General features: G+C 44.6%; 8 protein-coding genes across 11 annotated transcripts; 4 read left to right on the top strand and 4 right to left on the bottom strand.

Moving 5' to 3' along the window:
• Window positions 1–9,050: 9,050 nt before the first annotated feature.
• On the bottom strand, window positions 9,051–19,338 carry coq8b (coenzyme Q8B). 2 transcript variants are annotated; one of them, XM_018742628.2, is made up of 15 exons: window positions 19,239–19,338; window positions 18,656–18,834; window positions 17,930–18,292; window positions 16,849–16,915; window positions 16,329–16,400; window positions 15,507–15,626; window positions 15,266–15,351; window positions 15,012–15,152; window positions 14,559–14,640; window positions 14,341–14,434; window positions 13,576–13,717; window positions 12,494–12,601; window positions 12,165–12,230; window positions 11,231–11,317; window positions 9,051–10,966 (listed from the first exon to the last, which is right to left on the bottom strand). In XM_018742628.2, coding segments are annotated over exons 1-15 (1,899 nt in total). In that variant the 5' UTR covers window positions 19,240–19,338; the 3' UTR covers window positions 9,051–10,675. The 2 variants fall into 2 exon arrangements, with proteins under 2 accessions (XP_018598144.1, XP_018598145.1); XM_018742629.2 differs by having other exon boundaries at window positions 15,507–15,623.
• Window positions 19,339–25,076: 5,738 nt separating this feature from the next.
• On the top strand, window positions 25,077–32,911 carry fbxo46 (F-box protein 46). Of its 2 annotated transcripts, XM_018742611.1 has the most exons (3): window positions 25,077–25,446; window positions 29,689–31,838; window positions 32,365–32,911. In XM_018742611.1, exons 2-3 carry the CDS (start codon window positions 29,797–29,799, stop codon window positions 32,561–32,563), a joined length of 2,241 nt encoding a protein of 746 aa, XP_018598127.1. In that variant the 5' UTR covers window positions 25,077–25,446; window positions 29,689–29,796; the 3' UTR covers window positions 32,564–32,911. The 2 variants fall into 2 exon arrangements, with proteins under 2 accessions (XP_018598127.1, XP_018598129.1); XM_018742613.1 differs by having other exon boundaries at window positions 29,689–32,663.
• A 1,048-nt stretch (window positions 32,912–33,959) lies between these two features.
• On the bottom strand, window positions 33,960–48,414 carry slc5a2 (solute carrier family 5 member 2). 2 transcript variants are annotated; one of them, XM_018742855.2, is made up of 16 exons: window positions 48,403–48,414; window positions 42,305–42,388; window positions 41,994–42,065; window positions 41,576–41,680; window positions 41,336–41,395; window positions 40,359–40,463; window positions 39,814–39,919; window positions 38,935–39,015; window positions 38,177–38,406; window positions 37,873–38,008; window positions 37,428–37,535; window positions 36,096–36,246; window positions 35,648–35,816; window positions 34,728–34,943; window positions 34,357–34,492; window positions 33,960–34,250 (listed from the first exon to the last, which is right to left on the bottom strand). In XM_018742855.2, exons 1-16 carry the CDS (start codon window positions 48,412–48,414, stop codon window positions 34,039–34,041), a joined length of 1,983 nt encoding a protein of 660 aa, XP_018598371.1. In that variant the 3' UTR covers window positions 33,960–34,038. The 2 variants fall into 2 exon arrangements, with proteins under 2 accessions (XP_018598371.1, XP_018598372.1); XM_018742856.2 differs by lacking the exons at window positions 42,305–42,388; window positions 48,403–48,414 and having other exon boundaries at window positions 34,345–34,492.
• On the bottom strand, window positions 43,415–52,937 carry LOC114911597 (kelch-like protein 12). Its single transcript, XM_029255430.1, has 5 exons — window positions 52,295–52,937; window positions 49,613–49,766; window positions 49,441–49,519; window positions 48,426–48,653; window positions 43,415–48,078 (listed from the first exon to the last, which is right to left on the bottom strand). The coding sequence occupies exons 2-5, from the start codon at window positions 49,764–49,766 to the stop codon at window positions 46,605–46,607; spliced, it is 1,935 nt and encodes a 644-aa protein (XP_029111263.1). The 5' UTR covers window positions 52,295–52,937; the 3' UTR covers window positions 43,415–46,604.
• A 10-nt stretch (window positions 52,938–52,947) lies between these two features.
• sars2 (seryl-tRNA synthetase 2, mitochondrial) lies at window positions 52,948–62,573 on the top strand. The gene is made up of 16 exons (XM_018742857.2): window positions 52,948–53,472; window positions 53,890–53,985; window positions 55,250–55,279; window positions 56,394–56,534; window positions 56,937–56,991; window positions 57,575–57,638; window positions 58,724–58,829; window positions 59,248–59,295; window positions 59,409–59,517; window positions 60,201–60,246; window positions 60,341–60,428; window positions 60,783–60,895; window positions 60,967–61,060; window positions 61,448–61,540; window positions 62,023–62,088; window positions 62,198–62,573. The coding sequence occupies exons 1-16, from the start codon at window positions 53,203–53,205 to the stop codon at window positions 62,336–62,338; spliced, it is 1,560 nt and encodes a 519-aa protein (XP_018598373.1). The 5' UTR covers window positions 52,948–53,202; the 3' UTR covers window positions 62,339–62,573.
• A 2,135-nt stretch (window positions 62,574–64,708) lies between these two features.
• On the top strand, window positions 64,709–70,831 carry LOC108928635 (golgin subfamily A member 6-like protein 22). The gene is made up of 7 exons (XM_018742660.2): window positions 64,709–64,959; window positions 66,792–66,820; window positions 66,963–67,023; window positions 67,122–67,190; window positions 67,808–68,712; window positions 68,917–69,031; window positions 69,154–70,831. Exons 1-6 carry the CDS (start codon window positions 64,911–64,913, stop codon window positions 68,983–68,985), a joined length of 1,182 nt encoding a protein of 393 aa, XP_018598176.1. The 5' UTR covers window positions 64,709–64,910; the 3' UTR covers window positions 68,986–69,031; window positions 69,154–70,831.
• Window positions 70,832–72,808: 1,977 nt separating this feature from the next.
• Window positions 72,809–80,285, top strand: LOC108928620 (proteasome subunit alpha type-6-like). The gene is made up of 7 exons (XM_018742627.1): window positions 72,809–73,367; window positions 74,057–74,151; window positions 77,136–77,217; window positions 78,103–78,258; window positions 78,543–78,721; window positions 79,346–79,440; window positions 80,096–80,285. The coding sequence occupies exons 1-7, from the start codon at window positions 73,292–73,294 to the stop codon at window positions 80,151–80,153; spliced, it is 741 nt and encodes a 246-aa protein (XP_018598143.1). The 5' UTR covers window positions 72,809–73,291; the 3' UTR covers window positions 80,154–80,285.
• Window positions 80,286–81,613: 1,328 nt separating this feature from the next.
• Window positions 81,614–85,468, bottom strand: nfkbib (nuclear factor of kappa light polypeptide gene enhancer in B-cells inhibitor, beta). Its single transcript, XM_018742716.2, has 6 exons — window positions 84,502–85,468; window positions 84,187–84,304; window positions 83,400–83,601; window positions 83,210–83,298; window positions 82,718–82,957; window positions 81,614–82,582 (listed from the first exon to the last, which is right to left on the bottom strand). The coding sequence occupies exons 1-6, from the start codon at window positions 85,062–85,064 to the stop codon at window positions 82,538–82,540; spliced, it is 1,257 nt and encodes a 418-aa protein (XP_018598232.2). The 5' UTR covers window positions 85,065–85,468; the 3' UTR covers window positions 81,614–82,537.
• Between the last annotated feature and the right edge of the window lie 20,517 nt (window positions 85,469–105,985).

The following is a 105,985-nucleotide window of genomic DNA, read 5'->3' as shown; positions in this document are numbered from 1 at the left end:
ACGGAGCCGTGGCGGCTTTAACCGCCCGCCTATTTACCTACAATAACCTTGCCTTGTTATGAATTTTTAAAACAAGCTTGCATTTATCGACCCCCAAGAAGGAAAATAGACCTGAGCCGCTTACCAGCAACGCGTCCTTCATTATACACTCACGTCTTTTACCTCGTCGACTGAAAGAGAATTGAAGGACAGAGCAGAGCTGAAAAATAATTCTGCTCCATTAATTCTACTTTATGTTATATTTACATTATGCTTCAGTTCTTCGAATGTCTTTTTGCTTAATGTGTCATGTGTGAGCTTTCGTGCATTTTTCTGTAGAATGTGTGGAATAGTGTGCTTTCTTGTGGACTTAACACATTTTCTATTTGTCTTCCTTCACCCTCATTATCCGCTTAACACAAGCTGTTTTTACCAAGTGAAATATAAATTATTTCTTCTCCTTCTTCTTACTATTATTATTTTGATTGTGTATAATTCAATAATTGCCATTCATGCACAGCAGCGCCTGATTTAGTATGTGTGTATATTGTTAAGTGCCAACTGGCTTCTTGTCCATTCGCTTACAAAATTTCATAGTAATACTCTTTGCTTAAAATTGGAAATATATATTTTAGAAATGATTAAGTAATGTGCTTCAATTTCAGACTACATTTTTTAGCATTATGTATGCATAAATCTGCCCGGTGAGTTTTATATATTTTGCAGGATCTAAAATTTAACAATAATTTACACCTACACAAAGGCATATGCGCCATAAGGAATATCAGTACAGTGAATGGTTTCCCTTCTAGTTTCTGATACAGAGAAAAAGATACAAACTAAAAGTTAGTTATAAATATTGTTCTTGAACACCAGAAAGACAAAAATGTAATAATGTGCATGGCTATACCTCAGTACTTATGAATATGGCGTAAGATGCATCCCATAGGTTGACATTTGTAAATCCTTTCTTGCAGTTACTATTCTGGGATCTGAGGAGGGCTGGACGTTCTCTTGAAGCTCAGAGGCCTTTGACTGATTTCCAGAATGTATGAATAATACATCAATCATTTGGTTGTTTTTTGTGCTGCAGTCTGCACAGAATCCTGTCTTCAAAATAAAGAAAATGTCCATCTTCTTTCCACAGGACCCCAAAAGTAGGCAGAAAACACAATACTTATAGTTTGACCACAGCTAAAATAAAGGTACTTTATGAGGACTGGCAGCTGCCAACAATGGGGTACCCCAATTCTTATATTATTAGGAAAACTTATTTAAGTTCTTCCATATCCTTGTAATACTATTTATGGTTCATATTTCAGTCAATATTTCAGTTATTAAAGTCAATAAATGGTAATATTATTTATTCGTTTTATTCTGCAATATGCAGTGATCATTGCCCTACCTTTTCTTTAGAAAGCCTCAGAATGGATTTACTGTGATATGAATCAATAATTAACAAGATATTCATTAGTTAGTGAAAAACAAGTTCTGTGATCACATCATAAACAGCCTGTACTGATGTTACGCTGCACTGATTCTCTTACATTGATCTCTCCTAAATATATCACAATAATATGTAGACCTACCTAAACCTATTTAAATATTTGTCATCTCCACTTAATAGAAACCTGAGAAACGTGAGGCATCAGTGGTAACTGTGCTAATGAACAGAGTTAAAGAAGTGAAATAACTGCCAAGTACTGTACAACTCGGAGAGGTTGTTCTGTAACCTTGAATGAGACAAGATTTCAGTACCTGCTTATGGAGATAATAGAATAAGATCTTTAGTGAATGACAGAGATGAGCAGTTTAATGGGATGCCCGAGAAGGAGCACTGGGGATGGCTTAGCGCTGTGATGTACTATGACTCAGCCACTTGGCAGTACAGCTGTCTTCATTTCATCTTATCTCACAGAGATGGTATTCAGGTGAGAAATATATGTTGCATTATGGGGAAGGAATGGAAATTGCGGTGTAACAAGCATCTCCTGAAAATCCCTGTTTATCTGTTAATAATAGGTGGTAAAAGCAGTGACATGATGACTCTTTTTGGGGCCCTGTCTGCTATTAAATTCCTGCTAGGAACTTGCATCATAGTTTTCTGAACCTTGCTAACATTTTCAGGAGTTGAAGTGATGAAGTTAAGTGATAAAAAAAAAACTTTCAAAAATGAGTGTCGCTGTAATTTTATATGTGTATGTAGTGTTTTTTGTCAGATGTCCTCCTTTAAAAGGGTCCGGCAGGAGTCACAGTGTTTTCAGGATGTGGCACTCTGTTCTTATAGAATACCTGCTGTAGTACCATATATAAACGTGTTTAACCTAAATTGAAGCAAGGAGAGTACCTTGCTGTGAAAATGTGCAAATTATGGTAAGTTGATTGTCTATCACTGCATTTCACCTTGGACAAATAACGCTTATTAATGAATTAATAATGAACCTCAGTGCAGCAAGTGGTAGGTAACACACTAGGTTTACCTGAGTCACATGTCTGCAGCTATGTCTCTTTCTCTTAATGCATAAATTGTTCTTTTGCTGAGATGTACGTCGCTTTGGACAAAAGCATCTGCTAAATGAATAAATGTAAATGTAAGTGTAATTAGTGTTAATAACAAATACTTGTCACATAAAAAAGTACTTAAATGAGCCACTGTATTTTTGAATGAAAGCTTTTCTAGAGAAGGGGGCTGTGGTGGCATGGTGGTGCAACGGGCTTGGGCAGGTCTTGCTCTCTAGGGGGTGTGGGGTTCGAAGCCCACTTGGGGTGCCTGGCGAGGGACTGGCGTCCTGTCCTGGGTGTGTCCCCTGCCCCTCCAGCTTTATGCCCTGTGTTGCAGGGTTAGGCTCTGGCTTGCTGTGACCCTGCTTAGAACAAGTGGTTTCAGACAATATGTGTGTGTACTTTTAGACAGAGTTTCTGGGAAATTATAAATTATATTTCAGTATTTTTCTGAGGGAAATTTATCGATATAAATAGTACAGATGATAAATTATTAACTGGAGCATTTGAGTGAAGTTGAAACTAATTTCTTTAATTTCACAAAGTTTTTTTTTTTAAAAAAACCCGCATTATTGAACTTCAGACTGATGTAATATTTTGGCAATATTTGCATCCTTTTGGAATGCATTATTTAGACAAAGAGTTTTCGACCTGGGAGGTGCAGTGGCATGGCGGTGCAGCAGGTTTGGCCGGGTCCTGCTCTCCAGTAAGTCTGGAGTTCGAGTCCTGCTTGGGGTACCTTGCAATGGACTGATGTCCTGGATGTGTCCCCTCCCCCTCCAGCCTTACGCCCTGTGTTGCCGGGTTAGTCTCTGGCTCACCGCAACCCCGCTTGGGACAAGTGGTTTCAGACAATGTGTGTGTTTTCAACCCTGGTCCTGGTGAACCCCCTGTGTCTGCTGTTTTTTGTAGCAGTTGAGTTCTTAATTAATTTGCCATTAAAGAAATTGATTGAGTTGCGTAACCAAACCTTCAGTACTATGTTTCATTTACTCTGATATATCCTGACACAAATCTGAATAAATTATTATTGAACAAACCGTCAATCAGTTAATCTCGCTATTGAAAAAGCTAAGAGTTAATCTTTATTAACAATTGTTTAGTAGAAGTACTGTACTGATGGCTGCTATTCAAAAAACATCTTACTGTCCTTTTCACAGTTTCAGATATTCCTTCAACAGTACAAATTCATTCATTCGTTATCATTAGATGCTTGTTCAGTGCAGGGTTGCAGTGGTCAGCAGCCAATCCTGGAAACACAGTGTGAGGCAGGGTACAGGCCGAATGGGACAACAGTCCATAGCAGGTAGATGACACACACGAAGTCCCTCACACGTTCACACCCTATATGGATAATTTCACATTACCGATTGACCTGGCAGATGTGCCTTTGGACTGTGGGAAGAAACCAGAGTACCCAGAAAAAACACACATGAACTCATGTGTGAATACATGCAAACTCCACGCACACTGATCTAGATCTGAACCCATGTCTGAACTCAGAGCCCAGGAGCTGTGAAGCACGAGGAGTAACTGCTGCACCACATTCCACCCAGCACAAATTCAGTTGTGCATAATTTAAAACGATATTACAGCATGCTGCTTGGGCTGCCATTTTTTCTTGTTCTAACTTCTGTGCAGACAGTAGTCACAGTAAGTTTCTAATGACAAGCTCAATTTTGTAGTGGGTTTACATCAACCACCAAGTTCTGTACTATAAGGCAAACACAGTGCAAAATATAAGCAATTACTAACAGCACATAAGCAACATAAGATAATGCTGCCTACGTTGTACGAACCCTGTGGTATTGGTATTTATGAAACAAATGCGGACAGAAGGTTTATACACTTCAATAACACATACTGTACCTTACACTGCTGAGTGAGGACAAATGCAGAACATCATCCTTGGAGCAAGGAAGTAAATTGGATGGTTAGAAGGTTAGTCCAGATTGCTCGACCCATTCATCATCTTCACAATCCCAAGAAGGTGGGTGCATTTGTAGACATTTGGGAGAGTCACATACTGCAGGTTCTGTAAATAGCATGTCCCTGCAGAAAACACACTGTTAAGGTTAAATGAGAAGATGTTGGGTCCTCACTTGTTGAAAGCATGCCTTGCACCTGAACATAATGCACATGGAATACTGAGAAACACACACTGGCTGAAGCCGCTTGTCCCGAGTGGGGTCGCGGCAAATCGCAGCCTAACCTGGCAACACAGGGCATAAGGCTGAAGGAGGAGGGGGGACACCCAGGACTGGACGCCAGTCCGTCACAAGGCACCCCAGGCGGGACTTGAACCCCAGACCCACCAGAAAGCAGGACCCAGCCAAGCCCACTGCACCACTGCACCCCCTTACTGAGAAATTTCTTTAGGCAACTGAACTGATCCATTCCTGAAAAGCTTTAAACATGACATTATTGTTTTGAAGGGTAGGAAGTTAGCACAGCACCTGCACATCCATTCCATTGTCAACAACCGCTTGTCCCGAGGTGAACCGGAGCCTAACCCGGCAACACAGGGCGCAGGGCCAAAGGGGGGACAGGACACACCCAGGACGGGACGCCAGTCTGTCGCAAGGCATCCCAAGCAGGCTTGAACCTCAGACCCACCACACAGCAGGCACTGGCTGAACCCCTCCACTCCATTCCACTCCACCGCCCCCCTGCAGCACTTGCACAGTCAAAGCCAAATTATTGTACAGTATTTTATTTTGTGAAGAGGACCTTGTCCAGTTCACAACTGTACATTTATAAAACTGAATAATTCTAAGATTGATTAACTCGATCAGACGTCATTTGAAGGCTTTCTGCTCTGCTTTAGCCAAGATGAATAACCAATGTCACGGTGGTTACTGATGTGGACCAGAACAAACTCAACCTGAGAAACCTATTGGAACTGCTGTAATGAATCACAGTCTTCACGCGCTCAAACTGATAATTTTTGAATGAATCTTTGAGCCAACAACGAAATGATAATAGTGAATATTTCTTGTCATACATTTCTTTTGAGAATTGGGATTGTCAACTTGGAATGCAGAATAAATTCATTGCTCACTGGTGGCCAAATACCCTACACGATAAATTATATTAGCTAAGCGCCTGCTGAAAAAACTCATCGAGAGCCATGAATCAAACCATTAGCGATGGGATTCGCCGGCCGATATGCTTTTTTTGAATTGCATTGCTCTCCACAGTGATCGTTGCAATTTGATGTTCACTTTGGTGTTATTACACCACCATCAATGGCACTCCAAATCGGGGCTGCGAAGGCCGACTGATGTCCGATACTCTTGAACAGATACTGTCTGCATCAACAGACAAGTCCATGTGAAGGTTGCTTTTCCCGCAATCCAGCTCCGCTTTAGTTCTCACAACCTTGACTATTGTTAGAAACACCTAGTATCAGTATTCACTCCAGTTGTAAATCCTGCAGGGAAGGAAGGAAGGAAGGGAAGGAAAAGAAGTCCTGACAAAATGTAAAAGCTTTATGAAGAATTTCAAGGTAAATTCATTCAGATGGGTGTTCAGTGCAATAAATATTTAGCATTCCTCATCGAATAATATGACACAAAAAAAAAACTGACCAATGATGCATCTAAAAAAGATCTTAGCTGTGTTATTTGGAAGGTGAACAAGGTAACGTACCGTTTTAAACTTATACTTTGCACTTGACAGACCTTTGCTTTTTAAAGCTGTGGTACCCTTGAGCACGGGGCTTACGCTGAATTGGAGAAATACCGAGCCGTACAAATGGTTAATCATTCTAAACTTGTTTCAGTTAAAAGGCCTGCTACATGAATGAAAATTATAAACTTATTCTGAGAGGGCATTAGTCATTCATAACACGCTCATGTTTCCAGCCTACTGCATTATCATAAATTCTTCATTTATATAGGAATTCCAGCAAACTGCAGGTTTGGTGAAAAAGAGAGAGAAACATTTTATCAGACCTGTCACATGCATCTAAACTTGTAGTGCAGACCTAAGGCTTCATGGTATGCTTTTCGTGTGTGGTTTTGCGAGTCCCGAGGATCTGATTTTGCCTAATGAGTCTGCATTGCAGTCACTGCAGGATTTCAGAACAATAGCATGTAATGGATTTTGTCAGTGAATTTCTCAAACGGTGGCCTGCGGGCAGTTTTCTTCCTCTGGAAAGTTTTGTTCCTGTAGGGTATAGCTTAGAAACAGTGGACCATGCAGAGGTTTAGAGGTGGAATAAACAGACTGAAACACAAGGAGTTGTGACACATGGGCTACAGTTAATAGGACCACCAGCAACATGAGTCCTCTAGTGACATGTGATGATGCTGAAAAAAGCCAAGCGATTCACCGTGGTCATCAGAGTGACAGGCTGATCCTATTGCTCTTGGAATGAAAAAGTGGGGCAGCACTCTCAAATTTAACAGATCCATTGGCACAATACACACACACATTTTGGCTGGATGCCTCCTTTAGCATTCTGAAATGCTGGCATCAGGAGACACAGATATACAATTCTTGGAACGTGACAGGTTTTGCAGTTATTGCAGATTACTGGAAGGAGACCAGTAATTAAACAGCGCACATAAAATAGGGGAAAGAAGGCAACGGCAGTACGTTAGTTGTAATCGCAGTGGCAAGAGTAATAAAAAGAAATCAGAAATAAAAACAAAATTAATTAGAAAACAGAATCATTAAAAAAAAGAGCTAAATTATATCTCTGCATTCATTCAGGCATTAGTCGTTAAATTGTGCACACAATATAAATCAAAGAGGACGTTGACATTATTGCTTCTGATCCTACTGTTTTGCTGGAAATAGATGACACACTGGTTCAGGCGCTGCTCAGTCCACCTGTTGTGCACTCACAATAAATGTTTAATAGTGTTCAAAAGAAACAAAAAATATACGTCTATACCAGCACATTATTTCATACCCTTTCATATTTCAAACAGTCAAGAAGTCAAGTGAGAGTGCTTTGCATGCAAAATATTCAGGAGATAGGTGTATGTTTCCTTGTAGGCAACACATCACCTTATTAAATGAAAAGTGGTATTTTGTTTACTTGTCTTTAAGCAAAATTTAACCAGAAAATCTCCTCCTAGGAGCTCAAACAAAAATGAGCTATTCCTAAGTATATAGGCCTATATATTGTGTTTGCAGCTGGAAATGTATTTAGCACTGTGTCATTCAATTCACTTGTTGGACTGAAACAGTGCTGCATAATGACGAATATTAATGCTTCTGGAAGCCCTCAGAACACCAGAGATTTTCATTAGCACCAGACCTAGACCTGGAAGACTAGGTTATTATCCTAGTAATTATTTCACTGAAACCTTTAAAAGATAACATAAAGCAGACTCCAGGACTACAGCAGCCTGCTTTATTCAGCTGTACTCCAATCCAATTCTAAATAAGGCATAATTACAGTGTTTACTGAATTTGTACTATAATCTGTGCATTTCAGATTTTGCAAGTTGAGTTAAAATAAAGATGTTGCAACATTTTTACTTGCTTATATCATTTATTTTTTTTAAACATAACTGTTTATTTAACAGTAGATAGCCTGATATTTTCATCCAAACCCATGCAGCAACTGATCGATTAATCATGGCAATCTCAAACCATGAGCACACCTAGCCATCCCAGTTGAGATCTTATGGAGACAAATTAGTTTTCCCCCAATATTTAATGTAATTGTTTTCAGTCTGTACACTAACGTAATGACTAGCTAATAAAACAATAATCAAATTTGACAAGCCACAAAAGTTTAAAGTGAAATGAGCAAATTGCAATAAATCACATATGGAAAACTGTCATCCAAGGGTAAACTTGTATAAACTTACTGCAAGGAGGAAATATTGAGTCAGCCAGACTTTTTGACAGTGTGGACTGTCCTTTTGGGCTTAACATGCAGAACCACCATGTAAATTCCATGTTGACAATGTATTTTTATTAATAATACAAATAGTACTGAGTCATAGTAAGCATTGAGGTAGGGTACACTGCAGAATGCATTCAACATACTCAGGGTTTCTTGCTGATAGAAGGCTGTAATAAGGTAAGCACTGCTAATCGAGCTTATTGATATCACAAGAGTGGATGTGTGGGAAAACACACAATTCCTCCAGCAAAATCATCTTAGGTTGGTGCAAAGTGTACATTTATGCCATATTAGAGCACAATTATGGAGAACTCAGGAGCTATTGCATCATCTCAGAGGAGCACGATCTGATTATTAGAGGCTTTCGTACAAAAGCATTTTTAATAGCTAAAAGTACATTACATTTATATTTAGCAGACACTTTTCTCCAAAGCAACTTCCAATGACCTTTATATAGTGTTATCAGACCACACACCTTATTCACCGTGGTGACTTACACTACTAGATACACTACTTACACTGGGTCACTCATCCATACATCAGTGGAACACACTCTCTTTGTGTCATTCACACACTATGGGGGAACCTGAACAGCATGTCTTTGGACTGAGGGAGGAAACCAGAGCACCCAGAGAAAACCCACGCAGACACGGGGAGAACATGCAAACTCCACACAGACTGAGCGGGGATCGAACCCACATCCTCTCACACCACCCAGGTGTTGTGAGACAGCAGCACCACTCAAAGTAATATGAAATGGACAAATAGACAGACCAGCTCAACTACCAAGACCTGTGAGATAAATGAGGAGAAAGATGGTTGTATCATTTCAGGACCTGAAAAACAGATGCACTAGAACTAATTTTATGTAGTATACAGTATGAAAAAAAAACATGGCCTATCTACTGAACCCTCACGATGATTGATGTTAGATGGCAGTGACGTGTTCTGGTCTGCTTTTGTGTCTCAATAATCCAAAGTCATTTTGGCATCAGGTCAAACTCAAGACCATCATACAAACTGGTGAGTAATAACATCCAAGTATGAGAAATTACCTGGTTTCACAATATATGAATAAAACTGGCTCTTAAAATGTTTTTCTTACAGCATAAAGTTGAAAAATAAGGAGAGGGTTAAAAAGGCAACATTTTTCCTGCACACTTGAGCTACAATACCTTAATCTGCCTGGAACAGGACAGTTACAGTGCCGTAACTTAAAGGTAAGTAACTTTCCTGACACAAAACTGAGTAGAATAAAAAGGAAGACAACTAACCCATAAGAACTGCTTTATAGTTCACCTCCAAGCTCATCTGTGTATACTATTAATTACTAAGCATTTTTAGCTGTGAATTCACCTTATAAATAAATAGGTGGAGGACTGGTAAATGACCACTTTCATGCTCCATGTCACTCAGTTCAGTTCCTTCACCGGTATAAAAACTGACATTCTGACATACACTTTTAAAACATCAGTGTGAAACTGAAGACCAGTGTTCGCTGCAATTTGAGTGGATTCCAGTAAAACTGACACTTCATTAAATAAAACATTTATCCACGTGCGGTCATTTATTACCAACATTTAATGATTACAAACATCGGCAAACTTGTAAAACATGTACAGAATTAAAATAAAGAACACATATAAATCCCCTTGGGCATCAACAGAAGCCAGAGCTGTAGCATAAATAGTTACCGTTTTCATAATGGTTACAAAAAACCCACAAAGAAGGAGAATTCTGCTATACTGTTAAATGCTGCCACTATAATGACAAAACCAGCTGCAAGTGGGTTAAACGACATGTTGAGTAAAGAGGGGTTGCAGGTTAGCATGTTACTGATCCCTCCCATCCTGCCCTGTATTTTTCAAGTTACCTACATGTTGTACATCTTCATAGATGTATCTTAAGAGTGATACTCGTTACAGTACATTGACAATGTTCTTGTCTGTTTCAGATCAGCTCCTGGGAACTGCTTGATCACAAGACAGTTTGCTAGCACACTTTCCCCCAGCAGTGGTACTATACTGGGGCCATCAGTGGGATGGAGCAGAGTCCCACAGGCCCCAATGTCTAGAGGGTAAACAATTGTGCGAATTCGGAGCACTGGGTAGTCATACCTTTGATTCCTTTTCCTCAAAGGGAATCCCCCTCGTGACCCTGGTCTCCCTCAGGTTGCCAGTGGTAACCACAAGCAGGGAGGTCCATCCAGTGGTGAAAGTGAGATAATCACTCTGCTCTCCCTTCCCTCCCAGCTCCATGTCTGCCCTTCTCCCTCCCATAGTCCCCATCTCGCAGCTCTATCGCCTCGTCAGTGTACTCGAGGGCCTAAGCTGCCTTCTTCTGCCGCCGCAGGGCATAAGCACCATACATTTCCAGAAACATGTCCTGGCAAGGGATGCGGGCACCCAGCTTAGAGCAGATAAGGAAGGCGCCGGCCATCTTGCGGTGCAGGGAGTAGGTCTCCTCAGGTGGTGGTGTGAGACGGTGCCGCAGCATCACAGGGATAAGACTATGGATGCGATGTGTTGTGCTCTGGGTGCTGAAGTCAAAGGGCTCAGGGGAGGCAAAGGCCTCTCCCAGGATCATCACTGCTTCCGTGTGAGCATCCTCAAACGCCTGGGAAGGAGGCCGGTGGGATGGAATGAGACAGCAAGAAAGAATATTTAGAAAATTAGAAAGCATTTAGAAATTTTTATCTTGGGTGACACCTGAAATATAAGGCGAGGTTGAAAGTTCAACTTGAAAGTTCATAACACAAGAACCCAGTGTAAAATTAAACAAATGAAAAGAAAGTAAAGGAACAGGAAGAAATTTTATCCTCACAACATAGCAAGTGTCACTGGGGCACAAATGATTCTTGCTCAAACAGACAGGTCTCACCTTGGTTTCAAACCCTGTAAGAAACTTAAGATCTTTGGACTTCTGCAGCACAGTGGCCCTGTCTCCAATGGAAGCTGCATACACCACCTGGGCAATTGGCATCATCAGAAAACAGCAGATCATGAGAACACACCTTTTATGAATAAAGCTACATGGATTAGAATGAATGCGTCTTTACAGGCAGCACACTAACTAGGCCCACAGAGCAAAGCAGATGCATCTTCTTAGGGGCCACAACATATCAACAGAAGTTAATCACCATCATAATCCTCCTAATCATAATCATCATCATCATCATCCTGGCACTGTTTGGGGTAGTTTGCAAAGAATGTACCATTTATTCAAAACAACCTGAAGGTATACAATCAGGGTTTACCTCCTGCCTGCCGAAAGCCCTGCGTTTGCTGGTTTTCATAGCCAATGAGCTCTTAATTTGGTATTATAGCTATTGATTGAAAAATCTGACAAACCATGACAACCCAAATACATAGACAGAGCAATCAATATGAGTTTTCCAGCTGGGAAAAACCAACATTAAGAAAAGATGCTGGTAGTTAAGAGCTCAAAGTAATTATCCTTAGTAGTAATTTACTGATATTTTCATTATTATACTGTAGGTGTTCCGCAAATAACCTAAATTTGGTTCAACGTAATCTAAAATGATTCAGAAATTTCTCAACTGTGCAGGACTTTCAGTAGACAAACCCAACAATCACTTTAGTAGGGCCCTCACCGAGAACCAAAAAAAAAAAAAAAAAAGATTTACACACAAGGTTCACTAAGACAAGGGTAAAAATAATTATTGGCAAACAATTTTATCCAGTCATACAACAACATTTACTGAAATGCCACCCTCAAACTTTTCCTGTTCCTGGATTCTGATGTTTCAAATAATTCAAATTCACTTCTTTAATACTGTGTCAGGCGTACCTACCTCTATATAGTCATCAGTGAACTTCTCCGAGTACTCTCGGCAAGCCCCGAAGTCCAGTAAGAAGATCTCAAGACACAGAAACGGACAGGATTAGCACCGAGTAAAACTTCTGTAGCTTCAATATGCGAGTCTAGAACAGCAACATCGAAAACTCAGGTTGCCATGCACTTTACTACAACTTAAACAATGGCATCCATTGTAGTATTATTCTTAGCTATAGGAGAAAGACTGATAAAAATTCAGACCAAATAAATCACAGAACCTCAACACTCCAGGATCAAGACTGAAGATTAACACATTTCTCTCAACGACACCACTGTTCCACACACCTTGTCCTGCTCTGCATTGTAGAAGAAGTTGGCCCAGTTGGGGTCAGTCTGCATGAAGCGGAACTCAAACAGCTCCCTCAGGCACAGCTGAAGGATGTGGAAGCAGATCTGTGAAGAGTCAGCCAGGTGATTCACTATTATTGATTTATAGAAAAAAAAAAAAAAGGCAGGAGACACCATCACTGCCACCTTCTGGAATCATAGCAGTACCACAGTCTTTACTCCCAGTCTGTTCCCACTGAGGGAGAGTGCTGCTGGATGCAATCATTTATGAAGTTTGCCATATGATGAATCACACATTCATCAATATATTCAGTTTCTGAAATCAAAGGAAGGAGGCGGCAGCGGACAGTTGGTTACAGTAAGAAGTGGACAATCTGTCACATTCCCACATTCGGAAATGCACTCAAACAACCCTGTTGTATGTCTCAGCAGTACGCGCAGATCAGACAAAAAGAACACAGCATCCAGATCTTGATTATAAACACTTTATCTTCAAATGCCATTGCTGACAGTCAAATATCAAAGAGCTGAAAATTTCAAAACAATGGTTTAATAATTCAATATTTAATTACTAAGGTGGTCATGGGGAGGCCATCAGCAGCAGACTTCTGAGAAACTCTGTTGATTCTCTAAGACATTATGACAGTGCAGGGTGTGGCGTTTCCAGGAAATAAATCCACACGTGGGGCACAAAAAAAAAAAAGTAATATCATCAATGGCTCTGTGGCAGATGGGGAAAACTTCCCTTCCCTTAAATACACAAACGCATTAATAAGTCAAGTATTACAGCTGAGGCAGTAATCCTATGCATAGCTCCAGTGACCAGAAGTCCACTTCCCCATTACTCACTTGAGGACGGAACCAATGGTGGGAGGTGGCAACAGCAGCACTATCAGAGGTGTTTGAAATCAGAAAAATAACTGGATACATTCAGTAGACGCATACAAAATGCTGTTATTTCTCATTTTTTCTTTTTCTGATCCTCATTTCAAAATATAGATCATAGGCCAAGGCCTTTGTCAGGAAAGAACCACAACTTTACTATAACTGTGTTTTAATTCTTTACACCTGTGTACCACCTTGTTCCGTGTCTCCTGGTCCAAATCTACACAATGGTCCAGTGGTACCCCAGACACCATCTCCATGGCCAAGACCCGGGTGCCCGTCAGCTCATCTACCACCTCTGGGACATTGAAGAATGGGTTCCCTTCCAGCAGTTCTCTTAAGTAAGCACAGAAGATACATTTGAACTTAAGTACCAAAACAATTTCAAAAATATTCAGAATTTGTACAGATGGGCAGCTGTCACACATGCTGATGTCATCCCCAAAACTCCCCTAATCCTGTATTTTTAATAATAATTTAATTTTGTTGCATTATACCCTGTATTCACTTTCTGTTTAGCTCTACAACCAGATCATCCATCCATCATACAATAAAATGTGTGATAATGTGTTGTGAAAATATGGATGGAACTGGGATAACAAAAATTTCAAGACTACATTTAAAATGAGACCTTTCTATCTAAACAAGAATGAAAAGCCTAAGTAAAACTCATATTGTCCCTCTGCCCACAGACTATCACCAATGGCTTTCAACTTGTTGAAAACAATAGTATTTCAATAAAAACAGTGCCTATTTTTGACTCACTATTACTGCAATAGCTTCTAGTTCCATATTTCATCTTTTCAAAACAAGCATTATACCCTTTTCCCCCATTGTGTTCTCATTAGAGACACGATAAACATCAAAAACATTTGTATTGCTTCTAATGAGCTGAATGGATGTTGAACCATGTTACGTGCAATCCAACAGAGCTAGATAGACATGGATGTGCACAATACCTGAATCGCTTGGCACATTCTGCCTCTCTCTTGTAATCACATTCCCATGCCAGCTCCCTCTGAAGGACCTCAAGACTGCTGTCTGCAAACAGACCTGACCAGATACAAGGGCGCCTTCCTGAAAATCTCAGTAGCATGAGTAGCAGAGTGTGCAAAATATGGATTTAATCTCCAATCACCAGTGCTACTGAAGACCTCAATGTAAGGCACATGCTCACCTTCAGGCAGCATTACACTCATTTTCAGCACAGACATCAGGTTGTTGATGTCACTCTTGATGCTCTCAGCAACACCAGGGTACTGATACATGGGACAACAAACAGTTAAAAAAAAACAGTAAGTAAAAAAGCATATAGGAATGCAGGGAAACAATCTTATGTCATTTTTAATCAGAGGTTGTAGGATGGTAGGTTTCATAGGACAGCCAGTAGTGTACAGTGGTTGGAGTGGCTGCCTTTCGAACATAAACGTAAACATACTGTAAATACCATTGAAAATCTTTGTCTACATTCAGTGATGCCACTTGCTTAAGCAATGTGCCCTAGGAAAGCAGGACCATCATAATTTCAGCAAGATCTGAAAACTGACTGGGAGGTAGCAGTTCTACCCAAAAGCTTGATTGCCATTTCTTAACATCCAAAGACTGCAGTTACCCCCTGGCTGAGGCTCACCTGGATCTTCAGGGCCACTTCCCGGCCATCGTGCAAGACCCCATGATGGACCTGGCCAATAGAAGCTGCAGCAAAGGGCTTTTCTTCAAATGAGGCTAGCTTATCGTGCCAGTCTGGGCCCAGTTCCTCCACCAGAACCTTCTACGAAGAGTTTCAAACAAAAACATCAGCTCACGAGCTATAGCCAAAAGAAATCCCACACAAGCATTTCCCAAATACAGGTATGCAGGTAAGGCAGTCCCTACAAGACTTACTTTCATTTGCCAAGAGGGCATGAAATCTGCACTCTGCCGAACCCGCTCAAATATCTTCTGCAGCTGGGGGCTGATGAAGCTGTTATCTAATGAAGAAAATTCAATAGGAAGGTGGCCATCATTTGGGGATCAAATGCAAAACTAAAATTTAGGCAGTAATAAATTTACTTATACTGTATATTCACACATCAATCCATTCATCTTCAGTAAGTCCTTATTTGTACGGTTTCATGAACTGTACCTTGTATGCTGAGCATCTGCCCAATCTTGAGCGCTGCTCCACGCACCTTGCAGAGCGTGTCGACAATTCTCTCGGCATTGGCCTCAGATAAGAGGGGAGAGTCCAACAGGGCCCCACCTTCTGAGGAAAAGATAACAGAGACAGATGTGTAGGTTTTCTCCAGTATGTCTGAAACAGGCTGTAGGATATAATTTTAGTGCCATATCTGTACCCTGCACATATAACATCCTGTACATGTAACTCTCATTAAAGATTAAAAATGTGTTACAGATTATTCTATTACATTTAACTTCATGAGGAAACATACAGACAAGACAATTCTTAGCCACTCTATGTCTAAATCATATTATGCTACTAAATTACAAAGACATTGTAGTTTTACAAACCTATCCAATTTCTTGAACCTGGGTCTATACCATAAAGATGATACAAACCACACACATACACACACACACAGACAGTCTGAAACCGCCTGTCCCAAGCGGGGTCCCAGTGAACCGAAGCCTAACCCGGCAACAGAGGGCGCAAGGCTGGAGGGGGGAGGGGACACAGCCAGGATGGGATGCCAGTCCGTTGCAAAGCACCCCAAGCAGGATTCGAACCCCAGACACACCAGGGATCAGGACCCAGCCAAAACTGCTGTGTCACTGCACCCCCCCCAAAAACTGCAGAGTGGTTATTATTTCAGTCATTAGTATTTACCTGCTAACTAAATATCTCTGTACTTCCTTCTTGTAAAAGTTTTGCTTGTATAAATTGAAATCACACTGGGTAAGAATGTCAGTTAAATTATACCTGAGAATGAACACTTGTTGCACTCACCTGTGCGCTTTCCTCCCAGGGACTGTTTGGCTACTTCTACAACAGCTCCCAGGCTCAGCCCCACTGCCAGACCTGCAGCAGAAACATTTTAGAACTGAACCATGGACCATTACAGGCTCACCTTCAGCAGTAGATCCATGCAGATGGCCCATGCCTGTTTCACCCAAATCATTCTCAACATATCAGAACTCATTTTTCTTAAAGTAATGATAAAATTCTTTGGCGTAGAAGTTGGAATGTTTGTGTATTGATGAAAATTTCTTAGATTTTGAACACATTTTTCAACTATCAATTAACATAGTATTGGAAAGCTTTGGTGACTGGGCCACAGGAAGTGTGGTAGATGAAGACATGTATTTGCGACCCCAAGGTTCCAGTTTTAACATAGTGGAGTTGCCTGGTGCTGAGGATATGTAGTCTATGCCATGATGGTATTATGCAGTTAAGCCACATAGAGAAATGAAAGAAGACTGAGCAGGTGTTGCACATTGTCGAGACAGCGCTGATAAAGAGCAGTTACCCCCAAAATTAACAAGCCGACTGACGCGTGTGGCAGGGACCTTCCTCTCTCGGGCGCGGTCACTCAACTAAAAGCATGAGCAGAAAGGGATGGAAGCAAATCAGAAATTACTACCAGCAAGGAGTGAAAGTCAAACAATGGATTTCGGCACTCGGCAGGTACATATTTCACCATGTAACACTGGCTGAAAGCTGTTGAAAATTAAATACTTCAAAGTAGAGGGAGAATTTGGACAGAGAACTCTCTTCTGGACAGTCCGATTCTGTCAACGTATTCAGACGGCATCTTATCTCATTGTTCCTCAAAGATATAACTCATGTTAAAGTAAGTGTGAGTTATACACAGAACCCATGGTGCGACATACTAATCAGCTAATTACTATACGTTCCGGATTCGGTAACGTCTCAGTAGGATGAATGACGCATAGGCTTTAGTGTATATCTAAAAAATAAATGTGCTTACAGAAAAGTAAGCAAAAAAAATACCCATTGCGCAGATGCAATAGCAGAGAAAACTACTACTTATGATATGAAAATATACAACACTGATCAGCTGCACAGTTAAAGTAGACCAATAGAGAATGGTGGTACAGCAGGTAGTGCTGGTGCCCTCACACAACCTGGGCTGTGCAGTTGGATGTAGGTTCAATTCAAGCACAGTCTGTATGGAGTTTGCATGTTTCTAATGTGTCCATATGGCTTTTCCCATGGTGGTTTGGTTTTCTTCAGTGCAAAACCATGAGTTTCTGGTAGATTTGTTACTCTTAACTTGCCATCACATGTCTACATATATATGTGCATTGCTGTAGTGTATAAATGGGAGTATGGTATTTGGGCGTTAACTATAGTGTATCTACCACAGACAGTCCCTTTGGATGATGCTGTCAACCAAATACTACATAGTGAACATTATGTAGCTTTGGAGAAAAGCATGGGCTAAATAAATAAATGTGAACATAAAAACTGAACTGGAACACCATTTATTGAAGCACTACTGACAACAATACTTTTGTTTATAAAAACTCCTTTAAATGTATTGCATATTAAGACAATAAATCTACAATTGACTCCAAGCCCCTCACCTTCTGTCGGATGGGCCCGGCAAGAGACCCCTTGTTTGCCGTTTGCTTTGCCTCCCTGGCTTTTTTGATGTCTTCTGCTGTCAGCCGTCCAATCGCCGAGTCATGCAGGAACCTGACATAACGTCGCAGACCGACGTTATAGTGGAGAAACCGAGAGCTTTGACCTTGCCAACCAGGACTTCCCGGCCCACTCCGAGAGAGCGGCTCTCGAGGCAGCTCGCCCGCTTCCCGGCCCGAAGTCTCCTCCTGAGCCACCTCGCTGCTGTACTCATGTGGCATCTCAGAACCCATAGCCCACTTGGCAGCATCATCTTCCTCCACCTCCTCCCAGCTTTCAGCGCTGGAGAATTCAGACTTCACAGACTGAAAACAAAGCAAAAGGCGTAACAAAACCCAAAGTTCTTCTCATCCACCGTTGGTATTGCCAAAGGTTTTACGTATAACCAGCTTGTTTAGTTGAGAATGTAAATCACTATGCAAGGCCATAGTATGCAAGGCCATGTGAGCAGACATCAGTATTCAGTAAACACAAATCCACAGATACCAAAGCATGCTTGGGATGAGCAGTTGTAGACAATGCAATGCAATGCAATTACAGATCATTAACATTTAGCGATAAGTAAAAAGACCCTTGCTGGGGGTTTTGTGGACACAAAGGCTGTTTCCTCACAGTGATTTTCGACAGTTAGGCAATGCATGCACAGCTACTAGTAGATGTCCCCCTACCTCCCTGTTTCCCATCGCTGCCACCACGACGCCCTCCAGTAGCTCCTGCGCCGCCTTCACTGCCGCTCCAGCCGTGGAGTTACAGGCCGCGAGACGGAGGCGCTCGCTCTGCGTGGACACCAGAGCCACGCCCACACGCCCCGCCCCTCGCAGCACCTGGAGCACCTCGCCAAGGGTCACTGCATACCATACATTGATCTATTGGTGGCTTTATGGGACAATTTGAATTTCTAAGCTCAGCCAATTCAGACGCCGGTGTTCTTATGAAAACTGCTTACTTTAGCAAGTGCAGAAAATACATTTATGCCCTTTTTTTCCTGAGAGTTGCCACGTGATTGTGAATACAATATTTATAACATTCACTTCTGAAGAGTATCTTAAGTTTAACTGCATGACGAACGAGGCAACTACTACTAATAGTTCCGAGGCTAAGGATTCACATGATTATGCGTAAACAAACTCGCTCGTTATTTTTACACTTAGTCTAAGACTAGCTGTCTAAGAGAGGTAAATTAGCTACATTATTATCACATGGATCACAGCTGAGAATAAAATATGACAGTTTATACATGTGACCACTTACTATCGCAGGAACGAAGCTATGTGGTAACTCGCGCGGAAAGTACCCCACTCGTGCCCTTGATGCTTCGGTACCGCTTACTCAACAGACTGTGTTTAGCGACCAGACGGCAACCCGGAAGAGATAATTGATGAGTCGAGTTCCACCCAATCAGATTGCGTCAGTGTGACAGCGGAGTTATCCAATAGCGCTGCACTGTGCGGCACGTGGACTCCTTGAGCCCGTTCCCCGCCGTCGTCGCGTGCAGGAATGTAGGTGGCCGGTGGTCGTGGAGTTGGACTCAGTTCAACACCAAAAGAAACATTCATACATACTTACAACAATAAGAAACAAAATTGTAAGCAAACATGTATGCAGCTCCACACGTCATATAATTCAAACAAGTCAGCAGTGCGTTGTTGTTTTGTCTTAACATGTTGTTACAATTCAGTTTCCAAAAGAGTAATTTGGTTTAACATTTGACCATTTTTTGTTTGTGAATATGATATTTGCAGGAAATTATACATAGATATAATAAAAAGAACATATTTTGATTAATGTTTTGCTTGAAAAGGAAAATATCTTTATCTGTGAAATTTGCATTTACTTCCAGGTATCTTGAGAGTAAATTTTTCATTTCTCACCAGAACATTATACTGTAAGTAGTCAAATGATAAATGGTTTGTGGTTTCTCGTTCTGGAACACAAAACTTACATAAATCGTTTATATTGGAGTTGGACATGATTCCCTAGTGACAACCCAGTTAAGGAAGAAAAAAGTTTTCACCCAGTATCAATATTATGCATGGAAGGCAGATATCAAAATGCTTGAGGATTACTAATAAAAATATTTTCAGTTCATGCAAATCTTTCATTTTGACTGAAGACACAGACGATCCAAGCCTTTGAAAATTGTTGAATGAATCAATGACTAAGCCAACTGAATAATTTAGTTTGACTGGGTATCGGCAGTCTTCTAGACCTTTCAATGGAGCACCAGTGAGAACCTTACCCTCCTTCCTATATCTCTTCCTCCTCCTGGTCACATTCTTAAATTCCTGCTCTCGGTCCGTGGGTCTAGGAGCCATCAGGCCATCTTCATCCTGCAACACTGCATGTGCACCAGTAAAAGTTGGACCAGTTACAGTAACAATGCTGAACCATCTTTTACTACGGTCCATTCCTGTGATCTCCTTTGTCCCCCAGAAACTTTCAATGACTCTTTTTTCCCGCTCTCCCAAGCCGACACCACCTCAGACTATACTACCGCTGTGTGTGAGGGCTGCCACAGCCTAAAGAGAAATGCCCCTCTCAACCACACCGAGTTCTTCAATGAGAGCTTAGACAGTCCTTGGCCAGGTGGCCACTTTCCAAACAACACCAACACTCCATGACCTTGCAATTCATCATTGTGTGTCCCTGGTCCTCACACAAATGGCGGGAAGATGGCTGGTAGACCGAGTTGCCATCAAAGGAAAAGTATGCAGCAGGTGGGAAAACCCATCAATCACCACAGTGTCAGATGCAAATGAACATCAAAATCCCTGTGACCATTAAAAGTGCGCAACTTATCCCATATGCTCTTGTAACTTTGGTTCACTGACAGACCTGGGTAAAGCAGTCAAAAACAATCATCATGTAAAAGTACGTTTTTTTTTTAATGCTCAAAAAAGTTACGTGAGTAAAAGTAAAAAAGTGAACTGCGTGGCAAGGTGTCACAGCAGGTAGCACTGGTTCCTCCCGTTGCCTGGGTTTGGAACCAGCTCAGTTTGTGTAGAGTTTGCATGTTCTCCCGATGTTTGTCTGGGTTTCCTCCCAAAGTCCAAAGATGTGCAAATGCAGCTCATTGCTGCCCACCTGTGGGTGTTGACGCTCTGAGACAGTGATGGTGAAGTACGTATTACGACACAGCGGCTCCTACCTGTCCAGCTGTGTGTTATCCCTGTTTCAACGCCACCTTAAAAATTATTGTTTCAGCTCCTTTGCCTTTTGCCGTATCTGTACTTGTGCCACAGAGATGTAACAAAAGGAAGTCAAGACATGTGCCCCTAATGTTCAAGTAAGCATAATAAGTCCACATAGTATTTGTGTTGTACTGTGTTCCTGTGGTGGGGGTGTGGGGAGGCAGCGGGTTTGGCCGGGTCCTGCTCTCTGGTGGGTCTGGGGTTCGAGTCCTGCTTGGGGTGCCCTGTGATGGACTGGCGTTTCATCCTAAGTGCGTCCACTCCCCCTCCGGCCCTGGGCCCTCTGTTGCTGGGTCGGGCACCAGCTTGCCGTGCCTCCACCCCTCCAGGACAAGCAGCTTTAGCCAGTGTGTGTGTGTGTGTGTATTCCTGTGAGTAACCTACTGTTGCTAATATTTTTGGGCCCTGTATATCTGACAAATTGTTATTCCTCTGTGTAGAGAAATTGAATTTCAATAAAAATCAAAATGCTGCAGCAGTAATAGCAAAACATGGTGATGGGCTTGCTTGTTAAGCATGTTGTAAGGGATCCCGTGTATTTACACTTATTTAAAAGTGGAAAGGAATTAATTTAATATAAACATACTGTACTTCTGAATTGTTGGGTGAAATCATGCCCTAGTGAAAAGGTTCTCAGAAATATAATCGAGATGTTTGCCTCATTGCCTTGCGATCACATACATCTTATCTGTTGCAAAAATGTCATGTTATTTTCAATTTTGAAAGTGCTTAAAGGTGTAACTGATGTCAGTTTTAACATCGCACCTACGGAATTTCACGCTAAGAACTTCTATTGATATATTTTTGATCTCCTTCATAAAACACGTAAGAAGCTCCAAGATGCAGAGGTAGGACGAGGTAGGGACTCGACACGAGGTGTGAACACTGACAGGTTTATTGGCGACTTTCTTGCTGTACAAGAGGGCACTTCGGGGTCTGCGGGCGGTGGGGCGGTTGGGAGAAACAAGGTAAAACTGGAGAACACACTGAACACACGGGAACTCCGGTCTGGGTCACACAGGCTCTGGATTTGAGCGTCGATCGACCAACTGGAGAGAGAGTTTAAAAAAGGAGATTAGTCGCGTGTCTCGCGATCGGGTCCCCCCTGTGGTGGCGCGTGCCACACACGTTTCAACATTGATTTAAAAACAGACACTCCTGAAAATTCACTCTTTTTGAAAATGGACCCGGCGATGGAATTGGTGGTCACAAGTTGTCTGAGTGTCTTTGCTGGTTCCAACTTTCGCTGTGACTATGGCACAAATTCCCGATGTTATTTTCAGTTTTGCAGGACGACGACGTACACAGCAACAATTTGTGACACAACCACCAACCATCAGATTTTGTGACATGCCATGTGATACATTTTGAGCATAATAAAGTAGCCATGCCAAGAGTAACAAAAAATGTTATTTTATACGATGTTCCCAGCGAATAAACACTGACAGTAGAGTATCCTCCATACTCACACAGCACTTGTTGAAAAGTAGCAGGGATGATGTTGCTGAGATGAGTGACCGGCCCGGAGCCCGTTCACCTGTCATCACTGCAGTCATCCATTTCAAACACGAACACTTCGTTTCACTGCCAAACTTCACTTTAACAATTTCTGTACATTTCCGAGAAAAAAAAACAGAAGCGCTGAACTATATGACAAGGAAGGAAGGGGGTGGTGTGAAGGAGGGCGCTCAGTCAGGCGTTGCCCCACGAGGTCCTCGCCTCATCAGCCTGCGCTTTATTATTGCGCTGCGGACAGTAGCGGCGGGTGTGAGCCCTGTCCCCCGTGGCCTGGCATTCGGGGCAGGTGTAGCTCCTCAGGATGGGACACGTTACCCTCCCGTCCTTGGCTTTGAGCCGATGCGCTCGGAAAACCTCGGGAGTCTCACCGTTTTGCTTGCAGAAGCCGCAGCCGTCTCCGTTCGCGCTTCCGCTCGCGTCCGAACCGCTGTCCGCCGCACTCCAGCGGCGCGCGGGAGAGGCACCGCGGCGCCGCTGAGGCCCCGCCTCCTTCACCGGCTCGCCGTGCCGGGGCCTCTGCGGCAGCGCGTCGTCTCTGCGCGGAGCGCAGTGTCTTTCTAGAAAAGTGCCAAGTTCCAAGTAGTCATGCCACATGTCAAAGAGAGGGTTAGTGTCCATGACGTGCTCCTCCTCCTTGCCAGGGCTGGGCTGCATCTTTCCTGCTGGGGGTCTGTGTCATATGCGCGAGGCCTGCTATTTATAGACGACCACTGACGCCACACGACCTGGGGATTTTAATACAAATAAGTACAATGTATCTTTGTGAGACGGGGAGGCGGGTGCCTAGACGTGCCCTCCCAATTAGTCTTGCGCTCCCTTCGTTTCACTAATGGAACCTCATCATGTGTGACCCTGCTTCAGAAATTTGGTTTTTACATTTTTTTTCTTTCCTAGTAATTTACAGATTAATTAAAGAAACTATAAACGCAGGTGCTCAGGGTTTTCAGACGCTGTAGCAAAGGCTAAAAAAAACATTTACTAATTCCCCTTAATTAATTGTGAGTGAGACATTTAAATGTCATTATCTGTTGTCACTTGTATGTTTGGGTAGGCATATGTATCGACCGTGCCCTCTAACGCAAGGTAACCTCAGTCTGACATCTGTCTGTCTAGCTCTTTATCTTTTACTCTCCAGAAACAAATTAATGTGTATCCTGATCTTTAAAGAAACAAAGAAATCAGTGAAAATCAGTCTGTGTTGCACATACATTCTATATACCCTAGAGAGATATGCTCATAATCAGGGCCCTCACTAGTGGGGTGAATGCTGGTGACGATCCCACAGCCGCCCCGCCACCTGGAAAGAGCCCAGAAAATTCCAAGAATAATTTATGTATTTTTATTAAATTAAGGGGTGAGGGATGCACCACAATATTCTTTCAAAGGGCACAAAATTCTCACACTTCTACTCATAATTCTCTACATATCCTTGGATATATGATAATGTATAATATGTGATATGCATATAACCAGTCAGATGCCATTTAGAAAACATTATATATCACCTTTTCTTAGCATTTACAAATTGCCCAATTTTAGCAAGTTTTCTTAACATCTAACGAGAGGTCAAACAGGGGCATGAACCATTGCATTTACATTTACATACATTCATTTAAGGAATTAAAAAGCAATGTAAACCTTAAATTAAAAGCAATGGACATCTCTGAGTACAACTAAAAAAGTGCATTACACCAACAGAAGGAAAAACTTGGGTGTAGATTTGGGACCATTGCAATGTTAACTAAAACTGCTGAAAAAGACAGTATTTAAGGATTAATATTTTGAATTTTAAAATAATATTTTTTCACTATATGGCACAACTCCAAAAGCAGCCTGTGACGAATAGAAGGAATTGAATAAAGGTGTACTAGTGTGCTACATTATATATCTTTTAGAATCCATTTTCATCAGAGCTTGAAAAGATGAAAATATAAGCATAATAACATCTTAAAAGAGCAGCATGAATCTGCACAAGTACAGAACAAACCTCTATTTCAGCAATAAGCATCACGGAAAGAATGAGTTGCCCCATAACAGCCATGGATCTGAGACTAAATGGATATAAATTGACACTTTATCCTTCTTTCGTGGCAAAATAACTGAATTAAGATTCAATGGCATGCTAAAGTCAGCAGCGAAGCCGTGTGTTTCATCCTCTCCAATGCGAATTACCACCGTTTGCACAGATTTCTGCACTGAGAATCCCTCCAGGCTGGGCCAGGTAATATAGAGGCTGCTGGACGGGGGGGCTTGGGGGGGAAAGGACGGCGCCATATATGGGCATGCCGTCGACTCTGCTCTGTGATTGGCTGGGACTCCTGTGCAGCTGCCTGTCAACAAGATGGCCTTCCTCTCCACCGCTTTACTCGGGCCGATTATTTTGGTTATTACGAGAGCACAGTGTAGAAGTACGAGGCCTATTTCATTACTGACATAGGGAAAAAGGGCGCAGCAGGCCGACTTGTTCGTTGTACACGGCTGAAGCTGAAAGTGGCGTAATCGAAAGGTGTTTTCTCAGAGCCGGTAATTAAAGTACAGTAATTTTAAATAACTCAGTTGTGGGTGAAGCTGAGCAGCGCCAGCGGAGGAGGAGGAGACGTCGTCGGCCTGGACCCCCTCCTCGGTTCTCCCCACAGCAGGCCGGAGAGCGCACAAGCTGTGTCCCTCCACTGCTTCGGACGAACGTCATTTCTAGGGAAAAGAGCGAGGTGCGGAGATATCGGAATGTACAAACATCGACATTTCTGATGGTAAGACTGACAAAAATGCACGAGCTCCCGTTTAAAGGTTTCGGACTGATTATGATAAAGGTGAGATTGGCGTAACAAGTATGGTCGTCAGCGCTAAGCTAGCAGTGTTAGCACGGCAGCTAACGCTCCGATGAGAGCCACGATTCGCCTCAGGTAGAATTGTCAAACGGCTTCCTCGACAACTTCGCAGCGACGTTCCTTATTTCTGGATATGTATGAACATGCGTTGCAGTTGAAAGGTAACAAAGTACGAATAAGTGTGTTTCAGTAATGTAAAAGTATTATTAATTAAGACGTAAAAACGCTGTCATCCACGGACGGTCCTGCGACGAGGCGAAGAAGTAAGACAGTAGCGAATTCGGAGTATAAAATGAAACATTAGAGCCTGCGGAAGATAACAAAGAAAGTGTGTTACAAGGTAATTCCTTAATTCCAGGTAATTCCGACTGCACCAGCCACTCACTGGTTCGCTCGCTGAACCAGTCGCTGACTTCCCTGTACTCTCTTATTACAAACTCAGTCTTCATAACTGGCGACGTTATGGCATTTCTTTTCAAATCCACCGAAATACATCTCGGTTCTTTATCGCTGTTCTGTGTTTTTTTTTTTTTTCTCTCTACTAGTGGAAAAGTCAGTACTTTACACGACGAAAATGTAAAACACGTCTAACAGGTCTCTGCTCTTTCACACTATGAATAATACTTTTAAATAAAAGACAAAACAACTGACAAGTTCTTAAATGTATTCTGTCTGTAGCATCAAGGGTTTATCCTTTTCTGTAATAGTAACATTTGTGCATGTTCCATTATATAAATTGAACTGGTGTCACCTAACTTAAGCTTTGCCAGTATTTCAGTTGTTAAAGATGTATTTTTTTCACTTTGTGTGTACAACAGCTAAATCAGTATGAGCGTAGCAGGCTAAATGTTGTTGATATTGAAACATGTTAGGATAAATATTTCCTGCTTTATTTGGCCTCCGAACCCTGTATCACACTGGTCATAATATACACGTCACCAGCTGTTTGGATACACTCATTTTGTGCTGGTTCTGTATGACTCTATGAGTTGGTCTGTGTGTGTGTGTCCGTCTGTCCGTCCGTCCGTCCCTTACCCAAAGTCTCACATGTGCGCGCACACAAGTCTGACCCATCCATCTGGTCGGGGGAGGTTTGCAAGCCTGACACCAACAGCAGCACCAACAAGGAAAGAATAGCTTTATCTTGCACTCCTCAGGATTCAGTGTGGGGTCACTGACCTTATTGATTGACTGATCAAAGTGCATTTTTGTTAATATCTAGAAATTACCCGCCCCTTCAGAACACTGCACAAGGCGATATACGACATTGTGTGTGTTGTATGTGGCTGTGCAACCAATAGCTGAGGTTTGCTTTCTTCAGTTTATCTTCATATCCTTGTTGACTTCAGAATAAAAAGTAACTACATCTCAGACTTGGGATTCCAGAGGCACCAAACATGAGTTACAGGGAACTAGTCTATTTAGGAATTACCATTTTTTTTTCTTGGTTGGGAAAATAACCCTTGAATGGATTAAGATGTGTGCAGCAGGGGTGAGGGACATCCTTGGCTGTCCAACTAATTTCAGCCAAAGGAAAATATTTCATGGTTTGTCATTTATTCCGTATTTTGAGCTTTCTCCTTAGAGGGGGACAGAGGCAGCTTGTCATTGCAGAGTAGAGTGAGTGGATGATGCTGGGACTATTGTTCTGCATGACGATGAGCAGCAGGTCTTGCCGGCTGCACTGTGACGCCCCCACATTGTCTCTGCAGTCAGAGACCAAGCAAGACAGTGGTGGCAATAATTTATCACCCCTCTGTGCAGTCTGCAATGCTCCATGCAGGAAGAAGGAGAGGGAGGAGAGAGTATGCAGTACTGCCCTTTCTTAATGAGGCAATGATTAGGGGGTCAGGGGGAGTCTTCCAGTATGTATTGCTGTAAATACAATTCCATGGGCTTTGAAGTGCTGTGGTCTGTTTTTGTGTTGAACAGCAGTATGACCAGTCATTTGATAACATGCTTCTTGGAACAGGTACAGTGACACATGTTTGCATCACTGCTACATCTTAGGTAATGTCACAGAAATGGAGTGCACCCCCCTACCCCCCATATCTGCAGGTTGCCCATCAGCCAGGTGGTGGCGCCAATCAGGCTGTATCTGGAGCTCTGCATAATACTGTGTTGGGTTTTTTTTTTTTTCTTTTTTTGTAGCCTTGAGCTGGTTCAGGATTTTGCAGATTATGCATACGGCTTAAAACTGGCCTTAATTTGCAGGAATTGTTTAAAATAAGGAAAACCTGCCATATGACAGAGCCTTTATTGATGGCTGTGAATTAGATTTTTATTTATTTATTTATTGTGGGAGCAAAGAAATTTGCGTTAAACAGCTCCTGGTCTGTCAGATGTCTCCTCCGTCACAGCATGTCATCATTCAGCAGATGAGTACTCATACTTGCTTTGTGTCTATCTTGCTCTCCATCAGTTATTGAGCAAGAGAATGACACAAAGGGAGTATTCTGCCGCTTAATTAACCATAGTTAAGAGCTGAAAATGGGGTCTTAATCAAATGTCCTAGATACTAGTCTGGGCATTTATGAACTTGAAACTTTGTTTTGAGGACCTTTTGGCTATCAGTTGTATATTTTAGTGGCCAGTCATTTCTTCAGTTGTGGGGTTCTAGTATTTCCTGATTATTCGCCAATATACCCTTGTGCTTTTTTTGTGTTGGGTTTTTTTTTTTTTCCCCCCCTTGAATCAGTTTCATTGAGATTAACAAATAAATGTAGGACACTATCACTTTTTCTATTAGTGCTTATAATTACTCATTATATTATGGTATTTTTGGGGGGGTGGGGTTGTGCCACTGCACCACTGATCACATTTGCCTGCACAGAGTTCTCTCATCTTGCAGTTTATCATTTGTAGGTGATGTGTGCATGTATGCATTTTAGTGTTGTGGGAATACTGGACTGGATTTGCTTCTATCCTGCTTGCCATTCAAAAACAAGTTCACCTATTGTCGTTGTGAGTTGCGGAAGTCAATAGGCAATCTGTTTTGCTGCTCTGCCTCATCGCAGCATTAGTTGGATTAAGGGAGGAAACATTTTGGGGCCTAATGTGAGGTGATTTTCTGTAATATCTACCAATCTTTTTATGCAATAGCATGCATACAGGGAGTGATGTGGATGGAAGATTGGAATTGTAGATGGAAAGTGGGTTTCATATACACCATTAATCTGTATCATCAGGCTGATAAACTCCTTAACCACCCTGTGGACAGGGCTGCCAGAGTCAGAACCATAACTGTTGCAGCAGTGCATTGATGGTTGTGGTTTTGGGGGATTACATAAATACACAGTTGCATTGAAGGACATACAGTTTGAGGTTTTTCCCTTGTGGTTCTACATTATTGTTATTTTTGACACTTGCTAATTAAAAATGCCATATAGCATGAAAGAAACTTACCTGTGATTACCAGTGAGTTTGCAGACCAGTTTGTTGGTTTAGTTATGAGCATCCAGTTCTTTGGCATTGCATGTTCTACTCTGCATTTACAGGATAATGCCAACAGCAGCACACAGTAAATAGATTTGCTACCGTGAAGGAAAACTGCTGTAGGCTCCTTGAGATCTTGGCAAACATCATTGATGTTCACACTCAGCATTTTCCCCCATCTGAAAACAATATTGACAGTTGCTTGTCTGTTCCATGATGGCTCCATTTAACAGTGCACTGAATCCATTTAGCCACAGGAATGCTCTTATCAGTGCTATAAATTCAGGGCCTGAAGTGGAACAATTTCATTTATTTGGGACTTGCAGTACTGAAATTCCTCTTACAGTAACCTGAGATAATTGATAACTTAGTTTTGGCCACTTTGTGAAACCTGTACTCATGCTTTTACGACCCATGATGATTTCTTACGATGTTTGAATGGCAAGTTCTCTGGAGATGTGTTTTGGGCCATAAATAAAGATAGTGTAATACAGAGCTTGCAGATGGGTGTGGGGAAAATGCCCTAAATTGGGTCTGCAGAATACCATAAGGTTGTCATCCTACTGTTGTATTCATTCTTCTGCGTTTACTACATTAACATTTTGTTGTGTGTGACTTTTTTTTTGAGTACTGTGACTGTTACAGAGGTCAGCAGTGAAATAGGGATTAGACCTTCTCCTAGCTACTCTCTAACCCATTGTTTTTCTCTTTTTTTTTTTTTGCCCTCAGCACATGTTTCTGTCATTGAGGCAACGCGGTGTGGCCTGTGCAGTGAGCATGAGCTGCGCAGGACGCTGTCATTCTCCAGCCTAGACGCATGATGCTCTCCACTGGCCCATGATGGACCGAGACACCTTCTCCCACATTCGACTGTGGTGCCCACGCCCGTTTGGCACCTATTCCCAGAACAAACTGCGGGGAGGGGCTGCTGGGCCCGGGCCCTCTCTGTGCAAGGCTGATACAGGGACACGAATGCCTTCAGAAGTCAGAGGAGTAGGTGAAGATCAAGAGGATGTAGGCTCTGAAAACACACCCCCAGACCCAGCTCCAGCTTCCAATCCCCCTGCACCACCTGCCCCAACTCCTTCGTCACCAGGTTCCCACATGGAAGATGGACGGGTGCTGCTAGATACCTGGTATGTGATCAAGCCAGGAAACACCAAGGAGAAGATCGCCTTCTTTGTGGCTCACCAATGTAGTGGCATGGGGCTGCCACGGCCCAGTGCTGTCAAGGTTAAAGGGAACTGGGCTACTGACTGTACCAAGGCCAAGCGACGGCGACGCTGCTCTTCCTATGATCCACCCACCCGGGCCCGTGACCCTGGCTCTGAGCCAGGTCCACCAGTGGCCCCTTCCCCTGAGGGTGGTGTGGGAGTTAGTGAAACAGACCTGTTGTCAGTGGCTGAGATGGTAGCACTCGTGGAACAGCGCACAGCTTTGGCATTGCAGGGCATGGTGTCTCAGGGTCCACTGGGCTCTGGCCACTCACAAGACACAGCTCTGCGTAGCTCTACTTCGGATCCCAGCCCTCTCATGTATCTCTCCGAGCCTCCTGAGTCCCGTGCTTCCTCTACCTGTGCTCTGGAGCAGCAGCAAGAGTCGCGGCGTGTAGCGCAGGCGGTTGCTCACTTTGAGCAGCAACAGCAGCAGCTGGAGAATGGGTTGCTGAGGCCAGGGAGTAGACAGTCTGCAAGGGAGGACGAGCACCACAGGGAAGCCAATGGCAGGGGTTTGCACAGACGTGGAGAGGTGAGAATTGCATTCCGGGTGTCCAGCCTCGACCCTCGCTCCCAGTCAGAGCCGGCAGGACGACCCAGCTGCATGTTCATGAGCTGTGGGGGAACTGGGGGCCAGACTGGGGCTCGGGCCAAAGAGAAGATCACCTGTGATCTGTACCAGCTGGTCAGTCCCTCCTCCCGGGACCCAAGCCTCCTGTTACCTGCTTCGCCCAAGTCAGACCCCCATGTGGAAGGACCCTCCCCACGTAGTGATGTTAATGCAAGTGTCCCTGGATCAGATACAACCCAGGACTCAGGCCTGGGTGATAAAAAGGCGGTGGGCTGTGAACGTGTGACAGGTTTTCACGTTGAGGTAGTGGTAACGGGTGCTGTTGACCAGTGTATTTTCTACGGCAAGGATAGCACTGAGAACGTACAGGAAGAGACTGTGTGTTTCGGCATGGCTGGAGGTGCCCCATCCACTGACCCCAGTGAAGATCCACCACCTGGTCAGCTATTCTTCCTACAGTCCCCCTGTCCTGAAGAGGATGTGGCCACCAGCTCTACAGGGCTTCGCCTACCAGAGTGCAGCAGTAGTGACGGCAGCCGCAGTAGTGGGCCAGCTGTGGGGCCTGCCGAGCGGCCAGACTCCCCACTTGGCAGCACCGAAGAATGCACCGACTCCTCGCTCTGCCGCCTCTATCGTCATGTGTCCCATGACTTCCTGGAGATCCGCTTCCAGATCCAGCGGCTGCTGGAGCCCCGGCAGTACATGCTGCTTCTGCCAGATCACATCATGGTGCACATATTCAGCTACCTGCCCACACGGTCATTGGCTGCCCTCAAGTGCACCTGCCATGACTTCAAGGCACTTATCGAGACCTACGGTGTCCGCGCCACTGACTCACGCTGGAACCAGGACCCGCTGTACCGCGATGACCCCTGCAAGCAGTGTAAGCGGCAGTACGCACGAGGTGATGTGTCCCTGTGCCGTTGGCACCCCAAACCTTACCACCACGACTTGCCTTATGGACGCTCCTACTGGATGTGCTGCCGACGCACTGACAAGGACACTCCAGGCTGTCGGGTGGGCCTGCACGACAACAACTGGGTGCAGCCCTGTGAGCTGGTGCAGACCCGCGCCAAGAGGGAGGATGGGAGGTGAGAGGGGGTGGGGAACACCCTAAGCACCACACCCCCCACCCTCATCACAACCCCCTGGACAATGAGAGGTCTGAGTCACTTTCTTTGTTTTCAGTTTTTTTCCCCCACTTTCCCCATCGGCTGTCATGTTTTCATGATATGTGTTTTAACTGTTCATATTGATTCACTGCACATCTCACTATTGTTGTACAAGCTGATGTTACGCAGGATGAGGCAGTGTCACTGTCGTGGTTTACCCCAACCCCTCAATCCTGCACACAGCAAAGGAAAAAGAGGTGGGGTGGGAATCGTGGAGCCAATCTGTTTGTTTGTGAATATGTAGTAGGAGGAAGCAAGTTGATGTGATTTTGTTTAAAAAAAAAAAAAAAAAAGAAAGAAAAGTGTGAGGATTGTTTGCTTTTTGTTTATTTAGGGTGTGTGAATTTTTGCTCTGCTTTCGTTTTATTTCCTGAGGATATTCCTGTCCCCCACCCCTTCTGCAGATGAGGTATTTTATTTTTTTTAAAATACATTTTTATTTCAGACTGGGCCTTTTCTGCCATTCCCCATCTCCTCACTGCTGGCCGGCAGAGGCCGCATGTTGCCAAAGCCGCTGTTTGCTCTGCGTGGGGAGCACTGGGACTCGGTCCATAGAACTCTCAACACCAGCTTTCAGCCTTAACCCTTGGCCCTGCGCCCTGTCCCTCAAACTGCAATGTCTGTCAGGAAGTAAAGGCCAGTAGTAACCCTGGCCATTTGGTTTTTGGGAGACCTCTGTAGGCTTTTGAGCTGTACAATGCTAATGGGAATTTCTGCTTCTCAATTAAACTGAAGTGATTGAAACTGGAATCTGTTTCCTGGCAGTTTTTCATCTTTGTTTTCTGATTATTTATTAGTTTGTACTTTGTGAAGCTTGTTGCAGGTCATACTAAAATGGGAAGAGTAACTTGTGCAATTATGTATGCAAATTTTGATGCTGAGCTTTAGTTGAATATTTAAATGTATAAAGATTGAGATGTAATATGGCCTTTTTGTGATTATCGTGACATGCTAAAAATGAGTTCTTTGAATGTGTGGCACTAAATGAATGACCACCCCACTATAAGTTGCAGATGAAAATTAGTGAAAAATTACTTCTGTTTTAAATTTAAAACATTTCAATAAATCAAATTACTTTAGTTGATTTAATAAAATTAAAAGTTTGCACATATCCCACAGTGATGAACTGAATTCCTTTTCCAGTAGAAGTTGTGGTTTGGTCACTGAAATGTTAGGTAGAAGGAAAGCCAGCATAATTTTCAAGGCCTTCAGGAAGGCACATGGGTAGTTTGGATTTCAGTGTCCCTGAGGATTGGCTATGTGTGGGGTATGGTTTTGCCTTACTCACCATGATTTGATTGAGCAGTTAACCCAATATTGTTCTGGTTTGAATTGCTCTTGGCTTATACATAACACGTGGGGGGGTGGAACATGTGTCTTGGTATGTATTGAGTTCAGTTTGCTGTATTTAACTGTTTGTCGCCCAACAGCTCAACTCTAAAATTAGGTTGTGTATGCAGGCAATAGTGTGACCTGTATTAACTAAGTCTAAAGATCATTTAGTGTGTATTGTCCTGAAACCCATCCAAATCATCTGATCAGCCTTGTAACAACCTTCTGTAAGCCCAGAAATTTCTTCAGGTCATGTTTTTAGTGCTTGTAGGAGGAATTTTACACATTTCAGAAAAACACTTCCCTTTATATTTTAAAGCTTACATTTTGAGATAATACAAGAGTGTTAAGTCCACAGTCACTTAAAAAAAAAAAAAAAGGCTTTATTCACTTAATGAACATTATGTTCCTGAAAGTGATAGTAAAGCACATTCTCATAAAATAAACTAACAATTTAGCGTTAACTACCATAAAACGGCAAAAAGTAATTCTGGAGCCACAGAGCGTGAGCCTAGTTTTTTTCCAATGAACATTCCAAATTGGATTCAAAATCCAGTACGGTTGATGTCAGCTTGTATTTTGAATTGTCTTACGGATAGAAATTACATTTCTTTTGTGAGGTGAGTGCATGTTATGTGAATTGCAGGGTGCAAACTGCACAAGTGCCAATTCTCATAATGAGAGTTTTGTTATGTGAAGGAAGCCTGTATGTTGAGCCCTGACTTTGTAAAATCATAGTTTTGTTGACGTGTAAGACCAAGCAATGAAGTTTTTTTGCATCTCTCTCTTAAGCATGATATGCCCACATGAAGACCGCCACAGCCGTCATGATGAGGGCATTGCTGTTGACGACATGTTTCCAGAAGGGGTCCTCAGTGATGTCAGGCAGCTGGTTGGTCTCTTCCCCTTCTTGTTCAGTGGACTCTGAAGCCTCTGAGGAGCTCACTCCACAGAACCAGCTTATCAGCCGCCCAATGGTTGAGGTGGTCCTGCTACCGTCTGGTATAAATGAAACAATAGTGGGGTAAAGTGAACCTTCGACAAGCATACGCTGGAACAATCTGGAGCGAAGTGTCAGGGAGCCAAGAATGACAGTTTTTCTCACCGTCCTCCCCTCCAGCATTGTCCCTGCTCTTCTCCAGCGCTTCCCTGCGTGCTATCCGCCCACGCTCCGCCTCCTCCTTGTCCAAGTCGTCCCTTGCTTCCTTTGAGTGGCGCAGACTGAACACCAGTCGGTGAAGCTAGTATAAGAAGAGGGGAATGGTCACACTCAAAAGTCTCTTGCTACAGAAGACAGATTAATTGTCATAAATCCGCACAGTCACGCTTTTCCGTAGAACTGATTATATATCGGCGATGAAGTGCATGCCACCATTTATGTGCCAAGTCAGTCACTACTCCTTGATGAAACATCACCTCATACTTGAACGTGGTCAGAGAGAGAGACGAAGCATTTTTTTCCACGGGTAAACTCACGTGTCTCTCAGGTATAGGTGGGGTGCAGTAGCTCACGACGAGCACCAGGACAACAGTGAACAGGAACAGCAGCACAGCAAAGTAGAGGTAGTGGACACCGCAGATTAGTGAGGGGCAGCTCGAGGGGAACAGGCAGCTCCCGGACCCGAAGGCAAACTCTGGCACCATCCGACACAGACCCATGCTTAGACCCCCGATGAGACCCCAGAAAGCTCCCTGAAGGGTGTGCAAAAGGAACCAAGTACGTGTTACAGGTTATATAACTGGTACCTCAATGAACATATGCGTTCATTTAATTCATTGTTTGTAAATCGGTCATATAATACTGGGTCATGGTGCCCTGGAGCCTATCCCTGAAATATATGGCACGTGGCAGAGCGCTCCCTGGATAGTGCATCACAGGGTAATCACATACACACCCACACACACACACACTGGCTGAAACTGCTAGTCTCAAGTGGGGTTGCAGCAAACCGGGACCTAACCTAGCTACACAGGGCGCAAGGCTGGAGGGGGAGGGGACACATCCCGGACGGGACACCAGTCCGCCGTAAGGCGCCACACAGCAGGACCCGCTGAAGGCAATTTAGAGTCACTAATTCATTTGAAGCGCATGTTTTTTGGACAGAGGTACAACACGCAAACTCCAAACAGACTGAGCCCACATTCGAACCCAGTTATACTGAACTGTCCTGCTGATGTTGGTGTAATAATTTTGTTCTCCATGCAGTTCTGTCACATCCTCATGTTGATTAAAGATAAGTGAAGCTATGAAGAGGTACATAACAGACGCGTTTCTGCGTACTAGTCACACGGCCCCTAGAACTGTTTGCTGAAAGCTGTATTTGTCTCTCCTCAGTTGTGCATCTGGTGGCTTTTTCTCCTATGCACTGTGCCCTCCTTCATGTCACCATGCTCACCTGTTCGTTGACTCTCTTCACAAACACAGCGAGGAGGAACACCGCGGCGATGGGCGGAGCCAGGTAACTGCTCACTGACTGGATGTAGTCAAACAGTTGACCGCTCTGGGCCGCCTGCACCACAGGGATCCAGCAGATGCTGATGGACACAATGCAGAGCACCCATACTCTGAGAGATGAGAGGTGGGTGTGTCAGTGGATGTCGGCAGGAACAGTGTTCAGTTACACTTTTAGGAGCTTTTCTCACCGTGCATGGAGAAAAAAAAAAAAAATCCCCACTGACATTCATCCTCTGGTGACATGAAAACTACAATTCTGGTTCATGGATCAGAAGACTGTATGGGTTTAATCATGTCTCATTTTTACACTTTGATTTAATTTGTAACTTCACCGAAACCACATGCAACAGACAGACGGAAAGACGAAGACGTCGCTGGTAAGTCCAGACCTCCCCACGATCACAAGTTCTCGGTCGCGGGCCTGTGGTCTCAAGCGGGTCCAAATGTCCACGGTGAAGAGGGTGCTGCTGCTGTTGAAGATGGAAGCCAGAGAGCTCATCAGGGCAGCCAGCATCACAGCCAGCATGAGACCCCTTAGGCCTGTTGGAGGAGAGACAGAGGACAGCGTGGCGGAAGTGGTGGCTGCGGGACGCGGAATGGCAAAGAGCACAAGAGGAGAACGGAAGGTGAAAAATTCACTTACTTTTGAAAGAAGATGCACGAGTCTCCCATAGAGATAAAAAACCTTGAAGGGAGATCTTTACCCATTTAATCTCTTCAGTATGCGTATCTATATTGTTCTATTTGCAGTGACAGCCTTACTTTTTGTAGATCCTAAAATAGGCTGCATTAAACTAAATTAATGAATTAAATCCAGGGCAGCATGTTTTGGTAGCTGGTGTCACCGATGCGTCGCAGCTCCCGAACTGAGGGTGTGCGATTGCCCTGTGATGGACCGGCATTCCGTCTGAGCTGTACCCTGTCTGGTGCCCTATGCTTCCAGAATGGGCTCCGGATCGCTGCCACCCTGCAGCGGACAAGCGGTTTTTAGTAACGGGTGGACTGAGGCATGGAATTTAATTTACAGCTCCATCTACTGTAGGTAGCACTGTAAGAGGACTTGGAAGCAGAAGACTTTCAGTTCCAGTCCTAGGAGAGGCCCTGCTGCAGTATCCAAGGCATTTAACTTACACCCACACTTTCTGAAACCGCTTGTCCCAAGCGGGGTCGCGGCGAGCCGGAGCCTAACCCGGCAACACAGGGCGTAAGGCAGGAGGGGGAGGGGACACACCCAGGACGGGACGCCAGTCCGTCGCAAGGCACCCCAAGCGGGACTCGAACCCCAGACCCATCGGAGAGTAGGCCCTGGCCAAACCCGCTGCGCCACCGTGCCCTCGCACTTATTTTATTCAGTAAAAATCCAGCTGAATGAGTAGTTAAACTGTAAAAAAAAAAAAAAAAAAAGCTTTTGTAAGCAACGAGCTCTGTCTGTGCTGATGACCATGCAGCGACCCGACAGCCGTGTAAATGGCAGTAACACAGCTCTCGGAAGACCTGAGCACTCGAAGACTCGCTCACAATCTTGCGGGTGAAACTAATGGCTGGAGGATGTAGTTTACAGAAATAATATCCGTAATATTCATTTAATAGTCAGAGAGGACGCAGAAGGAGAAACGCATGCGCGCAGCGGACATCGGCCAGGTAAACCGGCACAAAGAACACGGGAACTATTTCCAGCACGAGGAAACAACCGCAGCAAAGCGAGGAGCAGCGGCGCTTACCTGCAGGCATCAGAGCTACGACTAGTTTCGGATAGGCGATGTTGGAGCAGCCCACCTCGGTCCCGCAGACCTCTTTACACACCTCCGGAACTACGCAGCCCACCTCGTCTGCCAGTAAACACAGCAGAAGTAACACACACACACACACACACACACACACACACACACACACACACACACTGCGTGAGGGAAGGGCAGAATTCCAGCAGCACCGCCGGAAATATAAATCGGCCAATCAAAAGGATCGCTGCTCCGCAAACTGCCTCATTTTTCAGTAACAAACAGCAGCTGATACGGAATATGATCATTTGAGGAGCTCTGTACTCAAGTTGCCAGGATGGGCACCACCTCGATATGTTGCTGTGCTCAGGTGTGGCATTTGTCGCCACGTGAGGTGGACGGAGCGCTGGCGGAGGGGCGCTGATCCTCGGGGAGGGAAGCTCACCGGGGAAGAGCACCCTGCTGATCATTCCGGGGAACACCATGAGGAACATGGGCAGAAGTTTGAGGTACCCGCACACGATGCAACCCGCTTTCACGTGGGTCAGGCTGCGGCCAGCCAGACAGCGCTGTACGATGACCTGGCAGAGAGAGGGTGCTCATCTCATCTCATCTCAGCTCAGCTCTTACTGAATCCACACCGAGAGGAAAACTCTTTCAATATTTGTCCTCCTTTTCTTAATCTTTTAATCCCTTGTTGAAGGTCTGTGGTGAATGTGAGGCCTGCTGTTGTGCATAAGGTATCTCACCTGGTCAGAGCACCAGTACCAGCAGCCCCCAATGGCAATGCCAAAGATGACCCCCGGCCAGGGCAGGTCCCCGGCGATGGGGTCACGCAGCAGGTTGAAGGCGTCTTCGCGCGGTTCGTAGCACGCCGGCGAGATGTTGTACCTCCGGGGATCCGCGGACTCTGTGTCGGAGGGGACGGCCAGCTTGTACTTCTCCAGCAGGGCGCTGTATCCCCCCACCTCCGCGAAAGCTGAGTGCGGGCGTAGGACCGCGGTTTGGGTTCAGTGCATGGACGCATTTCGCCGTCTCCGCGCAAGCATGCCCGTTTCCATCTCGAGTGCGTGTCGGTGCAGGCGATTCCCCTGTTTCCACAGACTTGGGCAGCTGGGGTTCACGTTAGCGCTCATCAGAACAAGGGGGAAAGGGCATCGCTGTACAGCCTCCCACGTAACACCACCAGCAAAGCTCATCTTGGTCAAACTCTGTTCTTGAGACTGGGAACTGCTGCCCTGCTGCAGCCGAACTTAACAGCTCTGGCCAAAAATCACTCACCCTGGCGGCAAATTTTTTCCCCCTCCGCTCGTTCACAAATTGCAAATTGATGCCTATGTACGACTACATACACTGCCTAGCGACTGCATTTTCTTCAGATTACTCAGAGGAATTCCGTCGAGTGCGCGCCGTCATCGTGAACCCATCTACGTTATAGGTGTAAATTTAACGCCCGTGAAAATTTAATGCGGTGCTATTCTGGGTGCTTTTCGGTGTAATTACTCACAAAATCCTGCGAGAACAAAGGCTCCGGCAATCATGACGAAGGTCTGGACGGTGTCTGTGTACATTAGTGCGGCCAGGCCTCCTACATAACACACGCATCGGTACAACAGCAACAATAACAGACATGAGAAAAACTTCATTTTAAATTTTATTTTAAAATAAGATCAACTTTATTTATTGTGTATTGGCATCGGCTTCTTGAGAGGTGTGGTGTCAATAACGAAATATCGTGTAACGGACTAAGTAACGGAAGATGTCCTTAACGCAAACAAATGAAGGATTTTTAATGATCCACAAATTCAGTGTGAAATCCAGCAATTTGTCCTCCTGATGGAGCGATAAAAATATCAGAAAAATATCCGAATTCTGCCCACATTTTAGTTCGGCCTCAAGTTCACTTCCAGAACTGAAGATGTGGACCTCAATTTGATCATCATCAATAAGTACTTGTTGATTGCAAGGTTGCAGTGGTCCAGAGCCTATCCTGGAACACATATCCTGGCTGTAAATTGAGTCATGCTGAACCAAACAGCTCATTTCTGTAGGTCTTTTGAATCCTACAGGATCTCCCTTAGACTTTTCATGACTGGAAATGAGAACGTAAGGTTTTCTCCAGGGTTTTTTCCCCTTTAGAATTTAGGTTTGTTTTTTTTTTTTTTTTTTTTATTGCATAACAATTTGTAACAATAAATGAAACTTTTTATTAGGTATTGTTGCCTAATTTAAAAACACAGTTCTCTCACTGCCAATGTGCCACATGTAGTTACTGCATGTGTTACCACCCCTAAGATATAGTTATATGGAGTCAGATTGCCCTGCACTGTCACCAGCTAATGTATTACAGAATGTCTGGATTCCCAGCGTGTCGAACCCATGTCACCTGTGACTGTGTACAGGGCTGTGATGAGCAGCAGGGCAATTACAGCCACGTAGATGTTCCATCCCAAAGCCTGCTGGATGAATACTGCTCCTGAGAACATATCAACCTAAAAATCAATCAGAGAGAGTGAGACAGTGAAAAAGAGAGAAGGTGAGATTCGGGGGGGGGGGGGGGGTCACGGGCACTGAGGTCCAGATCTGCTTCTGATGCTCAACAGAAAGTACTATGAGTCTCATTTTCTGCAAACATTTATCTCATGCATAGACTCTTGTCAGCAAGTGGCTCCTGAAAGCAGGACTGGTTTATTGTTAAAACGTTTATGCTGATGATATTTGTTCTAAAAAAGAAAAAAAAAAAAAGCCTGTATTTTGAATGACCAGCAGAGCATGGCAGCAAATGGGATGCCCTCTGCTTAGGAGGGTCAGTCGCTTTCAGTCCAGTTGTCCTGAAAGGCCTTTGCACTATTTGTGTTGAGCTGATGAAAGAGTCTTGTCATGTCATGCGGAACTCCGCTGAGTTCGAGGTGGACGGTTGGACTCACTCACCGAGATTTTGGTGAAGATGTAGAGGAAGAGAGAAATAAAGGACAGGTAGAGACTGATCCTTCCTCCTCCAAACCGCTTCTTTAGGTACTGAGGCATAGTGATCACCTGGGCATAATAAGAGGTGAATTGTTTGAAAAGCAGGAGAGTGAATTAAGTCAAGATACCAAGGGATGGACTCTGGAGATGGATCAGGATCATCCTCATCCAGTACAGTGACATGTGGGAGGAAGACTGTAAAACGGAGCTCAGAACGAAAGTACCACATGAGGTTTCATTACCCTAACAGTGAACATGAAGTCAGTATGTTTTGTCATCCAGGTGGACATGATGTTTTCCATGTTACGGACAAGAATTTATAACCTGGAGTTTGCCGGTGGAAGCGCCGCTGCTGTAAGAGCCTTATACTCTAAGTTGTGTGCTGCTCCGGAGAAAAGCCCTGGCTAGATGTGTCAACATAAATGTGAACTTCAATCAATGCTGCCGAGTGCCTTCAACTTGATGTTGAGTCTGAACCACGCAAAGTGCCTCCGGAATCTTCCGTCTTCCTACGCTTGTCGTCAGCGCACTTGAGCTGAACTGATGCGTTAAGAATACCCTGTTGTATAAATGGTGAAATACTCTAAATTTCTTCAGACAAGTGTCAGCGAAGCCACGACTCTGCGTAGAGGTTGATGAAAATGGAAAGGGGAGGAGGAAAAAAAAAAAAAAAAAATCAGTAGAAAAGGATCAATTTAAAAAAAAAAAAAAAAAGTGAGGTGCTTTTTGTTTTCACCGGTATTCATGTACTGGGGGGGTGCGGGGGCGCAGCGGGTTTGGCTCGAGTCCTGCTTGGGGTGCCTTGCGATGGACCGGTGTCCCGTCCTGGGTGCGTCCCCTCCAGCCCCGTGCCCTGTGTTGCTGGGTTAGGCTCCGGTTCGCTGCGACTCTGCTCGGGACACGCGGTTTCAGACTACGTGTGTGTGATTTGTGTGACTCACCCCAGCTGTGAGGTAGACAGGAACGAAAAGCCACCCCAGCAGCAGCACAATGAACAAGGCCTGAACGAGAGACAGGAGAGACGGGACTGTGGAACACATTTCCGTGATTCTGCCGCGTTCGGTACATTCAAAGGCTAATTGGACCGTCGCTTATGCTCGGTCAGTGTTTTTGGGCCCCAAGGGACATCAAGACAGGTTCAGAACCTGGAAGGAGATTCTGATAGGTGAACAGGGTCTCACATTCCACTCGAATCCCCCGACCGCGATCCCACTGACCGCCGCTGTCCCAGCCAGGCCGATAAAATGGCCACTGCCAATATTGCTGGCAAAAAGGGAGGCACCCACCTGCGTGAGGGTGAAGACAAAGCAAAATCTTTATGAAAATGAACACAATACGAAAGGTCGCTCGCTTTCGGACAGAAGACACACGTGAACTGTGTTCTTATGCCCCTTAATAAAGGCCATTCTAAGGAGCGGTAAATTAACCAGATTTAGTGCAATTCGTGATTGCGAATCCTGAAATACATTTCAGATGTGACATGTAAAATCAAATTTGAAACAGCCTGTACTGCCTAGAATACATCTCAGCAGTTCTAAAAAAAAACAGACATCTATTTGAACATACAACACACACTGTTTTAATGAGAATATTTCTCACCGGCCACCACACCATGGTCCGACCTGCTAAGAAGTAACCGCCCACCGTTCCACGTTTCGTCCTGAACATGGACTGAAACACAGGGAGCCGGTGAGCTCAGAAACCCGGCCTTGTCCTGAACGTTGAGTCCATTTCACACATTTAATGCGCACACACACACATATATACACAGGTTCTGATTTCTCTTGCATGAAATCGCTAGTTCCAAATACTGCAGATGCACATTGACAAGTAACAGTTCCATCACGGGAACAACATTCATGGGAAAGCCAAGACTGAAACGAAAAGCGAAGTTGAGCCGATCGACATACCCAGATCCCCACGCCAATGACCGTGAGGAAGTATCCCAGGATGACAACGATGTCGGACGGGTTGTTGATAGCGACCCCTGCCCTCTTGCTTTCCAAACCCGGTTTCTCCATCTTGGTTCCCTCACGGCAGAGAAAAGACCCCGGAACCCCAAAAACAAAAACGCGCCCAGAATCAGGTGTAAGAGCGGATGTTTCTACTCCCGGAGCATAGAGACGATGGCTGGCTCTTCAACCTTTTTAACAAACAAGCAAAAGGGTGATGAGAAGAGGCCCCCCGGACAGACGGGGAGCAAGGAAGAACGCGAGAGGGAGACAGCTGGGAGTCCGACAGTGGCGCCGGAGACCTTTGCACCATTCGAAAAGAGGCTGATGCAGAAATTTATTAATGACAGTAATAATTAACACATGAAGTTCCACCAATAACCCAACATCAGCACATTTCTGCAACTCCACAAAAATGGAAAAAGCAGCACTTTAGCTGGATCTACCTTTTCTTTAGCAGGCAACTTAAGTTGAAAGATTCCAGCTAACCAAGACTGTTCAGGCACTGATGTCACAGAGCATTTGGCCACAGCTTTGTATTTTTTCCCCTCTTTTATTTTAAGTTTTGCTCAGAAATTAAGTAGTGTTGGGGTTTAGGGATTTAAAGCTTGAAGATTTCTGGTTCATTTTCCCAGAGCAGGCCTTACAGCAGCACCCTTGTATTATTTAGGTACTTTACACCAGGAATCTTTTTAATCAAAAAGACTTCAGCAGAAAAATGGTTGTGGATTTATTACTCTTCGCCTATCATGACTGCTCGGTACCCACAATATCCCATGTCCTCACCTGACAATTACAGTAAAAGCTATGTCCTTTGTCGTAATAAGCAGAACTGCTTCAGCAAAATACTGTGCATTATAAAATGTTTAATAAAGAAAACAAGAAATGCACATTTAAACCAATTAATGTGGTTTTACAAACTCTCCACTCTCATTGGACAAGACCTGCAGGATTATAAAAAGACAGGAAAAGTAGAAAAATGTTACAGAATTTATTACTTTAATTCAAATACACAATCTGTTACAGATTGAAAGAATGAGTGAATAAATGAAAAACTTTAATTCCAGAGGGAACTTCTACTCGGCTGCAGCAGCATACAATGTACAACATACATACACACATATGGCATATGTGGAGGAGGAATTTGTTTTTCTTTCTGTCAAATATCCTGAAACTTCTGTGAGCTTTATGCGTCCATGTGAAACGGAGCCCAAAGTGGCTCAGTGGTCCGAACTGAAGATATCGCTGCGTCGCCCCAGCGGCTGCAAAGCCCTTTGAGGAGTGGGCGAAGAGACCGAAAAGTGCTTCGGCGCCCAGTGACCGACCGACATGCAGCACGTTAAGGGCCACGAATGCCCTGCTAGATCCATATACAGAATGTACTGTATGTGCTGTTCAGAAGTACATTTCAATGTGTAATGAGAATCGGGTAAATCATCTATCCATGTTTACGACCCCAGTCAGCAGGTCCCTGCCACTGCCCGCATGGAGTTAAAACGCCGTCAACAATAAAACTCAAACATCGTGCATTTTCTCGACATGTGGCCCAAATAAAGAGGCGGCCCATTTTTCAACCCCATCAGCCTCAATAAAAATTAAATGGCTTTCAAAGTGTTCCATGAACCTTTCACACGAGAACAACTGAAAATGAACTGTCAGAATCAAACAAAATGAACAAAGAAAATCGCCCACCCAGCTGCTGTATCAGTGTGTTCTTCAGGTGTGAACCAGTGCTCTACATACACAAGTTTAATTGTACTTAGTGTTTGTGCAGAAGCAAAGTTTTAACTTTAAGGACTATAAAAACTATGAAACAAGCAATCACAAACCCCATCTCTTTCAAAAATTAATGCACATAGTCAAAATTATTCTTATTCCAATTCTGTGGAGGTTCAGTGCAATGTGTTCTTCCTCGCCACTGTCCAGGGTATAGGAGATTTGGGCACAGACACATTAACTCGTACACGGTTGCGCGCGCACGCATGCATGCACGCACGCACGCACGAGACAGAACAGCTGCATTACACACTTTATCTAGTATGAGAAACCAGTGCAGCTGAGAGACTCAGTAAGAGAGTGGAGGTGCAACATTTGAAATCAGAACAGACAAGCAAGCAAAACGTTACAATAAACATCTCCCCCCCACAGGCCTATGTAACCAGAAATTTCTTATGCCCTCACTGCCCTGCATTCTTTTTGACATATTTTAGAAAATGAGGAACTAGCTACTGGGTAAGATTAAGAGCATTTCTCAAAGTTCAAATGCACTGTCTGTCCCATACTGACACCTAGCGGTTGACACTGGTACTGCTGGCAGGAAGCTCACCTGAATGACATGGGACAGTCATTGTCACTGCTACCACTGTGGACTCCTATACTTTATGGAAAGTGCATTTCTTTGCAGTCCTTCTAAATACCCTTATTGCCCGACAACTCGGTTACGTATTATACACACATGCCCAAGACTAAAAAGGTTAAAATACAACGTTAACGCTTGTCATTGAGTAAAAATATTGGCTCAGAGCTACTCAAAAAACACAGCAGAAGCATAGAAATCTCCTTTCCAAATGTACTGCATGATAAAATATCATTTTTGTTTCAAAAGGTCATTGAAGAGATGTGCCCAATGAAAGTCTTTTTCACAAGAGGGAATATCTGTCTGAAGTCATGTACTAAATGGTTCAACCACTACAGATTTCAGCTTGAATCTTCCTGAATTAAATCCAGAAGGGGCCCGTGAACATAGATTCTTAAAATTAAACTGCAAATCAGTTTAAGTGGTAAAAGTGACAAGTTACTTTGGACAGACATGTCAGATGTGAAACAAAACAACTACAAAAAAAGGTTTTATGGCTGTATCAGTACTGACCCTTCCCACTGTATCATAGGAACTTTGTTTGAAAATTCGGGGACCAACTGCCTAACTTTCCTCTCAACTTAAAACTACCACGCTCTGGGACAAAAGTTTTAAAAAATAAATAAATAAAAATCTCACAAGTGCGCATGCAGAAAGTCGCAGAATACTTGCTTCACACAATAGTAATCTGCATATGTTAAAGTGTCATAAAAAAAAAAAAAAAATTCTATACGCAACATTGAAACACACCTTTAATGGTGTCAATCCTTTAAAACCTGTACTAACCTGCTCTGAAATAAAAGCATCATTCCTTTGACTTTAGGTCCTTCATTTATTAACGTTAAATTCATTCCAATGACAAACTTGTAAAACATAACATCTTTTCTGACCATGTCAAATGTTCACCCAGGGAGAGCGACAAGGGCTACGGAACAGGTGCAGCACGTAGTCGGACTAAGATCTCATGGCTTTTCAGTTTCCTGGTGCAAGGAAATCTTTGTAAGTGAATGCCCCTTGGGGATTTAACATGCACCGCAAAAGTGTGTGCGCGCCAAAATGAAATAAGGAAAACGAGTGTGGGCATGTGGGGGGGGGGGGGGTCGGGGTACAGCAAAAGAAACACCAACAAGGCAAACTGGGCCATGGGGAGTATAAATGAACTGAGAGGCAGAATGAATATCAATAAGCCAAAATTATCAGAAGGAGCCCTGAAACTAAGTGGAATAGAAGTATTTCAAAACATTCAGTTCCATTATTTTGTTTACACATTGCATGTAATGTCTAGAACACATTGTAATTATCTCTAGACACCTTGCCTACTTTAAATTCCTTAAAACACTGTAATTGCTATTCTAATGGGCAGTAAAACGGTGTTAAAATCATTAGAAAACATGAGCAGACCATAACAGGCTGGTTGCTATAATTAAAGAATATATATTCTTGAACACAGTGAAAGCTCTTAAATTATTCATTTAAAAAAAAGACTATACATAACTCCTCAAAAAACCTATAAAGTCTTTAAATCAAACTTTTTAAAGCTCAATTTACTCCCGACATTCAAAGGAGCCTATAACATTTACATTTTCATTTGAACAAAAAAAAAAAAAAAACCACAGCTGGATCAAACTCAAAGGAATCTGCAGGCCCTTTCATACATTCCACCACTGCTTTTTGTGCACAAAAAATGTAACTGCAAGTGGAGATCATCTGACACTAGTAAACCAGGAACACTGCTCGTATAATACATTCAGACACCGCGCTGCGAGTCACGCTGTCACAGCCTCACCGTTCTGCTCTCTTCATTCACACATGGAACTTCTTTCGGGATCGGTTAGAATTAATAAAACTTCCGTCTCATCCAAACCCCACGTCTGCATTTCCAACCGCGCGTCCCGTCACCGACTACTCGTCCGACGTGCGATCCTTCAGCGCCAGCCGCAACCGGGACATGATGTGCTTTTTGGGGAACTTAAGAGTGGTGCAGCCAAACTGACTGACACCCCCGGTGTTGCCCGGTAACTTTTCGCGCCGCTGCACCCAGCTGCGCCAGCCAGGCTTCCAGCAGTACACGCTGTCGTAGAAGCGGGCGCCGTTCTCCCCGCCCAGCACGTAGATCCTTCGCTTCCAGCGAGCTACGCCTCCTCCCGCAATGCGCCGCGGCAGCCCGGGAAACACCACGGGACTGGGAGCGCGGTCGCTGCCCCCGCCGCCGGCCCGCTCCACAACCACCGAGGAGATGTCTCGATCCCCTCCGGAGCCGCGGCCCTCGCGGAAGAAGAGCACGCGTCCGGTGGCGTCCAGCGGATCCATCTGGGTGTAATCGCCATCCAGAAACGTAGTGGCATCCCGCATGTACCCACCGACCGCGCAGACCCCACCCCGAACTGCCACTCCGCCAGCAAGGCAGGTGGCGCCCGAGTCCAGGGCCACGCGGTTCCAGGTTCCAGTGATCGTGTGGTAAATCAGGACTCCGGAGTGCACCACAGCCCGATTCTGCTCCAAGGTGGTGCCCCCCAGCAGGTAGAGACGGCTGCGCAAGGCCGCGCAGGCGAAGGATCTCAGCGGAAGGGGCAGGCGAGGTCCGGGGCCCCAGCGCAGCAAGTCCAGGTCCATGGTCTCGCAGGAGTCCAGCAACGCAGCCCGGTTGCAGCCCCCGAGCGCATACAGAGTACTGCCACAGGCCAGGAGGCCCAGCATGGCACGGGGCTGGACCAGAGACTGCCTCTGCAGCCAGCAGTCCTGCACCGTGTCGTACTCGTGCACCGAGGCCGAAACCTGGCCCCCCCGCAGGAGGCCCCCCACGACGAAAAGTCGCCCCCCCACAGCCGTGCAGCCTGGACACAGCAGCGAGCCCAGCGCCGCCAGCTTCTCCCACTTGCCTGTGCGCGGATCGAAGCAGTCCACCGTGAAGTCAGACTCTCGCAGGGAGTCATCCTCACGAGGCTTCAGGTCCACGCAAACTATCTTCTTCTCATACATGCCCTCGCGCGGTCGCAGCGGCCCGCCCAGGCCCACGCCGGGATCGGTGCCTAGCTCCTGGCTCAGCCGCTGGATCTCCCCCGGGGCCAGCAGACCCGGTCGCAGGTGCTGCAGCAGGGAGGCCATGTGCGGGTAGCGCTGGCGGGGCTGGTGCTCGGCCCAACGGCGGGCTGCGTCGTAAACCTCCGCCTCCGACTCCACCCCGAGGCGGTCGGAGGCCAACAGGCTGCCCAGCGTGCCCGGGTCTAGCAGCAGGAAGTCGCGCTGGCGTGCCACCCGGGGAAAGTGCTGAGCCACCATGCGCAAGGAGGCACGCAGCAGAAGCTGGTCGTGGTGCGAGCGCGCCAGGGAGTACATGCCCAGGCAGTTCTCCACTGACAGGTGTTCAAACAGGAACCTGTGGATGCAGCAGAACAGCGGTGAGGACAGAGCACGATGCAGCACAGCGGTTGCGCTTTCCCCCTAAAGGCATAACGGTCAAGTCTCAAGTGCATCTAAATATATCACCTAAGCTGCACGATGGTATGTATAAAACAACATTGTCCAACAGTCAGTTCTCCGATCACAGACCCGTTTCTAAAGCCCCAAGCGCCTTTGGGTTTCACCGAGTCTCTGTGCTGCGGCCCATAGAGACATACAGTGTATGTTTTGTCAGAATCAGCGCTCGAGTCACTTAAACTTCATTAATCCAGAGTCTGTTTTCCGAATCCGTGCGCGAGACACTGAAATTCATCCGTTAGTCACCTTGAGCACAGGTCCTGCAGAGGTACCACCTGAAGCCGGTTGGCTGCGACAAACAGGTCCTCCGCCGTATCCAAGCTGAGACCCGCCTCACCAGTGTAGATGAACTGGATCACCGTCTCCATGACGGAGGGCGTAACTTCCTCCAGTCGAATCTCAGCGAGCCGGGACTCCACCAGAGGGCTGGTGAACATGGCGCGGAAATACGGGCTCACAGCAGCCAGAAGAACTCTAATGGAGACAAAGTGGAAGACGTGTTGGAGCGCAACTTTCCTTTTCTTCTCCAACTTATTACTGTGAACTGAATGCTGTGGGGAGTTCCAGAATACAGAATGCCTATGCAACGTGTCCCCCCCCCCCCAAAGACCAGAAACAGAGGCTAAAAGGCCTTCGTTGCCTTTTAAGAAGATTTACATTCATTCACTTAGAAGATGCTTTTCTCCGAAACGACATACATTTGGAGAAAAGCATCTGCTAAGTGAAATAATGTAAATATGACATCATAGAAAACACAATTTGCGCATTAAATTAGCAGAAAGAGAGAGAGATGCAGACAAGTGATACTTAAGTACAGCTAGTTTCTTTCCACCATATGAACCAATGTCCATCGCATGAGTAGCTGTATAAAACTTTATCCAAATATCCATGATTCCTGATCAACTTCCAAGTCATTTTTTGGAGATACATAACGTTTGACCTAATACTATACCAAGCTAGTTTCAGGCTCTACTAAAAGATGCAAGAGAGACGTCCCGGTGGGGCATTAACATCGGTGAGGCCGTACATCAAATGCGTGCACATATCTGTGACGGACAACACCGGGTGAAATTTTGCAGAAAAGTAATAAAACCACCTTCAAGCGTTATTGCGACTCATCGCCGAGATCTTTAATTCTGTGGGTTACGATGTCATTTTTACACGGACTTATTGTAAATTCTCTCCCACTTTTTCCCACTGCACCCTCTTTCTTCCTTCCTACGGTAAAGCACTTCGAGAAGCGTTACGCCCCCTAACTCACCTGTGACACATGAACTTCTTTCCCTCCACCAAGAGCGTCACGTCACACAGCTGCTGAGCATCCAGGAGCTGCTTCAGCCCTGGCAGAGAGGAAGGGAGATGACAAGACTCAAACAAAAAGCAAGGCGAACACTATTCGAGTCAGGGCTATCCCACGCTCCGTAGCGCCTCACCGTGGGTAATGTAGTCGCCGAGGGGCGTGGTGGTGTCATCGGGGAAGTCTTCCTCCTCCGAGTCGCTGTCCGAGAGCGGCTCCCCACCCCCTCCGTTGCCATCCTGCCAGGGCTGCGGTTGCCACGTGACCCCGCCAGCCCTCATTGCGCTCATCTGAGGGACGGATGTTCTACCGTCATTAAGGACACATTTTCCTCTCGGCTTACTCAACAGGCCAGCCGTGAGCTTAACGGAGGATATTTCGGAACAGTTTGATAACGAAGAACCTCAAATTCAAGTAAAAATAAAACAACAGAGCATTTTAACACTTGAGATCTCTTAGAGGGAAGGAAAAAAAGTTGCCAAAAAAGGTGTTTGCCAAGCCAAGATGTCGTAACCCTTGCTTCTCTGGCAGATGCAGAGAGACACGATAACACGAAGACTGCAAGCATTCCTTCCCCTGCTAGTAACGCAAGACCTTTGAGCAGAGGAAGTAAAAACCGTAGTAACGCCGAGTAGCTAAGACCGAAGGCGATGGTGCCCGCTTTGCTTTCCCAGCTAAATGAGACCATGTACGGTACGTGATTTCCCACTGACTGCCTCCGCACGTCTTTGGATGGTGTGAGGAAACCCACATAAATAGAGGGAGACTATGCAAAGCGAGTGGGGGGTCAAACCCCAGATTTGAACCACAGCCCGGCTGCCGTGAGCCACCAGCTTTACCTGCTGCGCCGCTGTGTCGTTCCCCACGCGAGGCCTGTGCGAACGTGCCGAAGTTAGCAGATACAAGGGTTTCAATCGTATCCCACGTTACGGACCGACGGCAGACGCTTTTCTCCAAAGCGACTTCCAGTGAACTCTATGTAGTGTTATGAGCCCACGCACCTTATTCACCAAGGTGACTTACACTGCAAGATACACTACTTACTCATCCATAGAACAGTAGAACACACTCTCTCTCTGTCACTCACACACTACGGGAGATCCTGAACAGCACGTCTTTGGAGTTTTGATTTAAGCATATAGATTGTGTCAAGGATTTGGGTGTCCTGCTGGATGGAAAGCTGTCATTCGTATCGTATGTAAATGCTTTGACTAAGTCATGCTTCCTTCAGTTAAAAAGCATAGCTAAAATGTGGCGATTCCTTTGTAGACAGGATTCTGAGAGACTGGTTCATGCTTTTGTTTCCAGCAGGCTGGATAACTGTAATGCTTTATTGTCGGGTTGTCCATACCAGACTGTATCCAGGCTACAGTTGGTGCAAAATGCTGCTGCGAGAATTGTTACTAGAACTAGGAAGTCTGACCATATAACACCGGTACTTAAATCGTTGCATTGGATCCCGGTCGCTTATAGAGTTGATTATAAAATTCTACTTTTGACCTATAAGGCAGTACGTGGTATTGCTCCAGCTTACCTTTGTGAGATCATTCATTTTTATATCCCAGGACGATATCTCCGTTCACTAGATGCGGGTTACCTTAAAGTACCTGTGATCAATAAGACCTCAGTAGGAGGTTGCACCTTTAGTTATAGAGCACCTAAACTGTGGAATAGTCTACCAGTTACTGTCAGAAACATCCCGTCCGTTTCTGTTGTCAAATCCCGACTAAAGACTTACATGTTCAGTCAGGCGTTCCACCTCGAAATGTAATTCCACCTGCCTTGGTTGTTTTTTTTTTTTAAATCACCTTTATAAAAATGCATAATAAACTAAGTAACAAATGACTAACTCTTCTTTCTTCTTGTTGAACACTACCTCGCTACATAAGACCCGAGGAGGCCGGCCGGCCAGCGGTGACAGATGAATCCAACTGCCGTGATGAACGAGATGTTCCATGCTGAGCTGAGGATCCAAGATACCATTTAGCAACAATGTCATTATTACTTGTTACACTGCCTTACAATTGTTACTTATCTAGAATGCCCAGGAGGGGTGGGCAACCACTGGCCTGTGGACTCCCAGAGGTTTTCTCCTCCCTCAACCTTCAACTGGGAGTTTTTATTCCTTTCCCCGGTAGTCAGTAGGCATACTTATAGCTCTATAAAAGTATTTTATTATAGCAGCCATGAGTCAACTGTCTTGTTTGTATCTGTTTTTCTTGCCTTGTGCCTCTGTTAAAGTGCTCTGGGTCACTGCGTGAGAAGAGCACTCTATAAGAATAAATTGAGGGTGGGAGGAAACCAGAGCACCCGAAGGAAACCCACCAGACACGGGGAGAACATGCAAACCCCACACAGACCGAGCGGGGATCGAACCCACGTCCTCTCGCGCCACCCAGACGCTGTGAGACAGCAGCGCTACTCGCTGTGCCACCGCGCTTCAGGAAGAGGGCAGCAGCGCTGTAGAACCTGAAGGTTCCTGGTTTGAACCCGAGTTGCACAGCAAATGGCAATGCCATAAGATACTTACCCTGAACTCATACGGTGTAGAGCAGGGAACATTTCTGTAGATTTTACTCACTAGTTGGATCGTGTCACGTCTCAGACATGTCAGCTGATGCTTCACTACTTCTTGCACCACGTCTTGTTTGAGTATGATGAAGCCACTATAGTATATATCAGCGTACGACCGGCTGGTCCTGGCAGTGGCACTGCTCACACACAGTACCGTCGTGCCTGCAGGGCACAAAGAGGAGCGCACACGCACCGAGCTCAACCCCCCCCGAACCCCCCCCAAAAACCACCCGGAGCTGCTCACCCTGCTCGGCGGCCTCCGAGCGAGAAGCACCACGTCCGGTGCCGGAGCCCCCTTTTCCGAGGATCCTTCAGCGCAGTGAGTCCCTCCTCTCACTCAGTCAGTGTCGCGGAGCCCGCGAGAAGCGAGCTCTCTCCGAGTCTCAGTCAGCAGCAGGACGGAGCCCTGCCGAGGCCAATCGCACGACTCTCCCTCCGAGTCCCACCGCCGCAGATCCTGCGTGTTCTGGCCGAAGACGGAATTCCGGAGCATCGCGGCTCGTCCCGCACTTGGAGGAGCGCAACGCGGAGCGGAGCCGGACCGAGCGCCAGTGAGTGAGTGACTGAGTGAGTGAGTGAGGCGCTCCTAAGGCTTTTTTAGCCGGCGCCGCGTGCGCTGCCAGTCCGCTGCTGGCGACACCCGGTTCACACTTCACTTCCGTGTGTTCTGGCGGCGAGTGCTCAGGGATTACCCGGACAGACTCCTACATCGCGCTATGGGACACAACCCTTTACCCGACTGGTCACACGCATTCCCGACACACACCGCACAGCTCCACGAAAAGCACACTGAGCTGGTCTTCTTAGAACCGCAGCGTGATCTTTCCGCCCGTCCCATTGGCCATAATGTGACCCCGTGACCTCCTCTAACGGAAGTGACGTATACCTTAGCGCGTCGTACTGTTTCTCAGTACAATAAAAAGTGTCGTGAGACAACAGCGACGTTCTCTAGTTAATGTCATACATTAGTGCCGTCGACTTCATCAGGACACGTGCAGTTGTTTTTTAAATTTTACGTTCTGTAAATAAAAACAATGTCATTTATTTATAAACGGATCCTCGTTTAACTGTTTTTAACGGACTCTTCAGTCTGATTGGTCGCTGCGCTGTTATCCCGCCCCTTACAGGTTCAGCGTGCTTCCGCTCCCAAAAATGGCGACCTGCATCGCGACGCTGGTGCGAGCCGGCGCGCGCCGCGCTCTACGGCCGTTCTCGTGGTCCGGTTGCCGGGACGCCGCGCTCGCGCTCCCGCGTCACCGCCGCGTTCACAGCCTGCGGAGCAGCCTGTACGAGCACGTGCGGGACGGTTTCAGCGACAAGCCCGAGCTGGACATGAGACGCGTGTGTGAGGAGACGGAGAAAGTGATGGCGAACGTGGAGCGGAGGAAGGGCGAGCTGCGGGCGGAGGACATCCCGCAGATTGTACGAGTCCGGTCCCTCAGACTCTGAGCAGTGCCGTTTTCACAGCTCAGCTGGGCTGCTGGACACGAGTGCACCTGTCTGACCTCCAGGCCCGGGTCTTCTTGGCCTTGGGGCAGCGCGCGGCTCTTGATCATGTGACCGAATGATTGGTCTACGGAAACAGAGAGAGTCGAATTGATTCTTTCTTACTGATAAATAACATAAATGTCACCTTTTAACAGTTGCACGTTGACATTTGTCCTTAGTGTGAATCGGCTTCGCAGTGACTTGCCTTCTTAATTAGTACCTTGTCCAGCAGGGAGATTTGAACCTTGTGTGGGCGCAGCTCAAACCACCGCGCCCCCTGCCGGCCCCTGCTTCGTGAATCGGACAGGGTGCGAGGCCGTTGTTCCACTCAGTATGCCTCTCCCTTCGCAGGTGTCTGTTTGGAAGCAGCTGCAGGCGGTCCGAGGGGAGATCTCCCGGCTGGAGGAGCAGAAGGAGAACGTCCGCGCAAGAGTCCGAGCTCTCGTGGTCCGTGTGTGTCCTCTTGTATCTGTCAGCGCTAGGAGGAAAAAAATCATCAGTCATGCCTGCTTTTGTATGGCAGACGTTCACCTATACCGGGCGGCACGGTGGCGCAGCGAGTAGCGCTGCTGTCTGACAGCGCCTGGGTGGTGCGCGAGAGCGTGGGGTTCGATCCCCGCTCGGTCTGTGTGGGTTTCCTCTGGGTGCTCTGGTTTCCTCCCACAGTCTGAAGACATGCTGTTCAGGTTCCCCCATAGTGTGAGTGACACAGAGAGTGTGTTCCACTGATGTGTGGATGAGTGACCCAGTATAAGTAGTGTATCTAGCAGTGTAAGTCACCACGGTGAATAAGGTGTGTGGTCTAGTGACGCTACATAGAGTTCGTTTGGAAGTCGCTTTGGACAAAAGCGTCTGCTAAGTGAATAAATGTAAATGAATGTTTTTTTTTGTTATAACACAGCCTTATCATATTTTTTCTCCACTAATTTCACGTGTAAAAGTAATACTAATACACACACACACACACACACACACACACACACACACATTTTCAGAACCGCTTGTCCCATACGGGGTCACGGGGGAACCGGAGCCTACCCGGTAAAACAGGGCGTAAGGCCGGAGGGGGAGGTAATACTAATAGAGAATGATAATAATAATGAGGGTAGCGTAGTGATTAGAGCTGCTGCCTTTGCTCGCAAAGGTTGCAGGTTTGATCTCCAGCTCTAGTACCCTTGAGCAATGTATTTATCCTAAATTGCTCCAGTAAAATTACCCATCCATAAAATGGGCAAGTGCTTGTAACTGTGATAATTGCAACCATAGCATTGTAAGTTGCTTTGGAGAAAAGTGTTAGCTAAATGAATGCGATAACACAAATATTGCGTTATTACGTTTATTCATTTAGCTGACACTTCTCTATAATAACGCTATAAATAATGTTGTTATAGTTTCACGTTTCAGTAAGAAATTTGGGTGCCTTGCAGCAGCACAGCCAGCTGCTGTTGTTATACAACTGAGCGGTCGTTATTAGGCGTTATGACCATATGTCGGGATTCAAAAATAGTATAATAAGGCTGTTGGGATGTCCTTTGTGAGTCTATGTTGTAAGTAGAGGACTAACCTGTTTGACGGATAACTTTGCACGCATGTAGCACTTGCGTCTTAAACTAGAAGTGATTATTCTAAAGCTTAATGTGAATGCTCGGATGCGTCGGAACGCACGTTCGGCGAATGTGTGCGTGAATTGATTTCTGTGTTTTCGTTGCAGGATCAGCATGACAAGAAGGTTTTGTCCACCGTAAGTGTTTCCGCAGCATTTTCACGCGAACGCGGCGATGTCGCCTCTTTCGCCGTGAGAATGTCCGAACGAAACTTTCCAATTTCGCTTTTCCCCGTTCGTTCTCCGCACGGCTATTCCCGGAGGGCCGTGCGGGAGAGCTGCCGACGATCGCCGTGTCTGTCCTGGCCGAGGCCGTCGGGAGCCCGGCGTAGTAGTGTTCAAATATTGTATGGCGGTACCTGACTTAGAAATTTGCTTTCCAAGTGGGTACTCAGTCCACAGATAAAATGAAAAAGTTAATTTAAAATATAAATGCAAACAAAAACACATTAAAATTATGCTAGTCAAGCAAACAGTTCTGCAAATAAATAGGTAGATTGTAATTTATTACTTTTTAATATTTGTAATTTTAGTTTAAAATGACCATGTTTCGGAAATGTAACCGTCTGAACCAGCTGTGCGAGCTGGGGAGGGAACTGGACCGGAAGTGCCACTTTTGTGTTTTCGCACAAGCTTTTATCAGTTCTTTTCGGCACTGGGTAGAGTGGTAGCCTTGCAGCCGAAGGACCCGGATTTGAGCAGTACTTAATTTCTCCGGTAAATATTACCCGGCTGTATAAATGAGTGAATCGTTTTCAGTAGCTCAGGACAGTACGCTTAACAGTTTAGATAAAGGCATCAGCCAAACGTAAAATGGCGTAAAATGTTTCGTAATGGTGCGTGATTAATTTTAAATGTAAATTTTATTAGGTGCTGCTGTAGACAACTCATTTCTGACCTGTGAGTCTTGATGAGTAACCCTGGTCGAGGTGTGCAAAAGATGCGTCTTTTTTCCGTTCGCCTCAAGTCCTTAATCTCTTAATTGGATGTGCTATTGCACTGAATCGGTGTAGGTCACCGCTCGCTCCGAGGAATCTTTTTTCAGTGTAATGGACCATCTGTGGGGCTGCGCTCTTCCAGGGACAGGCCGCTCACCCCGGCTGGAGGGTCACGCAGTTTTTTAAAGGCACATTTTAGTGTGACTCGGAGGAGCCCCCTACTGTTGATAGTGCTCACTGCGCTCAGGCCCTGTTCTACTCTGTCTGCTGCGTGCTTGTTTGTTGACGACGGCTGTCTCCTCCGCTCCCCTCAGCTGCCGGAGTACCAGCGGGCGAGGACTGAAGGGCGGGAGATCCGTAACACTCTGAACCAGCTGTACCGGCTGGAGAGCGAACTGGAGCAGAAGCACTACCTTCGCGCCCTTCTCCTACCCAACACGACGCACCCTAGTGTGGTGAGGACCGATGCTCGCACCCAAACCGCAGCGCTGATGAACCGAAAGACCGGTATAGTGGAAAAACGCAGGCCTTGCAAAATACAACTGGTGCAGAGCCACGCTGAAGCACAGAAGACTCCACACACAGGGTTCATACCATGTGTAATGTGCTTTTACACGGCACAGACGCATTCTGGGCAAGAAAAACGGACTCCTGACAGTCACAGCCACAGTAAAGCAATGACCGATAGCGACGCTAGTAATCTGACAATATAGCGAGACACCTGCATGCTGACGTGCGGCTCAGAAAGGTCTGAATTATTGAAGTTGCCGTATTGAAATGACGAGTAAATTTCCCCAGTTCTGGTGAAACGCTACCGCTGCCAATAACGAACGGCAATGGCCACTGTGTTTTTTCAGCCTGTTGGAGATGAGAGCCAGGCCACGGTGGTGGAGTCGGTTGGCCGGAAACGAGGTAAGGCAGGAGTGCGGTGGGGATTTGGGTGGGGGGATCTTGCCGAGTGAGGTGCACCGGTAATGTCGGGTCAATCACAACACCAAATATCAAATAGTCGCAGTTTGTCCCTCTCCCTCGGTCCGCTGTCATCCGCTCGGACCCAACGGTAGCCCATTTACATTCAGAGCGGTGAAGGTATTGCAGGAGAGACCTCATTGCACTTCTGGCACGTGTTTCGTTCCTTAATTCGGCCCGACGGCTTCCGTAAGAGCGCTGCAGTCTTCTCAAGGGGCTTCCTCCCTTCTGCAGACATTAAAACGTAACGGCTCCGTTCAGCTTTACCAGCTCTTCTTTTGTAGAGGAGATGTTTGCTGGTGTCGTACACTGACCGAGTAGTGGTTTGTCGTGCCAGAGCCGGCTGTGTACATCTGGCAGTGTCGTTGACAAAGAAGGAAAATGAAACGAGTGGCACAATCAGAAAAGTACCGTTTAATCCGATTTGCACCGAATGACTTGCGTTTTCATTCTTGCAACGTACGGGCTGTGATAATAGGAGGTTGTTTGTGTTGGGCGAAGGCAATCCTTAATGTTCATTTTCTAGAGTTCGACTTCGAAGTGAAAGGGCACCTGGAAATCGGGGAACGGCTCGACCTTATCAGGCAAAGGTCAGAAACGATATTCCTCCGCAGCTCATCTTTCGTTTCCTTTCGTCCATCTCTGAGTGTGCAGTACGGTGTGAAACTATTTCTCTTGATCACTTACAAGTATCTGAACAGTGTAGCAACTAATTAATACGCTGAATTAATACTGGAAAGTACCCCTGAGCGTTCTCTGCTGAGTAGTAATGCTCACTGTTTTTACCGCTTTTACATCACCTCTTACCATTTTTTTTTTTTTGTTTGTTTCATGTCCTGCTTTTTTTAACATGGTCTTACAATCTTACAATATATTTTGCAAAGACAGCTCAAGACAGCATTTCTGTTTCATCTGACTTCTTTCTTTTCTTTATGGTTCTTGCTCGGTATTTTTCTTCCCCTCAGTTCATGTATTTATATCCTGTCCCCTTTGTCCTCAGTGTTTATTTATATCCCTTTTCTTCTCTCTCTTTTGTCTTTCTTTCGGTCCTCGTTTTCATCTTTTATATGTTCCGATGAATTCAGTTCAAACTGCTTTGTAGCCAAGATGCAAGTTAATATTTCAGGGCTAACCAGTGCCAGGAGAAACTGAAAATTTTGCTCTGCAGAAGTTAGCGATGCACAATTCATTGTGTGTGTGTGTGTGTGTGTGTGTGTGTGTGTGGAGGTGGCATTAGCAGATTGGGGATTAATGTTGTATGAGTTCTTTGCGCTTCTACTGATGGATGGTTTGCGTCTATTATGTTTGTGCCCGTTCGGAGTGCCTGACAGCAGACCTGCGGGGACCGTTTCTTAACAGGACTTTTGGTAACACCCAGCTATTGTTATTTCTCAATGACATCCCTGGAAATGAAGACAAAAAAACAGACGCAGTTCAAAAAACCGATACTGGAAAGGTGTGGTGCTCCATGGCACCTCTCAGATGTTGGACAGGTGTTATTCTCAGTCGTGTTCAACATTTAAAAAAAATAAAAACCCGCAGGTTACCATCTTGAAAGCGTTTCCGTATCTGTTTCTTGGTTCCCGTTAAATCGCGTTATGGCAGTAGTGTGTTTGGGAAGTGTGTAAAATGGAGTTGGAGCCTTATTGTCTTCATGTCTCTCGCACCGTCTCAGGCGCCTGGCCCACGTTTCAGGTCACAGGTCGTATTATTTGAGGGGAGCCGGGGCTCAGCTCCAAACAGCCCTGCAGAACTTTGTTCTGGACACGCTTCAGCGGAAGGTGCGTGCATATGTGGCAGAGCTGATCATGTTTTTCATTAATTGTACTGCCCAGGTAAATGGTCTGGTGAGTTAGGTAAAATACTGTCAGGTTCCTTTATTTAGGCTACAATGAAATGATAAGTAGCGGGTGGTATGCTCACTAGGTATGAGTTGAGCGGACCAGTCATTGTTCTGATTCAGTGGACATTAACTAGGTGCGTTATAGGGAGAGAGGAGGGTGATGGAGATGTAGACCATCCACATGATGGTAGATGGTGAGAAAAGTGTTGAACAGGTCTTTAATACACATAACATCATTCCCTAGTTGAGAGTTTTCTATCGAAATTGTGTTCTTTGTTAGCGGATTGGTTTTTAACTTTTATAGGACCCGTAAGGAAACGAGGTCATCGGTGTGTAATCCGGGTCTTCCTTCACAGGGCTTTATCGCCATGGTCGTGCCGGACTTGCTGAAGGCTGCTGTGTTTGTGAGTACGACTCCTAGATACGAGCTCACTAGGAGATTATGGCCTGGAGTCAGTGAGGGAAGCCATGTGTTGTTCTACAGAAGTGACGGCGATACCCTTCGCTCCTTTTGCAGGAAGGCTGTGGGATGCAGCCCCACGCTCACCAGTCGCAGGCCTATTGCCTGGACCCTTCTCGCTTTCCTGACCTTCGACTGGCCGGCACCGGAGAAGTGGGTATAGCAGGTGAGAACCGCACACTGGAGGTCTTCAGCTAGGGGACCATTGTGTACACTACTCTGAATGACAGGTTCTGGACAGATGTACCATTGGATCTTTGTAATTTGAGCCCGTTGCTGGCTTTAGAGGACTAGGGTGATCATCAGCAGTCTTCATCAGCAGTGATCAGATGGCTTAGATTCTCTTGAATGTTAAGTTTTTGTACAAAACCAGCTGGTTCCCAGCTCTCTTCATTGGGGTGTACTTTAAGTTCTAGATTTAAAGGACATCTTTTAACCTCGAGTGATGCATTTCATCTCAAGGACTCTACCACTTCATAACTCTTTACGAAATGTGCGGCAAACACTATTTTACGGTGTATCGCATTGTGGCTTGCAAAGCACATAATTTGTTTCAAACTAGAAAGGTTAGTTCCACTTTTATTACACTGAGGTTTCAGCAGTAGGATTAGACAAGGGAATTAATTGTTGTTGTTCTTCATTCATAAAATAGAAATACTGGATAAGAATAAGTTACAATCCGTCAGTTTGTTTCTCAGTCCTTAGTTACAGCAATTAGCGTGACAAACGCATGGATTTTTTGGTAAAATTGGCATTGCAATGTCTTTTGTAATGTTTTCGGTAGACATGTAGAACGGTTAGGGTAAAAAGTATGGTATTTGAAAGGTTTTTTTTTTTTAATTCCTGTAGGGTACTTCATGGACCATGCCGTGAACATCAAGGACCTGCCTGTCAGGTGAGGAGCCACTGTTGTGCCATTTGCTGGTCCTGCTCTTTGGACCCTGGCTGCACCTGACTGCACCTGACTGCCCGCCTTAAACCATGTGCAGGACAGTATGTTGTAGCACGTGTTACCGGGCCGAGACAGACACCGGAAGAGAAACCTGGGGGCTTTACAGAGTTCATCAGTTTAATAAGGTAAGACTGGGATATTCAGAGGAAGGGGAGTCAAATTCAGTTCCTAGTGCTCCTTGTGTCTGTTGCCTCTCATAGCACCCCATCTTCTAATTTAACCGGGTCTATAGCGCTCATAGTACGTATATAATTTAGGTCCTTGCACGTGGTAAAATAACTGAGATATTGAAATATACAGTATGTAAAAAGAAAAAAAAAAACATTTAAAATGATGGAGCTTATTAGTTACGGGAGGTTATTAGAGCGAAAACCTTCATACGGTGTCTCAGTGGGAACTGAATCGGGCACTTCTGCTTTTTATGGTGCAGTGATCGCGTTCACAGAATGCGTTGGAGGCTCCGCTCTTTGCACCTGCAGGTCGAGATGTTCGGAGTGACGGCCAACGAGACGGGAGAGGAGAGTTCCCAGTTACTGGAGGAGTTCGTCTCCCTTCAGAAGGAGATCTTCTCAGCTCTGGAGCTGCATTTCAGGTGTGTCTGTCTGCATTTTGAGTGGCTGTGTGTGTCTGCAGATCAGGTGGTGAGGTCTCTTTCTGTCCTAGAGTGCTGGACATGCCTACTCAGGAACTGGGACCCCCAGCCCACAGGAAGTTTGACATTGAGGCTTGGATGCCAGGGCGAGGCAGCTATGGAGAGGTTGGTGCATGATGCCAAAATGAATTTGGATGTTTGCTGAGTTGTCACTCATAAGGCATTGCAATAAATAAAAATTAAAAACCATAACATTTCCTCTGCAGCTTCACTTTATTGCACCAAGTTCTAGATGGAAAATGCTAATAGCTGCTGGTTCTAGCTTAGGATCATCAAGGCTAAATGATTTGCTAAACTGACCTCCTTGCTAAGTAATTTTCTAGTGTTTTCCGCACAAATATTTAAAAAAAGACCAAGTATTAAAATAGGACTACGTAAAGAATGAAGGGAGAAGAGCGCAGCACAAACCTGCATGCAACAGCAGTCGTCAGACACCGAGCTTGACGCCAGTGCCTTAGACGCGACGTCTGTGATCTTTTCGTTTCTCGTCAGATCTCCAGCGCTTCCAACTGCACAGATTACCAGAGTCGACGTCTGAACATCCTGTATGAGGGGGAGACGGGGAGTCTGCACTACGCCCACACAGTAAGGATGGCGAGTGGAGGGGGGAGGGAGAAGCCATCTGCCAGCCCGCTTATATTGTAACAGTGGGAACGAGGTTGATTGTAGGACCAGAGGATATATATACTGTATTTATAGAATCATCTAGTGTATTCAATGAAAATATGCGCTCTTTAAAAAAGAGAGGGCAATCCTTTGGTGATATGTTGCCCTCACCAACAGTGTGCAAAACTCTGCAGCGCCAAAGAGTTCAGTTCACAGTTCGGTCTTTCCCCGAGTTCCAGTGTCGCTGTTTGTTAGTTACTTTTAAAGGAATTACCTGTAATTAAATGGATGCGCTTTCAAATTACCATTGATTTTTCTTCCTCTCTGCCGTATCCGCGCAGCAGCCCTGATGTGCACAGAATATGAATTTTGCTGTAACGTGACAGTGTTGCAGAAACGTTTTGTAAAGGCTTTGTGAGCTGGGTTTCACACGCAGGGTGTGTGTGTCTGCATTGCCTCAGGTGAACGCCACGGCCTGTGCCATCCCCCGCATGATCATTTCCATCCTGGAGACCCACCAGATGAAGGTACGGGGAGAAACTCACGTAATGGGCTCATTGTCAACCTGGCCTGGGAGATCAATAATAAATGAGCTGACACATGGTCCTTTTGTTTGTCCTGCTATGCTTCTTTCAGGATGGCACTGTGCGAGTGCCCCGTGTCCTGCAGCCCTACATGGGATCAGAAGTCATAGAGAAGCCCAAATACACGCCACTGAAATACACCGGACCAAACCAGCGGTATCCGGACCACCGTCCCAGACCCATGCCGAGATGACACGTCCTGACCTTGACAGTACTATTGTTTACCTGACTCACTTTCTCCATTTTCAATGCAGGGATTATTCGCTATCTTCATCACTTTCTCGAACAACTGCATTGCCTGGAATGAAATCATTAATAACTATTTAAATATACTGTATTTGTCATGTACTCCGTGTATAGTGATGCTGTAAGAAATGTATAAAGACCAAAGTCTTTCCAACTTGCATCTAAAAAAAAAAAAAAGCAGTGATCACAGAAACCTCTTGTCTCTATTTGATTCAACTGAAATTGATGACTAATTGAGCTTCTGCTTGAATGATTTGTTCAGTTCTCATAAATGTTAAAATGCTTTAATTAAGACTCTTCAGCAGTTAATGATGGCACTTGAGGTGTTGATCAGTACGGATGAAGTTCAGTACTCATGCATCCAGCTTTGTCAAAGTTGTGTTCGACACACAAGACCTTGGTTACACACTCTCAAGTGCTCACTTCACATATTTATTTCAGCCAAATGATGGAAGCCAAACTGGGAGCTCTGCTGAACAAAAATCATCATAAGTTGGGTTGTGCCCAGACCTGGGGCTGAAAACCCCTCGTTCATTTGACTATTTTGAAGTGTACAACCACAGGGTTCGACTTGTCTTGACAGGCCGGTTTCGTTACTTGGTTCAGGTAATCAGGTTTAGTCAGGGTAGTAGTTTGAATTACACTGTTACTCTATTGGAACAAAAGTCTCCTGGACTTTGCCTACTTGTGGTGTCTTCAGAAAAACAAGACAGTTACATCTCAGGGCTCTGTAGACACTGGAGCTGTGATTCCATTTTTCATTCTTATTAATTCATTTAGCTGACACTTGTCTTTTAGCAACTTAAAATTATTCATCTGTTGACAGGGTGATTTAGTTTTTTTTTTTTTTTTTTTACTGAAGCAATTCAGAGTAAGTACCTTGCTCAAGCATGCAGAAGTACCAAGTTGGATTCAAACCTGTACTCTGCAAGTCCAAAGGTAGTAGCTCTAATCACTTTGTTGTCTGCTGTTCCTTAACTCATTTCACTCACTCACTTTTGGTAAGTGTCTGTCCTTGCCAGGGTCACAGTGGTCTAGAGCCTGCTAAGAGAGTCCATATATGACACCAATCCTTTACTGGACAGTCACACACTATGTGCAACTTAGTGTCACCACTTCACCTCAAACATATTTGGGAGGAAACCCATGCAAATACAGGGAACAGCACCTCTGTGTCATCCTTAACCCTGGTATCCTGTCCAGGGTGTATCCTGTCTCACCCTTTGCTTTCGGGAGGACCTGCACTAATCAAGTACAGATTGGTGACTAAGTCGCTCATAGTGTGTGAGTCACAGAGAGTGTGTTCCACTGATGTATGGATGAGTGACCCATTGTAAGTAGTGTATCTAGCAGTGTAGGTCACCTTGGTGAGTAAGGTGTGTGGGCTCATAACACTACATAGGGTTTGCTAGAAGCCGTTTTAGAGAAATGCATCTGCTAAATGAAGTAACATTGACAAAAGACCCAAAGGTACAAAAAGAGAAGGTCAGGAGTAGAGAGATCACTGCGCTGCCTGCTTCTGTGCACAAACCCCCTGGCAGCACCTTATTAAATATCTTCTTAATGGTCTCCTGCTAACAAGAGCTGCTGTGACATTATTGATACCTACTGGTGGGAGATGTGGACAGAAGAAAAGGACACCGTGTGCTATTGCGCCTACTGGGGGAACTGTGCTCAGAGGTACTCATAACCCCTGTGATTACTATTCCAGTGCAGTGCTGCATATGTAGATCTACGTGCACAACATGCTATACATGGCTCAAAGCGCCACACAGGTGGGGGGGCCTTTTCTCTGACACAGCATCGTCTCCTTCTCACTGCACAATGATGACTTTTTTGTTAATTTTACCAGATGACAAAAGAAGTATTGGAAGTACATATATGTGAATGACTATGACAGATTACATAACACATTAAACTGATATTGCACCATTAATCTGGTAACATTTAGTGGGAATCATGAAAAAAACTTCCTTCTTTTTCAAGATATATCTTCTAGGAAACAGATGTAAGATGTAAAGGTATGTATGAGTATTATGAAATACAGTTGATCTGAGTAAGGCGTGTGGGCTGATAACACTACCGAGTAAATAAATGTAAATTTGACCGTAACAGTGGTGTTTGTGATATTGTGCCAGAGTAACACAGCACGTGAGTGAAAATGAGTGCTGGAGGGGACGCTCAACATTCAGGCCACAGTGGCGCGAAGGATGCCGCTGTCATGGAAACAGCCTCCGACTGCTGGACACGTGGAGGAGGTCCTGGAAAATTCCGGCTTTGAACCGAACCGCCTCGCTGACGTCACGCCCCGCGGAGGACGCGTGACCGCTCCAGTCCTTCGCTCCGCACCGCGCCGCGTGCGCCACATCGAGCGGAGTCTGCAGGACGAAGAGCCCCGTGAACGCGCTGCCTCCGAGTCGTGCGCACGCCGCGGGAGCGCGCCCGCAAATTGACAGCCGAGCCGGTTTTTACCGACCCCCCCCGCGGGACCCGGTCTGTCCCGAGCGGCGATCTGCACAATGACCGTGTCAGCTTTTACCATGATCGTACTGTTTGTCCTCGGTGCAGGTGAGCTGGAGAATAATAGTAGCCTTTATGTGACCGCAGACTATTTCTTCTTATCCATTTTCATTTCTACAACATTTCTTTCTGATGTGGCTGAGACTGTCAGAGTGTGTGTACGTGTGTGTGTACGTGTGTGTGTGTGTACTGTTCCTGTCCTGACACATCGCTCTCGCACTCTGTCTGTCTAGTCGTGCGCAGGCATCGCAGGCTATTGCGGCTGACTGAAAGCTGTGGTGTTGTTATATTCAGCTTCTCTCGTTCAAAAGTGTCTTTTTAAAACCCAGAATGATTCCGTGGTGTTCGTAAATCGGGGGGGGAGGAATTTCGTCCGTTACGCGGGGAAGGATGCTGGATGGGAGGTGTAGCTGAAGGTCGCAGATGTGATGATTGCATTAAAACGTGCAAAGGAGGGATAGCAGCATGATTGATATGGAGACAGTTCGATTGTGCACTTACTGCCGGCTGGTCCACCGGTGGCAGTGGGTAAGAGCGCGGGGGAAACACGAGTGGTTGTGGAAAAGTGAAAAAAAAAAAAAAATGGTGCGTCGGGGGACGAGGATGAGCCGCTTATGTAACTGTTACATAAACATAGATCAGAGAGTAACACCTGGCTCTGGTGTGTATCATCATGTCACACCAATCGTCCGATGCAGCTCAGTCAGTGTGCTTCGTCGTGTGTCAAATCATCAAATGCATCTTTTGTTTTTTCTTTACGCGCTGACTGACATGTTTACTGGCGGACACTTGGCGCATAATCTGGATTTAGCGCGTCTCGGCGCAGGTGATCGCGGCGCACATGTCGCTACGGACGCCCTATTAATGACACATTAATTTCGTGTGCAAAGTTGACGGGCTGACATTCGAAAAACAGCCCTTATAACAATTCTAACCGTTATAAAATATGTAAAGATTTTTGCACAATAAGCGCATTTTTTTTTTTTTTTTTTTGCACAAAACATTCCATTGTGATTGTAATTCGACTTGGACAAGTGCGTCAACTAAATAATAATAATAATAATAATAATAATAATAATAATGCTGCGAATCATTCTTACTTGCAACACACACCCATGATTAAAAATATATGAGAAAGCAATCAGCAAGGTAAAATATATTGCCCTGGACAACTGCATGTACAAATGACATAGTTTCTCCATCAAACAAAAACATTATCAATACACATTCTTAGTGTGCATTTTTAAGCAATATGAATGCACTAGCAGTGAGCAGCATGAACGAACGGATACAAATGCAGTGAACATGTGAAATATTGTCATCATCATTGTCATCATCTCACAGAAGCTTTTGCAAAGAGCAACAGCTGCACAGTTTTACGCCTGTAGGTATGAAGAAAATTCAGGTTAAGCGTTTAAACAGTACAACAGCAGACAGCCTCCTAGGACTCGGGCCATATTTGCCTCCGCAGGTGGGAGGAACACATGGTTCCAGTTGCATGAACCTCAAAACCAATAAACGGGGACAGCGGGTTTAGAAAGAACACACCAACTCAGCGCAAAGCATTGCACACTCCCATGTTTTGTACCGAAACAGACTTCTTTCACAGACTCTAACTGTTTACTGGTAACCGGCGTTATCCTGAACAAGCCGTCCTAACTAAATCTACAGCAGTTCCGTGACGCCCATAGGGAGAGATTTTAAACTACTTTGACTTGTGGCTGATATGAAATAATCAAGCTCGTTTTAATTAGCAGGCACTTTTATTTAACTGGGAGCAGTTTACGCGTGGAAATCTGCAATCGTGTTCTCTGGTTATTGTCCAGGCATTCATATTAGGCTTGGTGTAATGAGCTTTACCACATCTCTTTCTGTTTCAGTGGGGTCTGTGCCAGTGAAGGATGCAAAGGTAAGCCTCAGGACAGCGTTTTACACTCTCTGCATGGATGTCTCCGCACATTCATTGTACATCCATAATGCACCGTGTATCTTTTAATGGGACATGATGCGAGGTGTTACATTGCTTGTGTGCATTTGTTTTGTGTTCACAGGAGACCGATTGTGCCTCGGACGTGCGCAATGAGCTGTCCAGCACCTGTAAACTGCAGCCAGGTGATATGGCACATCCTAAAAAAGTGATGCTCCCATAACTCTGCTGTTCATTTGTTGATGCCTGTGCTAAGAGGTGGTAATGAGTTGTATTGGGCCAGGTGACGCACTGGGAGCTGCAGAGATACACCAGGGGCTGCTGAGAGAGCTGCAGGAGCTTGCAGACAAAGGTCGGTACGATAGTAGCACTTCACTGTACGTGCTGTAGCACTATTGTCATAACATTTCTCTAAAAGTACAGCTTGTTGTTGGTTCTTGAGGGCTGGACTGAAAAATAATTAGTTGTATTGTTAATTATTTGGCAGCAACACCAAAATTACTAATGTTCTTTGCCTATGTGCTGGATACTGACAGCAATCGATACATAAATGGCTCTGGTCGGCAGAATAGGTTATGTAGAATATCACATAAAACCTGTGTAATCATAGCTCTCCATGATCAAGGCTGATATGCATTGCAGCTCAACTGATTTCTCGCCTTACATTTAAAAAAATACTGAAACTTACATGCAAAAAACACTGATATCGAAGCCATGATATTAATGTGAGAATATTCTATGGGATTTTACATTCAGGTCTGTAGGCTGTGGTTGACATTATGAATAATTCATATTACTGAAGTATATTGCAATATTACCCGTCTGTAATACTAACCTGCTCTATAAATGAGTAAATGATCATTAGTAGCTAAGCAATGGAAGCAGTGTTGGAGAAAAGTGTCGACTGAACAAATCAATGTAAATCCTACTGTGAAGTAAAAGCTGTCACTTTATTTTTCCTGGTTATAGAAAAGGAAAAGCAGAAGCAATATGAGAAGGAGAAGCAGGAGTATGAGAAACACATGATGGATGAAGAGAGCAAAGGGGCAGAGGAAGATAGGGAGCATGATCAGACTTTGTATATCAAGGCTGAGGTGACAGATGAGGAAAAGGAAAAGGAGGGCAAGGACGAGAAGATGAAGGAGAAGGAGAAGGAGGTGGAAGTGAAGGACGGGTCAGGCGTAGAGGTGAGGAAGAGGGGGGATGAGGAAGAGAGGGAACGGGAGCTAAAAGAGCTTCTCAAGGAGGAAGAGGAGAAAAAGAGAGAAGATGAGAAGCGAAGTGAAGAGTGGGAAGAGTCAGAGGAAGACAGGAAAAGGAAAAGACATGAGCCTGAAAAGGAGAGCGAGATGGAGGAGATCCTGAGGGAGGAAGAGAAGAGAGGGAATAAGAAAAAGAGTGTCAGAGAGCGAGAGAAGCTGCTGGATGAGTTAGAGAAGATGAGGAGTGAGGAGGAAAAAAAGAGGACGAAGGAGAAAGGAAAGGAAGAGGAGCTTGAGGAGTTGCTGAGGAAAGTGAAGCACATTAAAGAGGAAGAGGAGAGAGAGCTGGAGGAGAGGGAGAAAGAACACATCAAGGAGAAGGAGAGGGAAATTGAGGAGCTGGAAAAGAAGCGTGAACGGGAAAGGGAACGGGAAAGGGAAAGAGAAAGGGAACGGGAAGGGGAAAGGATGAAAGAGCTTGAGCGAGAAAGGGACAGAGAGAGAGAGATGGAGGAGAGAGACCCGCAGCAGAAGAGAGTGATGGAGAAAGCAAGTGATGAAGCAACATGGCAGTTTGGGAGGGAGAGGTACATGAGTCACAGAGCAGAGGAAGATAAGAAAAGACAACATGAGGAGGAAGAAGAGGAAGAACATGAGAAAGACCACGGGGAGGTGAGCAATATAAACTTTTCGTCGCGGTGCCATCCGACTGCCGTTGGTGTGTTGCGGAGGAACTAATGCTTCCCATTACCGTATGATTGAGGGGGAGGCTTTCTGCATTCTCAGAGATCACCGAGCGTGTTGTGCAGTTCCGCTCTGCCGGCAGTCCCCTGTGGAGGCGTGTGTTTGAGGACTGACTCACGTTGTCTGTCACAGGATCTTTTGGAGATCGAGGCGGAGCTGCGCAGAGTAGCCGCGGAGCTGCGGGAGTTACGCAGGGGCTGAGCCTCCTCGGCTCGACTCCAGCTGCTGCGCACGGGGATGTAAGACGGTAAGAGCTTTCGACTCTTCTGCAGGAGCCAGGTTCTCCACGGTTTCCGTTCCTTCTCAGCCTTAGTTACGTAACTGATTAATTCTCTTTGACCCTAACCTGCTGCAATGTGGACCTTGAAGATGGAAGGTGGAGCCTCCGCCGCTATATAGTTCAACTGCCTACACGAATGAACACACACGCACACACATATTCTTTCCGTCAGAAACAGATATACTAATGAGGCCACGTATTTAATGCATGCTGTTGATAAGTTGTTTCTCTTTGGTATCAACAAAGATTATATAGTAATCAAGATGTTTCTCTTCCATTCTGTCCCATCCTAGGAGTTGGGTTAAAGTAATAACAGCAAAACGTGATTATTTTGCATATATCCTGATTTCTTAGTCCTTTTAACATGAAATTACACACATAGTCTATTCCGCATACTGTCTGAAAAAATGGTGACTGCGACATGAATCATCACTTCACTCATTTTGGTCAGCAATTTGAGAAGCACAGCTTCCGATGCAGGTCTTTAGGCAGAGAAAGGGAATAATCGAAATCAAAACGCCTGTTACTTTTTCCTCTGTGATTGTAAATGCATATCTATATATCTTTTTAAACTATGTGTAACGAAGGTTCACAGAAAAAAAAAAATCGTTCTCCTTGCAATATACTTGTGACTCAATATAATTGTGACTGTTATTATAATGACTGTTATTGTATTGTGTGCAGAAACAGAATAGAATAGCATGTGGATTGTCTTTGGCTCAAGCACTGTTACTGAGACTGTTACTAAGAACAGGGAATGTACCTGGGAACAGGTGAGCAGGGGAATACGTTGCCAGAACGGCCTCACCGAGCGCGGCGTTTACACTACGGTCGCTGGCATTTGAATCAAATGTACTGTCAAAGAGTTACGCTGAGATTGCTGTTAAATTCCCTGGGAAGTCGTCATTTATTTCTCAGCTTTGCACTGTTTGATTTCTACTACCAGCAACACATGCCAAGGCCCAAGGGCGCAACAGGAAAAAACACAGCCATTGGTTTCTATTTTCTCTCTAGAATTGACATTTTCGCATCGTCGTGAGAAGGGAGGACGTGTTTTCTAATAATTATTCAGCTTCGGTGAATTTGATTTCTGTTTACGACAGTGCTTTAGTGAAGGGATGCAATAGGATACTGAACGCGCGTGCGGTACGACTTGTAAATTGGGCGACCATTTTGGAGCGAGAAATAGCGACGCTGCGAAACAGCGCCCCCTGTGGACAGTTTGGATACGGCCACATCTTGCCATTCCCCGTGTTCAAATATACACGGTCCATTATAAATATATTTTACTATATTTCTGTTTTGGTTAAATCACTAAAATACAATGCCTAGAGTATAATATGTAATAATGCTATATTTAGACAAGAAAATAAAAAAACGCGGTATGTTTATACGTTATATATATTTATGGATATACAGTGGTTCCAGGTTTCACAATACAATCTTTCTCTCTAACCTGGTCTCACCTTCACATTTCTGAGCACTTGCTATATTAAAAAATACAAATGTATGAGGTCTTATTAGAATATGAATATTTCAACCAGTTGAATATTTCAGCTGAGGGGTGTATGGTCAAAGCCAGATGTTCAAGGAGCATTAGTGAGGTGTGACAGTGAAAAGCGGGAGTTGACCATTGCACTGGCTGGAAATGAAATTCTGTTTTTGTGCCTGCTCTGTGTGTAATGCTTCACGACTTGTCAATCAATAAAAGCACACAATTTCTATTTTGAAAAGGTCTCTTTTCTTAAAAATCAATCTCCACACTTTTAGAACCGGAAAAAGAAGAGTTTTCTGTATTAATTAATCAAAGAATCTGTATGTGTTACGTGCCATACCAAAGGCTTTAAAAGTAATCTTTCACTTTCTGAACCGCTTGTCCCATATGGGGTTGCGGGGAACCGGAGCCTACCCGGCAACACAGGGCGTAAGGCCGGAGGGGGAGGGGACACACCCAGGACGGGACGCCAGTCCGCCGCAAGGCACCCCAAGCAGGACTCGAACCCCAGACCCACCGGAGAGCAGGACCCGGTCCAACCCACTGCGCCACCTGCGCCCCCTAAAAGTAATCTGACTGCGTAAAATGTTGCAATATAAAGTATTTATTCAGCCCTGGGGGGGTGCGGTGGCGCAGTGGGTTGGACCACAGTCCTGCTGTCCGGTAGGTCTGGGGTTCAACGCCCCTGTGTTCCCGGGTAGGCTCCGGTTCCCCGTGACCCCGTATGGGACAAGCGGTTCTGAAAATGTGTGTGTGTGTGTGTATTCAGCCCTGGAGATACGCTCATGTTTTTTGCTTATTCAAAACAATATATTTTTGCTTTTAAATGTTTATTTTTCAGCTGAATTTTTTTAACATGTGGATTTTAACATCAATGTAGCAGGTAGTAGAAGGACTCGGGTTAGAATCACACCTCCCACTGTAATTCCCTTGAGCAAAATACTTACACTGAACTGCACCGTTAAAAATACCCTGGTGCATAAATGGCTAAATAATTGCAAGTAGCACAGTATACACATATATATTGTACGTTCGGATCTTCTCCGTCATACAGTAAGAGTGGAACAGTATGTGCTGGGGCGCATGGACACATTTATTCATTTAGCAGACACTTTTCTCTAAAGCTACTTCCAATGAACACTATGTACTGTAGTTTTATCAGCCCACACCTTCATTCACCAAGGTGACTTACATTTACATTTATTCATTTACCAGACGCTTTTCTTCAAAGCGCCGCACATCTCGTAGAAAATACAATGTGTGCATTACATTAGGAGCAAGAGGCATAGCTGCAGACGTGTGATACTTAAGTATAGTTTCTTTCCACCGTATGCACCAATGTTCATCACACAAGTAGCTGCATAAAATTCAGAACACTGACCATTCCTGACCACCTTCCTACCAATTTTTTTTTTTGAGATATATATAAAAATTTACATTGCATTACAGGAGTAGCTCTGTAAAGGCTTATCCGAGCATGATCATAAAGTTATGGTTTCTGAGCATTTACACTTCACATGAACTTAAGAGATGATGGGCGAAGTGAGTCTGGAAGAGGTGAGTTTTCAGACCCTTTTTAAATGTGGACAGAGATTCAGCAGTTCTGAGTGACAGGGGGAGGTCGTTCCACCACCACTGAGCCAGAACCGAGAACCTTTGTGCTTTACCTTTTGTGCGCGGGACCACCAAGCGGGCAGATGTGGAAGAGCGTAGCAGTCTGGTTGGGGTGTAGCGGTTGATCCAGTCCTGTAAATAGCTGGGAGCAGTTCTACTGATGCATTTGTAGACAATAACCAGGACAACTTTGTAGGCTATAACCAGTAGCAATTTACACTGCTAGATACACTGGGTCACTCATCCATACATCAGTGGAACACACTCTCTCCATAACTTACGCACTATGGGTGAACCTGAACACCTACACGTTTTTATGAGACAAGTGTTTTTTTTTATGTGATTTTAAAATGTAAACAAAGTGTTCATGGGGGTTTACCACCTTCAGGTAAGCATTTACCGGAGACATGGACCTGTCACCGTGACAAAGTTGCACCAGAGTCATTCTGAACAGAAAGTATGATATACATTTACTTTTTTCATTTAGCAGACGCGTCCAGTCCAGTGCTGGGTCGCGGTGGTCCGGAGCCCATCATCAGTTTTGCCGCGCATCCGCGTACGTATGTACGGTACGGTACACCAGGATGCCGGTCGATCGCAAGGAAATCACTCTCTCTCCCTCCCTCCCTCACACACACACACACACAGAGTCCAGCAGAAAGTCAAGTACATTGAGTCTAGCCGCGTAATCCATTTTAACGAATACCTGAAGAACACGCAAACTTTTCAATACGGCAACACGTGACGTGCTGTCAGATTCCTAATGATAAACCGCAATTCGTGATTTACGTTTTAATATGAATGTGTGTGTGTGTGTGTGAGAGAGAGAGTGACTCAGTGCGAGTGTGTGTTCGTGTGCGCCTTGACTTCCTCGGTGCTGCACCACCACCACCATGAATCATGACGATCATGGCAGGCAAAGAGAAAGTGAAAGGAGAAGAAAGAAGCGCGGAGGAGCTGCTGACTCTGTAGCCTCAGCGTCGACAGTCGAGTCGCGTCGCTCGAAAGCTCGAGTTCGGGAAGACGTCGTCGTAGTGGAGCCGAACGGCGGTTTGTGTCGGCGAAGTCGTGCCCATCCGTGCAGCTGTGTTGCTATTTCTTATGCTCATATATGAGACATGTCCCGGGGCTCCAATGCTGGCTTTGATCGACACATCACCATCTTCTCCCCAGAAGGCCGCCTCTATCAAGTCGGTAAGGCCTTGACTTGAGCACCACTGCTTCTCTTCTCTTCTCTTCTGCCAGAGAACACTTGGTTAGATGGCTGCGCACTCACACCAACCTTGTTCCATGGAGACTGTCAGTTTCTTCTTTTCCACTACTGTGTCACCTGTAAGGATGGAAACCCAACACCGATAGAAGCCCTTTACCACAGTGTGAATGGCCGGGCCGAAAGGAGCGGGGATATGTATGATATGTGTATATTATTGAAGAACTCTTATATTTACATTTATTCATTTAGTGGACGCTTTTGCCCAAAGCGACGTACATCTCGGCAAAGGTACGATTTATGCATTACATTGAGAGAAGGAGACATACCTGCAGACGTGAAAGTCTCAAGTAAAGTTATATCGCGCATGCAGTGTGTTGCGTAAGTCATATATGCTGTCAGTCTATAGTATGAATGTGATCAACTGTGGTCCCTGAAAGCCCAGGATCTGGTTTACCTCAACTCTTAATGGCTTTATTGAAACACTTATTTTTGGATAGCAGTTCACCTTCAGTTGCTGTATTAAAAGTAAATCAGGGTCATTAAACAGTATTTTCTAAAAAAAAAAGCAGGATTGTGTTCCTGCAAGACCTGGGTTTATGATTTAACGTGTTTTGTTTTATTCAAGCTTTTCACGTTTGGCCAGTTGAACTGACTCGGTGATCTCTCGTAGAGTATGCCTTCAAAGCCATTGCCCAGAGCGGTCTGACATCGGTCGGGGTCCGGGGGACGGACTGCGCGGTGGTCATCACGCAGAAGAAAATCCCGGTAGGAGCAGTGCATTTTGAACTGACGCATTAACACACTGACTGAACGGTTGCAGGTTCAGACCCTGGAGAACTGGGGTTGCATTTTTAGCTTAACCTGAAAGTGTTAAACCCGAATTGCTAGAGAAAATATTTTCAGAAAATCTGAAACATGAATACAATATTTTTGGCAAAACTGTCCACCAAGTCATATGTGTCAACAAAAATCCTGAACATTACCAACCAGTGTAAAAGCTAAGAACAATTGTGTCTAACAACATGTTTTTAGTATTTCCTAACATATCACTGAATTCCACTAACCTAAAGCTGTAATCGTGATATTTGACCACTTCTCCAAGATACACCCCATCTAAATCATACAGTACATTCATTTAGCAGACACTTTTCTCCAAAGCAACTTCCAATGAACTCTAATGTAGTGTTATGAGCCCACACACCTTATTCACCGTGGTGACTTTCACTGCTAGATACACTACTTACACTGGGTCACTCATCCATACATCAGTGGAACACACTCTCTCTGTCACTCACACACTATGGGTGAACCTGAACAGCATGTCTTTGGAGTGTGGGAGGAAACCAGAGCACCCGAAGGCTTCCACTTCTAGATACACTACTTACACTGGGTGACTCATCCATACATCAGTGGAACACACTCTCCCTGTCACTCACACACTATGGGGGAACCTGATCAGTGTGTCTTTGGACTGTGGGAGGAAACCAGAGCACCCAGAGGATACCCACACAGACACAGGGAGAACATGCAAACTCCATACAGGCTGCACAGGGGTCAAACCCATGTCCTCTTGCACCACCCAGGCACTGGGAGATAGCAGCACTACACGCCGTGCCACCTGCATAACGCATTTTTAGTCGTTCTCTGAGTGAGCCGTGGGATCTGCACACGGTCGCTACATTATTATACTGATTAACTAAACCCAGTCTTCCCATAAAAAACAAAAATCACTTGGATTTTGGAGGTACAAATGAGAAGAGAGTTAAAAAAGCTTACCACTGAACCATTTTGATAACGCAGAAGTAATAATACATAGTGTGTAAAATGAGTTTGGAAAAGGAGAAATGATGCTGAAACAGAGCCAAGGAGGCAATACAGAGTGGCACCTAATTCAAAACCCCAAGCTTTGCGACACGCTCTCTTGTGCTGGCAATACGAAGCCTTTCTGTTGTCACAACTTGTCCGTGGGTGTAATTTACATCAGATTCAGCACTTTGTCTTTCTTAGTGCTTCCTCAAGGTTACCGCATAAAACTTTTTTCTTATCCCATCTTATGCTTCTGTCACAACATCTGGGATTGCTGGTAGCATAGTGGTTAGTGCTACTACCTTTGGACCCAAAGGTCATAAGTTCAAATCCCACCTTGAGTCAGCTAATGACCTTCAAATTACCCAACTGTACAAATGGGTAACCAATAGTAGGCAGATTGATTTTGGAGGAAAGTGTTGAATAAATGTGATATCGCTGTGTTGTTTTAAGCAGACTATTATGTCAAACATTACATTTATTCATTTAGCAGATGCTTTTCTCCAAAGCGATGCACATCTCATAGAAAATACAATGCGTGCATTACATTAGGATGAAGAGAGACACGGTGGCAGACGTGTGATTCTTAAGTACAGTTATTTTGTTTCTTTCGCCACATGAAGCGACGTTCATCACACGAGTAGTTGCATAAAGGTTACGTTTCATAACACGAGGCAGTCAAAGGCAGTTTTGTAAATATTTTGCTCCTATTGTTCCAGTTTTTTAATTTGAGCTGAAGATCTAGCTTATGAACAAATGAGATAAGTGAGGCATATAATTAATTTGATAAGTCTTGATGAAATGAAAACCAATGTGTCAGACATAATTTCTGCAGGTGGAACATTTTCTTCAACCTCCTCCGTTAATCAAGTCTAATATCATCCCCCTTCGGACTGAAATGCTTTTAGACGAGTACCTGCGTGAGTCATCGTTTCATTAGATCTTCATCAAGGACTGCGCTGCTGTGCAATGACAATGCCCTTGTTATTTTCAATATGCTGAAAAATAAAACAGAATTCCCCGTTCAGCTCATGATTTTTCCAGAAAACAATAGTGTAGTTTGAAAAAGTCACCGGTTTAATAATCAATTACATTTGTATTGTAACAGTTTTTGCAGGATTGTCCTTTCATGCGAATACAAACTAGTTGGTGTACTATTTTAGGAGTTATATTTTTACATGCTGCGTGAAGGGCTTTCAACCCTGCTCCTGCCAGACTCCACATGAAAGCACACTTTTTCAAAATCGATCTCAATATTCATTTATCGTTAAAGCTGTTCACTAAATGATATGTGCAGTCCAAGTCTCCCGAAGCACACGTACACTGAGGGCTCAGTGTTTTTTCATTAGTTTTTCCAAGCCAACATACCAGGATGAGGTGAATTTGTCTTTCACTGCAGTATAAAATCTCAGCAGCATAGATAGGCGGTTTCGCCTCCCTTTTTGTGCGCTTGTTTTAAATAACTCCTCGATGTTTTCTGATCTTTAGTGTGAAATGAATAAGCGCCGAATTTCTTCGATTGTATTCGCAGTGACGATCTAATCCACAGACAAAAAAAAAAAACTTTTTTTTTTTTTTTTAACGGAGATATGTGTAACAGGAGACCGATGACGGACCACGTAAAACAGTGGAATGGATTTGAACGAAAACCAGCATTTACAGGCAAGGAGCTGATGCCCTGGATTAAAATCTAAAGTAATATCTATGATGTTCTGTGATTGCCCAGATCCCTGAAGTTACTCTGCAGATGTTGTTAAGACAAGAATCATATTTACTATAGTAGTTTGGGTTTTTTAACCTGCCTTTGATAAAATGGTGAATATCAGAACAGGAGTGGTCACACTGGTCCAGGTAAGACAAGACTCCTCTGGACAGAGACCTCTCAGCCATGGGCTCACTTATTCTTCTTGTTCCCTGCTGTTTCACCCTGTTTGTTCACGCAGGACAAGCTGCTTGATGCTTCCACGTTGACCAACATGTTTCCACTGACCCAACGCATCGGTTGCGTCATGACTGGCCATAATGGTGAGAATAACCTTCCCACCCCAGGTGCTCCCTGCTGTCTCAGACATGTCCTAACCAGCCGAGAGTAACTGCGATCCTCCTTCGTGATGTGTACATCCATTCCGAAATACAGCCGCAAACCAGTTTCTGGAGCAGTAATTCATTATTAAGTGTTTTTCCCAGTTTAAATTGTCAGAAAATGTATTTATGTTTAACTCGCTATTAGTTCCATCAGGATAATTCAGAAGGAAATATCTACTTTAAAAGTGTAGCAACGAAAGGAGGTGTCGGATCCCGGTGACTGTGTATTTAGTAGGGTTAGGGTTAGCTCTGCTGCTTTTGGACCCAAAGGTGGCAGGTTTGAATCTCACCTCTGGCTGTAGTACCCGTGAGCAAGGTACTTAACCCTAAATTGCTCCAGTAAAATTACCCAGCTGTGTAAATGGGTCAATAATTGTAACCTTAACACCGTAAGTGGCTGTGGAGAACAGCGTCAGCTAAATGAATGAATGTAAATTGACCGAAACAAAAATGCTGAATTATTATAGTGTTTTCAAGTACAGTTAATGTTCCCACCCTATTTAAAACAAATCAGGATTATACTAAAAGCAGTTGGACGCCTACATGGGGGCGGAACCTGCATCCTCTGCGAAGCTGTGAGCCCACAGATGGAATTATAACTAAAGAGTAAAGCTGCTGTCTGTCAGATCGTATCGGACACTTGCGTTGACTCCGATGCACGCAATTCAAATTATTAATCTCAAGACAATGGCCTTCTGGCATAGAGAAACTGCTTTAATGTGAAATATCAGTGGGTAGATCTAAAATACTGCGCGCACAAACACAACAGTGACTGCGCACAAGTTAACTGCTCTTCCCTCCCCTCTCTTGCCTGAACCCCCGCAGCGGACGGCCGATCTCAGGTGCACCGGGCGCGGATAGAAGCTGCTGAGTGGAAGTATAAGTTTGGCTATGACATCACAGCAGACATGCTGTGCCGGCGTATAGCGGACATCTCTCAGGTGTACACGCAGAACGCAGAGATGAGGCCCCTGGGCTGCTGTGAGTGACTGCTGTGTAACGGCCCTGCGTCGCTTCTGCCTTTCATTTTTTTATTAATACCAGTAATGTGATCTACTTGAGACTTCTATGCAAAGTGCCTCGAGACCCGAAGGCCTCAGGTGCGGCAGTGCTGTGCTTAATTCGTATGCGCTCCCTAAGAGTACTGCGGTAGGGCTGGCAGCCTTCGGCTTTGGAGGCGTGTGTCCTTAACCTCTGCGCCACCTTTAACTCCAGTGAGCGAAGAACAGGAGCTGATCTGTGTTGCTGGTCCTTCCCCACCCCAGGTATGATCCTCATAGCCATAGATCCTCAGCTGGGCCCCGTGCTGTACAAGTGTGACCCAGCGGGCTACTACTGCGGGTTCCGAGCCACCGGTGTCGGCGCCAAGCAGCAGGAAGCCAACAGTTACCTGGAGAAGAAGCTCAAGAAAAGACCAGAACTAACATACGAGCGGACCGTGGAGGTAACACGGCAGTTCAATATGCGCATCGCCACTTGCTGTTGGACTCATGGAACTGCAGAATGACCATCAACAGGAGTGATTCTGTTTGTTTGGGGCAGCTGGTGGCTCGGTGGTTAGAGGGGCTGTCTTTCGCTCGGTGGAACAAGGTTTGAATTACATAGTACCCTTGAGCAAGGTATTTACTCAGATTGCTCTAGTAAGAGTTATGCAGCTGCATAAATGGGTTAATCATTGTAGGGAGCTCCACAGGTTCACTGTTGTAATGAGAGCTGGTAGCATAGTGGTTAAAGCTGTTGCTTTTGGACCGAGAGGTTGCAGGTTTGAATTTCACCTCTGCCTGTACCCTTGAGCAAGGTACTTACCCTAAATTGCTCCAGTAAAATTATCCAGCTGTGTAAATATGCAGAAACATGCACGCACACCTGCAGGTCTGACTTGTCTTCTGTCAGCATTATCACACCACTGTAGGGCTGCACCACGGTTATGAGTAAGTAACGGTGATTTATTTTTCCATTTATGACTGTTGTGAATGGAACTTATCTGTCTTGGTGGATTTCCGCCACCGCTGACCTCTGGGTATCTCACATGGATGAGACGTCCATCACGCTTTGGATTTTTCCCTAGCTGGCGATCAGCTGCTTGTCCTCCATCCTGTCTCTGGACTTCAAGCCCAGCGAGCTCGAGGTGGGGGTGGTAACCACAGCAAACCCTAAATTCAGGTAGGCTGCAAACCTGATGGTCACCGTAAGACTCTTACCATGTAGAAACGGCACCAAAAGGCCCGTGAGCATCGGCGAAACAACACAACCAGTTACTTGAACTACCTTTTCTTCTGTCGAGCACCCAGCCTATTTATTGAAAGGGTTTGGGTTGCTGGTGTAAACTGGGGCCTGCTGGGCTTATTCTGTCACAGGTGTGGCTGTGTGGATGGAATGAGGGGCGTCACTGTATAGTCTACCAGCTAAACCCCGTTTTTCTTCAATAAACTAATCTCAGGCCATTATTCTTGTTCAAACAAGAAGGGACTTAATTTTCTCACATTTACAACAATCCAAGTAAACTGGCATTTTGGGAAAATGAGATTTTTCACCATTTTGCAATACAGGAAATAAGCCCTTGAATTAAACCCAGGAGCTAAGAGCCACAGAGGGTGAGAGCAACACCATTCCTCAACCTTTGTGCGCTAAATCGTGTCACACCATGGATCGATGCTGTGTGTCTGATGTTTTTATTTTTCGACTTGATTTTATGCTCTCTTCCGTAAGTACTGTGCTTTGAGTGTGTGGCTGTAGGTGGGAGGAGGCCTGTTGCTGAGGGGAGCTCATAAGGAGACCTGGACAGTTGGACCTGAAAAATGTCCATTTGTTTTGGCAGGACACTCACAGAGGCTGAGATTGAGACGCACTTGGTGGCGATCGCCGAGCGGGAATAGACGAAAAGCATCAAAACCACACACACACTAACCTGCAGACTCTAGCGCAGGTTCTGTGGGAGACGTCTTCAAAGTATCGAGACCTCCAGATCTGTCTAGTCCGTGTACCATTTTCACACAATAAAGCTTCGATTTTAGGAGAATTTCATAGTATCGTGTTTTGAATTTTAATCAGTTAAACTCTTATAAAGCAGTATATTTGATCATAAAACCTGTTTGTATTAGGCGTGGTCAATGTCAATATTATGGTGATCTCCAGAGCTACCAGTGTAAGCAGGCAGAGTAAAAATTTCACAACACAGGTTGGAGTAATGAGATGCACTGATTCCTCACCTTAGAAATGTGACTGGGGCCAGGAGTCTGTTCATAACTCAGTTTGTCTGTAAATTCAAAGTCACTTTTACCTCTGTCACATTCTCACACACACGTCTTCTGATAATCGCTTGTCCCATACGGGGTCGCGGGGAGCCAGAGCCTAAGCCAGCAACACAGGGCGTAAGGCCGGAGGGGAAGGGGACACACCCAGGACGGGATGCCAGTCCATAGCAAGGCACCCCAAGCGGGAGTCGAACCCCAGACCCACCGAAGAGCAGGACCCGGTCAAACCCACTGCGCCACCACACCCCCCTCTGCCACATTCCATAAAACTTTAATTATATAGATATCATTCAATTTACTCATGAGTTGTATTCAAGAAAAATTTCAGTTGTAAGAAACAGAAAGAAACTAGTATTACCAAAAAAATGCCACCTCTGCAATCCCCTAATCAATCCTGATTTTTGACAATTCATTGCATACACCGATTCTTTGTTCCACGTCTTGCTGTTGCTCACCGGACACAAAGTGCAACCACTGTGCAAGTGAGATGATTTGAGGGCCCATACACCATTTCCTGTGGTATCTACTACCAACTAATGGCTGAATGCAGAAGTACAGGTTGCGTTCACTCTGCAAAATATGTACATTTTAGAAAACACATTAAAAATGTAATTAAAATGGAAAATTTTCACATCTTCAAAAATTCATACCCATAACACAAAGAGCCACTGTATACAGTGATTTAAATCACTAAAGAGAACCTGGACAGGAAGCATGTCTGTAGTGTTTAAAGAACTAACCCTAAGTACAATTTTTTTTTTTTTTTTTTAAAAAAAAAAAAAAAAAAAAAGGGACCTGAGCCATACACTTCAACTACAGTATCACTCAATACTCAGCTAGACAAGTGGTTAAAACATGTGCAGTCACAAATGAAAAAGATATTGCACTGTGAATAATTATGAACTTATATTTCATACTATGAAAATACCAACTCCAATTTAATACTGCAGTAAATTTGCTCTGAAATGTGCAAAAATGACAGAAGAGAGCATTTCTCATTTTAATAATTTATTTACATCACTGATTTGTTTTTTGTTCATGAAAAAGCTTCAGTATATGGGGGGGGGGGGGGGGGGGGGGGGGGGGGTTGAAAATGACAGAAGCAATTCATGTTTATATAGTCATTTAATACCTGTTCAGCCTCCCACTATTACAAGGGCTGTCCTCTAGATTACCATAATACGAAAAAATAACGCATATATGCAGACAGTATTTCTTTAAATTATGCATTTATTTAATCAAAGAATTGTATGTAATCCAATTCAATGACTGAAGTGTGAGTACAGCATTTCACTAATATGTCCTCCAACCTTACCAAATGTTTCCATCACTTTAATGTACCTTTACCCCTTTCTGTACATTCTTTACTTACACTAACAGTTGTCTCCACTAATTCTTGAAAAATGCAACAAAATTTGAGCAAACACTTTGCATTCTTTGAATTCCAGCAGGTAAAAGAAAAAGTCCCACAACGTGAGGTGGCTCGACGAGATAATTCCGACGTTACGAAACGAGAGCCCCTTAGTGAAGAGCTCTGAAGTCTTGCAGAGGGTTTTTGTACACAGGTAGCATGGTCACTCAGGTATAGAGAGAAGTCTCCCCCTCTCTTCGGCTTTACCACAAACACTCAACATTCCACTGTCAATCTGATTACAATGTAGTACATAGTAAAACACCATTAAGATGACGTTAGGATGATGAACGAGTAATAGGTCCCACCAGGGGCTTCCCAACCTCCCCATCCAGGCACCATGATACAGTCCTCTGGAGAGCATGGTTACGAAGACTCCAAAAACTGCTGCAACACCCAGACAGTATTGTCAATGCTCCTCATACTCACTATACGCAGAAACACACACACACACACACACACACACACACACACACACACACACACACACACACACACACACACACACACACCTGCAGCTCCACACCACATGCAGGGCTGCATTGACCAGCAGTAAATTTAAAGACGCTGCAAATCTCCGAAACGTTACTGATGTTTACAGCACTGGGTGGCCATTGATGATCAAGTCGTCAAACTCCTCCTGCGAAGAGACCAATGAAACCAGGATCTCATGTCCATTACAAGATCCAGCACCGTCAGGGTACGTGCCCAAAAGGCACCATGGCAACAAATATAGGGCCACCACCCATTCCCCATATCTGTACTGGCTTCTTACCTCTTCACTCTCCAGGTCCTCCTCATCATCATCCTCCAGGCTGTGCACGTCAGTGCCCCCTCCCTCGCGCAGCAGGGCCTGCACATCCTTGTTGGGCCGGTGGAGGGCGCAGTAGAGGGGCGAGTGCCCCGCATATGAGGGCTGGTCTACAGCTGCACCAGCCCGTAGCAGCTGTCTCACCACCCACGGGCTCTGCGACTCCACGGCCCAGTGAAGCGGGGAGCGACCTGAACTCAGGTCCTAGAAGGGGAAGAAGAGGACAGTGTCATCAGCCCCAAAGAACCCTCTGTTATACCACCCACACATTTTTAATGAATTTAAAAGCACGTTACACCTGCGCGTATGTCAGTAAAACATGTTTGCCACTGTGTATTTGCAGCAACAAAAAACAAACTATTGCAAACTGCCTGCAAAATGTATCATGTGAACATAACACATTGCTGAGGGGCACAGCATATTTGTAAGCGGTAAGCTCTATGCATAGCGACTCACCCTCTGGTTGACATCTGCACCTGCATCCAGCAGCATTTGGACAACGTTCTCATTGCCCTTCTGCACGGCCAGGTGAAGAGCACTGACCCCTAAGCGGGATAAGAGGAAAATCAGCGACGAGTGAAGGCTGGGACAGAAGAAAGATGCGAGTTCAGCAGCGGTGAGTCCAGTGCAGTGTGGTGGTCTGTACCGGAGTAGTTAGTGACACGCAGGTGGTCTGGGCGGTGGCTGCCCGAGGCGAGCTCCCTCACGCAGTTCACCCGGGCCTCACGCACAGCCAGGTGCAGCGGTGTGTTGCCCCCGCGCTCCTGTAGCTCGGGACTCGCGCCCCCGTACAGCAGAGCCCTCACGCATTCCGACTGGTCCACGATAACAGCTAGGTGGAGTGCCGTCTGGGGGAGGGGGGTCGAAAAGGAGAAACGAGCAGGAGTGAGAGGGGTCAGAAAAGCAGGAGAAGGAAGAAAAAGACCACATGATGTAGAAGAGTTAACTCCAATACACAAGCTGTGCATCACACCCAGAAAATAAACAAATAGAGGAAGCACCTTCGGGTCAGCGCAGCCCCTGGGCTGCAGTCTCACCCTTCACAAGAAATTCGGACACGCGCACACACACACACACACACACACACACACACACACACACACCACGGTGGGTGGCAGTCACACCCTTATTAAAAATAAACCTCGCACAAGATTTACACTTACATTTATTTATTTAGCAGAGGTTTTTCTCCAAAGCGACTTCCAATGAACTCTACGTAGCGTTATCAGTCCGCACACCTTATTCACCAAGGTGACAAGGTGTTACGCAAAGTGCATTTAGATCATACACCTGAAAAGACTAATATGAAGTTGAACAAAAATGGGGGGGAAAAAAAAAAAAATTACACTTGCCAGCAAATAAAAAAAGGTGCCTTATTGGTTAAAAACCTGCACACACACACACACACACACACACACAGACAGAGGCCCCACCTGGCCGAGATGGTTCTGGATGTCCAGGTATGGGGTCCAGTTGCGGTCCAGCGATATCACCCCCAGCAGATTGTGCACTAAACTCCAGTGTTCGTGGATGAGGGCCAGGTGGAGCGCTCTGGGTGGGAGGGGGGAGAGAGAGAGATCACACAGTGAGAATATGATATGTGCGCGCGTTCATGATGATGAAGTGTGTGTGAGAATGACATGATTTTCAACCAGCCAGGCAGGCAACCAGTTGAGAGAAAACACACAGTCTAGCGAGCTTTCCATCATCATCCATGGCATCTGTCGTGTCGGCCTGGCTTAACTCACGTGTCCCCGTCCTCCGACACGAAGCTCAGGGTGTTGAATATCTCCTGCGTCGGGAACGTCGTCGTCTCCACCTGCGCCTCCGCGGGAGCGCGCTCCTCGGGGTCCTCGCTCAGCTGCATGCTGCCGATGCCCTGCGAGATGCAGCCCAGCATCTCGTCCGTTATGGAGTGGCCGAGGGCCGAATCCAGGCGCTCGCCGCCCCCCAGAGAGACGCAGGAGGAGTCCGCGGGCTGCTGTCCGTCGAGGCGGGGGCTCGAACCCACCACGGCACAGCTGTCAGTCAGGTCAGGGCTCGACTTCCACGCAGGACCCCCACCCTCCGTGCTAGTATGAAAGAGGCCGTCCGCGCTCAGCGGCCCGCTGTTGAAGCTCTCCAAGCCACTGTCGCACCAGTCCTCGGCGGGAGCCGCATCCACTCCGCGGGAGCAGCCCTCCTGCTGCTGCTGCTGCTGCTTCTCCAACAACGCGCATCCGATTCCGAGCTGGGGCCGCGCGCGCTGCGTGCCGCCGACGTCTCGCCCGGGCTGCGCGTGGACCCCCTGCTGCCGTTGCACGCCCTCCATCCGGATGATGATGATGATGATGATGATGCAGTACACAAGAAAAGAGGCCGAGGAGAAGAGAGAACAACGACGGCTGCGGCTCTCTCAAGTGTTCTCCGCGGACGCGAGCTGGCGATGTTTGTGTGCCCTTTTAAGGGTGCAAAGAAGAAGAAAGAAGAAGAACCCCGAATTTTCTGCGAGCGAGGCACTCGGAACAGCTAAGCGCTCCCGCGGACATAGACTTTGATTTTCATCTTGCTGCTCGGAGAAGCACCAGCTCTCCCCATTGAGGCGGAAACGCGTTTATTTTCAGTTTTACTGACCAAAGGTGTATAAAAGCAGTCCTGGGAAATTCCCGAGCACCCCGCGAGCTAAAAACACACCATCCCTTCGACACCGGAAGTTTACTGGCGATCATTCGCGCAGCATTCCGGGTTCTGTAGTCCGACACCGGTCCTGCCACAGGTTCGCGATGGAGTTCGAAGACTTGATATTACGCTCACGGAGTTTATTTATATAAAGGTAAACTAGGTTACATTGAATTGTCTGGCACTACACCGTTTGTTTCCACATATTCCTCTATTACACGTTCGTATGTGTTTTACCTACACACATAATTATATGTTTTTAGCTTCATATATTTTATTAATATGCACAGACAGAATTGCAATATGTTAATGTTGAAAACGTATGTCATCCTCATGTGACGCGCGGTGCCTCAGCGATCAGAATGGGGGAATCCCAACTATACAGTTACGCTAACAGTCACGATGTTGCTTAACAGATAATGAAATTCCATTCGCGGTGTTCATCAATGAAGAACAGATGACGGTCATCGCTTTCACGGAAATGTTGTAGTGTTAGAGTGGTGTGACAGTTTGGCACAGAATCCAAGCGGCGTTTGTGTTTGCTGGAAATTCGCCCACAAACGAGCCTCTGTTAGGCAAACGTCGTGTTGTACTTTCGTGGGACGGACAGCAGGGGGCGCTGCACCAAGCCGATTGAGCGCGCGTCCTCCGCGCTCTCATTGTGCGCGGACTGCGGTCTCTTCGTCTTGCTCTTCTTCCCTGGTGTAATGTTTTTCTTAATATACAGCTTGTCTCATTGTTGTATTTAAGGTTTTAGTGACATGTTGGTGGGAGCCTCTTTAACCAAGCAAAGGCTTATTGGATGGGTTGCGCAATACACTAATTATTAATGTACACTCTAATTAACCCCGAGTAGCTCCTGCTGAAATGGTATGCTTGATTGTTCCATATATGTTTTTCTTCTAAATGTATTGCTAAATGAGCACATTCATTTCTTGAATGATGCAATGATATGAGGAAGAAGCGGAAAATCTAGACAAAGAGCATCTTGCCAGACCGAGTGGCATGTGACACACGCCACTCGGTCTGGCAAGATGCTCTTTGTCTAGGTTTTCATAACGCGTTCCTGTAGCGGTGAGGACCTGGGAAGCGAGATTTGTGGGGGGGGGGCTTCACTGATGGAGAGATCTCAATGACCCGAACAGCCATTGGCCTTTGACGGAGAGGGAATGAAGACAATTACACCTTATCGGTTAACTTCTTGTTCCGCTGTATGCGTTGCAGTTCTTTACACCCTGTCGTGATTTTCTGATGAGTCTAACATCAGCAGCCCTTCAACATCCTATGATCCTTCCCTTCGAAACACATGGCATTATTGGATGGGATCAACTAGCTGTCGAGGGCAATTACGAAATAAGATTATCCTTGCATTTAATTTACTGGCTCATTGGGGCAAAGTATTGATTAGGCAATGGGGGTGGCGTTAAAGCATGCTGAAGGAAGGAAAAGTTGGAGGTGAAAACCAGGGAGGTTTCAGCCCTCCCAATGCTGAGGTGTGGTAAAGCGTGAGGGGCAAATGAATGGGTGATGAAGGACTGAGGAAGACTTTCTGACAGTGGTGGGCTCACCTCTGGAGTTGGTGGGAGGAGTAACATCTGTGTGTCCCGCACTGTAATGCAGCCTAAGAAAGGCAATATTTTTGGGGTTGGAAGCTGAATCAGTTCACCCCTTTAACATCTGATAGCCAACAGACTCTCCCAGCTGAGAGTGGGCACCACAGTCCAAAGATATGTTGTTGAAGTGAAATGATGGCTCTAATGCCCCTAGTGAGTAACTGGAATTGTGTGTCTCGTGGTGGCTTCATGTCCTCTTCAAGATGTACCCCACTGTTCACTCAGCGTTTCCTGGGTTACCGTAACGAGGCGGGCGATTTAATAAAAATAAACGAATGGAGTATTGATCAGAATTTTCCATTTGCACTTTTTGAAGGCGTATGGCTGCAAAGTGTGTGTTCAGGGAGTGGAGATATCTAAAATCTATTTCTACAAGGCCGTTCAGCTGATTTTGTGGGAGTTTTGTACAGTTTTGACAATAAGAGGGTAAACAGCAAACTGTATTTAAGCCACACAGTCAGATAGTTTGTATGAAAAGAAAACTGTGGGTACATGCTCTAGACCACCCACTGCCTTTGACAAAATAATACTCTGATTTAGTTTATTAACCACCCTATTCAGTCCATTGTGTTTCTTTTTTTTTATTTTTTAAATCTCACCCCTGGATGTAGCACCCTTGAGCAAGGTACTTACCCTAAATTGCTCCAATAAAATTACCCAGCTGGATAAATGGGCAAATAATTGTAAAGTAGCTTAACATTGTAAGTCACTTTGGAGAAAAGCATCAGCTAAATGGATAAATATAATAGCTGAAAGTGTATGTTTTCTGTAAAGACTATTAAAAAAAATTAATTTAACTGAAAATGTCAAATATAACATCCATCTGCAGCTAGTTTAACATGAATGAATTCATATTTAAGATGCTATTTTCTTTAGTTTTTATTCTTCCTGTGACTGTCGGTTGGTGTCTCAGTTTAAGGACTGTGCTTCTTGTGCCTGCGTTCAAGAGCGCCAGATCTACGTTAAAACCACCAACTGATCATTTCATACCTTTTATTGTGCTCTGTCCCATCCATGTCAATTTCAGCCTGAATCATAACAGAAAGGCAACAGCTCTCGCTATGTCATACACAAATTCTCTTTCTTTAGCCTGAATTTTTGACAGCGAGTAAAAAGATGTAAACAGTAAGTTGATGTTGTAAATTTTCTTATGATAGTTTGAAAACACTGGCAAGCTTTAGACGAATACATTAAATCCTACTTAGATTTTATCATCAGACAAATGCAGCATTCATACGCGGCATTTGAAGTATACAGTATTACTGAAGCGAGTATCCCAACTAGTCCCTTACTGCAACTGTCCTGGCTTCAGTGGACTTGCTTCATGAAAGCATTTCATCACTAGGCTAAGAGCACTGGGTGAAGAGTGGGCGCAACCAAGTTGCTGTAGCTTTAATTGCCATGGGTGCAGGGTAGTCCTGGGAATAATATCTTGGCGAGATGGTTATTTGCAGCTCGGGAGAATTTGTTCTATTATTATGTGTTTCAGACCTGCCTCCACCCCAGGGAGTCCCTGAGTAACAGTGCTAAAGATGGACCATGTGGGTCATGCCTGAGCGGGAGAGGACATCCATCCTCCGATCCCATTCGGCCTGGGGGCTGGGGGACTTACTCGGGGAGGGCCAGAGGGCATGGACCGGCTGTCTCCCATTGCAATGAAGTGATCGAATCACATATGTCTGCGAAGGCTCCCATTTATTTCAGGTGTGTTTGGTACCCAGCTAAGCCCTATCAAAGAGTGAGTAGTTTCGGTGCCATAGAATTGCTGTGATAGCTGAACATCCATCAGCCCTACGTGACTTGTGGCTCCACAGAGACATTCAGCTTATTTGCTTGTATGGCAACATGAGAATGTGTTTGAGAGAGTATAGGTTTATAGCGAAGTATAGCAAGTTCTGTTGAAAACATATTTTAAAGCTGGGAGGTAAACCGTAATAAAACTTTTAATAGCACGGTCAAACACGGCCTAATTATAAGCTCTGGGATAATGTAGATGCATCATTTCTTTTCTTTTTTTTTTTGTGCATAACCTTGATTTTTTTCCAGCTTCTTCATAGTTTTAGTCTGTTTAATTTTGCACTGAATTCTTAATGAAAATACCAAACTGATGCCGAGAAAGTCCTTAAGGAACACACCCACAGCTGCCCACACGCACTCAAGAAACAAAAATTCCAGGGCAGGCTGTCTTGCGCCCACATGCGCTGACATTTTTTAGTACTAGAATTATAAATCCATTTGTCAGATCCACAGAAAAAAATATATAGTTATATTTCCTATTAGCCATTCATTGTTGCAGCAGTGTGTATGGGTATAATTACTCTGGGTCGGTAGTGCGCCGAAGCACTCTGCAGTCGTTATTACCACAGACCGCTATAATTACCACAGTGATGTAATGACTGCAGTCAGCTCAACAAAGCCCATGTTGCTCCATTCTAGAATCACAGTATTCATACTCCTTTTAATAACAACATCTTAAGTGCTGTAATGACTCTCGTGGGTGGCCACCTAGGGATTCAGCCTTTTTAATTACGGATCCAGTTATTATTAAAGAAGGTGGGGGACTGAATTCAGGGAAGCAGTTTGGGAACTGAGGATAGATAGACATTTGAGCAGAAGGAATACTTGGAAATTATTAAAGAGTCTTTCCCTGTCTTGAGGAAGTGCTGCCTAAAACACCACTGGCAGTAAAATTTTTCCTTTCGAAAAAAAAAATGTGTTTGGTATCATTCATAACATAACCACATCGCAAAAACACAAAATAACACAATGTAAAAAAAATTATCTTCCCAGTTTTAAAATGTTTTCCTCTGTCTGGGCTCTCAGAGCCAATAGAGGCATTTGTGGAAGAGAGTATATTAAATTAGCAGCATGCATTTCTGCTCTTTGATTTTGTTTAGGCCTACGAGCTGTAATTGGGACAAGGTCAGCGCTGGATTAATGGTGTTCTGGAGGGACGGCTTCTCTGCTGATCAGGGTCATTCCATACCATTATTTCTCTAATCAGCTCAAAGGACACTGGGTGAGGAACTGAAACACCGGTGGAACCAGGCGCAGTCTCCTGAGCAGAATATTCCTAAGTAAATATTTTCTGTGTCTCATGTTTTAAGCAGAGACCATCACTATACTGAGCCTTATATACAATTAAACTGAAGGGTATTAAAAATGAGAGATTTAATGTGCAATCAGTGAACTGATTTATTCAAAGAGGTGCTGTCAGAGCCTGCTTGCACACTGATTGTGAGTGCGGTTTCCATATTTACTCCGGTATTTTACTCAAGTATTTCAGAGCATAGGGTGGCATGGAGGTGCAGAAGGGAAGCACTGGGTCCTTACAAATCCAAGGTTCAGGTCTGGATGTGAGTTGGAATGTGGCTCCATCTCTGTGGAGTTTGCATGAGTTTTGCTTGGATACTTTGCTCCCCTCCCACAGTCCAGAGGCATGTATTTAAAGTGAATTACTGACTGAAAATTGCCTTGCAGTGGACCGGTGACCCGTCCAGGGTGTACCCTGGGGCATGCCCTATGCTTTCTCGACAGGCTCCAGACCCTCTCATCACTGTATTAGATAAAAGGTTACTTGCAATGGGTCGATGGATTTTAGTTAAAAACCTGTGTCTCACATGCAAAGGCTCCGTGTTCCCAGAGTCCTTATTACTCTAGATTCTCAAACCTGGCTGAGGTCGTACTCAACTCAACATGTGAAAGAGGTTCATTCATCCTCATTGTCTTGCTACTTCTCTTTTTCATTGTCTTCGTATTCATTCTTTATCCCCTTTTTTCATGTCTAATCTTTCTTTGCTACATGTAATTTCCTCTCTCCTGCTGTAGTCCTCCAGCTGCCTTGCCATGCTCTCCTTGATGCTCTATCAATACCCACTTCCTCTTTAAGCTGCTCCGTTGAGTCCATCTCTCCATCCCTCCTCTGTGAAAGCTGTCTTTTTAAAACCTAAATGCTGCTTCTTCTGATCCCTCTAGACCATATATTTCTCATTACTTTCCGTCCATCCTCCCATTCAGTTCAGTACTCTGAAAGTCAGCAGAATTTGTAATTCATGCTCTTAATAGCATCATTGTGAGTTGGCACACATACACACAATGGTACGCGAGCACCCATAGCCACAGAAAGCTTAAAGCTCTGACGGTTGGCTGCACACATTACATTTTATTATTAATACCTTTTGATGTGCAGTTGCATTATCAGTGTGCTCACTCTTTCATCAGATGCAGCAAAATCATTGTTTCATTATTATTTTGTATTGCCCATGTGACACAAACCAATTGTAACACAGCAAGTCAACACTAATGCGCTTTTACAAGTTATTTTTTGATAAGTACCATCTTCATCTTTTTAATTGTTATATAGCACTGCTCCTCAGAATCCAGCGGTTGTCTTATGCGCTCTCTTTTTCTCACTTTCTCTCTGACACCTCGCTTATCCATCCCCTTTCATCCATCACCTCTTGCGAGCCTCCCTCCCTCCCTCGCTCTTCCTTGCCCTCCTCTAAAGTGGCGATTAGCTCATTCAGTAACCCCTTCTTGGCTGGAGACTGTTGTTCCATTGGAACTGAAAATATTACCCCAATGCTCTGATGCATGCAGCTAGATACATGTGAACAGAGGCCGTTCCACGAAATGATCCAGGGCATCTTATACTATCAGTGGAACGCAAATAGCCACAGATGATCCTCATAATGGATATGAGTGTAAAAAAACATTGTTGTTTAAAATGTTTGATCGGTGTTGGAGTACTATGTATTTCTGATGTGAAAGGTGGCAAATGGAAACGAATATGACACTAAGATTTTAATAATTGGGAGAAATACTTTGACTGTCTAACCGATGCATTTTGATGCCTTTTCGCAAAGATGTGTGATACACAGTGTGTTTCCGCTCAGTTTTGCCACTGTTGATGTGGAACCTGTGTTTAGAGAAAGATCACCTCTACTTGTTCATCATTGCTTGGAATGTCAAACCACACCCCTGGCGATCGCTGCCATTCTGCACACACCCTCTTTGCTCACCTCTGCATCTTTTGCTTTGACACAAGCAACCTCCTCCCTATTTGAGCTGCCATCTTCCCTGTCATCATCTTCATCCGATCACATTTAATACCTTTAAGATACATTACTTACCTTTTCTTCCGTATGTGTGAATTTGCAATGGCCTTTTCAGGAAATCCTTAAAGAGGTTAATTTGTAAAACACTGAGGCACAATTCTTTCATTTTGTATGTCTTCAAAGCATCCTTCATGAGCTTGCCTTCGAGTTTATTTTTTAGATAACATTTAGTTTCAAAGATGGACCTTAAAATCAAAGAGCATTTTTAAAACTGTGCTTAATAATTAATGTCCAAAAAAATGAGAAAAAGGAAACAGAATACCTCTATTTCTATGATTTGTGCGCCTCAAACAATCTCAGACAGAGAGAACATCTCACTTTCACGGTTTGTTCTGTAACCATTCCTCGAAACATTTCGAGAGCTCCCCAGTCAGAGGGCAGACACATTTTGTATTAAGCTGAAAAACTGTAAGTGAGTAGCGCAAGTGGTGCAGGGGGTGTGGGGGAGAGAGAAATGAAGCAAATAAAGGCTCCCAAACAGCCATCTCCGCTATTGTGCTTGCTGATGTCTAAGCCATCGCAGTGGAAAAGATTACAGCTGAAACTCAACATATGGTCCTCTCTGTCTGAGACAATCACCATCACTGCTTAGGCATTATCTCTTATGTAAACGCAGTTCTGAAACACCGTGCACGTAATGCTTTTATGGTCTTGGTTCTATCGTTAGATGCTTATAACTAATAGATGATCATAACATATTTGTAGAGTAAATGTAAGATATACACTATGTATGATTATGCATTCCACATATGAACATAAGTGTGTGTGTGTGTGTGTGTGTGTATATATATATATTATATATATATATAAAGTTGACAAGTCATTTTAATATGCATGTTTATACATATAAACATATAATTAAAATGCTCAGTATATAATGTACACTGAAATAACTTTAGTCATTTTATTGTTTATTAGGGTCTCTTTCAGGAGCATAAAAGATTTAAAGTGACAAATGAATCTCTAATGAAATAGATGGATAGAACTAGCATTCTTTTAATAGGCTGCTATTATGACCCTCAAGCAGACCGGATGAATGGAGGGATGGATGGCAAGATTAATGCAGTAAATTTAGATTGTATGCCTGTTGAGCTTCTCAGGTATTTTACTCAGGTTATATCTTCTGCTTTAGCTTCTCAATCTTATTTCTTTTCATAAAGTCCTTCACCTTTAGGGGAGATTAAATATCTGTACAGGATCAGAATGAGCTACGTAAGTAAGTTCTGACAAGTTCTTTTTCTATACGAACGTACATTATTTCTACAGAATATTACAGCCATAATACAAGTATTATGGGTAGCATCTAACATTTTCATACTTTTTTGTACTTGTCTCACTTTTTGGTCCTCCTGCATACTTACATAATCGCCTCCTTTGTTTTTCACTTGGCTTGTGACCTTGCCAAGCTTATAAATGACAGACTGGTAAAGTCACTTGCTGTTTACTTGACATACCATGACAAAGTACATTGCCCCCAGCCGGAGCCGGAGCCATACCCTGCTTCACCCAAAACTGCCCCTCTCAAGTAGAAGGATGACGGCTATGATCAAACTTTCACAAATCACACGCAAGACGTTGTGCCGCACTGTGCCGCTGTCTCGTTGGCTATGGGACACCTCGTTCGGTCGTACTTTATCCATTACCCAAGCAAATCTCAGAAATATGACGTCCTGATAATCTTGCTTCCCTCACAGAATATCACCCACTGAATATTTGGCCACTGATCTGAAGCTGTTAGACCTCCAGCCGCACCATCTTCCTCTACTTCGCCACTTTCTCCCATCATTGTCGGCTCCGCTGCTTTTCATTTTGAACTGCTGAAACGCAAAGTTATCAGTTATGTTTGCCAGGATATTTTCTAATGATTCATGATGAAAAGTATAAGATTCTAACTGCAGTTCCATTACTACGTTGACATTCTTAGCAGAACGTAATGCTGCACAATGTATGGTTTTACAGGTGGATATAAAGTATTCCAGCAGTGCCCCATGATCACAAGTGTGTCTCTTTACCATCCCTGCCAAACAAAGTTTTGATCGTACAAGGAAAGATTTTTTTAGTTTACGACTTCTGGTAGTTTAGTTCACATTTCTGGCGGAGAAACTGCGCATTCAAATCATGGCGAGTACTTACAGTGAAGAAACTGAAAGTGCGTCTCAGCAGTTCTTCTCTCCGAGCGTTCTGCTCACGTGCACTGAATTCGTCTTGTGTCCGTTGGTTTAACATCAACATTTGTTTAAAAGAAAATATCAGTAAAATCTCACATGTTGACAATGTTTCCCAGTTTCATTACTCAGCTGGTGGACTTGGCATACTGTATAGCAGACAAAGGATTAGTGTTACGTAACTATTCTTGGCAGATTTTTAGGTAGTAGGCTGCATTTTTAGATGTGTTGCTAAAAGTAGTTTGAAATTTCTGCATAAATATTGCTAAATAAAATTAAATGACACGCATCAATATTTTGACTTGTTTTGAGGCTTTCATATTTATATACAGTAAGTTTTCTATGGATAAGCACAAAGTTACTGTGGACAGAACATGGTAGCAAGCACACAAAATTATCTCTGGCTCGTGATTTTATTTCAGTTTGCTTGAAATAAAATCACATGATGACAAATCACATTAAAAATATCTTAATAAGCTTGTGGGGAGTGCGGTGGATCAGTGGGTTTGACCGGTGCCCACTGTGCTTGGTCTGGGGTTCGAGTCCTGCTTGGGGTGCTTTGCGATGGACTCGTGTCCTGTCCTGGGTGTGTCCTTGCACCCTCCGTTCCCGGGATAGGCTCCGGTTTGCCGTGACCCCACTCAGGGCAAGCGGTTGTTGACATTGGTTGGTTAATAATCTTAGATAGATAGATCATGATATTAAAGACAAATATTTTCCTGAAAAACCCAGAACATTGATTAGCTGTGAAACACAATTTATTAAATGCAACCATAAATACATACATTGAAGAACTATAAAAATATGCAATATAAAAATATAAATTCTGAGGGGCTAGAACGTGAGCGGCGTTTAATCGTAAAACGTAACCGTGAAAGGCAGTATTTTTTCCAATTAGAGAAAGAGAAGGGACTTAATGTATTTATTGATAAATGATCTGTGCCCTCACTTCCAGAGGCCAGTGCATTCAGTGTTTGTTCTCATTATTTACATTACGTTGTTTATTTGAGTAATTTATTCAAAGTGACATGTAGTAGCTTTCACTTTCACACTTTGACTCTTTGATTCAGCTGGATGCAATTCGGGTTAAGAACTTCGCTCAAGGGCACAGCAGGATTTTACCCCGCAGCCTTCTGGTGTCATGTCAAGTGCCTCGTCATTACATCTCCCGCTACTCACTATTTCCTGCCAACTCATTTCACGTTTGGAAACGGTGCACGGCGGCACAGTGTGTAGCCAGTGTTGACACTGAATGCTTTTCCTCCCTGTATACAGCATTCGCAGAGTGGCTGACGCAGCCTGAGCCCTTATTCGGTTTATATGCCGATATATTGCATCAGGGTGCGTAATTGCTATTGCGTCGAACGTGCCGCACTCCGCGCACATTGCACTCTGGGTGTAATCGCCGTACACGCACAGGGCCGGCCGGCGGTCACGGGTGGTCCCGGTGCGTCCAAGCCAGCGGGCACGCGGCGGATACGACGGAACACCTGGCACGAGTGTGGCGTTTGGCGGTAGCCTCTCTGCCGGCCGGCCTGTGCGGGAGCGGGCTGCGTGTGTCTGACAGGCATGCGGTGGCCCGGTTCTGCTGCGCCACGTTAGTGCACACTCCACTTCTCATTGCCCCTGAGCAACTGGCTCCCTGCCTCTCTGATGTGCTTTTCCTCTCTCCCTCCCTCATCTCTCTCGCTCTCTCTCTCCTTTATCTCAGCGCCTTCCCTTTCCCATCTACATCTTATTCCTCGCGCTTGTTCTTTTTGGTCTCGTGTACCGCTCCCTACTGCTTATTCTCTGCCGCCTTCTGTCTCCACCGTCCTCAGCTACTCCTTCATGTCCTCTTCCACATCCTTCTCTCGTTGCCTTATCGTCTTCCCGTCCTTGCGCCGCGTTCCTTATCTTTAGTACCGGGACACCGTCTCCCCGTCTCCCCATCCCGCCTTTGTGGCTTTGTCTACCCGTGAAGACAAGGCCTGAGCAGCCGGGCAGAACCGGCAACCTGCTCCCCCCGCCGTCCGATCCCCCTCTGCCATCCTCTTCTCTCTACCTTCCATCACCAAGGCTTACGGGAGGCTGTGCCCTTCTGACTTACTTCGCTGTCAGCGCAGATTTACATTTATAACAAATGTTTGTGTTTCTTTCTCTCTGCGTGTTTGAATTTCGCTGGCCAAATGATTAGGACTTTATTGTAGCAATTTCAGTGTGAAACGGTAATAAATCAGCCTTAAAGTCAAGACCAGATAAAGGCAACACTTGAAGAATAGGTTCATTTTTTAATAAGGCGTAAATGTTTTGAAATGCGTGCAAATTGCTAAATTATGAGTCCGTTGATGTTTCAGACTTGCGTCACACCCGTGGATTAACTGTACATTTGTAATATTTCCTTATATGATCATCCTTGCTGATGATAATCACTGCCTGCTTTCCTCCTCTTTTGTGAATATTCAAAGGGTTTTCCACTGATTCAAGTGCAAATCTGAGATTGCGGACAAAATTATTCCGATGTTGTCACTAATACTTCATGTATTTTGAATTTAGTCCAAGGAGCTTCACATCACAAGTGGATGGTCGATGTGTCCTTGAACAAATACAATGTGCATTCTAGCAAAACCCCTTACACTCTCGAACCTCTCTAGGAGCTTCATTTTAATTTAAGGATGCTGTATGCAACCTCCCAGCTTTACTGCAGCATCACTTTAGAGGCAAAGATTTACTTTTATGTTTGAGATGCATGTAATTGCCAAAGAGCTTAGTGGAAATGCTCTTCCCTTTGCTCAGGAGAACAGTGACATGGCAGGCAGTGATTGTGTGATGGAGGAAAGTTGGGATGAGGGTAATATGGAGGAGAACGGAAGGACAGTGGTGATGATGACAGGGTTCATGGCGCTCATGCCATTGGTGGAGGGGGTAGCCATGATTATGATGATGACTATGGCGAGGAAGTGGGCCGCTGCTCCTGCCTGCAGCTCAGGAAGTGGCGCTTCCCCCCAGCCATCTGTCCGTGGATTAATGCCCCCGGCGCTTAACGATGTTGTTGCCTGGCTTATCGCTGCAGCAACCAGCCCTCAATCCCAACCCAGCGCACAGCCATGTGATCCTCCAGGGTGGGGGGTGGGGTGGCACAGCAGGTATAAGAGTGAGTTTGTGTGTATGGTGTGTGTGTGTGTGGGGGGAGATGATTATTGACTCACTGTCACTTCCTCTTACTATCACTGAGCGATCATAAGGTTCTTATGTCTCACTCTCACCCTCCCTCAAACACACACACACACACACACACACACAGCACTGCTCTCACTCTGGACTCTGGCCACAGAGAGCCACACAGGATGAGACCAGACATAGCAGGAAACCCCAGACATGCTTGCCACTCGGTTTTCCAAGATGTGCTGGTTTAATCCTACTAAGAGGTTTTAGCCTCACTTATTTGTCTGCTGTGATTACTAATGGCATTAGCGCCATGATGAGTGTTATTGTGATTTCTGATGAAGTTTATGATGGGATTCCTGTGGTTATGGTACTGCACACTACACTATCTCTTACTGAGCAGATGCTGTTTTTATGGATGTCAGTGGTGACTGATGCCATTTTAACATTTAATAAATGCCATGTAGATTTTCATTCTCATAATCAGTGCTTTGCACACTTTTTCTAATCATGAGTTTTTCAGATGTCTTAAAAGTATTTTTACATTTTCTTCTGCATGTTGCCTTTTAAGACACCATAAATCAGCAGTCAGTCAAAAACAGTACATTTAACATTCAAAGTTTTAATTCAGATATTTTAAACTCATTTATATAATATGTACATGTCTCATATGTACAGAAAACAACCTTAAAATAAGGTAAATACAAAAAATCTGTGCTTTAAATGACAGATTTTGACTTCATTTTTGTAAAAGTTACACTTTGTCACTTTATTTTTAGGTGTAGACAGAATCGGATGGGCTGAGCTGAAAGACCGAGGCAGTGTCATTGTTCCCGTCTTCCTCCTTTCACAATTAAAATGCCAGCATCACAAAACCTTCTCATTTTTCTGATGCCCTGTGGTTTTTGGCAGCCTGGCTAAACTGAGAAAATCCATACTAATGTGATAGTCTCTCCAGCCATTAGATGAAGAGTAGTGTACTCCTCATAAGGAATAAACTCTATTATGTAAGCTACACATAAGAGCCACTCACAGGAAAGTGATTTTACTTTAGTACAAGTGTTTCACCCCATAGGCTTACATTGCCAGTTGCTTTGAGTTGCTTTGGAGCTGCCATTCTCAGGAGTGGTACTGTAGTGTAGGGAAAAGACACCTTGATTCCTGTTGTATTTGGCCTCAACATGCAGAGGTACTTGGCATCACAGCACAATAGTGAGCTGATGAACTGGGCTGAATTTAAAGCAGACCCATACACAGTCCATACAAAGTGTAGGCCCTCATTCCAAATTTTTGAAAACAGGAAAAATCTTTGTCCTGCTTTATCTTCACACTTAATGTCCCTTAGAACCCAACTGAAGTGACCTCTTCATCTGGGCATTCTATGTATATACGTGATAAGCGTGGGATGCAAACGACTCATTTGAAGCTTTGCATAGTTTGCTCCATGTTATCCTTTTAGAGTTAAGTCTTTTCAACGCGAGCTGGTGTCTCTTTTCTGCACTCAAAGCTGCCAGCACATACAGCGAGAGAGAAGTATTCAAGATCTCACAACTTGCAGGAATGTGATGTTGAATGAGCAACAGCTCCACTTCAAGGAGAAGGCCCAGCTTAAAACTGCAGTCGGCTTCACTGCTTCAGGTTTAATTTGCCTTCCCGTCATCAATCTCCAGAATCGGCACCCTGAACGTGCGGTCATTGAGACTAATTACGAACAGCCGCTGATACCGTGTGCATGATTAATTGCTTTAATGGAGAAAAATTCAGGAGGTGCCACTGAGGGGATTTGCAGGGACCTGGCATTTCTTCTCTTTTTAAGTCAGTGCAAAGCTATACATTCCACCTAAGTAAAGAAACCCTAATGTTATACATCTGTTTGTCTTGAAATCAGAGAGGAGAGCAGGAGGAGGTCAGTGAATGAAAGGAAAGACATGCCCCACCATGCTTTCTTTCTATTTACAAGATCTCTTTTCTCATCTACTGGAAAGCATCATCAGCCAGAAAGAAGAAATTAAATCTGCTGTCCTTGAGAAATGTTCTTCTATCACTCTTAAATCAAATCTTGTAAAACTTACTGGCGTGGGAAGGCTTTAAATGGTGCTACAGTGTCTGGTGTGATGAATGTCATGGCACGTGAGGAAATTGCATTGCGTTGCATACAGCCGCCTCTCCGTTTGTCTTCTGCAGAGACATGGAAGGCGGTTGTGACAGGGGCACAGAAAGCCTGGAGTGGATTCACATTGCCTCTCCAGCACCGCTAGCACTCACTGAGCAGAAGTAAACCCATTTGACATTATGTCCAAGTGATCTTAATTTAACTACTGGTACTGGTCAACTTTGTGATACAATGGAAAAATCCACTGAGACCAGCCACACACAAAGCAGAAGTAAAGACTTTGTAAATGACAAAATGATAAACTCAGCATCTGGAATGTAGTACACCCTGTGTTCTTAACTTATGGGTCAAGTACATAGATAAGGATAGCCTGTGGGCACAATTTTGAAACTCTCGCTGTTTACTTCTTTGTCTTTGCTTGAGAAGCAAAATGAAGCCAACAACCCTATGACATTATCTTCAAGAAAGGAATGAATATTGGGGGACATTTTTCCCCTGTTGCTAAGGGGAAGAGGGCAGTAGCATGCAACACCAAGCACATCTCTCTGGAACTGTTGAAACAGGGATGTTTGGTTGCTGGTGGTGAGGGAAGAGCCACAATTCTTAGCTCTGTCATAGTCACTTGCCCTGGTTGGTCAGGTACAGAAACTTTGAATGTACCTGGAGTGCTACAGCCTCCGAGGGGAAGCGTTAGGATGAGAAGTTGGTAAAAAACCCAAACAATCTAAACAAATACTGCAACATGACAACCTTGACCCAAGGGAATACCATGATGCAGATTCAGTGGTTGCATCGCTTCACTCACTTGTGGTCTGAGGTTGACCAGGGATCTTGAAGGAGAAATGTGGCCCTTTTGGAGTGTGAGTCATAAACATGGTGCCTTTTTGGAAAGACATTTTTTTGAACTGCATATGAAATCTCAACATCTCATTGCTAATGGCTACCATTTCCCAGTATTTATGCATATTTTAATCATATATTAACCACATATTACTTACAGGACTATACTGTAAGTATGACCACTCATATAATTAGTTGGGGGTTCTTTGTGCTTGAAAGACAACATGACTAAATAATATTGAAAAACTTAAAAAGTGTAATGAATGCACTAAGAAATTTAAAAAATACATATCACTTAAATAATACACACCTTATTACACTGTATTATTTTGATAATCCTCTACCCCCTCTCAAGAATTCACTGGGGTATGTGCTATGTGATCAAGATTTGCAACACCCTAGTGAAGATTTATCTTCTAGTAGGGATCATGATGCAGAAATGAAAAACCTGAAGCATAGCAGTAAGCACTACACTGCTAGTCCATCAGCTCAGCCGTCTCCATCTCCCAGTCTTCACCACACACTCTCTGTACACCTGGAATCATTGTCCCACCCATCCATTGGTCCCACTGGACCTTACAGGCCAATTTTTCACCAAAATGCCCTTTTCTACTTTCAGCATGAGCACATCTTACTGTTAACAGGGTAACATTATCACATGGGCACATTTATCTTTGATTACCTCCTGATGATGGCTTTTGACACCCCATGACTGCATATGTCAAAAGGTGTGGGGTTTGCTGGTTTAAATGTGCATTAGTGCTGCATCCATATAAAATCCCCCCCGGAGTTCTGGAGGCATTACTACATGAGTCACAGTTCTTGGAGTCTTCCTGCAAGCGTTCTTTAGGTCTCTCAGCTGGTTGTAACTCCTTGACTTGTGAAGGAGGTAGAGAGGTTTGGAGGGGTGTGCTGATTGGTCCAAGAGCATGGCTGACAAGGTGAGGGAACTTTAAGACGAAAGACAGAAAGCCAGCATGTCGTTCTTCAGGGTGACATCTATCCCTGTGTGTTTCAGGGATAGGCAGGGGGCATATGTTCCCTGAGTCCATTGCGGGTAGGGAGCTTGAGTTCCTGCTTGAAAGCAGAGGCAGCACCTAGAGCCACAGCACAGCACCTTGACCCACAAAAGCACAACACAGTTTGGGTTCCTTTCACATTTGGCTTCCTATGTCTTACTCAGAGAAATAAAATAGTAGTTATAGCTAGAGCATGTAGAGACTTTTGGATGGGGCCACGTGGCACGCAGGTCTCCCCAGATAAACTCAGAGGACATCTGAGGATACAACGAAAAGGCAACCTTTATTGAATGTTGCAACAGCAACAGTGGGGGCCAAAGATTAATGAGGTATTATACTAAGTCGATTTCTGTGTAACTTATGCAACAGATTTGACCATATTGTCTATGAAGAGAATTGTATGTTTGTGTGTGAATGTGTATATATGTATATGTGGCTATGAATCTGGTATGTTGACTGGAAAGGTGTGTGTGTGTGTGTGTGTGTGTGTGTGTGTGTGTGTGTGTGTATATATATATATGTATATGTCTGTTTGTGGAATTAAAGTCATTTACAATTTATGTTTAAAAAAACATCCTGCATAGAAGGCTTATTGTGTGCTAGTTCAGGTTTTTTTTTAACATAATATTTATCCTGTGGGGAGAGTATTAAAAAGAACAAGAAATTGAAAGGGGAATGCTAAATTCCTGAGATAGTGATGGTGATATAAGTACAGCAGAAGTGAATATTTTCATCTGATCTGCTCATGTCAAATTTCAGCTGACAAATACTTCTGCAGAGAAACTAACCCGTTCGTTAGTATAATTTGAATTCCACTTGTCCTTAATGTTTGTGCAGGTAAAGCTTTGTGTGCAAAACAAAAGCGAGTCGATTATTCGACGAACTGTCCGTAAAGTGAAGGGGAATGTAAAGAGTCGAGTTGTGAATCATTCGGGTCGGGCTGCCGGCTCACAGTGGAATGGGACAGCGAAAGCTGCTTGACTCTGCCTAATATCAAGTGGTCTCTGTTACTTCTAAGAAGGAACCACAAAGGAAAGCTGGTGTCTCCCTGTTTATACTGGGCAAATAATAAAAGTAAGCTCATTCTAACAAGTTTTCATGCACTTTGAACACACTTTCTGCATTTCAGTTCCTAAACCACTACTCTTGAGTTGCATATGTTCCGCTCACATCAGTGGAATGTTCAGCTTGAAAAAGATTTCTATTTCAGTTCTCACCAGCATCTGCAAACTTGAAACTTGTTATGATACTGTACCTCCTAAATATAAAATACCATTACTCCCCCATGCTGTTCTATTACAGTACTGTACATTACACAAAAACACAGAACGAAAATGAATTAAACCAAGGTAAATGAAACAATACATTGTGTAAGTTTTATAACAGTCCCATCACCAGATATACAGTAAAAAAAAGCACAACCAACAGTTTGTAGAAAATATGAGGGAGCAAATATCATCTTTCAAATTAGACATTATAGATTTGCCCCCTTTGCTGATATTTTGTACGAAATATAATTGTTTACAATGCAAAGCACATTTCTGGGTAACTGATAAAAAGTGTTTCTTTACATCGCTTATTGTGACAATTTAACCTTAATGCAGTGAGTTGAACTGGAGCAACCTTGAACCCCCCCGCAGTTACCCTTGATCCTTAGCATACCTCTTGAAAGGCTCCCAGGACACGCAGCCAAAATCTTGAGGCCACAAGAGGGATACTGGGACTTAGAAACGGTCATTAGACACAGAGACCTGACAAGTGGAAGCTCCCAGTAGGCCTGCCCTGAGGATATCCCTGGTGGTCCATGACCATGAGCAATTCTACTTGACAGGGTCTGATACAACAGAGCATTGTACTCCCCACTGAGCAAAGGTCCTATTTCCACAAAAGCTGGATACAAACCGAAGAAAAAGAAAAATCTCATCTTCAGCTGATTGGCTAGTGGCAGTTTATAACTCCTTATAACTTCCTCCATCCCTTCCTCCAAACCCAATTTCAAGATTTTCTCTGAACTATAGAGTGAGTCTCTTTCATAATGTACTGAAGGGGCAGAAAAATTCCCAGAGTCCAGTTTAACAACCCTTTCTATCATGCAATATACCTGACGGAGCCCAAAACATGGATTGCACATTAGCAGTGTGCTGTCCAGAAACTGTAACTATATCACAGATGTTCAGATGAAGCCAAATTCACGTTTTGTTTTTCTTTACATCACATTAATTGCCAAAACTGCTCTCTAGCACATGAATCCAATATGTTTACCATGTAAAAAAAAATGAAAGAAAACACAAAAAACTACTTAGTGGCTAGCTATACCTTATAAGCATTTGGTTAGTTTTCGGAATTGTTCAAGTATTTTTTGCAATTAAGGTGTGTTGCCTGTTTGGAAATGGGATGCAGAGGGAAGAATGATCAGTGTTCACTTTTTAAAGGAATTTTAAAAATTGTTTCCACTTAGTTAATGACACTCAACCACATATTAACACTACAGTAAAATGGAAAAACGATCAATGTCCATGTATTTAGCAGGTTGTGTAAATATGGCCCAAGATGAAAGAATGATCCTGTCCATACGGTAAAAAAAGTGATTATTATCTGTTGATCAATTTCAGTTTAGAAAGAATGTAAATCTGAAAATTCTAGTCAGGGCGGACTACTTTTACGGACCACCAAGTTTGAACAAAGCCAAAATCACAAGTCCACAGATGACGATGATTAAGTTTCAAGAGTTACTTCATGACAGTCTGACACCTGTTTCTAGAGCTTGGCCGTAAAATTTTTACATGAACATTAAAATGTATTTTTCTTGGAATTAATGTTTATGGACCTTGACAGTTCTTCCCTCTGCATCATCAAATGCATTTAATTTCCATTGGAAGTTTCAGCAAGCAGTTATATGAAGCCAGAATATTATTTATGCAATCTCATAATTCTCAAAATTCTTCCCCTTCCATTAAGTCGACGTGTGATTCATAACACACCCTCCAAAGGAATCGAAAGCAGCCAGAAGGAAGTTTCTCGCTCTCCATCACCTGGTTTGAGCCCTATCCGCTACACTAGCCCCGATCCCAACACCCTCCCCCACCTTCAGCTTCGTCTGGATTTAGTCTGATGTCACTTGAAGCTGTTCTGCTCAGCAGGCTTTCTGTGTAATACATGTCAAAACAGGACTCGTTTCCAGAGATAAAGCAGACTTGGTTCTCAGTGGAGCCTCTGCTGCTCTCTGTCTGGGTCTCTCCGTCTGCCAGTGTCAAAGGGGTGAACTCTGGCAAAATGAAATGTATCTTGTGTATATTTATGCCCTTTGTGTGCTAGTGTGTATAACTAGGCCTGTGTGACTGTCTGTGCACCTGGCTCAGAGATGCCCATCATCACATATGTAGATGCAAGAAGAAACACTCAAGCCCAAGCATTTTTTTTTTTTTGTTTTGCATGAGTGCAGATCATACAGTAATTGCTTCTTTGGAAGAGACCTTACATGAGCCTTGTGGGTTCTAGCTGCTCTGAACAGCAGCATACATGAAACCATGCCAAGGACATACAATACACAGACCCTCTCCATCACATGCTATGTGCTTCTTTCTACGCTGGTAGATCCTTGAAGCATATTACCTCTGCATCAGTTCCACCAAGAAGTGACATCTAACTGATATACTGCTTGGTTTAGAGTAGTGAAGACATCCCTACCCCACATACCATATTAGCAGTGCCTGCAGGACTTGGGGCATCAAGGCATTTCATTACAGGTCCAGTTCGAACCTCTGTATGGGTTGGGTAAAACCCAGAAACATGACAGAACCGCACACCACTTTTCACCACTTGAGCCCCTGTCACACTGGAGCAACTCCACTTTGGACTCACTCCTGTTTAAAAGGTAGTTGTGCTTTTGGCTACAGCTCATTCCTGCTACTACGCAACAATTTATTGTGGAACAGCTGAAGCTTTTTTTCTTTTTTTAGTTTGTCTAAATGTAGTTTTTATTGCTGGCACTACATTACCATCTGTGGATCCCTATATTGGTCACCAAACACTCCGGATACCCTGGTGTGGTGTTTACCTTTCTTTTCTTTTTTAAACGTGCAGATTTAAATTAATCACAGAAGCAGGATGCAAATGAACCAAATTGTATAACTATCTTTTCCCTTTATAAATTACACAAAATGACACGCTGTCTATTGAGCACTGCTTTGTAAACATGCCTATTCCAAATTCCTTACAAAATCACATCGCTTAGGACTATAAAAGCATCATTAGGGATCAAAGCCTTGATTCAACAGGTAATTTACTGTGTTCAAAACTTCCAATTTCTTCTGTGTGATCCAGCATAAATCCTACCCACCCATATTCCCATAAACCCACCCTTCTGTACTCATAAAACATAGAACTGACTTTATATATTTAGAATCTAAGACTAAATATTACATATATATACAAATTTATGTATAGTATATATAAATTTAAAAAGATGGCACCAACTCTGTCACAAAGAGAAAACAATTCATTATAGGATTGTTCAAATCAATACTTCTGGTAAGCTTAATTTTTCTTGTGTAATGAAGTTAT

The sequence above is a fragment of the Scleropages formosus genome, chromosome 10 (assembly GCF_900964775.1).
Source record: "Scleropages formosus chromosome 10, fSclFor1.1, whole genome shotgun sequence".
Classification (NCBI taxonomy): Eukaryota; Metazoa; Chordata; class Actinopteri; order Osteoglossiformes; family Osteoglossidae; genus Scleropages; species Scleropages formosus.
This window is presented reverse-complemented; position numbering and strand designations above follow the sequence as displayed.

Excerpts from the sequence above, each read along its gene's own strand:
- coq8b (XM_018742628.2), bottom strand. Across the intron at positions 15,352-15,506 it reads GCAGATGCTCAGCATACAAG|ATAACAGCTTCATCAGCCCC; the intron begins GTACAGTTCATG and ends TTTCTTCATTAG. Across the intron at positions 11,318-12,164 it reads TCACTGATGACTATATAGAG|GTGGTGTATGCAGCTTCCAT; the intron begins GTAGGTACGCCT and ends CCAATTGCCCAG.
- fbxo46 (XM_018742611.1), top strand. The coding sequence starts at position 29,797 with ATGATGGACCGAGACACCTTCTCCCACATTCGACTGTGGTGCCCACGC. Across the intron at positions 31,839-32,364 it reads GCCAAGAGGGAGGATGGGAG|ACTGGGCCTTTTCTGCCATT; the intron begins GTGAGAGGGGGT and ends TTTTTATTTCAG.
- slc5a2 (XM_018742855.2), bottom strand. Across the intron at positions 39,016-39,813 it reads AGCCCTGTACACAGTCACAG|GAGGCCTGGCCGCACTAATG; the intron begins GTGACATGGGTT and ends TGTGTTATGTAG. Across the intron at positions 36,247-37,427 it reads CGTAGCTCTGATGCCTGCAG|GCCTAAGGGGTCTCATGCTG; the intron begins GTAAGCGCCGCT and ends CTCCTCCAACAG.
- LOC114911597 (XM_029255430.1), bottom strand. The coding sequence starts at position 49,766 with ATGAGCGCAATGAGGGCTGGCGGGGTCACGTGGCAACCGCAGCCCTGG. Across the intron at positions 48,654-49,440 it reads AAGAAGTTCATGTGTCACAG|AGTTCTTCTGGCTGCTGTGA; the intron begins GTGAGTTAGGGG and ends TGTCTCCATTAG. Across the intron at positions 48,079-48,425 it reads CTGCAGGACCTGTGCTCAAG|GTTCCTGTTTGAACACCTGT; the intron begins GTGACTAACGGA and ends CTGCATCCACAG.
- sars2 (XM_018742857.2), top strand. The coding sequence starts at position 53,203 with ATGGCGACCTGCATCGCGACGCTGGTGCGAGCCGGCGCGCGCCGCGCT. Across the intron at positions 57,639-58,723 it reads CTCGACCTTATCAGGCAAAG|GCGCCTGGCCCACGTTTCAG; the intron begins GTCAGAAACGAT and ends GCACCGTCTCAG. Across the intron at positions 58,830-59,247 it reads TGGACACGCTTCAGCGGAAG|GGCTTTATCGCCATGGTCGT; the intron begins GTGCGTGCATAT and ends CTTCCTTCACAG.
- LOC108928635 (XM_018742660.2), top strand. The coding sequence starts at position 64,911 with ATGACCGTGTCAGCTTTTACCATGATCGTACTGTTTGTCCTCGGTGCA. Across the intron at positions 67,024-67,121 it reads CACCTGTAAACTGCAGCCAG|GTGACGCACTGGGAGCTGCA; the intron begins GTGATATGGCAC and ends GTATTGGGCCAG. Across the intron at positions 68,713-68,916 it reads ATGAGAAAGACCACGGGGAG|GATCTTTTGGAGATCGAGGC; the intron begins GTGAGCAATATA and ends TGTCTGTCACAG.
- LOC108928620 (XM_018742627.1), top strand. The coding sequence starts at position 73,292 with ATGTCCCGGGGCTCCAATGCTGGCTTTGATCGACACATCACCATCTTC. Across the intron at positions 77,218-78,102 it reads CGTCATGACTGGCCATAATG|CGGACGGCCGATCTCAGGTG; the intron begins GTGAGAATAACC and ends GAACCCCCGCAG. Across the intron at positions 78,722-79,345 it reads CATACGAGCGGACCGTGGAG|CTGGCGATCAGCTGCTTGTC; the intron begins GTAACACGGCAG and ends ATTTTTCCCTAG.
- nfkbib (XM_018742716.2), bottom strand. The coding sequence starts at position 85,064 with ATGGAGGGCGTGCAACGGCAGCAGGGGGTCCACGCGCAGCCCGGGCGA. Across the intron at positions 84,305-84,501 it reads GTGTCGGAGGACGGGGACAC|AGCGCTCCACCTGGCCCTCA; the intron begins GTGAGTTAAGCC and ends CCTCCCACCCAG. Across the intron at positions 83,299-83,399 it reads GCGTGTCACTAACTACTCCG|GGGTCAGTGCTCTTCACCTG; the intron begins GTACAGACCACC and ends TATCCCGCTTAG.